The 144,179-nt window shown below is 45.0% G+C and overlaps 6 protein-coding genes across 9 annotated transcripts; 3 read left to right on the top strand and 3 right to left on the bottom strand.

The window, feature by feature from the left end:
* The first annotated feature begins 25,816 nt into the window (after positions 1-25,816).
* On the top strand, positions 25,817-47,993 carry LOC133912682 (BTB/POZ domain and ankyrin repeat-containing protein NPR1-like). The gene is made up of 4 exons (XM_062355576.1): positions 25,817-26,437; positions 45,979-46,726; positions 46,905-47,105; positions 47,491-47,993. The coding sequence occupies exons 1-4, from the start codon at positions 25,901-25,903 to the stop codon at positions 47,739-47,741; spliced, it is 1,737 nt and encodes a 578-aa protein (XP_062211560.1). The 5' UTR covers positions 25,817-25,900; the 3' UTR covers positions 47,742-47,993.
* Positions 47,994-56,413: 8,420 nt separating this feature from the next.
* On the top strand, positions 56,414-59,331 carry LOC133912550 (protein IQ-DOMAIN 6-like). 2 transcript variants are annotated; one of them, XM_062355466.1, is made up of 5 exons: positions 56,414-56,797; positions 57,472-57,747; positions 57,850-58,077; positions 58,259-58,396; positions 58,477-59,331. In XM_062355466.1, exons 1-5 carry the CDS (start codon positions 56,729-56,731, stop codon positions 59,065-59,067), a joined length of 1,302 nt encoding a protein of 433 aa, XP_062211450.1. In that variant the 5' UTR covers positions 56,414-56,728; the 3' UTR covers positions 59,068-59,331. The 2 variants fall into 2 exon arrangements, with proteins under 2 accessions (XP_062211450.1, XP_062211373.1); XM_062355389.1 differs by having other exon boundaries at positions 57,460-57,747.
* Positions 59,332-74,239: 14,908 nt separating this feature from the next.
* LOC133912478 (uncharacterized) lies at positions 74,240-77,721 on the top strand. The gene is made up of 4 exons (XM_062355273.1): positions 74,240-74,766; positions 75,911-76,087; positions 76,243-76,692; positions 76,776-77,721. The coding sequence occupies exons 1-4, from the start codon at positions 74,458-74,460 to the stop codon at positions 77,592-77,594; spliced, it is 1,755 nt and encodes a 584-aa protein (XP_062211257.1). The 5' UTR covers positions 74,240-74,457; the 3' UTR covers positions 77,595-77,721.
* Positions 77,722-77,874: 153 nt separating this feature from the next.
* LOC133912293 (protein ALWAYS EARLY 3-like) lies at positions 77,875-86,368 on the bottom strand. Of its 3 annotated transcripts, none has more exons than XM_062354995.1 (15): positions 86,055-86,368; positions 84,962-85,105; positions 84,724-84,819; positions 84,542-84,604; positions 83,501-83,675; positions 82,887-83,327; positions 81,979-82,062; positions 81,722-81,873; positions 80,440-80,703; positions 80,175-80,356; positions 79,789-80,071; positions 79,127-79,342; positions 78,834-79,013; positions 78,590-78,739; positions 77,875-78,502 (listed from the first exon to the last, which is right to left on the bottom strand). In XM_062354995.1, exons 2-15 carry the CDS (start codon positions 85,067-85,069, stop codon positions 78,305-78,307), a joined length of 2,592 nt encoding a protein of 863 aa, XP_062210979.1. In that variant the 5' UTR covers positions 85,070-85,105; positions 86,055-86,368; the 3' UTR covers positions 77,875-78,304. The 3 variants fall into 3 exon arrangements, with proteins under 3 accessions (XP_062210979.1, XP_062211053.1, XP_062211128.1); XM_062355069.1 differs by having other exon boundaries at positions 79,139-79,342; positions 86,094-86,367; XM_062355144.1 differs by lacking the exons at positions 84,962-85,105; positions 86,055-86,368 and adding an exon at positions 84,180-84,279 and having other exon boundaries at positions 84,724-84,743.
* A 13,853-nt stretch (positions 86,369-100,221) lies between these two features.
* LOC133886810 (uncharacterized) lies at positions 100,222-101,565 on the bottom strand. Its single transcript, XM_062326660.1, has 2 exons — positions 100,709-101,565; positions 100,222-100,613 (listed from the first exon to the last, which is right to left on the bottom strand). The coding sequence occupies exons 1-2, from the start codon at positions 101,563-101,565 to the stop codon at positions 100,313-100,315; spliced, it is 1,158 nt and encodes a 385-aa protein (XP_062182644.1). The 3' UTR covers positions 100,222-100,312.
* A 13,079-nt stretch (positions 101,566-114,644) lies between these two features.
* Positions 114,645-115,337, bottom strand: LOC133886804 (dof zinc finger protein DOF3.1-like). The gene has a single exon (XM_062326648.1). It carries the CDS (start codon positions 115,235-115,237, stop codon positions 114,662-114,664), a length of 576 nt encoding a protein of 191 aa, XP_062182632.1. The 5' UTR covers positions 115,238-115,337; the 3' UTR covers positions 114,645-114,661.
* Between the last annotated feature and the right edge of the window lie 28,842 nt (positions 115,338-144,179).

The following is a 144,179-nucleotide window of genomic DNA, read 5'->3' as shown; positions in this document are numbered from 1 at the left end:
TGAAAAGTCCAGAGGGCAGGTCGGGAGAGGAAACCCAAGCACCATAGACAGCTTGCATCGTTTAAGGCCGATCGTCGGGGTTGTTGGCTTTAGCACTTACCTTACACACCACATACCGATCTAATGGTAAGGCGAGCTAAATACCTTCGTAGATGTGGCTTTGTGGGCGTGAACATCGACGGTGTGAGCGGGCGGGCTTGTGAGTGGTACTAGTTTGCTCCTTGAGTAGTTCTAGTATCGTCACGCCGAGCGATGCATGCCCCACACGGTTGGGGCTGGTTGGGAAAGGTTGTCACGAGTACCCCCTTGTGTGCACTTTGGCCGGTGGCACAAGCCGAATGGTCCTCGTGTCGTGTGGGTCCAGGAGTATCCTCCTGCAGGGTGTATAAATAGTTCAAACTACTACGCTCTCGGTCATGAGCATGCTATTGTTTCATCTGCACCCAGTCGTAGAGTTATCGTCGTGGTTTGTGGATGATGGCATGAGGTTGATGGTTGGGCATGTGATTATGGTCTGGGTATGGTGGTTGGTGGTTCGAGTTGCCACTTATTCACATTGACATACTTGTTGTTACATTTACTTATGTTCAGTTGGTGGTGCATGGTAGTTTCATATATGTTGGTTAAGTTAGTTGCACACACATATGTCTAGATTGCTTACCGCTTGATTTACTTAACCATGTTTAATCCTTGCTACCAGCTTAAATGCATGATTCTTAGAGTCGGGAATATGTATACCCATATTGTGTAAGACTTGCGAGTACCTTCGTACTCAGGGTGCTACCCTTAAGTTGATGTAGGTTCGCAGGTCGCCGAGGAAGAGGCGGTGTTCGGCTACTTTGTGCTTGCCGATCAGGGTGGAGGGCAGGAGTAGCACACTCTACTCCGAACTCGGTACTTTTGGAACGGTGCCTAAGGGCATATGGCGCCGTCGACTTTTGTTGTATAGGTTTAACTTCCGCTGTGTAGTTGTTTTTCCTTTAGAGGTAAATTATGGAAACAACTACATGTTTAAAGACTTGTGATATAAATGTTTAATTACCTGCTCTTTATTAAACTATGTTGTGATGAATATGTTGGAAGGCATGTGTTCCGATCCTTGGGCACAAAACACGTGCCGGGACTGCCGGAGCGATATTTTGATTAATCGTCGTGCTTGTGATTATGTTAATGATCCGTCTGATGATTAGTTTGAATACTGTTTGGTCGGGTCCTCACAGGTTCTAAGGCTGAGGTGGCTGACATGTGGCAGCCACGTGGGATCGAGGTGGATAATGACTGGACAATCAACTGACTGGGATTATGAAGGACATGTGATGGCTCCTGATTGGTTGCTGAAATGGTAAGTTCTAGATCTAATCTTGGCCACGGGTTTTTGATCTAACAGCTTGGATTGATTGCGGCCTATGGCGACCACTAAGACAGCAGAGGGGCTCGAGCACGGCGACAGCGTCGCCGGCCTTGGAACTCGACATCGAGTGGCAGGGAGCATCAGGGCCAAACGAGGATCTCACCTCGAGCAATAGGTAGGTCAGAGAGGGTGCGGGATGGTTCTCGACGAGTGAGGGTGGCGGCGACCTTAAGACTTCAATGACGGCGGTGCTTCGGCAGTTGGGGAGCGAGGGCGAGGGCGCTGGAGCGGTTAGTGGGCGACGACGAAGCTCTACGGCAACTTGATAGCAGCAATGCGGCGCAAAATCAACGTGGCAAGCAGAGAGCAGAGGAGGCATGGATCCACAGAGGCACCGCCACCTCCTTCTTGCAGTTCCCGCCTCTACCGCCTTCCTCCTCGTCATACGTCTCCATCTCCCTCAACTTCCCCTTCCTTCACCAGGGCGGCACGCACCTCGCGAGAGCCCGTTCAACGCCTCCGTCGATTCCAAGCTCACCGCCACTTGCCACAACCTTCGCCCTTGCTTCTTCTCCACCTCCGGCAACCATTGCCACTCCCTTCCCGATGCTCCGTTACCTTAACCGAGCAAACCGTCATGCTCCTGGTAACTCACTGGTCCCGTTTTTGCCCCTCCCCAAGCCCAATTTTGACCGAAATTGAGATGCCCAAATCAGGCCGTCGCCGCCACCAAGCCCGATTTCTTCTCATCGGTAAGGGCTCCATCCAATTCGCCTCTTCTCCACCATCTCCTTGGCTCTATCTAGCTTGCCCCATCTCCAATTTACACCCTCGTTCATTGAGCTACGTCGGCGCCGTGTTGTCACCTCCGCGGCCGACCATGCGCCACCGCGAGGTCAACCTCGGCAAGCATTGATCCCCGAACCACTTACTCGCGCACCACAACATCTAGCTTTGGCTTGAACCGAGCCTAATTGAACTCGATCCCTTTCCTTTGCTATGGTCACGTCGGACACCCGACAGGCTTCGCCACGGCGGCTAGCCACCGTTGACCTTTCTTTCTTCAATCCACTATGAATACACCGTCTAGTAGACTCTAACTTGCTCCCCGTATCTTCAATTTGAGCTCTAGCAAACCGAATAGCTCCCACGCCTAGTCGCCTCTCTCTTCACCTCTGTGCACCATCGAACAATAATTAAAAGAGGTAAAATAGACTTTTTTTTCCCTTTTCAAAACCAGAGAAGAAAGATTCTGCGTGCGTGAAGCTCGAAGATGCCATGCCGCCCAACGAAATTCGATCGTACGATCGTTCCCCGGTGGAGTGGAGTACGTACTTGCAAGAGGCAGCTCATAATTGAAGGCGTTTCTGAGACTAGCTTACCAAGTGGGCTTCGTCAAACAAGAAACCTACACTATCAAGTCAAGTGATCCACTGATCGTGTACTTTCTCTATAGTACCAAGATTGTGTAATTCAGCAGCCGACTTCTTAGCTACTTTTTGAACTTGAACGAGCTTGTCATCGTCAGATCTTGCATTTTGACAGCACATGTGTCTGATTTTGTTTCGCTGCCGGTGATTTAGCCGAAGCCATAGATCCATTACGTTTCCATAGAAAAGTAAGTGGTCCATCGAGTAGGCTACCGGGGATGGCTCCCTCCCTCCCCGCGCGCCGTTGATCCCCTCGCCTCGCCTCGTCCCATGCGGCGGTCTGCGGTGAGGCGATCGGCCGGGGCTCACGTCCCGAGGGGAGGGAGGAGAGCAGCGACATGTGGCTAGCCGCTGACGTCCCCGTTCCCCGCCGCTCGGGGTCGTCCAGATCCCGACGTCACGCGTCGCTAGCAGCGTGCCGCCATCCGGCCGGTGCAGTGACAGAGGCTGAGCTGGACGGCGCAGAGTCGCCCGCGCCGATATCGTATCCCAGCCTCTCCCGCCGTCCACATCTTTCGTGGTGTCGACTGTTCGACGGGTCGCGGTCGCGGCTGACGCCACGAGACGAGCTGTACGAGCATGCGTCGCCGTGACGACGCACAGTCGCGCACTGCACCTGCACGCACGTCGGCTGCCTACAGAGCAGAGCGCTGCTCGTGTCTGGACGGTTTTACTTGTCCTCGCTGTTTCGCATTTCCAGACTATATATTCTCAAAGATTTTTGTTTTGCATGCATATATAACGCATTCCAAGTTTTGCATAGCAACTTCGCTATCGAGTACATCGATTATCTGACCGAGTGGCGTGAGTTAAAAGACCTGTGCCTGTGCTAAAGGAAGGCAGCTCATATCATACCAATTCAGTTGAATTATTTGTGCTGATTCCGTTCGGTTCTCAGCGTTCTGATGGATGGGGGAAAGTACCTTCTTTTGCTAAAGTTGGAGTACGTTTTACAAGTTCGTGTAGTCCCACGATTCCTCCGAGTCATAGAAAAACTGAAGCTACATTTGCCTCCTCGATATGATGTTGTATGTCGGCAGTAGAAGCAAAGGTCAGCAGCAATACCAGCGTACGTAGGCGCGAGTAGCCAAGCATTGGGATGCATGCCGGCCACGTCAACCAGATCTTGCAGATGCACATGTGACACGTCATCGGACAAGTTTTCTATTCAATCGTCGAGAACAAGCACATGTTAATCAGTGATGCTCGGTGCACAACAAACCGATAAACTAATATTCTTGGTGATGGTTATTAGTACTCTACTTGCTTGGACCAAATCAAGCCGGGCCTCTGGTTGCTATTTTACTTCAAGAAAAATATGTAATTTCTTTAGATGAAAATTAGGGCGATGATATTGTTTAGTGCCTCAAAAAACACTTCGTTTCCGTCGACAAACGACAGTTGTTGAATCTTGATTGAACTGCCATCTTCTTTTCTTCTTCCTTAATAGATTTTTCTCCCTGCATGCACTGGCGTGAATAACTCACCCACCTGCCTCCCTGTCCGCATGCGTCTTCAGCGGCTAACATCTTCAGCGGCTAACGCGCTTGCTCCCATCTCTCCTCCTACTTCACTCATCTCTCGTCCTTCTCCACCCGTCTTTGATAGTGCTTTTTCTACCAAATTTGCAGATATATCCCACCGCCAAGCAACCTGGTGTCCTTACATCTCGTGTCCCGACATTAGCCCACCAACCATTCTCCACTGTTCGCTACCGACAGTGCCCCCATCGCTTCGCCCCTGCGCACGCATCATTCGTCAGGCAGCCTCCATCTTAGAATCTCTTTTCTAAGTCCGGTAACAAAGGAGCCCCTCTAACCTCACACGGTGTCCTTCGCCGCCTGATAGATGCACCTTGTTTTCATACATCTGAAGATTAGAAAATGGGTGAAAATTAAGGCGTAGGGTTTTGACTTGCTTCCTAGTGGAAAGACTGACATAACCTGAGCTTGTTCCCCGTGTGCCATGTGTTTAGACGCCTTGTGCACGAGTCATGCATGTGTCGAGTGAAAATGCACTTTTAGTCTAAGAGACGAAAAAAAAAAGCTGCATCGATCTCGGTGCCATGCAAGCAAACATCGTCACGGCTGACATATACTAGCACGCACAAAGTCTCTTCGTGGGGAGCTGTTTGGTTGCGTCGGAATTAAAGCAAGTAGCCTCCACCACCGATGGAGTGGAAGGTGGAGGTGGGAGTGGCCCATCTGGTTACGCATTCGCATTGCCGTTGCCTCCACCGCCGATCGAAACTAATGGCCGTAGTTTACTTATCCGCGGGCGACGTCTTGGTGGAACAGGCTGTCACAGTAATTCACAGCACTAACTTGATGAGATAGATAGATACCTCCTCCGTTGAGAAATAGTAGATATATTTTTTTAAACTAGATCTTCGAAATTAAATTTTGATTAAGTTTTTCTCACAAAATATATCATTTATAGCTGTAAAATCTATATAGTGTGAAATTATTTAAAATTATAAATTTAATTATATAATTTTTATATACTAGATGTTTTTATAATTTAATTAAATGTTAATTAAAGTATACAAAGTTTAATTTTTTTTAAAAGAAATATATCTACTATTTTCGAAATGAAGGGAGTAGATTGGCATGCATAAGAACATTTCTAAAGGATTCTCGTTATAGACCAAAATCTCTTTACAAAGAGATTTTTGTTCTCTTCTGTATTCCAACAATTTTTCTTCATAGTTCTCGTTATGAAAGAATTCTTAAAGTCATTTATTTTAGAACAGGATTCTCTCATTTCACTTCACGAATTCTTTCAAATGTAAACTGTTAGAAATAAGAGAAAATAAAGGGAACGAGAACGAGAAAGAAAAATCAGGAGAGGAATAAAATAAAAAGAATATGGTTGGAGAAGATCTAATCCTAAGCATGTCGCATGTGTCCACGGTTCTCTGCTTCTAACTAGCGCCATTGGTGGATCCCTGGTCCTGAGAATCCATGAATCCTCCGAATCTCTCCGGAATATTTGCTCCGTACGTAGGTCAACACCTCTCTTTGGTGGCTCGGCGAAGCGATTGGTGAAGATTCCGACTTGTTTGGACACGTGAGAATCAGGTTCAGTCTCTTCGAATTTGCTGAGAATTTGAACTCATTTTCTGTCGATCCGATAGGATTAGATGCATGCATGGCCGGTCTGATCAATCTATTGAAACAGCACCTGAAAAGACACCAATCGTGTAGAAGGTACTGGAGCTCGTGTGTGCGATAAGCACCAACTTTTAGTGACGAGGATGGATCATGGATGGTTGTGATCCTGAGCTTGAGATGGGCAAGGTCCTAGCGCACAGTAAACAACAAGTGTTGTAATTAGAGCAAGCCAATCCTTCCACCAACTAAACTAATGGTTATCACGTTACAAAAGCTCTTGGGATCTGGTATCGGGTAGGAGGTCTATGAAACTCGGAGTGTTTCGTAGTAGAGTCCGGCAAGTAAGTATGAATGAATATTATCACAAATTGTATATTAGTGTTGGTTGAAAAACAGTTTTACTACTGGTTTTTTAACCGGTACATTTTACTCGACACTGATAGTAGCCTACTATCAGTGCCGGTTATTCATCCGTCAGTGATACTATTTCTAGAGAATAAAAATAGGAGAATTGGCGAGCCGGCTCGGATGCCGCTTCCGTCACCACTGCCGCCAGACACTATCACCACCGGAGAGGAAGCCGAAGAAGCCATGCCCGTGCTTCAGCCCCTGTCGCTGGGCTCCAGAGCCGCCCAGCCTCAAGCAACACGCCACCGCCTCCTCCCAGCCTTCCATCTCAAAGCGCAACGCGGGGGCGGCCAGCTGGAGCACCTGTGCCTTCTCCTTATCTGCCCCGGCTGTCAAATGGCAGAGCTCCCAAACCGCCCATCCAACACTGACGCCGACGGCTTGAGCCCACCGTCCGCGTTGCGGACTAGCCGATCGACGCTGATGTCAACGAGCAGTGGCTCAAAGTGCTCGGCCACCGCGCTTGGCTCGAAGTGCTCGGCTGTCGTTGCCCTTCCCTTCCCCTCTAGTGGTATACCGATACGGGGAAGGCCCAACTATCTCGAGGCCCCGCCGATGGTCGAGGACGCGAGGGTGAGAGAGAGAGAGAGGGGACTGAGCGCGTGAGGACTGAGCGGCTGAGGACGCGAGGGTGAGCGTGTGAGGATAAGGTGGAGAGAGAGAGAGAGAGAGAGAGAGAGAGAGAGAGAGAGAGAGAGAGAGAGAGAGAGAACTAAATGCTTCACCGAGCTGACCGGACGTGAGAGGGTGAGCCAAAATCCTATTCTAATGAAATTTTTGGGTCTGTGCTAGGTATCTGTGCCGGTTCATATTAAAAACCGGCACTGATACTAGTTATCAGTGCTAATTTTTGTCTGAATGGACTGGTGAATGTTTATTTTTGCTATCAACCGATAGTGATACTCTATCAGTGTCAGTTTTAACTGAACTGGCACTCATGAGGCGACATTTATGACTAGTTCTATAGTAGTGAAAGCGTATTGGTACGATTCGCTCCTCCACTTGCGACAATTGGAGGCTCAATATATTGTGTGGGTATAATGTACTACCTTTGCAGAATGTAAATCTATTTGAATAATCTTATTCATAGTCACGTACATGCAAAGTTTTGACCACGCTTGGTTTTGACTCGGGGTACGAGTATCCTTGATAGGTGAGTATGTGCGCTAGATGCCTGTATGGTGGAACTGTTGGCTTGAAAATCTAGGAGCTAGATGGTACTTCGTGTATACCAGTCTCATTGTTGGGGACTAAGGAATATGGGATGGCTCCTCCCAAGACCAAAACCCTCAATTATAACTCGTTGCCTTGATGAGTTATTTCATGGTACCAATCTATCTATTATCTTAATATTTAAGAAGAAAAAGGAGACACAACGTTCGTTCTCAAGTCCACAAAATTACCACGTTAATCGTAAAAAAAAGAGAAAGATCCCCACCGCTGATTGTCTTGGACAAAATTATAATGGTGGAGACCATTTATCGAATCAAGTCATATGAGTTTGAATAGAATACGTTAATTGTCCTAGACAAAATTATAACGGTGGAGATCATTTATCGAATCAAGTCATAAGTTTGAATAGAATACGTTATGATCAAAAGTAATTATCCTTTTCCAATACTAGTGTCTTAGATCAGACTCTACCTTTTGGAAACAGAAGATTCTTCTTCATCTATTTCTAACCACATGATGGCTACTATGGAAAGCGCTAATCTAGCTAGCAGACCCTATGCAACGATCAAAGGCTCTTGCGCATGTCCCTTGACTGTGGAAGTCAGCGAGCTACACCGAGGAGATATGGCCAGAGACGGTTGGCTCTGGTTGCGGCAACACCACTCCCAGTGGCGACTGCGGTGGAAGGGGGCTTTGGCCACGACAATTGGACGGTTGGAAACCGAAGCAAGAAATAGAATCCTCCGGTCATAGGGAACCCATTTGAGGGGTTCCCGGACAGCGCGATGGCGACTATGCGTACAGCATCGCAGCGGAGCGTGCATGGGGAGGATGACACAATGTTAGTGATCTAGCACCAGCCAGCGAACAGGGTAGCCAAGGGTGCAGCGGAGGGGCAGCACGGTGACACGACTTGACTAGCCTAGCACAAAGGGTGGCCGGTGCGGAGGGGTGGTGAGGTGCACGATTTTGTGCCTCGGTTCTAGTACGGTGCTCGATTTTGGTGCGAATTTGAGGGGCTATGTAGGAGCCAATCGAGTGATCGTGCTGTCGATAGCGAGGTAGGAGGGAGCTCAAGGAGCCATCATATGAGAGCTAGCAACGGAATCGAGGATGTGTGTCTGCGGGCGCAAGAGCCATGCTTGATGAGTCAATAGTACAACTGGCCTTGCAGTAAAGCTATTAGCGACGACCGTGCGATGGTGCGACATGTGTCATGCTGCAAAAAGTCCCACCAATGGGCCTTGACACATGAGATCTAATGGGAGAATAAACAACCAATGGCATAATGAGCAAAATCATGTTGGCAATCGTGAAGGGGAGTAGAAAGCGTCTACCCTTCGTGAACTGTGTGGGAGTGAGTGTTCAAATTTTATCGCAAATGTGAGATCTCCCCCACAAGAAAAGCATAATGAATTAAGCTATGTGGACTTCCCGACCATAAATGCATCTCATGAATTGATCAACAGTGTTGAGGGTAAATCCCTGACAATGATTCTGAGATATGCTAGACAGTGGGTGCATAATCAACGTTCTGGGTATGCCTTTGGAATGTGTGTGTTTATTGCTCAAGAACACCAGAGTTATCCAGGTTCAGGCCCCCCGTGAGGTAATAGCCCTACGTCCTGTGTATTCTTCTCCCTCCTCCTCTTTTTTGCAGAAGATATCCCCCTTTATATTCCAGGGGGGAGAAGTCTTACAAGTGGGCCCAACAAAAAGATCCATGCATGTCCTAGAGAAACAATATAAACAATCATTACAAACATACATTCGTTGTGCCTGCCCTGGATCCGTGCGGCGCCCGTCCCGTCCATCAGTTGCACCCCGTTTATCGCGCCCGAAGTGGCCGGCCTGCCTTGTCTTGTCGTAGGCTTCCCACCCGCGCCTGCTACGCCCCCTGTCATGTCTGTGCACTCGTCCCGCAACAATTAATGCCTGCAGGGTGGGATAAGGTAACTCTGCGTCGACCATGCCGCCTCAGCCGGAGTGGACTGCTCGGGGAAGGAAAACGGCATGAGTAACAACATTAAATGAGGTTTGACTAGCCTAGACGAGTACCTGCCCAGCGACCAGTAAGGACTGGTCACGGGGAACCCTGCGAAAGCCCTGGTTGTGGTCATGCTGGCATCGACTACTCGCGCGGGGGTCATGTGTCAAAGAACAAAAGTGGATATTGCCTAAAGCTGACTGTTGCGGGTCATCCCAGTGAGGGACCCCTATATTCTTTACATCGACAAACAGCGCTACGGCAAGAACAATTCAGAGACAACTTCTTATGATGAGAAGAACAAGTAGACCATCCATATGGAATGCATGAATATAATACAAAATAGTTGAGATCCTCATAGAATTCTGATTATAACATGAACTCAATCTCGGGCACCGTTGGGCCGAGCATGAACGTGCCTGGAAGGTTTTAGGGGAGGCGGTGCAGCACGCGGTGTACCTGCTGAACCGCCTGCCGACGAAGGCGCTGGATGAACGCACCTCATTCGAGGTTTGGAACGGAAGGAAGCTGCATTTGGCGCATCTTCGTGTGTTCGGCTGCCTGCACACGCGAAGGTGACAACGCCACTTTTGAAGAAGCTCGATGACCGAAGCCAGCCGATGGTGTATCTTGGCGTCGAGGACGGCTGTAAGGCGCATCGTCTCTTAAATCCAAGGCGCAGGAAAATTCATGTAAGCTATGATGTTAAATTCAATGAAAGCATAGAGTGGAGTTGGTGTACAAGAACATGTGGCGAAGAGCCGTCTGATTTCGATGTTGAGATGGCGATTAGCACTGAGCCAGAGGTGGGCGTTTCTGTGCCACTTACGGGTGTTCCGGCGGGTGTGCCAACACCTGCGGCACATGATGATCAAGCTCCTTCATCGACTCCGCTAGTCGGCAACGTGACGCCAGAAGGGCCAGTAACCAGGAGACGCGCTGCGGCACACATGACAGCCGACTCTCCAACAACCCCCAACAATCTAGTGGTGTTGCCGGTACCTGAATTAACGGTGGATGATTGGGCCACACCGCTATCAAGCAGGAGCAGCAGCACTGATGAGGGCCCTGTGCATTACAGGCACATTGACGACATCATGAGAGATGCTCTAAGGGTGGATCTCGATGAAGACTTAGAAGCAGAGGCCATGCTCGTGGAGACGGAGGAACTGTCTTGCTACCTTGAGGCTGTTGGACAGCAGGTCTGGGAGGACGCTATGGCCAAGGAGATCGAGTCCATAGAGAAGAATGTCACATGGACTCTCACAACGCTGCCAACTGGTCACAAGTCAATTGGGTTCAAATGGGTTTATAAACTGAAAAAGAACTCAAATAGAGATGTGATCAAGCACAAGGCAAGGTTGGTCGTGAAAGGCTATGTGCAGCGGCAAGGAATCGATTTTGAAGAAGTGTTTGTGCCGGTGGCTAGACTGGACACCGTACGTGTCATCCTTGCTGTTGCAACCAACCGAGGTTGGCAAGTTCATCATCTGGATGTCAAATTGGCATTCTTAAATGGTGAGCTCAAAGAGAAAGTATACGTGACCCAACTGGAGGGATTTGTACTGAAGAACAAAGAGCATCTTGTGCTCAAACTCAACAAGGCGTTGTATGGACTCCGACAAGCGCCACGAGCCTGGAATATCCGTCTTGATATAAGCTGGAAGCAATTTGGATTTGTTAAGTGTGCTCAAGATCATGCCGTATACATAAGAGGAATAGGCTGACATGGAGTTATTGTTAGAGTATATGTTGATGATCTCATTGTGACAGGAGAAAGTCCAAAGGAGATCATGAGATTCAAGCAGCAAATGATGAGTTAGTTCAAGATGACCAATCTCGGATTGCTCAATTACTATCTCGGGATTGAGGTAGCGCAAGAAGATGAGCGAATTACAATCAAGCAAACAGCATATGCGAAGAAGGTTCTTGGTCAATTCGGTATGCAGGATTGCAATCCCATAAAATTCCCCATGGAACAAAGGACGTAGCTGCATAAGGATCCAGATGGACAACTAGTTGATGCAACTGAGTATTGTTGCATCATCAGTTGCCTGAGGTATTTACTCCATACAAGACATGACTTTTCTTTTATTGTCGGGGTGGCAACCAGATTCATAGAGATACCCACGATGATGTATTACAAGGCAGTAAAGTAGATTCTTCAGTATTTGAAGGGCACCGTGCATTATGGTATTGTGTATACCAGAGGAGGAGAAACAGAGGTGATTATCAACTACACAGATAGTGATATGGCTGGTGACATGGATGACAAGAAGATTACTTGAGGTATGGCTTTCTATATTAATGATAGCCTGGTGTCATGGAACTCGTAGAAGTAAAAAATGGTTGCTTTGTCTTCCTGCAAAGCTGAGTTTATGGCGGCAATAGGGGCGGCATGCCAAGCACTGTGGCTTAGAAGTATGTTGGGGGAGCTGATAGAAGAAAAGCCCAAAGTAGTCAAATTATTTGTTGATAACAAATTAGCGATTGCTTTGATGAAGAATCCAATGTTTTATGGCCGCAGTAAACATATTGACACCAAGTTTCATTTCATCCATGAGTGTGTTAAAGAAGGCCAGATTAAGTTAGATTTCATCTACACAGAAGAGCAACGAGCTGACACTCTAACGAAGGCATTACCGGCGGTGAAGCTAGCAGTCATGCAACATCTTTTGAGAGTTCGTGATCTAGACCCACGACAAGATTAAGGGGGAGTATGTTGGACTTAATACTTATCGTAGGCCTCGGGGACTCGTTTCACGATAGTGCGAAAGCAAGGAGTTCGTATACGGCTATAGCGTAGTTCGTATTTGTGCATAGTTCGAGTTGGAATCGGATCGTGGAATGGCACGATTCGTGTTAGGATTTGGAGTTGGCAGGTCGCTATAAATATGAGTTGTAATCTCTAATTTGTAAGCAAGACACAGAGTCGTGCAAGTCACGAGTTGAATAGAGTTTAAAATTTTCTCCAGAGAGTTTTTGTCTTGTTTTATTGTTCTCGTCGAGATATGCGAGATCGTTCTCACCAAGTAGTACGCGACTCAGGAATAGCTGGACGTTGCTGGTCGATCGGTGTGATCGAGGGTAGCACGTACACGACGGATAGCCGGTCTGTTCGTGGTCAAGCACGTACGACTGGTCGCTCAAGCTAGTCGTGAGTTGGTATGCTTCATCCTTCTAGTCGCTCGGATGATAAAAAACCTGATTGCATATGTCGGTGTATTCAGAGCCAGGGGTCCCTAGGTCCCGAGACCAGGCCGGCCATCCGCCACATGTCACCACCCTGCAAGGTAAGAAGAAGCTAAGTCCCGGGAGAAGGTGCTCGGGGCCGCCGCCTCTGGTTCCCGAGCACCCTAGTTCCCCGATGATCCGCAGAGCCCAAATACCAAGAAGGAAGTGCTCGGGAGAGAGTGCTCGGGGCTGCACGTGGCAGCCCCCGAGGACTCGGTGCCCCGAAGGTCCCACCGAAGTGCTCGGGAGAGAGTGCTCGGGGCTGCACGTGGCAGCCCCCGAGGACTCGGTTCCCCGAAGGTCCCACCGAAGTGCTCGGGAGAGAGTGCTCAGGGCTGCACGTGGCAGCCCCCGAGGACTCGGTTCCCCAAAGGTCTCACTCAAGTGCTCGGGGGAGAGTGCTCGGGGCTGCACGTGGCAGCCCCCGAGGACTCGGTTCCCCGAAGGTTCGCGCAAGATCATTCGACGACCCGAAGGGTCCCGTCGTCAGGGTGTCATCCAGTCAAAGGCCCAATGCCGCATTTAATAGGCACGCGCGGCCTGACATCCCGACATCCTGACATTCTCAGCTGCCCACGCCCCAGTGTCAGACCCTGCCATGCACTGGCAGGGGGGGCGTGGGTCCATTAAATGCACGGGTCTCGTCCCGTTTCATCCGGGTGCCTCGGGATAACGCTGCCAAGATCGAAGCGCTCCGTCTGCCACCCTGCCATGGCGGAAGAACAAGACAGGGTGGGCGCACCGGTCATCTCTGAGGCTGCCCGGCGGGCCCCCTTTATGGCGCCCGAGGGCTTCCACAGTGGCGGGTGGTCGAATGCGGGCCGTCTTTCTCCACCGCCCCTGTCACTTCGCCAAGACGAAATGATTACGCCTTTCTCCGTGGCACCTTAGCATTCGCATCCCCTCTTTCCCATTCAGGATATGTTGAGGTCGGCGCGCCTATAAAAGGAAAGGATAGAGAATACGTAAAAGAGGGACCGGAAGTGTGTGAAGAAGAGGACGCAGACGCTCGAACCAGCTCAAGCCAAGCTAGAACACGAGAGCCTCAAGCTCTTTGTAAACGGCTGTCCCCTTGGAATCAGATACATCCTTGAAGAATTCCCTTCAAGGATAAATATAGCGCTCACACAGGAGTAGGGTGTTACGCCTCCGTGCGGCCCGAACCTGTCTAAACCCCAGTGCACCTATTTTTCTCGCATTAGGGCGATCATCTCCCACCAGCCATCGCATTTCCCAAACAAACTTTTCCAGGATCATCCCCCAGCCGAATCTCTAAAAAGAGGTCTCTCGGGATCCCTGCGACAGGAGTTCACCCTTCGACAGCATATGTTGTCGCGAATCCGAAGTGATCACATACGTGATTAAGTGGTCGGACAAAAAAAAGAAAGCGACGACGAGGTGTCAGAAGTCGCAAGCCTCATCGACCTCTGCGACCTTGATGCGAGCTCAGATGAGGACCCCACCTTCGACCCCGTCGACGGAATGCACCTCGAGGTGGAGGACGTGCTGCTGTCCAGATGTGCTGGATGTCATCTCGGCGTGCAAGGACAGGTTGGGCGGGGTCTTCTTTTCCCTTCTCTGACTAGGTAATGAGGAGCGGGGATTGGAATTTGGTCTGAGATGCTTGTGATTAGGGACTTGGTGAATTATAGTATTGCCGCAAAGTTTTTTTTTCCCCTATGGGGTTGAATGGATTAAGTTCATTCATGTAGGAATTTCACAATTGCAGGAAACTCCGTTTGTGTTTTGTCATGTTTTCTTGTTCTATGTGGTGACTGCAAGATTGATTTTTCAAATTTGATTTGTTTGTGCTCGATGCACCGGCCAGCTCTGGATCGAGACGGGGCAGAATCCGTCTTTTTTCTGCCCCCTGTGCATGTATCGCAGACGGCTTCTGGATGGAGCAAAATCTAAAATTAGGTAATATACGTGACTATATTTGTTAAAATAGATAATATATTATCGTATTTACAATTTTAACATCCGTATTCGATATTTTATTTATCGAAAACTGATTTTTTTTTTACTGTATACCGAAAAACACGGATCCGACCATATTCGGCACATAAGATGTCGAATATGGCATATTCGGCATCTCATATGCAAAAAAATCATATGTATTCGGTATATGAGGTGTTGAATATGAGCTATAGTGTCGTATTCGGTACCTATGCGCACTTTGATGCTGTCATTTTGTGTCAGGAACCTCATGTGCCGGTACAGGCCATATTCGGTATATTTCGCACCTCATGTGCCGAATACACTTGATTTTCGGTATATAAGGTACCGAATATGAGCTACAGTGCTATTATCAGCACATCGTGTACCGAATACACCTGATTTTCAGTATATGAGGTGTTAAATATGGGCTACAGTGCTATATTCTGCACCTCATATGCTGAATATAATTGGACCCCCATTTTTTCGACGTGCGGTGTACCGAAAGTCAGTTTTTGATAAATGAGATATCGAATACGAATGGTATAATTATAAATACAACGATATACTACCTATTTGGATAAATAAGTTACATATGTTGTCTAATTTTAGATTTTAGCTATTTTGAATGGGTCTGCGATTGAACTCATTGCTGACCTATTCGTGCAGCCGTCTGCACCGAGGCATTACGGGGCAATGTTTGTTAGATGATGAGTCGATTCATTTTTTTTATAAGAGAAACTTTATTACGACATGTTTGGTATAGTTTCTCTTCATCTAATTTTTTTTATGTAATTCTCTACAGTATGTGATTTTTTAAGGGAAACTTTAGTAAGAAGTGATTTTGAGAGGGGAGTGGGTCAGAAGAAGCTGGTATTTTTAGTTTTTAGTATCTAGTTTATTTTAATGAATCACTCCTATAAAATCACTCTAGCAACTGAAACCTATAAAATGTTATTTAGCAAAACTTCCACTGATTCTACTCTGGGAGCTAGTCTAAGAGCTCTACTAAATAGATCCTAACTCATATTATTATAACAAGAGATTACAAGCAATACAAGTTGCTTTCAATCTCTGCACAACAAAGATGCACACAACCATGAAACAAAAAGCAAACATAGAAAAAAGGAATGAAAATAGAAACAGTATGTAGTGAAGGCATCCCGGTCTTTATGTAGCTTGAATGCGAAGTTTAGATACCGATCCAAGGTAGACAAGAAATCTGACTGCCTGCTCTAAACGCTGGCATGCCATAGTAGAAACCTGTGGAGAGTTCGACTGAAGAACCATATCCTAGATATAGAGCCAGTATGTACGAGTAAAAAATATTTGTAGAAAAAAGAAGAAGATTTCTTATTATTAAAACTATAATCGTTCCTATATCACGAGATAAGACCAGGGAAAAAAAGAATTACGGGCCTAAAATGAAAAAACCAAGAATCATTTATGCCAACTATTCTCATTTTCGTTACAGTTTCCTGATGATATCGTTTTTTATTGCTCCAATTGGAAGACTTAGAAAACAACTTCCGATAAAACGAGATTCACCGCTTTTGTTTTCATCCCAAGTAGAGCAACCCCAACCCTGTTATTGTCATGTCATCATCACATGGGCACGGTCTCCGCCGGCCGTACGCAAGCCCCCGTCTGCTCCGTCATTTTGATCGTCTTCTACCACTACCAGATTCAATGGGCTCTCTGAAACGAAACAGAAACGAACTAGGCCGTGGATCCGTGTCGATCCTCCTGCCCCAGCCCACACAAAATCCGGGAGCCTAGGAATTTCGACAGCACCGGCCTAGTAAGCGAAGCCATCATCCTCGTCCCCCGCACCGCCTCATCTCTCGCCGCGGCCTCGCCGGTGCCGCAGGTCGGATTGCGCTATTTGGCTTTCCTTGTTGATTCGTTCGTCCTGTGTGCTTGCTAGATCACCATGGGCCTGCGAAGGTGAACTTGTGGCAGGGATGTTCATCCTGATAGGCATACAACTAGTGACAGGAATACATGTTTTTTCTCGTGCAAATTATAGTTACTGAACATGCATGACATAGCATAAATCATGCCTTCTGTATGGTAAGTTTTCTCGTTTACTCATATGGCTGCATTACGACAACATAGAGGAGTGGACTATATATCATTTTGAACTAGTACAGCGTTCCTTGAAAAAACATGTATTCTACGAGAGTCATTCGTTCAACTCATCAATTCATTTGGGTGCTTAAGAGGAACAGTACAGTATCTTCTAGGTAGTCAGATTACAGGTTTTCCTACATCTGCTCTTCTTATCTGTCATCACTGCAATCAATTTATTGCTTGCAATCCTGATGCCTATTGAATGAAAACATGGCCTAGTTGTAATATTTATTTTAGTAAACATAAGACCATCTTGATATGTTATTCAAAAGGTCTGCTCCCATATGCATTTTTTAACCACATTCTTGAAATTGACTGGCACCGGATACTTGGTTCTTTAGCTAAACTACTTAATTTGCAATACTAGAGTTAACTCACTGCTGCCCTTAAGCTTGAACTTGTGTCTCAGATTTGGATTATATCATCAAATTCCATCCAGAAATACCTTGATCCCCCTTTTATAGTGTCGTACTTCATCTTAAGAAAAGAATCTCTGGTTGGCTGCAATTAGCCAATTACCTAACCTGCATGCCTCACTGCCTCTAGCCAAACTATATTTACAGGCAATTTTTCAAAGATTGGTCTAGGTTCTAGGTGGTGTCCGGACAGAAATGTGTACTTCATGCATCTTGAAAAAAATATTCCCATATGAAAATGGACCTTTTGTGTATTTTTCTAGATTCTGTTTTTCTTTTAGAAAAAGTTCTCTGGTGTACTTTTGGAGGAACTTCATCCTATCTCTGCAGCCATTGTTAAGTATTGTATCTGTGTAGTTGAGTTTGTGCCCTACCATGAGTTGTGGTATTATTTATGAGATCTGCTTTTGATTGAGTTTTCTATGTGCTGTTTTATTGTTATTTGTCAGACCTGCTTTTGATTGTGTTTATTGATCAATCATAGTTGTACTTTTCTCTGATTAACTATTTCCACATGGACATAAGTTTCAGTTTAATAGTTTTTCTTACTTTTTTCATATGTTTGTTGAAATTAGTTTTGCTTACTGGCTTGCTTTGTGTTGTTGTTCATGCTCTTTTGTAATAACTAATAACTTGATCCATGGAGAAATTTTCGATTAACTATGTTTTACTTATGCAGTTTGTGCTAGCCACCTTATCTATCTGGGGTGGTTTAGTTTATAGCAGGTTCAAGTTTTTTGGTGGAAAGAAGGAAAACAAGACCGATGTACTTTTTAACATTTAATCATTTATACTAAGGCTTGAAATGTGCTGTATATACGAGATTATTAGTACCTGGCTTTGTTATTACCACATAAGTGACAAATGCACAGAAAGCAGAGATATTTTGCTGAAACCAAACTGTAGCTAGCTGTGCTATAAAAATATGCTATTTATTTTATCTGCATGTCATCTGCACCAACCATAACGTAATATATTGTCTATTATCGGCAACCAATGAGTCAGGCGGCGTGTTCTATGTTTTTTTTAACACATGCTTACAGATTAACAACCACTTGCAATTTATTTTTTTACAGTGAGATCTAATAAATTTTAAAATCTAATACTGTTACGAAAATCTGATACTCTGATACAGGCGGCGCCAGCACAGGCATAGTAAGCTGCACCGGGGTTCTACCTATTTCCGTGGCCATGCAACTATGTGAAATATAAAGAAGTGTCATGTCATTGTTATCAATTCTATTATGGTTCGAGTTTTATAGACAATTGAGTGTAGAAGTTTTTGGAGGGACTGCAGTACAGATGTCTATATTATAACTAAAGCAAGTAGCAATGACCATAAAGCACCGTTTTGGGAAAAAGGAAGCATAATAAAATGGAAAGTGCATGCTCAAAATAGTATTAAGTCATTTATTTCATAGTTTTACAACTTCGAGGTTTTGTTTAGTAACTGTATGGCTATCTTGTACTACTTGCCATATATCACATATTGCTAAATTGGATTGTTGAAATGCTAAGAGTTGGACAAGCACAGGCACCATTTGGTGCACATATGCACATACTTCCGTTTGTATATCAAATTAGTCTAAAAATTATGAAACAAATTATAGATGTACTTTGAAAGGTACTCTGCGTGCTTGGAAAAATTCAGATCGAAATTCATCAGATTGTTACCCCATGTCCGGGTACAAATTACAAAGTACAGAGCACCTGCTGTTCCTTTCGTGTGGAGCGGCTTCCAGTTTACTATTTCGTCCTTCAACTCCCGGTGAATGTGCTCGCCACGCAAAACATAAAATGTGCCTCAATTAGCAATTTACGTTGGTTAACTGATGGTTTATCTAAAAATCTGGTATCAACGGATTAAGGTCATGTCTATTTTTTATTCTGATTATAGATTCTTGTTTCAAAAGTTAAGCAAAAATAAACGGTCATAATATAAAAGCTAATTCTCACAATAATCCATAAGTTAATTTATACTATAAAATCTTACTATCTAAAATTAAAACAAACAGATTAAAAAGATTTCTATTTGAAGCTTATTTGCCATCTCTAGATAGTGCTACAACACAGAGGGAAAAAATAAAGTAGGTAGACAAGCGTACTTGGTGGCTTTGTCAGCAGAAATTGACAATAAGAATAGTTTGAGCAACCGTAAGATCTAGCTGCAAAATCTATGAAGGGGCCAACTGATGGCTGAGCTCAATGACGGATGCAGAGGCGAAGTTTAGGGGATCACTTATATTCTTCATCCTCATCTATGCTTCTTTTTATTTATTTTTTCTTCTTCCTCCTCATATCCTCTCCTCTTTCTTTTTTTTTTCAATAGCGTTGTAGCTAGGTGGGATTGAGCTCCCTCAGTCCCATATGGATCCACCTCTGGCTGAGCCCAGGGGCGAAGCCCACTAAAGGCTATTCTGGTGCATTGGCACTGGGGCCTAAAACAAATTACTAAGTACTTTGATCCATAATTAACTTATGTGTATCATGGTCCAAATAACTCAGGGGCCGTTTGATAGCGCTTTGGTAGCTGATTTCGTTATAAAATCGGTGGGAGCGCTACCAAATGCCCTGCCGTAGAATCGATTTCGCGACAGAATCAGAGAGAATCACTCTTACGTTTTATGTTGCGAGGTGGGAGCTGAAAAATCTAGTTTTCACTGATTCCTGATTGATTCTCCTCAATTTCAACACAATCTTCTCTCAGAAATTACTTCCATCACTAACATATCAAACGATTTCACAAACAGAATCAATTTTACCACAGAATCTACTTCTAACACAGAATCACTTCTACCACAAAATCAGAAGGTTAAAAAGCTCTACCAAACAGACCCTCGATGCACTAGGGCTATTAGCCCAACCATTCATCTTGAAGCAAGTAGTTCACATGGGCCATCCACTAGGCACCACTCTATCCCACCCTCGCCCAGCCCCCATGCGCTTGGCTTGCTCCGACGCTATGTGCGATAAGGATTCAAGAAGTTGAATGGCCGAACGGCTACACCTTTCTTCTCCTTTGCAGCACCCACACAGCTACGCTCTGACCCTCGAGTTGGCGAAGCTGGCAGCAGCACGCTAGCATTTTGCGTCCAGATTCCCCACCCATTTGCCCAATCAGAAGCAGTCAAGCACGCTGGTCACGAGTCACCCTAAAGGAACTCTTCCCTGCTGTTGGATTTGTGTGGAGTGGTTGATTACTTCTGGTTGGGTTTGATTAGGATCTTCTTCTCTGTGGTGGTTTTGCGCGTAGGACTGCAGAAGGAGGACCCATAGTGGTTTGGTTTGATTAGGATTTTTTGGTACGCATTAATTTCTTTCCAAATTTTTATGCAAGTCGATCTCTTTCAAGCAAATAAGGTACTGTTTCAAGTTCTTGGAACACGCTGGTGCCCGGATTTGCATGAAATGGTGACCTCAGTATGAGCTACGTCTGTTTGACAAAATGCGGCTGAGAGGTGTCGAGCTAAGGATCAATTCTTGGAATTGCGTCATCTCAGTTGTATGTTGAATTCAAATTATGAAGAGGCTTTGGGGATTTTTTTCCCCAGGAGAGGTGCAAGAGGCCAAGAGCGATATGCTTGATATTGTGACTATGGGATGTGGCTAGTATTCTCCCTGCTAGCGCTGGTTTATAGGCACTAGGCATTCTTATGTTTACGGTATAGAATCAAGCTCAATTATATTAAACACATGCATTCAACCTATTAGTTTCATTTTACTTCTTGCACCTTGTAATCAAAAAGGTTAGTTGAATGAAGTTCACAACTATTTCTAGTTTTCTACGGTATGGAAGATTTGAAGAAGCTTTTGTATTTCATTTCTTCTCGAGTCTTAATTGGGGACTTGCAATTCAAAAAAAAAAAATGCAAAAAGACACTAAGTAGTGAAGGATTCTAAAATGAGACTTAAGAATTGATATGCAAATATACCAATACTATATCAAGTAAGCTCCCAATTCTTGATTGAATTGAATTTTTATGTTTCTTTCTCTTGTTCCTGTAACATGAGTACTTGGTATTTGAACAATGTTAATGATATCATTTAACTAAAATATTGAGCCTAGTCGATACAGATGATAAGGCCAGCTATCAATTGTTACTGAGTTTTTTAATAAAATTTGACCTTTTTTTTTGCCAAAAAGTGCACATTGGAATGAAATTTGGTGAATAATTCAAAATTTATCCAAACCATATAAGAACATGTATGTTAGCAGGGTCAACTAACGTCTAGCTTCGCCCCTAGCTGAGCCGCTGAGCTATGTACTGTGAACTGCGATTTCAGTCCGGTGATTAGATTACTGCTATGCTTTAGTTAATTCCACTGCTTTGAACATTGCCGTTGAAGACTTGGAGGAGTGACGTTGAGCCGACAGCAATGGCGAGCCCTATAGTACTTACTCAGTGGGAGCTCTTTTTAAACTGTTTCGTGGAGCAGTAATCCACAAGATTTGTAGAAACCAGTTCAATGAATCACCTAATTATTAAAAAAAATGAATCAGCTAATGACGAAACGAAGAAGCTGTCAGTCTGCGAAAGCAGGTGATGCGATGTGAGCAGGGGTGCAAGGACATCCAGGCAGAGGCATCTCTGTCGCCCGCCCGTAAATAGGTTCAAAATTTTATAAAATCCTATACTACGAAAGATATTCTATTTCAAAATAATATGTATCTATTTTTTTCTCTTTTTTTCAACCAAGTTATTAAATTACTGTAATAAATGATATTGATAAGATCTTACGAGAATTTTTCTGAACAAAATCTATTAAATTTTGCTTCCCGTAAATAGTAAATTGGTCCCTCTTAACACATTAATGTCAATATGGGTGTGGATTTAACAACCCTACAAGGGAGAGACCGCGTCAGAAAACAAGGTGGGTTTGTGAATGTACACTGCACAGTTGGCGGTAGCTGTGTCGGTCTACCGATGATTACCGACATGATTTAATAATTAATAATCAATAATTTACTATACGATATATCCTAAAGGTGGAGTATCAGTAAATATATTGTTTATCTGCTGTGAGGTTTTATAACTGTCATGATATAAATAAAATATAAATCGATATTTCAAATGTTTACTATATTCTGCACGGAAACTTAGTATATAAAAACTTTAAAATAAGCTTATCCAAAGCGGATAAGCACTATCCAACTAAATCTGGTCCGATAGGAGCTTTAAGAATTAAAGTACAAAAGAATTTCTTGAGATTCTTAAGATTGCTTGTGGACACATCTCAACTATATTCTTTTAAGACGGGACCAGATGCATGGCATGTTATATTAAGAAAGGTTTAAACTGGTATAAAATCTCATACCTTATCTTTTAATATGCATAATTAGTAGTTAAATATTTCTACTTTAAATAAATAATTAAATAATATTTTTACGGCCTCTGACTGTTACAAACCAGGAGCTTAATTGCATATCGATCACATTTAAAGGGATTTAGATTCGTGAAGTCAACATCCCTTCACGACGGGATTTTCGTTCCCTTCAGCGTTCCAACGGTTTCCCTTTACGGTTCCCGTCACGACGGGATTTCCAGGGTCATTCCCTTTAGGACGGGATTCTCTCTCCTTTCCCTTCGCGATTCCTCTCGAGGGGAAGCTGTTAGAGATGAGAGGAAATAAAGAGAATGAGAACAAAAAAAGGAATCGAGAAGGGAATAAAATAAAGGAAATATGATTAAAGATGATCTAATAACTTCATTACTAAAACGTGAGCGCACTGTATGTCAGCGGTACGCGCGATAAGAGTGACGTACTAGCAGCTATGAGTGGCCTAATCGTGCAACTACAATAACAGTAATTCCGTACTACAATAAAAAAAATAAGGATTGAGGAAGGACACTGCGCATGCCCCCTGCATCCAGTCCAGTCCAGTCCAGTCAAGTCTAGTAAAGTCTAGTGATCTTATCCAGGTCAGGTGCATGCTCACCGTCTCGAATCATGGCATCGATGTGATGCGGCTCCTTTTCCGTCTGCAAAGATGAAAGACCAGTCCAGCCAGGTGAGCATAGGCCCTAATTGGTTCGGGCTGAGTTTCCTTTTCAAAAACGGTTTTTAAAAGTTGCCTCCGAAAAATTGTTTATGAAAAATATTTTTGAATTACTTCCTTCCATCATAAATATTTTTTATTTTTTATTTTTACGATTTTTGATGTGTTACTTTAACCAATATTTTTATTAAAATATAGTTATAGTATCTAATAAAAATATAATATTATAAAAATATTTTTGAAACAAATATGGGTGATCGGCCGGTCTGACCGTCACGTCGCCATTCTTGTCGACTCTGACTTTGACTCGGCCATTACGGGTGCTTCGTTTAAGAAGCTTTTCCCAAAATTTGAGTACAAACGTGTGCACCTGATTCCTTGCGTACCTGACCCGGGCAAGAACGTGTTGAACTTGAACCGTGTTTTGGCTCCGATACAAGCGAGTCGTGCCAACAATCATATCTGTCCCCTCCTGCTTTAACTCGAAGAGGACTGGACGGAGTTTAGCTTTAAAAATATTTAGAATTAATTATTCTTAACCTTAAAAAAATCTAAGACTAGAGTATAGATAATTTGAGAATATTTGATTTACACATCTTATTTTTATTTTAAATTAAAAATAAATATTTAAGTTATTTTATTTTATCTACAAACTCCAAATTCTAAATTCTAAGAGGTCTCGAAGTCAGAACTCTACCGAATAAAATTTCTATCTGTCTGTGTATCTATCTCTGGGTTGTGCGTACCATTTGGATTAATAAATAAGTACACACAACGCATAGGAATATTTTGTAGTTTCAAAGCTAAAATAGATTGATCGATTTGCCTGGCTGCATGGCGAACTAGCTAGTAGAACCCAACCCTTTCTACGTGTCCATGCTATCCTCCATGGCATCGTTGCCAGGAATGGGTGTGAGCATCGTCGGCACGGCAGCAGTGCGTTCGGTTACTTGCATCATCAGGGGGCCTACCCGATAGCGACAGTGGTGATCTAACAAGCGAATAATAATAATAAACAATAATAATCAGGGTTCTAAAGTCAAAAGGACACGATGAGCTACTAATTGCCACTCATCTGCTAATTATATACTCCATGGCTATAGGGTTCCAAGATGAGATAGACATATCGCTGCCGATCGAGACCTTTGATCAGCAAATAACTCCATCGAAATCTCATCACTTTATCAATTAATTAAAGTGATCCAGAAGCTAATCCCCCCTCAATTCAAATGCCCCATCAAACGTACACACATAGATGTAGATTAGATTAGTGCTTGACATACCCATGCTTGATTAAAGGAAGCTATGCGTTTAGGCAGGCATGCGGATGCGGATGCGGATGCGGATGCAGGGTTGTGGTCGTGGCGACTAAAATAATAAGTTCCGATGGGCTGAACCGAAGCTATAGGTGTGTATCTTGGAGTGGCCTGCCAGCTTTTGCCTGGTTTCGAGTAAACAACGTAGGTTTGCCGGGAAGGAAGCTATACTTTTTAGGCTCATTTGTTTCAGTTGGCAGAGTATTAATTATCATCATAATTTACAAATTAAAACAAATAAATAGATTACACAATTTAACTTTTAATAATCCATCTAGATTGTAATAATTTAGCGTCTTCTAACAACTTATATAGATTGTGTAATCCAACTTTTTATAATCAATAATCCACAAACTGAATTATAACAATATTCAGAAACTAGTGGAACAAGATTACTAAATTGTTACAATCTAAAAGTTAAATTGTTATAAGCTAAATTATAATAAAAACCTATTCGTTCCATCTTACAAATTATAAATCATCCATATTATCGAGCTGAAACAAACATGACCTTCTTCGTAGGAAGGAATGCTCCCTGCTTGATTTGATGTGCTGCAACGATTCTTTCAAGTAAGGCAGCACACTGGCATGCATGCCAGTCAGTTCTTCAGATTACAGCGGTAGGAGAGGCGATGCTCAACTATTTGCTCTTGTTATAAATACATATCATTTTTATTAATATTTAGTTAATTTTTTGATAGTTAATAACTTCTAAAATATATAGTTTCAAAACATATAAATTACATCCGTCCGTAAAAAATAAAAAAAATACGTATTAGTATTTACGATAGGAGGGAGTACAACCAAACAAATAAATCAGTGCTACGTGGAAGGAGGAAGACTGCCTTGTTCACTTCCGAGTTCCTACGGCCTTGTCTTCGACCAGCTGGCCTTGCTATCCCTTTCTTTTGCAGTTGACTATGCTTACCATGTCGTCCTTCAACTTCCGGTAAATGTGCTCAGGAAGTGTGAGTAGTCAGCAATTTATATTGGTCAAGTTAAAGCTTTTGCCTAAATCTTGTTTCGACTTATAAAAAGATTTCCACTTCAAGCTCCCTTGTCAATGCACTACTCCTTATGATATAAAGGAAAAACAAACAACACAGCACAACCAGTGACCGAGCTTGGCCAAAATTTCAAAGCGAGCAAAAGAACAAAGAAAATTAAAATATTCAAGGTACATGCGTTCTTGGCTTGGGCAGCATAAAATGACAGAAAATAGGTAGGATCTCGTTGCAAAATCTATGGGGGGAAGGAGCTAAACTGCAAGATTGTCCTTCTGTTCTGCCGCATCAGTCGCATCGTTGTCCTTAAATCTATCCCTTCCGTGCGCCTCGCCTCGAGTCGTCCTCGAATTCCTCGCGCCTTCCAACCAACCCGGGCGCGGGCCGCCACCGCCGCCAATGGAGACGATGGATAGCCAGGTCACCGCCGTCACATCCTCCGACTCCGATAGCGTCTCCGTTGAGGGCGCGCCCGACGCGGCGGACACGGACGTGCAGGCGCTCCGCCGCCTCTCCGACAACCTCGCCGCCGCCTTCCGGTCCCCTGACGACTTCGCCTTCCTCGCTGACGTGCGCATCGCCGTGCCCGGCGCTCCCGAGCTGCGGGTGCACCGCTGCGTGCTCTGCGCGCGCAGCCCCTTCCTGCGCGCCGTCTTCGCGCGCCGCGCGGGACGCGGCGCAGGGGACGCGGAGGCGGACAAGATCGAACTACGGAAGCTGCTCGGCGAGGAGGTGGAGGTCGGGTACGAGGCGCTGCGGCTGGTGCTCGAGTACCTGTACAGCGGCCGCGTCGGCGACCTGCCCAAGGCGGCGTGCGTCTGCGTCGACGAGGACGGGTGTGCGCACGTCGGATGCCGCCCCGCCGTCGCCTTCATGGCCCAGGTCCTCTTCGCTGCATCCACCTTCCAGGTTGCCGAGCTCACCAACCTCTTCCAGGTCCGCCTCTATCTCCTCCTCCCTCTCATGCTGCGCGCGCGGCCAAGATGCCTCCTTGGCCCTCGATTCTTGATGCCTTTTGTTTATGGTGCTCGCTGGGATGCATATTGATTGTTCAGAGGTTTCATGCTATTGATCGATGGGTTTCAAAGATGCTTTTTTTGTCTGTTGCGCATGTTGGTGTTTGCTTAAAGCGGCAATAGGATCACATTTTCTATGCTGATGATACCCTGCCTGCCCTAAGCAACTCTTTGTGCTCAAAGCTCTTTTGAACATATTTGCTGACTCCAGTGGCCTCACTGTCAACAATAACAAGTCTTGCCTCACCCATCAATGTTAGTGACATGGAACTGGATCTCCTCTCGAACACCTATCAGTTGTCAGAAGGGCGCCCTACCTTGTACTTACCTTGAACTACCTCTTGGCCTCACTTCCTACATGTGTACTCTTAAGTTGCCATCCACATTCATCAATCAAATTGACGAGTTGTGGTGTGGTTCTGATTCGAATGCTAAGAAAATACCCCTGGCTGCATGGAACATGGTCTGTCGCTCAAGAAGGAAGGAGGTCTTGGTGTCCTCAATCTTAATATTCAAAATGTCTCCCTTCTACTAAAAAACCTGGACTAGTTTTTTAACAGAGGCAATCTTCCTTGGGTCAATCTTCTTCGGAACAATCATTACTCGAAGGGGCGCCTCCCCACCTCAAACCGCCGAGGCTCCTTTTGGTAGAGAAGTAACATTCAGCTTTTTGACACTTACAAGAGCATTGCAAATGTGCAAATTGGAAATAGCTCAACAATTCACCTCTATCAATACATGTGGAATGGAGAGATCCTTCTTCAGTCCTCTCCTGAGCTCTGCTCGTTTAGAATAAAGAATCCCACTCTGCAATTGGCCTGGAATCACCAACACGTTTATAAGCTCTTCTTCCTCCCCTTCTCTGTTCAAGCTCACACTCAATTTCAAAATCTTCAGAGGCACCTTGATGACTTAACACTGACAGATTCACCTGACTGTTGGACTTACATTTGGGGTTCTGCTTCCTTCTCCAATCGAGCATACAACACCCTGATGGGGCATTCACCAACCCACCTTGCCTACAACTGGTTATGGAGATCCTCTTGCCAGAAAAAACACAAAATTTTATTTTGATTGTTTCTGAAAGACAGATTAAACACATGGCTGTTGAGAAGAAAGAGAATGCCTTTAGAGGACTACACTTGTGAGCTTTGCATCACCCAACGGGAAGAAACCTTAGTTCATCTATTTCTAAGCTGCAATTTTGCCAAAGCTTGCTGGGCTTCAATTGGCACTTCCATCCCTCAGGTTGTCTGAGCTGATCAAATTTAGTTACATCTGAAAAACCAACTAGATGTTCCCTTCGTCATGGAGATCATCATCTTGATGAAATGATGAGCTGGAGTATCTGGTCAACCGAAATGACTGGTTCTTTAAATGACATTGACCCTCTTGTTCTGAGATGTAATACGCAGTTTTGCCATGAATTTACATTTTTGGTTCACAGGGCAAAGCAAAAGTACTTCGCCTCTATTATTCAATGGATAGGCTCCTGGTTGTAATTTTCTGGTTTTTTCTTTTTATTCTTCCCTCCTAATCCCCCCTGTATCTCTCTTCTTCTTTACTGTTCTTTTTTAAAATCTATATTAATATATAATATGTAGGGACTAGTTCCCTCCAGTTCCCTAAACAAATAGGATCACATCCCTTTGCACACTATTTCTGCTTCCCCTCGGATGTAACAAATTCTTCATTGCACTTGGTAAATAGTGTTGCAATTTGCCAATTTGGCTGTTACGTTGACAAGCACATGCTGATTGTACAGTGATTGGTGAAGGTGCCGATGTATACCAAGACAGGTTGAGTTGTTTGCAATCGTCAACTGTTTGCACTTTGCACGTGTGGACAAGCTAAGGCCCCGTTTGAAACGCAGGAACAGTTTCCTGTTTCTGTGGAAATCGAGCTGCTTCTGTCAAATTCCTGCTGAATTCCCACTTTCTAAATATGGTTGAAAGCTAACAGTGCTATGCATCATGTCCCCTACTTCGATGAAAGCTGCTCCAAAAACCGAAGTATGCATCATAAGTCATCAGTCAGTTTAAACCAAAGTACAGTTGAAACTGTCCGGATAAATGTATTTTACATGGTAATGATCCACTCCTGTACGTGATCATTTGCACAGTACTATGCTAAAGTTGCACAGTGATATCCTAATGATCAGTTGTACTGACTTTCTACAGGTGTAGTGCTGATATTGTAAAGTTGTATAGTACTGCTATTTTTGTCTACAACAGAAGGCAGTTTCTTGCTAAAGCATTGATTAGAAAAGGCTGGAACTATGCCCTATCTAATTCTAGGCTAGTTGACACCAAAACAACAACCCTACACATGGAATGGAAACAAAACAAATCAGTATAGTTTTTCCACTTAAAATTAAATTGTGCTTATATGTAAATTAAAATCTCACATCCATTTACGATATGCTGATAAAAGAGCGATAGATAACAAGTTATCATCTCGGTCCTTGTATGTAGTTCGACAAACCCAATAAACTATCTCTAAAAAGGAGAATAAAATGGTTAAACAAGCAAAGAAATTGTAGATCAGGAACCGATGAGGATTTGGTAATTAATAATTAAGGATTTACTAAAAATACGGTACATCTTGAGGATGGAGTAACATCGTACACATATTTGTTACCTTGCACGATGGTTTAATAACCACATGAGAAAAATAAGGTATGTGCGGATATTCCAGGAAATTTTCGTGTTTTACACGAAAACTATCCTCGAATTAGCAAATAATCCTCTGGATAACTTGGTGTCCTGAGGAGAGCTACGTTGGGTGTTCTTGGAACTTCAATGGACTGATACGGCACTAAATGTAATCTAGCGCCACGTCCCAGGTTGTCGAGCCTTGAGGCCCTTGATGCAGTCGACGAGTACCTAAAGTTGTTGGTTCACCTTGAGAGGTTCTTGCTAGCTTGCACTTGATTTCACCTAGACACCCTTGTACTCGAGCGTGCCTAGGGTAGGGAAATTGTAGTAGAAGAACTGCTTATGCCATCCTGACCATGACGACTTTGTTGTGATGTTGGTGTACTCGCTGGCGAGGCCCTCGCGAAGGCAGAACCTAGCATAACCCGTCGCTCTTGCAACTGAAATATGCTTCTGATGGTAGAAGCAACGGAAGAGAAGCACGAGTAGCATCACCCCCATGAAGGATTCTCATAGGTGAGAGAAGATGCTCAACATTGTGATGGAGTTGAGGTTGAGGTTGATGAGTTTGGTGCAGTAGAAATTGAGGATTTCTTTGAAGAAATTCGAGATGAGGAGATGAAAGCCGTAGTGAAAGAATACCTCAAACACCATGATCTCTCTGGTGTTCAGGGTCGAAAACTCTTCTCCCTTTCCTCCAAGAAATCAAATTATTGGGGTTGATCAGTCCTTCCTTCTTCACCTTTTGGATGTGAGTATCTGAAGCCTTTGAGTTGGTCCATGCGTTTCTGGAAGACATCATTGGAGATTTAGGGGATGAAGGTTGAAGAGGGGAAAAAATATTTGCTCGAAGACGAAAAGTCTGAGAATGTGAGTGCAGAAATGCAGATAATGTTAGTTTTCCTCCTATTTACAAGGGAGAGTGGTTTGGCAATCGTTCTATAATGGGTGTCCACATTATCGCTGCATTTAACGATGTTATCGACAAGTTTCAAAGTTCAAAGTTACCTTTATAAACGAAATGATTGTTTCAACTCTACTCAGAAGTCGTGCACATTAACATACTGTTCTCTGAGGACACAAAAAAAGATAAGGTAGTCTTCGGACTTCCACGGTCGGATGTAATTCCCGACTAGGTAGGCCTCTACGAGTAGAACTTTATTTGGTTGGAGAAGGTTTTCGACTTGAAAAAGTTCCATTAAGTCATAGATGATTCCCTATTGGAAGAACATTTTTTTTTTGCCAAGACCCATTACCAACTAGATGAGTTCTAGTACGGTCGGATCCTTGACTAAGTGTAATCTAGTCGTCCTCTTCTAAGAAGAGTTAGGGGGCTAACTGATGAGGATTGATAGTTAATAATTAAGGATTTACTAGAAATATGATATATTTTGAGGATGAATACCATCGTACACGCACCGGTTACCTTGGACGATAGATTTAATAACCGTCACGAGGTAAGTAAGGTATGTGTGGATATTCTAGGCAGTTCATCATGTTCTACACGGGAGTTATCCCCAAATTAGAAAATAATTTTTTAGATAACACAATCCGGGAAGGTTACATTTGAGAATCTATGTATGATATGCCTCCTCGACCCGACTATATATATATATATATATATATATATATATATATATATATATATATATATATAGAGAGAGAGAGAGAGAGAGAGAGAGAGAGAGAGAGAGAGAGGGGGGGGGGGGGTCGAGGGTACATCGAAAAAGAGGCATGGACAAGACAGAGAAGGAGCCAAACAAAAACAATACAAGATCAGATAGAAGCAAAAACAACCCATTAAGATCCACAATAGGTTCCAGTCATGATTAGATTCATCCAACAAAAACTTTATGATTTAAACACGAGAGAACTCATCAAGATTCATATGAGTCCCATTATAATTGTTTTCTTCTGAGATTAATCAAGAGAACACAAGACGTAGGGTTATTGTAAGACCCATTTCCTGGGAACTCGAATGCCTCCTGTATTAGTCCCTGAATCAAATAGCTGATATATATAATACAACATTTATGGCATCACAGTCATACCTCGTACATAAAGGCATTCAAATCATATTGTATATTACAAACCTGACCTCACAACCGTAAAAAACATAGCGGTGCGACTACCCAAAGGCACATACAGCTATGGTGCGACCATGACTACTAAACTACTCCTCAAACCATCAAAAGCACATAAAAATACATAAAAGTATTAAGTTTACAGAGTACAAAAGGTCTTTAAACCATACTGTTTATTACAAACCTAGCCTCACAACCATCAAAAGCACATCAGAGCGACTACCCAAAGCCACGTGTATCTAGGGTGCGAACATGACTACTAAACTACTCATCCGCGTCTTCGTCTATAGCGAAATTGGCATTTGCTTCCTCATCTGAATGATAGCAAGAATGAGTATGGAAAGTACTCAACAAGTTCTCTACTATTTCAATGTGTTGATAGATACATAAAGGATAACTCAAGGATAAGATTTTACGAGTTTAGTTTTAATCGTAAAATGGTTTATGCATGTATCCAGTTATATTCGCTACTATTAACTTTGTAAACAATATAAAAAAGGTAACAAGATATTTCTATGGGGTTTTCGGTCCTAGGAGAGGTTATACCTCACTCCGCAGTCTCTACATCATTGTATATGGTGTACCTATAGTACCACACAACTCCTGACAGATTGAGTCAGTAATCTCATCACACGGTCATCTAGTCCACACACTCACTTATCAAAGATAAACAAACCCCGAGTCTAACCAAGTGAGGTCATTTTTTTGCATGCCCATGACGCATCTATTCAAATAGATTTACTCTGTAGAGATTGTATATTGTACCCACACGATATGCTCACCCTCCAACAGTTGCAAGTGGAGGAGTGAATCATACCGAGACACTTCAACCACCTTCCCTCACTGAACCATACTACAGAACATATCATGTGCTATAGGTCTCATACTGGGTGCACTCCCCCAATGACCATAGTCGTGTGGTTGGGTTGGTAAACATCCCCACGAGTGCATGTCAGATGCTTGGGATTCTCGTTGCTCACCCGACTCTCTTAGTAGGGTGGCTCAGTATAACGGCACAATAATTCGGTTCTTATATGACCTGGGCATGTATTTTCAGTTGACAATGAATACCAAAGAGGTAACTCAAGCCTTCAAGAGCGTCCTCTACCGAATGCCTACTCTACTTGCCATCGTCAAAACAGTTTTCACTTATTCTACACACCATCCCGTATCCTACACGATATCAAGGATTTCAAAATCACCAAATATTCATGGCATATGAGTTGAATTGATTAAATAGTGATGAGACATCTCTAAAGAGACGTATTCTACTAGTGACATCTCCGAATAGTTGTACTCTATCCTAAGCATGCTAGATATCATGCCGTCGTTCGACGTTAATATAGATAATGACAGCTAAATCCTAGGGTGATATGTATTCTGGATAAGACATGTCAATTGTTTGATAAGATTTAACTACAACAAGTAGTTGAAATATCACAATACATAGCACATATGATAATAAATTAAGTTTTAAGTTGATTTTGACCAATTAGATTATTGTAAAACATGGACTTAAAATGATCAAGGAGATATGACTTGTCTTCTTCAAAGTCTTTATAAACCTTGGTCAAAGTGAGGATCCTCCGGATTCTTCGTGAAATTCTCGAGTTCTGCACACGAGATTACGGTCAACAACGACATATTCTAGATGAGAAACAATTAGCACCAAATGGAATACCAAATGAGTCATAATGGATATCACACTATGATAGAATGGTAGATCTTGAATTTAGATTTTTATTTTGGCGATAGAATCGCCGGAGTCAGGGTTAGAACGGAGAAGTTATGACTCTTGGAAGATTTGACTTAAAATTAAATCGAGAAATTATGAAATGGTACTATTCATGGGTGGGGCCCACATGGGGGCCACTAAATAGTAACAGGTGGGTCCCACTATACAGTGCCACGTGGGCCCACTACCTTGGGCTATGCTAGACTGGGTTTGGGCCTAGTGCACCGGGCCAGCTTGGGCAGCTAGCGCTCTGAGCTGGCTTGGTCGTTGGCTCACGCGCGCACACGCAGATGTGGCACGGCGTGCGTGGCGCGGTGGGATGCTCGGTTGCCAACGTTGAGAGAGGCTCACGATGGTGCTACGCTAGAGCTTCATCGGAATGGGGACATAGGAGGTAGGCTACCAAAGGTGTCCATGGCCGGGTGGCAGGGAGGCATGGGCAACCCATTTTGCCACTCGTTGAAGGCGAACGACAACCAAAGTGGGCCCAGGCCTAGGCCGTGGTCGAGGTTGGTTAGGAGGCGGTGGCTCGGTCGTCGGCAGAGAAGAGGGAGTTCGGCCAGGGATTCAAGGGTCGAGGGACTGGTCGTGGCCCGGCTGGCGGCATGTGGTTGAGGTGCGACGACGCGTGGTCACCGCGGAGGGGTGCAGCGACATCGAGCCAAAGGAAAAGTGACGTACACAAAAGGAGCAGGGTGAGGGGAAGCTCACCCTGGGGTTGGTTGACGCGAAGAGGCAGCGGTGGGTTGGCTCGACAGTGAGAGCGGATCGTGTGATGGTCGGAGACGAAGAAGAAGGTGGCCGAGCTCTAATTCGGTGAGGAAACGTGCCAAATTGGTCGAGGAAACCGTGTGCAACACCTTCCTTCGCTTCACATAGCCCGGGCTCGGTCGATTTGCCCTTGGGCTTGTTGGATTTTGTCGACGATTGATAAATAGTTGATCTAATGAACTTGTTGAAAAGTAGGAGATACTTTAAGTAAACGAGTCACAAGGGAACACGCAGGGGTTTATATACAAGTTCAGGCCTCCGTGAGGATAATAATCCAACGTCATGTTTGTCTTGTATAGATTTGAGTCTGTTACAAAAGGGGGTGTGGCTAGGATGGGGTATCCAGAGATAGAGAATTCTGAGAATTACGGGACACTAGGGTACCCGCATTTGTTAACTATCTATTATTCATCGTTAAGCTCCTATCAAGACGTGAAATAAGGCTTCAATAATTCAAATATATGGCCAACAAAGATAAGCTTTTTGTCTGACCGCGTCATCGAGTAGACTCGGATATCCAATCAGGGTGAAATATCTATCGGGTTTTTTGAGTTTTTAGATCAACTACTCGGGATTTCGAACATCTCTGTGTTCTCAAGAGAGTACTCTAGAATGTATTCCATCCTGATAGATTTTGTAGCCCGCCCAAAAAATCATCCCGTCCTTGCCAAGTACAAGCACGATTGGACTCGTCGCTGGCTAGGCTCGAAAGTTGAACTATGGTAGTGGAAAGTTTGCATAGTAGGTGAATAAGATTCTCTATCATGAATGCGAAGGGATCATTTCTCCATCCTTTCGACTACTCTTATGCACTGGAACATCCATCGAGTAAACAATTGCATCGGAGTCCGCCTCTTTCTCTGATCGATCAGTTAAAAACACGTAGCTTTGATGACCTAGCGTCACTTGGGTGCCCATGACTCATAATGCAACTGCATCCGGAGTTAAAGCTTGGCAGGTTAGGCATCTCGTCTTCTGTCCTGTTGGTCTATATAAACCTTCGGGCATCGGATCTTAGCCGCACCAAACTTTAGTTTGATCATGGTTTCCCCTCCTCTTGAGTACAAACCCTCTTCTCCCGACTACTTACCTTTTTCCCACGAGTACACACCCCTCACTCCTCCATCATCTCCCACATAGTCTAGTTCAGTGGAGGTCATCGACATCTCCTGCGAAGAGGAGGTTGAAGAAAGGGCTATGACTCGCGACGACCTTGTTAAAGACGGTAATACCCCAACACCTCAATTCCAGGATGAGGTGGATTGGGATCTTTTGGAGGCGAAAATAGAGGAGGAAGTGGCGGCTGAGGCGAAGGAGGCGTCCGGTGGCGTCTCCATTAAATACGACAAGACGCTTGCCGCTTCATCCTCTTTGTCCTCGTGTAATTCTGGCAAGGGCGATTGGAGGGAGTAGCCGGAACAGTGGCACCGGCGATGAGGGTGGAGAGCCAATGCCTCTTTTCAACCCTCTGTTGTCGTAGAGCAGCAACCCACAGTGCGTAGTTCAAATCATTGTCATCGGAGACGTCGATGATCTCGGGCTGCGACATCGGCAAGTTTAGCTAAGAGATGGGGCGCTACTGACCTTAACCTCTCGTTAGGTAGGTTAAGGTAGTCTCTCCTTCCTCTTCACCGAGTAGCTCTTTTAGTACATTTTGTAATCATCTCTCTATTAGCTTATATGTAAAAGAGCGGAAAAAATCTTATTAAATAGAAGATTCCTATTTCTAATAGAACACCTTTGTACGACTGTAATCCTTCTTCTGAATATAAGAAAGTTTTACAAGTAACCATCATCTCTTTGGAATAGTTTTGTGGTTTGCAGAATTTCTTATCGGGATGTATATAGCAACGTCTTTAGGCTTGACTTCAAGCGGAAAATGTTTGAGTTTTCAGGCACTCGGGGATCTAATAAGGCCCTCCGTAATCTCTAAATGAAAATTTCTTCCCTTCTCTGTAAGAGTTATGCATGATAAGTTTTGTGCTCCCAATATACATAAATCCCCTAATTGGCTATCGAGGGAGGATTGTTGGGTGGGCAGTCAAAAAACTGAGTGCGTGCGTAGGTACAAGTTCCTGAATCGCGACTTATCTCAATTTTTTAAGGTATTTGCTTGAGAATAGACAAAAATGTATATTAATAAGGTGTAATGAATATTACAAAATATACTCTTATGTATTTACATATAGAACTTACGAAACTGCTCGATATTCTAAAAATTTTTAAGGACTTAATCATCCTCCATGGCTATCCTATACGACCCTGATCGATAGGATTTGACTACTCTATAAGGACCTTCTCACTTCGAAGATAGCTTTTTGCTATTTTTCTGGCTTTGTACGAGTCATAGAACCAGATTTCCGGGTTCGAAAGATCTTTTACAGATGTTTTAGTCGTGGTAGCGTCGAAGAACTTGCTGGCACCTGTCTTTTTTTCCTCGAGAGCATTGAGGTCATCTTGTCTTCTCGTGATTTTATCCTTATTGGCTTATAATTTGACTTAGGGAGATTTGATCTTTACTTCTCAGGCCAGCATTGCTTCAGCCCAAAAGACCCTGAGTTCACATGTATCGACATCAACATATTTGCGATACTTACGTCTATATGTATGTGAGCATGTATTCATATATACATAACTATAACTCTAAGTTATTATAGGTGCTTAAGTGTCGGATTAAACATCACAAACAATAGCCCTATGGCTTTTATCCTTGATTACCTCCTTTATGCATCTACTCAACCCTCTTGAAGTAGTATTAGGACTTGTTGAGTACCTTTCGTACCCAGTCTTGTTGTTTTAAGATTGTTGAGATGGAGATCAATCTCAACCTAGACGAAGTTGAAGAGAAGCAGTCTAAGGTCGCGTCCGCACCTGAGTTGCCTGTGTCATTGGGTTGTCCGCTTGTTTCGCTCCGCTTCGCTGTAGATTCTTCTGCCTGACTGGTCTGCCGTGGATCCTTGTCCATAAGATAATCTTTTACTCTTTTCAGATAATTATTTTATTTTATTTTATTCGAAATATGTATTTGATATCATTCTGAAGAATTATGTGTGTATCAGCTACTGGATCTAAGAACTGATACATGAGGCACAAAGAAAACCGAGGTCGAGGTCCTGACACTGCCTCTCCTCACTAGGCCATCGCCCCTAAGAAGGTCTTTGCCGCTTCGTTCCAGGCCGCCACCCCCTCCTCAGAAGGTTGCCACGGTGCCGCTACTCCTCGATCCTTCCCAAGTCACCAGGCCGCTACCACCCCTCCTCACTTGGTTATTGACCCCCCTCAGACAGAATGCTACTGCCACTCCTTAGTCCTCACCAGTCCACCGCCCCTCCTCACCAGGTCGCCGCTTTGCTACCTCTCCTCACTTGGTGACTCTGCCGCCCCTCATGGCTATTAGAAGTGCAGTTATTTTGTTAGTGTTTCTTGCAAGCTTATTTGCAGGTTGTATATCATAATGTTTATTAGACTCTTTCTATCGCAAAACAAAAACGAAGGTTGCGTAGGCAGTCACACTTCACAAAATATTAGGTATTAGAAGTTTGTCCACACTTTGCAACATTCGGGCATATATGTTGATACTGATGAAACATGGCTTATTTTCCCCCACTATTTTTTATTCTTGAATATGTAAATCAGTATTTTTTATATTTTTTATATATATATAGTTGTATCCTTGTATCGGTGTTTTTTAAAAAATGGCGTATCGAAGTATCACCGTATCATGCATCCATATCTGTGCATCATAGCTAATGATTTCACAGACGGCTTCGAGAGTTTCTTTATGAAAATATCAAGTTGTCCTAGAGACCATGAGGATACTGCGCGAGCAAGACTATCGACGAGATAGTTATCCTTCCTTAGGACATACTTGACATCGAGTCCGATGAATTTTTTTAGCTTCCTCACCTTTGTGAGGTAGTATGTCGTGGTCATATCCGTGGTTTGATACTCCTTGCTAACTTGCTTTACCATCAACTATGAATCTCTCTTCACAAGCAGACATCAGATACCAAGAACAGAAGCTACTCGGAGTTCGGCGAACAAACCCTCATATTCGGCTAAGTTATTTGTAGCTAGAAAATCAATCTGCAAGGCGTATTGCAGTCTTTCTCCTGTTGGAAATATCAATATAATCCTAGCTCCCGTGCCTTATAGCATTAGCGATCAGTCGAAAAATAAAGTCCATACATCTGATAGATTGCTGCGGTCTCCTTGGGGTTGATCTGGTTCTATCCATTTGACTTGGAGTCTGCAAGTGTTTGTGACTTGATTTCCGTTCGAGGCACGAAATGGACATCAAATTCTCTGTGTTCAACTGACCATTTGGTAATTCGATCGATTCCATCTCTGTTGTGCAGGATCTCGTCAAATGATAATATTGATGGTATGATAATCTTGTGGGTCTGGAAGTAATGCTGTAACTTACGAGAAACCATCAATGTCGTATATAAACATTTTTGTACTTACGAATATCGTTCGTTAAGACCATAGAGTATTTCACTGATGTAGTACATCGGATGCTAGCTTTTCTCTCGTTTGTCCTGTACTTACCTTTCCACCACCAATACCCTACTTAGCTCTCGTGGTCTGGCCGTGATGTATAAGTGTAAATCTTCATAAGGGTTGGGAGTGAATAGAACGGGGGAAGTTACTCTTTAAATTTTTGAATGCCTTGTCTGCTTCTTTTTATCACCTAAACTCGTCGTGTTGTCTTAACAACTTGAGGAATGGAAGTCCTCGATCTCCGGGTCAGGAAATAAATCAACTAAGGATTGCCATGCATCCGGTTAGTTTTTAAACTTCTCGTACTGGCTTGGGAGGTTGCATATCTTGGATAGCTTTGATCTTTTCAGGATTGACTTCTATGCTCCGGTAAGACACTAGATATGCGAGCAATTTCCCTGCATCAACTCTAAATGCACACCTTTTTGGGTTTAACATGACCTGATTCTTGCGCAGGTTGTTGAATATTTCTTGTAGATTGGAGATGATATCTTCCTTCGTTTTGGTTTTGATGACTAGATCATTGACGTATGCCTCTATGTTCCAGCCGATCCTCGTTGGTATGTGGCACCAATATTCTTTAATTCGAATTGTATTTTTACATAGCAGTAGACCCCAGATAGGATATTAAAGGAGGTATTCTCCTCGTCTTATGGATTCATGCTAATCTGGTGATAACGAAAATAACCATTCAGAAGGCTTAGATAGTTGTAGGTAGAAGTGGAATCAACTATCTGATCTATTTGTAGTAGAGGAAAAGCGTCCTTAGGGCACGCTTTATTGTGGTTCATGAAGTCGACACATTCGCCATTTGCCGTTTGGTTTTTTGACCATGGTAGGATTTACAAGCCACATGGGGTGATCCATCTCTCAAATATAGCATGCCTTAGTGGGCCTTTCAATTTGTTCTTTAATAGCTTCTTTTTGATCGGGTGTGAATCGTAGGAGTTTCTGTTTAACCGGCTTTGCATCAAACCGAATATCTAATTTATGCTCAATCAGTTCCCTGGGGATTCGGAGCATGTCTGATGGTTGCCAAGCGAACACATCGACGCTTCGTCGAAGGAAAGTGATAAGAGCAAGTTCCTATTTTGGATCCAGTTTAGAACCGATCCGGACAGTCTAGGATAACTCCGTTGGATCCAAGGGAACTGTTTATACTTCACCGTGAGACTTCATAATGAACTTAGGCCTTGAACTTCTTAGTTTCTTGTCGGGTTGATGTTGTGTGGCCATATTCAAACTTCGTTTGTCACAACAGAGACATGCTTTTGGACAACCCTAGATGATGATGACTCCTTCAGGTCCCGGGATCTTCACGCACTGGTAAGTATAATGCGTGGCTGACATAAATTTTGCGAGAGTATATCTTTCTAAGATGTCATTGTATGTCGTCTCTAAATCAACCACTTCAAACAGAATATTTTCTGTCTAGAAATTGTCTTGCTTCCTGAAGGTGACGAGTAGCAACATCTGGCCAATGAGAATGACTGAAGATCCAGGTATTATACCATGGAAGGTTTGAGTAACTAGCTTTATAGCAGATCGGGAGATTGCATTCTTTCAAGTGCGTTAGCGAAGCAGATGTTCACGGAACTTCCACCATGGATAAGGACTTGGGTAACCCTGCAATTGTTTATCGTAGGGTCAACCATTATCGAAAATTGGTCTAGCCATACGAAGTTATAAGGGTAGTTTTCTTGCCCAAAAGATATTTATATGTTCGACCACTTCACGGCTTGAGGACCCTTAGGAATAGTGGCTATGACTTCTCAGGTCACTGTCTTGTACTGCAGCTTGAACTCGTAGGACGCGGAACCACCGAACATGAGGTCAATCATCATCTCGTCCGGTTGGAAAGACATTGTGTCCATGTCATCCTCGCTACCATCTGAGTCGGAGTCTCTGCTATGGGTTGCGACCTGGACCTTCTTTCCCTTGGCTACTTTTTTAACCTCCGCTTTGATCATCTTTGTCATGTCCCAAAACTTGCAATCATGTAATTAAGCAAAATTATGTTTCATATGCGTCATGCTTAGTTTTGAGTCATTTTGTTCTGGAGCACTAGAACACTTCGTTTTGAGTCAATAGGATGGGAGAAAGAAATTCGGAAAAGAAAAAATTGAAACTTGCATTAAAAATATCTTTTCTCTATAGTAAATGGGGCCCACATGGATGGGCCAACCACCCTCCCTTTCTCTCACTCTCCCCATCTCTCAATAGGGCAGCAACCCCAACCTCTCTCTCCCCTGTGCTCCCTCTCTAGCTCTTTCTCCTCGGATTCCTAACTCAAGAAGTGAAACCGAGGTATGTATGTGGTATCCACGCGATCACTAGCTGATTCCTCCCTCAAAAAGTGAAACCAAGTTATATATGGTACTCACGAGATCACTAGCTCCTAAGCTTCTCATCCATCCAATTCTTTTGCGCGTCCCCGAAGGATTCGAGTTGTTCTTGACTTGTTTTTGTGTTCTTGGTTGAACAACGAGGAGCACCGACCTTCTTCCTCTTCCTGAGCTTTTTCGCCATATCCTCCTTCAACCGATGATCACCAACCTCGGCAAAGAACTTGGGTAAGTCCCATAGGCATCCATGGTGAGAATGCGCATTTTGGTTGGATAGTTTCGAGTTTGTAGCTTCGGTTGTGAAGTTGCAACGCACCTCGAGTTCTTGAGCTTTGGAGCTTATTAGAGGATTTTGGATGAGTTTGTACCGGGGAATCATGTGGTTATGTTGTTAGACGAAGTTTAGAACCCATGAGTTAGTGTAAAGCCCTTGTACCTTTGAATTGGTGAGGCGTGCAATCAAATCGACCAAAGTTTCTCTGCGAAAAATGCTCTCTGCAGCAACCTAGATGTTTCGGGTTCAACCTAGAAGTTTCGGGTAGCCTAGAGAAATCCCTATTGAATTATCTTTAGGAATCATGAGGATTTAGGGTGCAAATTGAGTCTAGAACTTTTTGTATAGTGCATATGCAGGTTTATGCGGGATAGATTTAACATACGCGTTGAATTGCCCGAGGAAAATCATCGTGAAGCTCAGGTCTGCTCAACTCGAAGGTTCTGGGTTAGAACCAGGAAGTTCTGGATACCTCAAGTTAGGTTTAACAGAGCCCCCTCGTTCGGAGCCTCACCTGGAAGCTAACCCGGATGTTCCGACCCAACTTGCAAGTTCTGACTTGACCTAGAACTTCCGAGTTAATTCAGAAATTGCTAATCGGGGACCCTATCCGGAGGTCAACTCGGAAGTTCCAAACCTAGAGGTTCCGAGTTGAACCCCAAACTTCCAAATTTTGTCTCAGTTTTCGAAGTTATTTAGATCGCAAACTTTGTTATTCTTCCGCATGCCATGCACTTTTAACTTAATGTTATGCATCATGCGACATACTTCATTGCATCCTTTTCATGCTCATCATTACATGCGTTCTTCTTTAGTGAACGAAGGACCAGAGTGTGATGCGGGTGCGACCGAGGGCGGTTTGGAATTCTATGAGTGTTGCGTGGGTAGTATAAGGCAGGCACGGGAGCAGCAAGACAAGCATTTAAGCATACTCTACCTACTACTTTGGATCATGTGTTGTCTAATTTGATAAATTATGCTCTATGTATGTTTGTATGAGTGGTGAGTTGAATGTCAGGAGTTTTTTAGGTAGAACCTATGTTGGTGCACTACTTCTATCTTTATTTTGTTAATTATCCTTATCCTTGTAACCCGGGTATAATATTGTTGTCTAACTTCAAAGGGTAACTGAAAATGCTTAGCAATGCATAGATCCTCGGTAGAAATCGATCGGTGATGGTTCAACCATCGTTCGCGAGCTATAGAGCTTACCTAATTGTTCATAAGGAAAACAATAATGTTGGGATGTATGTGATGTAAGGATGATGCGAGATGTGGGCGGTGCTAGGGGTAATCAGGAGAGGAACATGTATGCCATAGACCGCTTGCATCGGTTAAGTATCGTCCGTTGGTGCTGTTGACTTTAACACTTTTCACACAACCACATAATCGGATAATGGACGAATGAGCTGAGTACCATACGTCGTGTTGAGGCTTGTTGTGCGTCTCTACGACGCATAAGAAAAAATAAAGAGAAGCAAGGTGGCGGGGTGCTGGAGGTGTCCGGGACACTCGCGGTAATCCTAGTGTCATAGGGGCATGTGCAAGTGGGTAGCTATAGGTATGAGAAAGATTGTCTCGGGGGCTAAGAGGATGAACTTAAGTCGTGTGGGTAAAGTTGTACTTCTATAGGGTGTAAGATCAATCTGAATTGTCACGCTCTCGGTCATGAACATGCTTTTGTCCATCTGCATCGGTCGTAGAGTCACGAGTGCGGGATGAATGGTATGTTAGGATTTGGTAGGTGGTGACATTTGATTAATTATTATGTTACAGTCACATACAGGTTCATGTTGATGAAAACATAGGATAGAAAGATATATGTGGTTAAGTTACATGCTCACACATGGTGTCAAATGGCTTTTGTGTATGAATTTACTTAACCTTATAGTTGACTCCTTGCTAATTAACCAAATGCATTCTACTTGAAATAGGATTATTTATATGTACCTATTATGGATTAAGTCTTGCGAGTACTTTCGTACTCGTGTTGCTCTTTTAGGTTCTGCTAGATAGGAGGAGCTAGTGTTTGGCTACTTCACGTCCGTCAATGTAAGTGGCGGGCATGAATAGTGCAAACTACTCAAGTGACGCGTTTTTGAGTGATGCCTCAGGGTAATGGCTCTACTCACCTTGTGTTGTCAATAGATTTTGTTTTTCGATGCGTAATGTCTTGTAAATGTTTATGGTAATGACTTAATGACATGTAATATATCTTACTTACTCACTTTTTCTTAAGCTTTGTTGTGATACCTATGTTGGAAAGGTGTGTGTTCCGATCTTGGGCACAAAACATATGTCGGAGCTACCGGGATGATGTTATGATTAATCATTGCAATTTTGATTAGGTAGATGATTGACTTAATGATTAATTAGAATATTATTTGAACGAATTCCTAGATGCGGCATTCAAAGATGTTGTGGTTGTCGGTTTGGTGGAAGTCGCATCAAGGCTTCCTATCTCGTCTGTCGGAGCCTGGTGCAAAGCTTTTGCCTCGAGAGGGACCGAAGCGCTAGTCAGGGCGAACGTAGGGCAGATGTGCAAAAATTTTGTTAGATTTAGCTTTCTTGCCCTTACCTTCCTTAGTGTTGTTATTGTGCTTGCCGAGGACTTTGTCATTGTCAAGCCTGGGTTGAGGACACTTGATGCCCTGAGTGTTTTCCTTGATGTAAAGGAGTGCATCATCGTCCCTAGCAGACTTATTGATGATTTGCATGAGGTCCTTAACCATTTTGGGTTTCTTTCGAGCAATATCTTAACCGCAACGCTAGCTCTTAACCCCTTGAGTGGATGTCTCGATAATGTCGTGGTCACTAATCTTGGGATAGTGTTTCGGGTGTTGCTGTAGTGTCGCACGGACTCTTGCAAGGTCATTTGCTATTTGCTCACAGCAGTAGAGATCGTTCTTCGTGTCAGAGCGAACATATGTACCCTGGAAGTTAGCTTTGAATACGTCGCGGAGCTATTCACGATAGATTGGTAAACTAGGTCCTGGCTGCCCCTTCAAGGATTGTGGGGAGGTAATTTGTCATTACCTTCTCATTCTCATCGGCTGCTTGGATGGTCATGGTATAGATATAGAGAAATTCAACTAGATTTGAGTTTTCATTGTATTTCTCGATCGTCCAGGGACGGAACATTGCTGGCCAACTTACGTTTTGTATACCTGGAGAGAAGGCCATGCATCGGTTGATGGCGCATTGATTAGTTATGGCGCCTCCGGAAGTCTTTTCCACGGTAATCGGAGATCGGTGTCGATTCGATCGACGTCGGGACATTTCCCGAATAGATCTAGGGGGTAATCGAAGCTTCTTCAGAATCCCCGAGCATCTTCACCAGTTGTTGATGAACTGATGCAAATCGTTGTTCTGATGATCTGAGTGGTGAGGTACAATGATGGTTGTTTGCTTGATTGTAATCCTAGGAAATCCTATTCATAGGGTTACACCTCTCCGGGTCAGATGCATCTCATGACGGAGGATTGCCCGGCTTGCCCTGTTAGCACTGTTTCAGGCTAGAGTCATATGAGAGTTCTCGGTTTGGAGCATAATCAACTTTGTCAAGTCGACCGCTGAGTTCACCCAATCCTTACCGGTTGGGGTAGTCAGATCTGTGATCAGAAGGCGCATGAGGGTCTCTTGTAGAAGGAGGATTTTCTTTGCAGTAGTAGGATTAAAACAGTCAACTCCCAGTTGGTGATCAGGAGACTGTATGACCAGGGCCCTGATAAGGGCCGAAGGTGGTGTGTACACGTGAGGTTGACCATTGCCTGCCACCGGGGCCGGAGGACCCCGAGCATTTACAGGGTTGACGTCATGATGAGCTAGATCATAACTCTCATTTCTGATGTTGAAAACTTATCGGGGGTAACCTCCGCTGGAGGTGTCTAGATTCATCATGGATGCTTCATCGAATTGCTTCGGATTGGTATTCGGATTGGTATCGTGATAATTCATGTTGTCAGAAGTTACGAGGATTGATCCTGACTTGCTGTGAATCGGACATCCACAATTGTCTGGGAAACTGAGTGGTTCGAACTTGATACAATAGTCTTTTGCGCATTGATCTATAAATCTACTTGCCTTGTCCCTTGAATCGTCACCTGGAAGTTTAAATCTCCACTCAAAGAACTATAAAAACAATAAACCAAAGTGCATATGTTTCAATTTGTTGTAGGGGCTAAATTAGAAATTAATTTGATGCTCTTTAGAGTACTTAGCCAAAATAATATTTTTAATATATACATATAGGTATATATATATTTATTATATATTTCCTTGCTTTTAGGTTGTTTTGAATAAGTAGATTTTTTTAAACTAGAGTGAATTTTACTATAATCTAAATGCTAAAACTTGGGATGTTATATTTATCCTAAGGGAGGCTCGATCTGTATAAAATCTTATGTCCTCTTCAATACGTACAATTGATGAACATATATTCCTACTTTAAATAAGTATTTGCATAATTGACTTTATTAATAATCAACAAGAACTATTATGTGTATAATGCTGAAACTTACCATTGCTACCTTGCATAAATACAATATATGAGATCTTCTTCACTCTACTCTGAAGAAAGTTGCACAAGTATTAAAACACCTAAGGTCACTAATATTTATATGCAACTCCTGCTTTTGTTTAGGATCTTTATTTTATTTTTTCTTCGAAAAGGGGAGTGTAGAGCCCAATAGTTCTATCTCACCATTGTGGTGCCTATCCTATTTGTGATTGGTATAATCTGCATGTGCACAAAGCATTGGTATATTTCCTAGCGCAATTTTCCTATGAGCATGTTGCACACTTTCTATTGTTCCATTTGTAACAGTAACTTGCTGAAAAAATTCTACAAGGAGTTTGGAGCTGTTTTATGTCTTATGATATTTTTGTGCACTTAGTTATACTTCAAGAATTCATAATAAGATCAGTTGAGATTTGATGGTACTAGGTTCATTTCACTATAGTTTTAGAAAGTGGTACCGGTGTTCGGATATGCTCGTTTAGTATCCTACCCTGCTATGTCTCAGTATGCTATTTGTTTCTCCATTTTAACAAGCCCTCACTAAGCCACAATGTTCCTGACTTCTCCCTGCAGCGGCGGCTCCTTGATGTCCTCGATAAGGTTGAAGTAGATAACCTCCCATTGATCTTATCTGTTGCGAATTTATGCGACAGATCTTGTATGAATCTGCTCGAGAGATGCCTTGAGACAGTAGTTCGGTCAAATCTTGATATGATTACTCTTGAGAAGGTGTTGCCTCCAGATGTTGTCAAATGGATTGTTGATGCACGGCTAAGTCTTGGATTAGTTTCGCCTGAAGACAAGGGCTTTCCTAATTTACATGTAAGAAGGATACACAGAGCCCTTGATTCTGATGACGTGGAGCTGGTCAGAATGCTGCTCAAGGAAGGGAAAACTAATCTTGATGATGCATATGCATTGCACTATGCTGTCGAACATTGTGACTCAAAAATTACAACAGAGCTTCTGGATCTCTCACTTGCAGATGTTAATCATAGGAACCCAAGAGGCTATACAGTTCTTCATATCTCTGCTAGGAGAAGGGAACCTAAAATCATTGTCTCGCTTTTGACCAAGGGAGCTCGGCCATCAGATGTTACACTTGATCATAGAAAAGCAGTACAAATCTCTAAGAGACTTGCAAAACATGGGGATTACTTTGGGATCACTGAGGAAGGAAAACTTTCTCCTAAAGATAGGTTATGTATTGAGATACTAGAGCAAGCTGAAAGCAGGGATCCGCAACTCGGAGAAGCATCGGTTTCTCTCGCATTGGCAGGGGACAGTCTGCGTGGAAGGTTGCTATATCTTGAAAACCGAGGTAATCTCCAGTTTCCAAATGTGTAAAATCGTGATTTTTTTAGAACTGTTTAGTGTCGTTGGTGGTGTTGCATTCAGGGCACAGTTATGTATAGGCAATTAACTAAGCAACTTAGTGTTCTGAACTTCACTTTCATGGAAAGTTATGTGTTCACATTATTATTCTGTATGTTATGCAGTTGCTTTGGCGAGGATATTGTTTCCCATGGAGGCAAGAGTAGCGATGGACATTGCTCAAGTAGATGGAACTTTGGAATTTACCCTTGGTTCTAGTGCAAATCCGCCTTCTGAGATACAAGGGACAACTGTTGATCAAAGCGATACTCCTTTCAAAATGAGGGAAAAACACTTAGCTCGTATGAGAGCCCTCTCCAAAACAGGTGACACACAGCTTTTCTTTGTTTAACCAGGACACTTTTTATGATTTATATTTTCAATCTACTGCTATTCACGTCTTTACCATATTGCTTGTGATGGAAAGTGAAACTCTAGGGGTTTTTTTCACCCTTCAGATTAATAACTACACTATCGAATACCTTCGGGTTTAGGATAAATCAATCTGTGAATCATGGGCACGTTTTCCTTTTCTGCTCATTGAGAATGATAACTCGTGTTCTCTGAACAGTAGATATTTGGCCTAAATATGTGAAAATTTAATCTGGCCTTGAATTGCTAAATACTAGTCTTGGTTGGGAACGCTTTGAAGCTGTAGACATATTGTCTTTTTTTATCTTAGACTAATTGCAAGCTAAATTTATTTACCAGTGGAACTTGGGAAACGCTTCTTCCCTCGCTGTTCAAAAGTACTCGACAAGATCATGGATGATGAAACTGAGCTGGCTTCCCTTGGAAGAGACACATCCATAGAGAAGAAGAGGAGGTTTCATGACTTGCAAGATGTGCTTCACAAGGCATTCAGCGAGGACAAGGAGGAGTTTGACAGGTCGGCCCCTTCATGCTCCTCATCGTCGACATCGATCAGAGCCGTTCGACCTAGGAGACGAAGAACACCGTGAAATCATGAACGCTACAAAAATTGCGTTACTGTGAAATTGGCAAAAGCAAAATGTTTGGCATTTTGATGATATGATGATGTTCGTGCGTGGTTTGGAGCTGTATTGTGTGAATTGATTTGAGCTAAATTTGAAGAATTTGTGTTAAAAATTGGTTGTTGGTTTTGTTTATGTGTATGTGTCAATCATGGTCGGTGATAAGGTGATTGTGGTTGGATAGTATCGAACTAGATTTAGAGGAGAAGTTGGATTGCATCATGAGATATATACAGAAGATGTACAGTCTATAGCGTGGAAGTTTTTATTCCCATGATGAATGTATCTGTGTATGCTATAGGAAAAAGAAAATAGAAGGAGGTACTGCGCGCATGCTGGTTGAAGCCCGGACAGCAAGGGAACCGCCCAGGTGGTAATGCGAGGCTTGCTCAGTCGGTAACCCAGGTGAGGCTGGCGTTGACCCAGGCCGGAGTCGAGTACAGAGAGCAGTCCAGCCACCGGCGACGCGGGCCAGCGCGGCCAGGTGCGCAGCCGCACAAGTGTTCGATTTTTTATATATTTTTTAATATTTTAAGAATACATATCCGTTTTAAAAAATATTAGGTATAAGCTATCGTCTCCTGTTCAACAGGCGAGAATAAGATCTCGCCCTTCAGAAGCACCCACGCAAGGTAGGATCATCAGGAGCGAGATGTCTTCGAGTGTGAGCGTCATCTCGTCGTATTAGTGGTAGAACGTGTGTGTCTCGAGACGTCACCTATCAACCAGGGTCATGGAGGACCCTATCGTAGTTGAATCGCATCGCCTCCGGGCCCCCCCCTAACGCGTTCACCTCCAGCAGCTGACACAACGAAAATAGGCTAGCAGCACGCAACCTGCAAACATAATACATTTAGCGACGAATGCCAATAAACTACATATAAGATGTTAAATTCAAATAAACCTTGGGATCCAGTACTTGTCAATCTTCATGAGCTCATCCGGCACACGAGGTAATAGTACCCGGAGCTTCTCAACCTGCACCGCGATGCGGTATGAACGGTGCCTACATCAAGCTGAGGGTCAAGTAGATCCAGCTGCGTCGTAACTGCATGTTCACAAGTTATATACATTCTTATATGCAAAAGAAACACAGAGTAAGAAGTGTCGACCAATCTAGACCTGGTTTAAAGTGGTCTAGACTGGTCCTTACTTGTGGAAACTGAATAAGTAAGCATCTAACATATAATAAGACATAATAGATTGTTTAAATTGTACATAAATATGTGAATAAATCACAACCTAACATGTTACAACCTCGCACATAATGACATTCTCAGTACTAAAACAGTTAAGTATAATATTGTGTATATGAATATTTATCACACCATGAATTACAACATTAATCGATCTCAATGAGCCGACGATAGATGTCAACGAGGACGTTTGCCATCTGCACCAAACCCGGAAGGACCTGTTTCTGCGGGGTTCACACTTGGGACACCAACGATGTATTTCTTGTAAGTGTATCATGTTCTATTGCACTTGTTGCATCATTTTACGCGACGCCTAGCTTCTGTTTCATCCATATCATTATGGAGCCTCGTAGTGCTACGACATCCGTTCTTCTATTTTATCTTGCCAGGATCAGGGATGAACAAATAATCAGGTTCGAGTTTCTTCATAAAAAACCATAAATCCAAAAATCATAGACCATATGGTTCCAGTGTTGGAGAACGGGTTGGTTACGCTAGCCTAAAAATAAATTTTTCTACTGTATTCACTCAGGAAACCATGCAAGTAGCAGATTATAGATCGTTACCACTTAACACGCAGTGCAGCGGAAGAAGAGTTAGAGTAGACCAATCCAACATCATACGTGTCAAACTCCTCGAGTAACATCTCGATCAGATCCGTGACCAGCCACGCGCAGGTGGTTACGCTCCTCGATCAGCTTCGAGTAGTTCTGACCATGTGCACCACGTCCTCGACCAGCTTTGACCACATAGAGGAAGTAGTCGATCACGTTGACCACCTCATCGACCACGTACAGGAAGCCTCGACCACGTCCTTGATCGCGATGAGGAAGTAGTTGAACCCATCCTAGTGTCCTTACCGTCGATCAGAACTGCAACAATCGCAACAGTGCCACCACGGTATCCACACGTACAGGGATAGAACATCGTACGCTGGTGTGTTAGCACCGCGCGTCCAAGTAGGTTTTCGCAGTGAGTTTGGGAAGAGGTGGTGGCTAGAGTCTTGGTGGCGAAAATTAACTCATGCGCCCACGGCCCCTGCCTCCTCTTATATAGAGTACGCTAATGGACCTTTAATCACATTAAAGTCCATCATGACTCTAAATCTTAATGTACATTCAATCATATTAAATCACATTCGCAGATCCACTCCGTACATATGATCGTCTCTAGGGTATATCACCAACATTCAGGTGTCAACAGAGCTTCCTTCTTAAAGTAGTTGGAGACGTACCTTTGGGTCCTCATCCCTGTCACTACACACGACAATCACATGGTAGTATGGCTTCAATAGTAGCATCGGTTTGTAGCAGATGCAAAAGCACCTATCCACAAATATGGTGCACTCTTGGATAACGCTCTCAAGTTTGCCCCCTCGTTCCTTTGTCCCTGCATAGAATTTTGTTTATATGCTGTGCAGTTTCCATAATCTTCACTTGGTGCATCTTTGCCTTCATTGTCTTCTCTTCCATGTACTTGATCATCTTCGTCCCATAAATCAGACGAGCATCATTTAGCGTCGTGTGAATCTGTCACTGCATAGCGGTCCCTAAAATACTTACAGATCCCTTGAAGTATGAACTCTGCAATCCCCACTAGTGTCAACCCCTCACACCTTTCATTGCCCAGTTATAAACCTCTTCTAATTTGTAGTCATAATGTCATACTTAGTCCCATCTATATCGTAGAAAAGAGCTAACTTCTCCTTCAGCTCATTCTTAATCCACTCGCTAAATGACTTGGTAGATGACTTGTTGCTCCATGTGATACCAGCTTCATTGTCCTTTGGCAGAGACTCTGGAGGTACTAGTTCATCCTCTGGTCTCCTCACGGGCCTCCCTGCATGCTCTTGTGTTTGCTTCTTCGTCAGCTCATCCATTGTATTCCAAAGAGTATCAAACTTTTGTTGCTGGTTCTGACCATATGACCTCTTAAACTTGTTCATGAGGTTCTTGTTCTTGAATTGACAGAAGAAATTTGCACACAAATGCCTCATGCACCACCTACTCTGTAGATCTAGCCACACAGGTCCAATCAAGCCGTCAACCATTCCATTTTGTAGATCCAGAATTGTCGCGAGTATCCCAACATGTTGGTCATGTATAAGGCACACATTTGACCGAGCATCAACAATTATCATCTGCACACGGTACATGAACCAATACCAACTAGTGGTGTTCTCACTCTCCATAAATGCGAAGGCCAACAGTAGAACTTGGTTGTTCCCATCAACCTCAATAGTAGTCAGGGTCCGTCCTATGTACTTGCCGGTAAGGCAAGTATCATCGATGCACAGGATAGGCTGATAATGCTTAAAAACTTTTATATATGCTCTTAATACGAAGAAGCATCCTGGCGTATATTTGGATTCGAGTATCAACACAGAGAACCATATGTCCAAAGATTACAATTCCACCTTGAAAATGAGTAGGCAGTCGTGTTTCCTGACTCCATTAATCTTGAGAAGATTGTATATCACCCTGGCATAGAAAAAACATTTTTTACAGAGTGGATGACAGCAAATCGGCTGCACACAGATGCCCGTAATCTAACATATGCAGAATTTCCAACAAAGTGGACCTAGCATGCAAAGCAAAAGGAATGAAGACCAAGATATGGCGGAAAAAGATCCATAGGCATGGTCTATTATGCCCATCCCGTAAGTGGTGATAGGTACTACTTGAGAATACTGCTGAACACCGTGAAATGATGCAAATCATTCAAAGACATTAGAACAGTGAATGGTATTATCCACCAAACTTACAAATCAGCGTGTTATACCCCTGGTTTACTAGAGGATGACAACAAGTGGAATGATTGCATCAAAGAGGCATCGTATTGGGCTTCTGCACCACAGATGTGCCAATTTTTTTTGCAAATACTACTATTCTGTGAAGTCATGGACCTTGCCAAACTGTGGGAGTCAAATTGAGAACCACTCTCTGAAGACATCCAAAGGTATTAAAGGAGAATCCTGAACTTCGAAACACTACAGCTACAACCAAATCAAATAAGAATCTAACACTGATAGAAATCGAGTATTTTCTAAGAAAAAGCTAAAAATCTTTAAAAGACTTCGACGGAATGCAACTACCAGACAACAAAGTCATGCAAGGTCTACGAAATAGGTTGCTAAATGAGGAGCTAAACTATGACAGATGTTCTCTTGAAAAAGAGTATGTGGAACTCCTAGGGAAAATGAATATTGACCAAAGAAAGGCTTTTGATGCAATAACAAAATCAGTAAACGAAAAACTTGGCAAACTGATATTTGTCAATGGATATGGTGGAATAGGGAAAACATTTCTTTGGAAGTCAATCACAACATCGCTGCGATCTAAAGGAAAAATTGTTTTAGCCGCGGCTTCCAGTGGGATAGAAGCACTTCTTTTACAAGGATGAAGAACAACACATTCAAGGTTTCACATTCCACTAAACATCAACAACAAGTCGATGTGCGATATCAAGCAGGGATCATTTCTTGCAAAACTATTAAACAAGGCATCTCTTATATTATAGGAAGAGGCCCCTATGACAAACAAACACTGCTTCAAGGCACTAGACAAGAGCTTGAGAGATATTCTAAGAAATACAAATAGCAATAGCCAAGACAAGCCATTTGGAGGGATGACAATAGTAATGGGAGGTGATTTCAGACAAACATTGCTAGTCATACCTAAAGGACGCAGATCTCATATTGTTGATGCATCCTAAAGTGTTCATACTTATGGAGGCACTTCGAAGAAATTATGCTTGCACAAAATATGCGCCTGACTGCACTTACAGATTCTACGGAAGAACAAAAGAAGACCAAGGAATTTGCTGAATGGATACTTAGCATTGGGGATGGCTTAGCAGGAAACAAAGAGGATGAGGCATAGATAAAAATCCTTGAAGACTTGATTTTGCAAAAAAGGATCAAACGAAATGGAGACAATTGTCAACAGCACATACCTTGACCTGTATAGGAACTAAAAAACAGAACATACCTAGAAGAAAGGGCCATCTTATGTCCAAGAAATGAGATGGTGGACGAGGTAAACTCTTACATAACGAGTCAAATACCGGGTGAAGAAACAACATATCTAAGCTCAAATACAGTTTGCAAAGCTATGTCAAACAAAGAAACTAAAGATCGGTTGTATCCGGTAGAGTTCCTCAATAGTTGAAATTCTTTGGAACACCAAATCATGAGCTACGATTGAAAGTTGGTCTGCCAATAATGCTGCTAAGAAACATCAATCAAAGTGCTAGCCTATGCAATAGCACGGGGTTGATTATAACACAGCTAGGGAAGTGGTTCATCAAAGCACAAATCATAACCGGTACCAACATTGGAAATAAGTTGTACATTCCACAAATCATCATGTCACCAAACAAATCAAAGTGCCCATTTGTGTTGAAAAGAAGGCAGTACCCAATATCCGTGTGCTTCGCAATGACGATAAACAAGAGTCAGGGGCAATGGCTAAAAATTGTTGGACTCTTTTTACCTAAGCAACTCTTCACACACGGACAACTGTATATTGCTGTATCACATATCACAAGCAAAGAAGGACTAAAGATTCTAATCTCAGATGAAGAATCTCCTGAAGAAAACGTCGCAAAAAAATGCATGTGTACAAAGAAATCCTTTGGTGTACTATGTACATCTTTCACAATGCAAAATACTTTGGTATTTACAATATCCATTTTCTAAAAACACTTTGGTATTTTAGCCATGTTATTTGATAAGTTATTATGCACATTAAAAAAAATTAGATACTAACTTACAGTATCTTCCCTCACTGTTACCAATTATGAATACACAATAAGATGGTATATGTTTAGATAATCTTTCTGCAGCAACGAGCAACAAAACATTACCAATCAACAAATCTACACATGCAACCACAAGTTGGTGAGAAAAAGGATGAGAAAAGGAAGAGCAACAAAAAGAACATGTGAGCCGAACGATATCCTTATGGCTGAGGCGATGAGGACCTCTTACAACGTCAATTTCAGGCTCACTCCAACTGGCTCTGATAATTTGCCATTTTAAATCATTTATCAAACTGTTAAACAACTATGTGCGCAGTTCATACCAAGAGGAATTTCCAATATTTTAGAAAAATAATATATCTCTATTTGCAGACTATATACATGAAAATTAAGATTTTGATATATTCTCAGCATAAACATGCTTACAATATAAAGAATAAAATATAACACAATATCTAATAATATATCTGTTTTTACATTGCTAGCCCGTGTAGACTCACTGTTTGACGGGCTAGTACTATTAAATAATGAGATAGAGTATTTAGAAGGTGAAATATGAATGTGTTGTTGGAGTAATAGAGTAATATGGATGAAGAATCTTTATAGGTTGCAATCTATATGGTAATATAGATGTTTGGTTGGAGTTGCTCTAAGTAGGGATCAAAACATGCCACATGCAACTAACTGGGTACGAGCACATCAATTCATAAAGAAATGGACTATCATTGTCGCACTACCGATCTTGCAGGAGGCAGGGGTAGATCAGCTTCAGCTCTGTTCAAATGAGATTATATTATTAAACAAGGATAAGATTGGGGATGATGGACCCATGATCCTGAAATGATGCCAACAAAGTGCTGCAGGGGGATGATCAGGCTACCAGACAAGGGCGGCAAAGTCAGTTTGCAGTGGAGACTTTGTGTGCATTTGGTTGGGAGTACCTGCTTTTGCCCCTGCAGAAGCCAGGAATTTGTGAGTGATAGATACAGTATTGGCCGCGTAGTCTGTGTTGTGTTTTTCCTTGTCTGGGGGGAATATTCTGCTATAGCATGAACAGAAGGTAGATAGGGATGATAGTCTGTAATACTGGTTTTGTGATGATGGTTACTTTAGGTTTGCAAATCATGGCGCAGTAGATTACAGCTATGTAGTAAGTACTACTCTTGTACTATGGTCAATTTAGCCTACATGATGTATATGTATGAAATAATGAAGGCATCATTCTATCATACACCCCAAATAAATACTCCATCAATCAACCCCAGATCCTATCCATGCACTCTGCTGCTCTTGACAGTCAAGCAGACAACATAGGACATCACAAGACGTGAGAACAAACCGGAAAGGAGAAAGAAATTATTTGACCCATTCACTTGTCCAACCAAAAGCGCTCTCTCTCTCTCTCTCCCAGGTCCCAACCTGCAAACCCAGGGTCAGGGAGAGGCAAATGACTCTCCTGCACAACGACTGTATGCAACCCCAGAAAAGGTCCCGGGGTCTGCACAGTCACCTGACCATGAACCGCCAATCCATCCAGCTTTTCTCTCTGTCGCAAAGACAAGCAAGGCTTTCCCAAGACCCCAAAAAAAGATAGCAAAATAAGCATGCAAAGTTGCAAGTCTCTGTTATCTCGGCAGCTGGCGCGCGGTTCTCGATGCAGGGAAACGCAAGGAAATTTTACCGGTAGGAAAAGTAAAGATTTCCTATAAATGTGTCGCTGCCGCCCATCAGAACCAACAACAACAAAAGGGTAAACAAACGCCACAGTAAAAAGAGAATCCAATGCGATGTGAAATGCTACTGCTAGCTGAAACAAATTTACATAGGATCCATCACGCTATCGATACTTCTGCTTCTTGAAATCATACATACATTTTTTTTTAAAAAAATGCATACGTTTGAAACCTTTTTGTATTTGTCTGTGTGATTAGTTAGTAATAAACCGTAATAATTAAGTGAATATACACCAGCTCTCTCTCCACTTTGGGCATGATTGGTTAGACTGTGTCCAACGGATTCCCTTCAGGGGTCAAAATCCCTTCACGACGTGATTTTCGTTCCTTTCAGCGCTCCAACGGATTCCCTTCACGGTTCCCGTCGCGAAGGGATTCCCAAGGTCATTCCCTTCAGCACGGGTTTCTCTCTCCATTCCCTTCGCGATTCCCCTCGAAGGGAAGCTGTTGGAGATGAGAGGAAATAAAGGGAATGAAAATGGGGAAGGGAATCGGGAAGGGAACGAAATGAAGGGAATATTGTTGGGGACAGTCTTACCGGTATGTTGTTTTGCCTGTAAAGTTATAGACATATTTGTTAAAAAATAAGTGTTGGATGGTTGTATCTATCTCGATAGGTTAAATTGAGTTTTTTTAAGTTGATCAGACTTAAGTCCATATAAATAGATGAAAAAGTTGAGAATATGATTAATTATTAACATAAAAATATTTTTGTGATACTGACAAATCTACCTGACTACATGAACCGATGTAGAAACTTACACCCACCGAGCTAGACTATGAAGTGTACTACTAGACTAAAAACATATATATACATACTAAAACAATAGATATAGATAACTAAATATATATTTTTTTAAAAAATTATATGCATTCAAGTTCCTCCTACGGGCAACCAATTGGTCCTTTTTTTTTGCACGCATATGCAGTGCTTGCTTGGCTGCTTGCCTGCTCCTCTGCTTGACGGCTTCCCTCAATTTCGAATTTCAAATTCCGAACGCCTGTCTCCTCCGTTCCCCCAACGCTCTCCGAGTCTCCCACTGCAAAGCGGCGCACGCGCACACCCCTCCCTGTCTCGCCTCCCTCTCTCTCTCCCCCTACCATCGGCTGCTCTTGGTCTTGGTCTTGGTCTTGTTCTTGGCAAAGGTTGCTGCTGTGTTGGATACTTGGGTGCCTCACCTCTCCGTGCTGTGCCTATCACCACTCCTTGACCTTGGTTCCTCCTCCGCTTGGCTGCTGCTGTTCTTGGTGACAATAGAGACAGATGGGAGGGTCAGGGAAGTGGGTGAAATCGCTGATAGGGCTCAAGAAGCCGGAGAAGGAAGACTGCAAGGTGAGGCAAATGGGTGTTCTTTGTTTCTTGAGACCAAAAAAAGGTTCGATTTTTATCAGCTGTTCTTTGGGGGTATTTTTCCACGACTGATTCACGTTACACAGCATGATTATCCTTGGAAAGATTTGGTTTTTTGTATAGCTGAAACGGACATCGCGACACCTGCTGCTTTTCATCGTTGCAGGCTTCTCCATTTTTTTTGTTTCTCACTAGCGGTTAGCAGCTTATTATACATTTAGTATTAGCATGTTCGCACAGACTTCTTGGGGTTATGCTATTTCCCTTTCAAAAGTAGACACGGTACATCAAGATTGATCCTTTTTGCCTCTCAGAATGGCAACGCCTGTATCTGAAATACCCCGCAAGTTGTTACCCAAGTGTCTCTTTCTTTGCTGTCTGAATACTCATTGATTTCTTTCCTCATCTGCGCTTTCCTGCTTCAGAAGTATGGTTGTGTACCGTTTTTAGGTCAAAGCACCAAATCATCGTGTACTGTATTTGTATCAAGTCGTGTTTTTTCCGATATCGTAGTTAAAAAATCTGACCTTTGATTCACTTTTCCCCCCACAAAGCTGAGGTTTCTCTCCTTTGTACTTCACCGAAGAGAGAATTTTCTTCAGAAATTTTGATGGAAACGACAAATTTTACCCATTCCTGTTCAGGACAAACTGCAGGTCCCATCTCTCCATGGAGGAGGGCGAGGAAAGGGCCGGAAGTGGAAGCTGTGGAGGAGCTCCTCCGGCGACCACGGCTCCCTTTGGCGCGGATCGAGAGGCGAAAGCCACCGCTCCGCGTCGGAGGCCTCCGACGACGCCTCCTCGGTTGCCGCCCCCGCTGACCCGTTCAGCGCCGCCGTCGCCGCCGTCGCCCGCGCCCCGGCGAGGGATTTTATGGCCGTCCGGCAAGAATGGGCCGCCATCCGCATCCAGACCGCGTTTCGTGGATTCTTGGTACTCGCATTTCTGAGCGTCACTCCTCTCCAATCTATCTTGCTCTTGTGTAGTTGTAGGGATGCGAATTCGTGATTGGTTTGCGTGTGTGCATTGGTGAAGGCTCGGCGGGCGCTGCGGGCGCTCAAGGGGCTGGTGCGGCTGCAGGCGATCGTGCGCGGGCGTCAGGTGCGGAAGCAGGCAGCGGTGACGCTGCGGTGCATGCAGGCGCTGGTGCGGGTGCAGGCGCTCATCCGGGCGCGCCGCGTGCGCATGTCCACCGAGGGCCAGGCCGTGCAGAAGCTGCTCGAGGTGCGCCGCACCCAGATGGACATCCTCAGGGAAGCCGAGGTCATCATCCTCTGCACCTCAATGACCTTCTTTCCCCTTACTCGATTGATGATGCGGCAAGCTCGTACCTTGTTTGAGATGCCCAAAGCGACGAACAATGCAACCTCCGATTTCAGATTGAGAGGCGCATTGATCATGCAATGCTAGAAGAACCAATCCTTATTTTGCTATGATTTTTCAGGAAGGATGGTGCGACAGTCAGGGAACACTGGAAGATGTGAGGGTGAAGCTGCAGAAGCGACAGGAGGGTGCGATGAAGCGTGAGCGAGCTATCGCCTACGCGTATTCACAGCAGGTCGACGGCGCTGCGAAATGCAATGTATGAATTATCACACTCTGCATATGATTCTGCTAAAGTACCTGTGAATGATGTGCAACTTTTTTGAGCTTGTTCTGCAGCCACCGAAGCTTACTTCAAATGGCCGGTTGAACCACTCCGGTATGCTGCTCAAGCATCAGCATTTCGACAAGAGCAATGGCAACTGGAGCTGGCTGGAGAGGTGGATGGCGGCACGGCCATGGGAAAACAGGTTGATGGAGGAGCACAACCAGACCAATTCCATCTCGCCGGACCTCCGGTCCTCCAAGAACTGCGAGGACTCTTTCGGTGTTCTAGGGAATTTCTCCGAACCGAATTCAGTGAAGGTGCGCAAGAACAATGTCACCAAACGGGTCTCCGCGAAACCACCGGGAGCATCCCACCATCAGCCGTTTAAAGCTCAGTCAATCTCGTCTCCGAGCACTGAATTGCGCAACGATGAGAGCTCCGCATCGTCGTCGTCTTGTTTCGCATCCACCCCCATATCATTCTCGACCTTCGTCGCATCAGAGAATACCGAGGACAGTGTTAGGACAAGGCCCAACTACATGAGCATGACGGAGTCGATCAAGGCGAAGCAGAAGGCGTGCAATGCCCAGAGAATGACGGCTCTGAAGCAGTCGGAGGATAGGAAGGCCTCTGGTGCCGAGTTGAAGGCTTCTCTGGTGTAGTGTTCATGGATCTCCATGCAGAGATGAAGCCAACTTCTACATCTTCTCTAGGCTAGGATGTTTGCTAGTTGCCTTGCCACATTCTTGAGTGGCTTGGTGCTGCATTGTTGAGTTGTCTGTGTGTCGTTAGTCTCATTGTTCAGCTTGTCTTGTCAGATTACCCCATCTCGGGGCAGTCCTCATTGTCAGTGGCTGTCTGTAAGATAGTTCTTTGAGTAGAAAAACATTATGGATTTGTTTTCTTGGTGTTGATTTCTGGTAGAAAAAAAGATGAATTTACCATGCTCTTGCCTTCCCATGATTAATATTATGCTTTGGTCTTCACAAGATCACAAAGCTGGAAACGGTGTGCTGTACGTTGCAGTTAGTTTCTATCTGACATTAGATTCTCTGTTGGAAGGTACTAATGTCTGATAAAATTCACCTTATTGTTAGTTTGCTACTCACAGAAAAAAAAAAATCCAATCGAACAACTAGGCTACAAAGTAGGGTCTAAATGACTTCAAATATTTTTGTTTGCCCACCGAAACAGGTGATCCTACTTGAACTGCTAGAAATTTCAGATCACTTAAACAATGGTCAAAGGGCACTTCATTGTTAGGCCTAGGTAATCGCCAAGACCAAGTACACTGCAGCAGATACTCAACTTATTACTAATGTGCAATGCTCATACTTTGAGACATAGTTTAAGCCTTACATATGGCATTTTGCTCCTACCAAGTAAACTACTGGTTGGTCCTTAAATGAGCACAACAAATTATGCCCGGAATCAGACATGGACACTGGGTTAGCCTTGTTTGACCTCCTTGAACTGCTCATGTTTCCACAAACAGACAAGATAGATAATCTAGGTCAAAGAACATCGTTGTCCCAGATAAGAAATTTATAATTGTCCTAGTGATCTATGCATAACGTGCTAACAAATTTATAACTGATTAAACGTCCAAAAATAAGGACTTCAACGATCTTCTTTACAATGACTGGTTTCCTTGACCTGAATGAAAGAAAAAGAAGAGTAATAGATTAAAAAAAACATTGGCTTTTAGAGGTACAAGAAAGTCTAGCAATGCAAAATGCATCATGCTAGTGGCAAAGTTTTGAAATGGCTCAGACTATTTGGTTGCGATGAACGGTCATGCATACTGCTTTCAAAGTGGTGGCTTTTTGATTGCTTCCAGGTTGGCCTGAAGAACTTGTCCCAGTCCCTACAATGACAGTCATACTGACAAGGCAAAAATTTACCTGATTGGATTCTTCGTCTCCATACTGAAAGTGCATTGATTGTGCTCCAGGTATCAGAATCTCATCGCAAATTTCAGGACCACTTTATTGGCCTGCTGGCCAGTCAATCAATGAGTGTATCTGCTGGATTGGAGCAGAGGGTCCAAAATTTTACCAGTAGCTCAAATCTGAATCATATTGAATTGCTTATGCCTGTTTCTGAAACATATATGACATCTGGACTTGAATGAGAGTGGATGAAAACATTTCGGCAAAATCCCTAATGCTCTGAACATTGCAAGCATTGTCACCATGCCGGGCTGTTACAGCCAACTTGTTACACACAGTTTCGGTAAGTATTTCAAAATTCAAACCAGATGAGGTCTCAAAATGTCTTTGGCAGGCGATGTTACTCGATCTCAGTGCCTGCCACTCTGTCAGCAGGGCTCCTGTTCGTTCATCATGAGCATGCAATGCAACAGATGGGAATGGGACCGGAAAACTGAAGCACTTGTGCACTTGGACGCTCAATGAGTAGGGCAGGCCAGTAGGCATGCCTGCCTGCATCGAACTCACCTTGCTGTTCATTCGCAGCGAACAGGAGCATGGTAAGCAGTGGGGTGCTGTCTCATGTTTGGCTGTCCAAGCGTCATGCATAGATTACGGCAGCTCTACGGCATAGTGGTCAGTGGAAGGAAGAGAGCTTGCCGAGCCTTGTTCGTATGAAATCCTGAAAGGACAGCTGAGCTGATCGGTGAAGATCCAACGGGAACGGGTAGCAGTGCAGTACTGCCAGAGCAAGGAACCGGCGGCCGGAGCCGCACGCGCGACAGCTCGAGGCGGCGCTGACGCGGTTTTTCTGGTACGTGATGGCGATGGTGAGCGGGCAGGAAGGAAACGGACGAGAGATTGCGAGGCTTGATTTGTTAGCTTCGTTGTCTTGCCTCGGCGCGTCCTTGATCAGCTACCTGGCCTGTGCTGCCTGCAGTACAAACGGCGCGTTGTGATCGGACCATGCATCATCGATCATGCGGGACCGCATGCAGGACAAGGGCACCTAATAGGCATCACGTTATGCATCAATGCATGGCTTGTCTTTCCCGTAGCTCTTGGCATGAAGCTGCCGACCGACGTGGCACCGACCACGTACTCCTACTACCAATACTCCCTCGATTTATAAATATAAATCGTTTTTGCCTTCTCAACTATTCTCTAAATATAAATCATTCTTAAATTTCTATGTATTTTTTTCTTTTTTATTCTCATCTTGATTTTGTTTAATAAATACTACCACTCTTACAAATAGATGAGTTATTTTTTCCAATACAGAATAAATGAAGAGCAACCAGATCATTTAATATACTTTCTTAATATTTATACACAGCTCTAAAACAATCTACATTTACAATCGGATGAATTATATACTACATGCATGCATGATTTCTCTTGTTGCCTCCGAGCTGCATATACTAGACGCACGCGTGTAAAACGCCAAATACGAAACAAGTAGCAAGGAGCCAGAGCATTTGCGCGGCAGGATTTGCTACATAATTTTTTTAACCATGTATTTTTATTGGAACTTTGACTCAACCTCGCATAGAGTTGTATTCCAAGATTACCATCTAATACCACTACAACTAATGGTGTGGATTTTTTTTCTTTTTATTCTACTATTAACGTGGTAATTTCTAGTAGGTTAAACGTGGTGGCTTCTTTTTTTAGTCGATTACTAAGATAATAGATAGATATCTACTTGCCTGAATCCTTATCACTGATTTTTTTTCATGCACAAAATCACTGGAAGAGAGGTAGGAATTTGGAAGGGCCTCAAAGTCGATGGACCCAAGAACCAACATTTTGTCGGCCGTGTTATTAATTATCACCAATCGAGAAGCCCGCCAGGCCCATCCATCAGCTCGGCGATTGCCATCCGCGTCAGTCACAGCTCAAGAATGAGATCGATCGACCAGCGACACGTAGTCATCTGGAACACAAGAATTGAAGCTCGACGGCGATCGATGGCGAGGTCTCTGATTAAGATGCAAATTGATCTCCGCACGGTGGAGTTGGCGTGCGTGATGAGGCCAGTTGATCGGATCGATTGAGATCGATCGATCGACGATGACTCGCGAACTTGATAATCTTGTCGGCCGGCCGGCGCACGATCGAGCAGATGGACTCCCCGTTGCGGCGTGCGGTTCCCGAGCTATCCGAGCATTGTGTTCTCCCCGACACCGACGCGTACGTCAGGATACGGTGACAGGATCGATGCGGACGTACACAAGTCGATCCTGGTCCGTGGAAGCAAGCATGCAACCCGCCGCGCGTGCAAGTTTACTGGTTGGAAAGCGTTCTGGATGAGTGGTTACATTCGTGACGCACGCTCGAGGGATCCCTGCAGCCGTGATGGATGGATGCCAAGCACGGCATGCAAACTTTCGCTGGCCAAGGCGCCGTGCGCGTATGCATATAATACTTGCCGAAACTTCCACGGTGGAACGAGTCCGCGGCTAACCCCACCCTCTCTATCACTACTTAAAAAACAAACAAAAGAGATATAATTCAGTGACAGATTATTATATGATCCGTCACTTATAGTTTTAGATCAGAATCAGATATTAACTCGCCACTGATAACAGGTCATTGGTGACGAGTTATAATATTATTCGTCACTTCTCATATTGCTAACAGGTTATAACTAGACCCGTCACCTATACCAGGTCATAAGTAACAGATCATATTATGAGAAGTCATAAGTGATGGGTCATAAGATTTGTTATAAGATCTGGTCAGCTACTATCCGCGGTCAACAATACTCAACAGTACTGTGCACACAATTCCAACAATTTTCTTCAATTCCGTTAGAGACTCCCTAATATTTTGTTAATTTGAAATTTGAACTGCTGCTAGGTCTTTGAAGGTTTGCATCTCCTATTTCCTTCTATCTAACCCCTATTTGGTGATTTATTGTGCTTTGAGTTGTAATCGATAATTTACATCTTTATCTAAAATCTTAGTACAAGTGAGTTATATTTGATACTAGGTTTGCCCGATCTATCGCACAGATCTAGTGTAATTGTATAAAATTTTTAATCGCATACTTAATCACGCACTTAAGGTAATTGTTAATGAAGAATAAATATTTTTACATTGTAGATGGCAGATAGAAGTTGGATGTATCTTGAGATCTGGACTTGTCCGGAGTATCTGAGCAGCGTGAAGTATTTCACGAGTGTTGCTTTGACGGATATGTAAGATCATGGTAAAATAACAATATATTATCCATAACGCGATTACAGGAATGATAAGAAATTCCTAAAATCAGACAATGTCCGTGGACACTTGATCATGTGTGGATTTGAAGAGAATTATATATGTTGGAACAAATATAGAAAGAAAGACCTTAACGAAGAAAAGATAAATCGAGGCCTTCATACTGACAGCGAAATTGATGGTCTTCTCATATTCGAACACACAACGCATATCTACAAGAGAATCATAATAGAACATGATGTAAATACGCAGCGGAAAAACTACATCTATCTAGAAATTCCAGAAACTCCAGAGAAAAACCAAAAATCAAACTAAAAGATTCAATAAAAAATGAGTCTCATTGTTAGAATCGAACATTAGGTTCCACAACAAACCAATCTATGACTCATTCCCACACAAATATTGAATCTTGAGAAAAGAGCACTCAAGGAATAAGAGATAAACACCAGGTGAAAAAGACCGCCAAGATGATAGTCTAAAGACAAGAGAATTTAAGATCCTATCACATATACATTTAGTATCAAGAAGAATAACCTTTCAAGGTGTTAAAATTTCAACTCAAAAATAAAAATGAAAATCAACACTGAAGAAAAAAAAACTTACACACAAGGCAAGAAAACCAAGAGAGAGAAACTAGAATCAGAGGAATTTAAGCATATGAAACAAAATAAACTTCATTAGTTAAAGAGGTCATCCCTATTTTAAACATATTACAAAGATTTACCTCTCAAAACTCTCACATATTACATAAGCTAAGCACTAATCCTCCTCTCCTCTAAAACTTTAGCACAATACTCTCATATGGGTAGTATAAGGGGCTCAAATAGTTAGTTCATTCTCTCCCATAGCTCTACCCCTCTATTTATAGGTCTAGGAAATTTGACTCTTAAGTTTTTTAATTTTTTTTTAAAATATCCTTCTCTTGTAGTACACTTCTACCTACCACCGAGGATATTTTAGTCTATTTTTTTCTCCATTCATCAACGGTCGCAACGCCTTTACGACTTAGCTTCGTCTCAATAAAAATTTTGTGATGATGCCACGTACTCCTCCAATCATCCCATGATTTTAAGACCAAACCGCGAACTCTAGTACGCTTCTCAATTTATCATATATCACACAAGCTACATGTGTCTGCAACCCGAAAAATATGTCACAGTTTGCAAAGCTGAACAGTTGCCTTAAACATACTAACCTCCTACTCCAGCTGTTTAATTTCATTCCCTTGTAATCCAATGGAGCTGTATGATTTATTCAGCAAAGCTTGATTTACTGAATCATATCGTGGGGACAATTTAAAACAAAATGTATGGCAAAAGACACAGAATGTCATAAAACCTCTAATACTCTCGCAGTAGTCACATCCACTAAGGATACATAAGTCAATGAACTGATCCATTGTGAGTCCAAGTTCTTCCAAAACCTGGAAAATCACGAAGGATTACTCAATTACTCAGAAAAGTATGAGAAGATAAAAAAACAATGAGTTACCTTTGACACTTCAAATTCTGTTAGAGGAGACCTCTTAAAACTAAGGTCAGTTAAGTGACGAAGAAACCTTGGAGCACCAAAAGTCAATGAGTCCATGTCGTCTGAAGCGACAACATAGACCTGGCATTCACAACTCAGAATGAAAATATGATCCAGTCAAGCTAAGACAGAATTCTTACAGAGTTATTTATTTGTTATACCATGTGATTTTCACAAAGTGCTGCACACTGTGCCTCTGCCTCACATGGTGCCTGCAGAAGTGGTCAGGCAAATGATTACCTATAACAGTAACAAGTGAATCAGTTGGATCCCTTTAGGATAACGGCCATATCATGGGGGAACGACTATTGATTGGCAAAGTTACAATATTCACGTGTGCTAGTCATATCAGGGGCCCATTTGCCCTAGTTTTAGCCCAAGCTTAACAGAAAATAAGCTTAGACCAAAACCAAACAGACATTATATTGTCAAGCTAAGTCATCTACTTGATTCCCCTATCCACAAGAGACTTGAGAGTTGAGACAAGTCGAGGATTGCTTAAAAGAACTACAATTTTGCAGAGGCTCACAGGCTGAGCTTATCTAGAAAGTTTTTATAGCTTAACTCCTATAATCATAACGAGCTTAATATAGCTTAAAACTTGTCAGTGAAACCATTCTAATAGCAACCTGTTTAAGAGGGTTTAAGCTATAGTAGGTCTAACCATAAGCTTAAGGCCTCCCAACTCTCAAGCAGGTAATATGTAAGTTAACAGACATATTTTACTGACCATCCAAGGCATTGGAATAACATATCAATAAGGTGCACTAACTTATCCATGTGGAAAGGTAGAGCAAAAACAAACTTAACCGACAGATGGAGGAAAGGATCAATGGTACCTCAACTACAGGGACACCCATCAGCCTTAACAGCCTCTTACAGTCATCATTGTGTTTTTTTGTGGCCTGGAAGAAAAGGCAGAAATTATGACACATGCTCAGAATGACTCTGTGATTTGTTAAACATTTTTATTAATGCTCTCCGACAGCTTTGAAGACTTCAAACTTTTGCAGATAGAACTCAAAATAAAAGATAAGTTTTGCAAACAAAACTTCAAATGACAAATTTCACGTGAGGCTAGCAGTTTGTTTCACTTGAAATAAATTTAAGGACACTCTTACCACACCAAGTCCTGATTGCCTCTTTCCTGAAACAGTAGGATAACTACCTTGACAGTCATTTTGCTAAATTTTTCAACTAAATCCTCATCCCCAACCTGTAATACAAGTACTACCTCAGAAATCCAACAAAAACAATGGATGGAGAAAACATTGATCAAAATAAGGAGCTTCCTGCCTAAAGAATAACAAACATTGGAAAAGCATGTATCAATATTTGCATGGAACATGATCTCACGGTCTGAGCAAAAGATATTAAATCCTCCAATGTAAGTTTAATACAAGATTATTCGTAACTAATTTTGAGAAACCAAGTTGAAATGTGCATTGGATTATTTATGATGAGTGATTGATAAGGTTGTTTAAGTTGATTTGATGATTTTACCTTAGAGCCAGAGTTTTTACCTTCGATCTAATGATCCGGCACTAAAAAGAATGGTTTCACTGGATGATCCAGTGCTGGACTTTAAAAAGCCAAAGAATGAAGTAAAAACTTGTGACTTTCAGTAAAAAACTCACCGAATGGTCCGATGCTCTAAAGATGTGAACACCAGACTATTTCTTGTAGAGAAGAAGTTTTTCGAAGGAAAATAGAGCTTTGAACACTGGATGGTTCGTTGTTTGGGTTGTGAACATCGGATGCTTTCACCGAACCTTATTTTTAGAGAAGTAAAAACTATTGACTTTTGGTAAAATGCTCACCGAATGGTCTGGTGTTAAGAAAATGAGAACATCGGAGTATTTTCTAGTGAAAGTAAAAACCTATTGACTTTTGGTAAAATGAGCTTGAACTTGGTAAAAGGTGTTCTCGATTTTTCTAGATAAGCTTTGAACTGTGCATTTAGATTTTGACTAATCTATAATGAATTTAGAGATGGTTTGAAGAAACATGTTTGCTTGTCTCATGGTGTGCAAATAATGGATGCAACTTGGCAATCGACGGTAGGTGATCGCGGCCAAGTGGGGTGCTTGGTGTTGAACGATTAAGGAGGCCGGGCAGAGTTGAGGGTGATCCTAGCAGTACACGTGGAGATCAGGCAAGGCATGTGATGAAGGTTGATGAAGACGGTGTATTGATAAAGTCAAGTGAAGGGGATGCCGATGCAAGTGACAAGGCGGTCCGAGGGATCGGGAGCGGGAGAGACTTGCCAACGGTTAAGATTGCAAGACAGAGGACATGCGTTGACATAAGGGGACTTGCCTGAGGCGAAGCAAGTGGTGATTAGTCACTATTTGAGAAGTGTGATAGGGTTTTACTGTTTGGCCTCAAAATCATAAGAGGACTAGAGATCCATGTGGCATCATCACCAAGCTTGTGTCGAGGAGAAGTTAAGTCGTGAGAATGCCATGGCCGTCCGATGGATGGAGAAGAAAATATACCAAAATGCACTCGATGGTAAGTATGAGTGTACTACGAGATGATATTTTAGGAAAAAGTTAGGAAACTTATGTGTCAAGTTTTTCAGATCTATAAATAGAGGGGTAGGACTATGAGAGGATTTGAACCAACCATTTGAGCCCCTTGTGCCACTCATACGAGAGTATTATGCTAAGGTTTTAGAAGAGAGTAGGATGAGTGCTTAGCTTATGTAATATGTGAGAGTGTTGAGAGGAAAACCTTTGTAATCTGCCTAAAATATGTCTGACTTTTTTGAGTAATGAAGTTTATTTTATTACATATGCTTAATTTCCCTCATTCTAGTTTCCTTCTCTTGGTTCCCTTGCTCTGTGTGCAAGTTTTTCTTTTTCGGTGTTGACTTTCATTTTTCTTTTTGAGCTGAAATTTTAACACTTTGAGAGGTTGTTCTTCTTGATGCTAAAGGTATAAAATTCACATACTGTCGGTGATATGGGAATCAGGGGTCCCCGAGTCCCAAGGCCAGGACCGCAGAATGCCACGTGGCGCTATCCCTCGGAGACCATCTCCCCGAGGACCGAGAAGAGCCAATTCTGGGAGGTGTGCTCGGGACCATGAACAGTGGTCCCCGAGTACCGGTAGTTCCCTAAGGACCCGAGAAGAGGCAGTTCCGGGAGGGGTGCTCGGGGCCATGAACAGTGGTCCCTGAGTACCGGTAGTTCTCCGAGGATCCGAGGAAAGACATATCCGGGAGAGGGCACTCGGGGCTATGAACAGTGGTCCCCCGAGCACCCAGAGTTCCCCGAGGACCTGAGAAGCCCCTTGCCGATGGACCCCATAAGGACTCAACAGTGAGATGTCAATTGGTGAGAGGTCCGATGCTGCATTTAATAGGGAGCGTGGTCTGTCACTTCCAACCACTCCCCTCACGCCTGTCGTACTGAGTACGTCAGTCCCTACCACCTTCTGGCAGGAAGGCGTGGGGACATTTAATACGATGGGTCCCATCGCACGTCACCTTGCGGGGCCCATAAAGGAAACGGCTTGGAGATATCGTCGCTGGGCTCGAGGCGTATCACCTGCCCCCCTGTTGTGTCAGATCTGCTCTGACCGAGAGGGCATACAGGGTAGTTTGGCGGCTGCCCGGTGGCCCCCCTGCGTCTGTTAAAGTTGGGCGTAATGGGCGACAGGACCGACCGAAGGCGCGTTTTCAACCCCCTGTAACGTCAAATCGCAATCACATGACGGTTTCTTTCCATTTATGGGTCATGGGAACTCGTGCCCCCGTTCTGAGCACGCCGAGCCTCCCACGACAGGATAAAAAGGGGGGGTGCACTCCGTAGAAGGACAGGTCTGAAGCTTGACGAACAAGTCTTAGAGACTTTGAAGAGAAGCCAAACTGAGCAGAGGTTCACTAAGCTCAAAGCAAGACCGAAGCTCTAGACTTAGACAAAAAAACCTTGTAACACAAGAGATCCAGAGAAAGATATTCCAAGAGCATTAATAGCATACACACAGGAGTAGGGTATTACGCTCTGTGCGGTCCGAACCTGTCTAAAATCCCTTGAGCATTTACTCTCACTAGTCGACGATCATCTGTCCCGTCTAGATCTCACATATTCGCATTAAATCCACGTATGAGTTAGATCCAGAATCGGCCCCCCGGCCGAATCTCAAAAGGGGTCCCTCAGGATCCCCGCTTGCGGTGTTCACCCACCAACACATACATATGCATATGTGATAGGGTTTTGAATCCTCTTGCCTTTAAACCATCATCTTGGAGATCTTCTTCATCCGATATTCATATATTGATCCTAGAGTGATCTTTTCTCAAGATTCAATCTATATGTGGGGATGAGTCATGAATTGATTTGCTGTGGAACCTAGTGTTCGATTCTAACCATGAAACCCACCTTTTGTTGAATCTTTAAGTTTGATTTTTGATCTTTCTCAGAATCTCCTGACTCTCCGGTCCCATCTCCAGAGTCTCCACACTTTCTGGGTAGGTGTAGTTTTTCTGTTGTGTATTTGTGTTGCATTATGTTGTGATTATGCTTTAGAGGTGCATTGGGTGATCGAATAGAATAATACCATCAATTTTGCAAGAAATTATTTGAAGTGTCTATTCACCCACTCTGTTCGTCACTCTCGATCCTACAAATTTCAGTAATTAGTTTTATTCTATGATAACATGATACACGTCAAATTATGTAGAAATTTTCAGCTTCTTTCTTCGACGGCAGCGCACTCCCGGAGATTCGACGACGAATCGCTGAGTTCATGGTGTTGAAGTTATCAACCCACATGGCGAGTTCCACTATAGAATCCCTAGATTGTGAGGTTTTTATGTAATATGAGTTAATCTGAATTTTGTAATATTTGTGATTCTGTAATGAATTGATTGAAACTTTGTAACCTTTGTGATTCTGTGATGAAGCGAGTTCTTACATAAGTGTGTTTGTCGATATGAATTTGGATGCGTTGTTGTTATTTGCAGGAAGAAGATGGCTGTCAAATTCTAGCTATGCTCTAAGATACAACCAGGAAACAGGACAAACATGCATGATAACCTACATATAAGTGACGGGTAATCTAGTTACTCGTCACTTATGTCTTCGTTCCAACATATTAGTGGCAGATATAAGTGATGGGTTAAGAGGTTATTCGTCACTTATGTCATTCTTCCCGGCACATAAAAGACGCTCATAGGTAACGAGTCACAGTTACGACCTGTCAGCTATAATCTCATTGATGACTGATACTTATTTATCACTTATGACTAGTCATCGGTAATACTTTTAGGTGACGGATACGACACCCGTCACTCATAACTTTTCCATGTAGTGTATATATATAAAGCATTTTCTATACTTTTGGGGTACAAATCAGTGTGTCTATATATATATATATATATATATATATATATATATATATATATATATATATATATATTACTTGACTGTGAAGGTTGGCCTCGGTTAAGTTACCTTGCATGCGCGCGTATGCTTGCCATCTTACGTACGTATGCCGTAGCCTCGCATGCCGTTTCGGAACTTGCATGGTTTATCTCTCTTCCAGTGCATCATCGTGTCGACGCGTAGTGCGTCGCCGGTAAGTTTTCTGTTCCTTTCTGCACATGCCGCTGGCCCGCAGGTTTGTCTACCTTGTGACCGATCGATCAGCATCTTTTGCTTCTCGAATCTCGATGTATAGGAGACGTGCAACGGAATACATATCCATCTCACATATACACGTCTATTTTTCTTTTCCCTCTAAAAGTTGTACTGTGGAAAAGGAATAATATTTCCGCAGCTACAAGCAAGCGGCCAGCTGGGCGAACGATGCAATGCATGGCTAGCTAGCTGAAGAAACATATATAGCCGACACCACGCCATCACGAAAACAAGAGTCTAAAATTAATCATACTCTGTTTTACAGTCACAAATTAAAGCAAACTAGCTTAAGTGCTTATATGTCACAATAAAAATATAAATATTAGACACGGTAATATCAAGTAAAAACTTAAGGTATGAAGATATATATATACATACACCATGAGAGCACCGCAGAACGAATGCGTCAGGAGCGATGCTATAATTTGATTTGAGTTGGGATAAAAAAGAGGAGTAGATTATCCACTAATTTTCCTCCTAATTTCTTTATTTATTTTTATTAGTAAAATAAATCTTATATCAATAATCGATAATAAAATCGGAAGGGTGGATGATAGTAGAAGAGGTAACATATGAATCAACTTATATTTTATATAGTAGAGATTAAAACCGATCGGCTAGCTCGCGTTCGCACATGCCGTCCTTATGGAAAACAAATAAAGGTGCCTGGCCGTACTCTCTCCATCCAGTGGAATTTTTACATTTTGACTTTTTAATAAAATATATTTTACAAATAGATCACTGCACAAATAATTTCTAAAAATTGACATTTTTGCACGGCGCCATGACATTTGGTGCCGTGCTATCAATTTTTTATTTTTGGACTTGAAATATTGTGCGTGGTAGCTACCACGATGTCAATTGTCATAATATCATGCTATTTAACCACGACACCAAAGTCCATGACACCGTAAAAATGGTATATTTTTCAACATTGTTTCTCCATAGATCCATACGTAGAAAATATTTTTAAAAATGGCTAAATTCTAAAAATTCCACCTCCGTCTATATATGTAAGGCGTATTCTGGAATGAAAAAATCTTCAAAAATATATTTTGACCTTTTATTTCTCTTTTGACATACTATCAATTGCTACAAAATTAACATCATATTAAAAACACTTTAAAATGTGAATCTATTTATATAATTTTTATGAACTAAATATATATAATTTAATTAATTATTAATCAAAACTTACAAAGTCTGATATTTTCAGATAAAAATACGACTTAAATAAATGGACGGAGGGAGTACGTACGTACAGCCAGCGGCGACGCTCCAGTACAGTACCAAAGTGCTCCTACTACTAATAATCAACTCACACCGCGACAGACTTGACCTAATCATCTCCGGCGCCGTACGACGTATCCGCGCGCCGTCGGGCGAGGCCAGGTCAGCCCGGCTGGACGTACGACTGGGCCGATCGAGCCGCTGTCCTCTTCTGCACACGTGAAGTCGCGGTCACTCACGTCGTATTCGTATAGGATACAGAAGCAGAGCACCCAGCTGCTACGTATACGTGCGTACGAGACGAGAGTGCATGTACGTATCGGTGGGAATGCATGAACTCTGCAACCACCGGGACCCCGACCAGCTAGCCGACTGTACTCGCATCGACAGGCCCATGTACGCTCCACGTTGGATCAAAAGCCAATCGACGGTAGCTCGTACGTACTCACGGTGGCGAGCCTAGGATTAAATTCAAGGAATAACGAAGTTAGTAGCATATACAATAATATATGATGCAAAATCAAACTAGTCCAGACAATAATAAAATGGCTAAGAACAGGGGCGAAGCCAGCATCGAAGGGAGGGGGGTGCAGGTCTCTTTACTGTTCATCGGAGCTACAGTAATTTACTGTTTATTAGGGCTGATTTTACTAATACTTTTGAATGGAGGGGGGTGCATGTGCACCCACAGTCATCAACGTAGCTCCGCCACTGGCTAAGAATCAAACAATGTGGCACAGCTAATTTCAATAGTTCCGACACAAACAAGCTGTTTTGAAATTATAACTACCTTTAATTTTAGAAAAAAATTACGGCGATCTCGGAGAAATTTAAGTTATTTATTTTTTAATCGGATGGTCTAAATTGGTTAGAATACTACCTATTATTTAGATGTAGTATGAGTAGTATATGAGAGGAGTATATGTTGTATAAATGTATTTTCAAAAAAAAATGGTGTGGTAGTTATATCGTGCAAATTCATATGTTTAATGTTTAGATTGGTCTGAATATTGATTATTTGGTTGAACGATTATTTGAGGATTAGGTATAAAAAAAAGACTATAGTGCTCTTCAATGTTATGATGGGTAAGTATTAACATTTCTATCGTAATTACAGAAATATTTAATCACGTAAATGATCAGATTAAATTTATACTACTTTCTGTCTACAGGTAGTATGGATCACCGTAAAAAAGCTCTAATTTTAGACTTGGCCTTAACCTTGCGGTTTTGTGGTTGAGGTAGCGTTATGTGACGTCCAGACTCTTGATTGTTTGATCTTGGTCTCGTGCATTGTGCTTTAATGCTGGATCACCGCAGCCAGCAGCAGCTTGGTGCCTTGGTCGACCTTGAGCTGGATCATCGACGCCGAGCCGGCGAGCAGCGCGACGGCGCCGCCCTGGTCCCCGGAGAGTGGAGATGAATCGTCGCGAGTCACCGAGTCGCCCGACCGATGCAGCTGTGCCCGTGCGGTCTCCTGACGTACTCCTGGTGTTGCACTCTTGCCGATTGGACAAATGGGCTGACACCAAGGCCACATGGGTCGGCATGTTAAATGGTTAGAGCTAAGATGCCTCTGAATGCAGCCTGACAAACTAGATCGATGACAAACTAGATCGATGTTACTGCATGTGCCTGCCCTCTCAAGCCTGAAGTCTGAACGCAGACTAAGCTCTCAACTCTGAAATCTCTAAAGCCATGGCACTTGGCTCTGAAGTCTGGCGACAAAATCAAGCTATGGCATGCTTACCATATTGGTAGCTCCTCTCCTGAGCACACACTTGAACTGATCCAACGGTGATCTCGATCTCGACTGTATTTCACCTTGACATGGTTTACAACTAGAAGGGCTGTCATGTGTGCACAAGAAAAAAGAAATGGAAAAATGTTTACGTGAATATCTGAATATTTGCATCATAAGTATCATGTGAGATCCCATGTGATTCGCAAGCCAAAAACAAAACAAAATAATCCCCAACAGCAAAAATGATGTGGACAAAACTTATTAAATGAACGTAGAAAAAAAAACGTGCATGTGCGATGTTCTCTCGCGCTTCCCGCGTTTGCATGTGGCGCGCAGCTGCCCCTCCCCCCCCCCCCCCCCCCCTCTCGCAGAGGTGGCTGGTGACACAAGACTGTCCGGTCCCACGCGTCCACATCCGATCTCGACGACACCGCTGGCTCCACCGCTGACACCCTGGCCCCGCATGGATCACCCAGCATACGCACGTCCGCGGTCGGATCCCGTGCGGGCGGCCATTAAAAGCGGAGACGAGCCCACTGTCGCCTCGGGGCGGTTGAAATCAACGAAGCCGAAGGCGAGCACGGACAGCAAGCCTAACAGCACCAGCGACGACACGTCCAAGAAAGCAACCGACGCCTGCGGTCTGCCTCGTCGGTGGCCAAGAGCAACCCGACAAGAGCAGCGAGGAGGTGGGGATCGCAGAGGCGCCGCGAGGTGGAGGCCGCGCCAGCGACGGCGGTCGGGATGGTGGCGAGGAAGCCGCCGGCCGGCGCGCGGCGGTGCGGCGTGCGGGTGGGCCCCGCGAGGCTGGAGGGCCTCCCCGCGGCGTGGCCGGGCGCGGCCGCGGTCAAGGTGAAGTGGCCCGCGGCCGGAGGGGCGCTCTCGCAGATGCTCACGGGGAGGTGGGCGCGCGGGGTCACCGCGGTGGAGGCCGTCGGCGCCGACGGAGCCGTCCGATGGGAGGCCCGAGACTGCAACCGGTACAGGTTCGACGTCGAGCCGGCCGGCGCGCGCGGGCGGACGGAGCGCGGCGTCTTCTTCTCCATCCTCTATGTATGCACTCTTTAATCCCCTCTCTTGATTTCTTCAACCAAATAAATCAGCTAGCTTTGGCTTCTAATCTATTTTTGTTTTATAGCGGCAAAGTTTGTAGTATTCTTGCATATATACTCCATTTACAATCACTAACTTTGCTAGATCTTCTGATAGTAATAACACTGATTTAAACTATGAACATGATTTGTTTAAGTTGTCCTGACCTCATTTTAGTTTCTGCAAACATGATTTAGTTGAGTTTTTTAATTTTAATTTTATTATCTTTTAATCAAACCGTCGTTGATATTTTGACGCCGCATTGGTGGTAAGGTGTGAGGATACCATTTCTTGTGAATTGGAAATTTGTGACCGCGGCTTCTTCGATGTGGAATGCTTCAGGTCAATGCATAGCTTTTTTTATGCAGTGGTCAGCATTTGGGGAGGACAAGTCAATGGTTGGGTTAAGCTGGCTCTATAATTCTTAACTTAGTGCTGAGTTGAGGAAAAAGTAATCACCTTTGGTCAGGGTTTTTTTTTTCTAAAGTTTTAGTATGAGGATTGAAATTGTGAACAGGGGATAGGGCCACGTGGGCCGTTCCTATTGGTTCGGATAGTGACTTCAGTTATGCTTAGTTTTTTAGGTAGCAAGATCTATGTCATGATGTTAATTTTGAAGATTAAGTTTCAGCAGTACCCCTCGCTTTCATGTTTGTTAAAGTTTCATTTCATAGGTGTTGGTCTCTGAATCTTTTCTTTTCAGTGTTGATAACACGGGGTCTGTTGGTTTTCTTGTGTGGCTTCAGTTCTATTCCAATTTATCAACTTCTTAACTTTTGTAAATATTTTCCCCTCGATTGCAATCCAAATATTTTTCTAAGTGGATTTTATGAGCTTGTATCACGCACCCTAATGTTGGGACCTCCCATGGAACAGAACCAAAATAGGAATCAAAGCATATTTAGGTTCCTTCCAAAGCAGTAATCTTGAGGAGTACTAGCATTTACTTGTCAGGGAATGCTACTCCTTTGCCATTTCAGGGTAATCTTGAAACCTACAGTGGAATCAGAGTACTAATCAAGGCATCTATCTTTTAGGTCCCTTTTTGTGAATGCGTAGGCTTGTAGTCATCGAGGTTGGCAATAAGAATTGCTTTGTGATGCAGGGATTCCAAGAACAAGGAAGCGGCAAAGACCTGGTGAGGCTTGAGGAGATTGGGACAGCCATGATAAGCCTGGAGGAGTGCTGCTGGGAGATGCAACTGCAGCAACAGCAGCAGCAGCTGGTGGTTGTCCCTATCTGGGTCAGGATGGATGGATGGGCAAGTGATGCCATGCTTTATGTAAGCAAAATCGTCTTCTTTCCCCCCACCCTTGTCTTCCAATTGTTGGCCATTTACATTTCCAGTGGAATTACTTTGGATTTGGATTGCAGATGTGACTATTGCTTGCTGAATTAACAAGTTGTAACGAAGGAATTGCATGGTTAATGATTCAGGTTAACGTGGAACTCGTGGATATGAACACACCCTCGGACATCGGAAGGGCGGTCTCTTTCATGGAGAAGCCGAGAACGAACCTGCCGCCACCTTCTTCTAGGGAGAAGTCGAGAACGAACCTGCTGGCAACAATTCGAGATAACCAGAAGAGCTTGGACGAAGTAACCTATCGTGATGTTCTTGATCTGAAGCAGCTGCTTGACCTGGCTGAAAAGGAAGGGAAGGTGGCCGTGTTCGAAAACAAAAGGAACTCTGATAGCAGCAGTGTTAGCAGCATCAGCAGTAGTAGCAGCACAATTAGCATCAGCAGTGCCAGCACAAGCGGTGGCACGAGCCCGGAGCCTGCCTCGACGTCAAAGCGCCGGTTCCTGCCATGGACGAGGAGGAGCAGGGACTTCAACAAGAGGAGCATCGAGTCGCTCTCCCAAGAACTGCCCTTGAAGTGCATGGTGAGTTTCTGATGTGTGATGAAGTGAAACCTTTACTGATCATATCCATTGGCATTGGTGATGTTGACGACGAATCTTTGTAGGATGACGATCCAGCCGGCAGCTGGGAGACGCGCGAGTTCACGAGCAGGGACGCGGAGACGAAGCTCAAGACGCCGGCGTTCTTCGCGTCCATCGACCAGCGCGACGACAGCGCCGGCGGGGAGAGCGCGTGCACGGCGCTCGTGGCGGTGCTCGCCGCGGCCCTCCACGCCAACCACCCGACGATGCCCACCCGGCCGGAGCTCGACGCGCTCATCAGGGACGGCTCGTCGGAGTGGAGGAAGCTCTGCAACGACGAGGCACACATGGCGCAATTCCCGAACCGGCACTTCGACCTCGAGACCGTCCTCGCGGCGAGGACGAGGCCCATCGCCGTGCAGCACGACAAGGCCTTCGTCGGCTTCTTCCAGCCGGAGAGCTTCGCGTCCCTATCCGGCGCCATGTCGTTCGACGACATCTGGCGAGAGATCAGCGGCGGGAGCCGCGAGCCGGGCCGAGCGGACGTGTACATCGTGAGCTGGAACGACCACTTCTTCGTACTCAAGGTGGCCAGCGACGGGTACTACGTGGTCGACACGCTCGGCGAGAGGCTGTTCGAAGGCTGCGACAAGGCTTACATGCTCAGGTTCGACTGCACGTCGGAGATGCACTCCCTGTCGGCGCTGGACAACGAGGAGGTGATCGTCACAGGGAAGGAGTGCTGCAGGGAGTTTATCAAGAGGTTCTTGGCCGCCATCCCGCTCAGGGAGGAGCTGGAGATCGAGAAAAAGGGCGCTGGTGGCATGGACGGCGGTGCGCCGCACCGCCGGCTGCAGATAGAGTTCCACTTCACGGTCCTGCAAGAAGACGAGGAAAGATGATGATCAGTTGGTGATCTGGGTGTTTCTTCCCTGATTGCATTGTACTAACATAATGTAAATTCATCCACAGTGTAAAAGAAACAGGAGATTGCAGCACTGAAAATTACAGGGTAGGATTGTTGGTTTTCTTTGTTCCATCTGGATAGAAAATATGCAGAGGCAAATACAGAATACGGAGTGTTGGTCAGTATTACATGCAAAATACTTGCCTGTCTCTCGATGTAATCTGGTTCATTTGCATCAACTACGAATGAATATTCAGGTGGCTTCCCTCCAGAGAGAAAACGCAAACTACGTAGCGCAGCATATCGCATTATATTCAAGAATCATGATTGTAGACATCACATCACATTATTCACTACAATATCAGATCTCCGCTATCCTGGATCTGTATTTGACAAGTACAAGACTACAAAAACTGAAGGATCTATAACCTATTCATGAAAGTATATACACAGGTTACAAGGGAGCTACACAGTCAATGATCCCAAGCCGCATATCCAAGCTCATGTGGGAACATCAGAGTTTTAGCTTTCCTCCATATGCTATGCTTTGCTGCCATTCGACAGGACTTCTCCATAACATCATTCAAGGCAGTCAGATGGCGGCAAAATGTGTGCGTTAAGAACTGACAGCAGAGGAAGAAGCGTGTTCAACTGCTGAGCATGGAAGAAGCCGGTGGAAAATCTATCGATCAAGCCTGGGGGCCTTTACAGGGGCGACACGGCAGGACCATTGCTCAATGTTGTTGGCACAAGCGCAAGTATCTGGTTCGCTATGACAGAGAGATAACTCTCTATGTCTTTGTAGATTGTGAGGTTCCCTGGACAGCTTGGGCGCAGCATCGAGGAAGCACGCTCCAGGACACCTGCTATGTTAGCAGGTGGATGCCGCGAGTCGCTAAGGCGCTGCATGAAATTGGAGAAGGAAGGTAAGAGAGATGGAAACAATTGTAACCATATCTTCTCGTTGACAATACATGCAAAAGAAACTACCTTGATTGAAAGAACCGTCGCGATGCAGTTTGATATCAGGTTGAATGGAAGTTGGGCATCACGAACAGCAGCTTCAGATTCCGGGCCTATACAATCTGTTGCTTGATTCAATGTGCTTACCTCTTCATCCTCGCTACCTTCAGAGTTTGCCTATAGAACAAATCAACAACATATGGTGAAATACTGAAATTAGGAAAAACTTGCTGCGCAGAGTCCGGTAATTGCCAGCTACGTTGTAACCAACCTTCATGACTTCGTCAACCATCTGCCTGGCTTGTGATAACGATCGTTGGACAAATGCAGATATATATGACTCTAGCCCATCATTGTTACCAACATTGTTGTCTGGGCGACCTCTGAATTTTACTGTGCCATCAGATGTACTCCTGCATGGTGGCCTTTCACTGTTTACTGCGGACTCAACCTGCGAGTGAAGCATCAACCAAAAAATTAGCCCTGAGAAACTACGATCATGAGCAGTATTATGTGAATACACGGTTACTTCAGCCTTTGTAAGCACTATATGTTGAGCCTTACTATAGAGAGAACCTTAAGCTTTTTATCTGATGTTAAGCGCAGACTTTTGGGCACAGGTACGGTAACTCCATTCACAGTATGGTCCCAGTTCTCACTTGTTGTAAGCTCAGGAATGTGCTCCATGTCCAGTGTGCTGTACGTATTACTCAAAAGGTAGCTCGTTTTCATGTTGTCAGGACAATTATACCACCAATTAACCGGCATACAATCAGTGTCCTGTAAATAAATAAGTTTAGTTATGTCTCTTGATATAAATATAGGATCAGACCATCAGATTGAGATTCTCAACCACATGAACGTAAAAGGTTGTGAAAAATTAACATATGTTTTCCAAGCTAAAGGAAAATATGATCCAAAAGTCAAGATTTTCATTTTCACTGCATGGATAAGTATAACTACTAAAATGCATCATACAACAAAAATGCATAGATGATCGCATGCCAAATCACAGAACAAGCAATTGGTATGTAGTGGTAGTCATTCTTACGATATCAACATTATATCTGGACGCAAGGATTACAAAGGCAGTAATATGCTTTTGAACAGATTTTTGTTTGGGTAAACAGGCTAATAGTCGTTATATGTAAAATACCTTATTACCCGCATAATGTACAAAAACATATTGAAAAATGCTGAAAGTAACTAAAACAGCGACTATGTACCTTTACTAGAGCAACACCAAGGTCAGGGTTACCAAAATGGACCTTGTAAAAAGCCCGCCCCATCATCACTACTTTGCCATCACAAAGTTCTCTAGACCTTGGATGACGAACAATGACCTGCTGACCAATTGAAAATGGCCTAGCTAGGTCAGCTGGTAGAGAATCCCGCGAACCATCACTTAGTTGAGCATAGATTTTCCTAACTTTCTCCCGATAATCCTCAAGTTTTTCTTTTTCCACAGCAAGAAAATGATCAGAAAATCGCCGGGGTTTGCCAAGAGAACTGCAGAAAAAAAATCATTTCAGTTTATAGCGCAAACAAACAAAATATCAACAGAATTGAGGATACACAAATGCTACAGCTTCCAAGGTTTGTTAGCTAATACCTTCGAATTGTGCTCCACTCAGATCTAGTCAGCCTCGACAGGTGACTAAAATTTGCATGATTTAAGTAGTGCACAAACTCATTATTCAAAAACCATGGATAATCAACTGCGCTGTAGAACCACTCATATGCACACCATCTACGAAGCGATTCAGATGACAAACAGTGCAGCAATTTCCTTGCCTGACCATAGTCTAGAGTTAGGACAGAAGTCTATGCGTAGGGCATATCTCAACTTGCAATATTAATATGATGGCATAGACTACCTGTAAATTATCTGAACCTTCATTGCATGACACATGCTTTGTTTTGCAATGAATTTTGGATTTTCTTTTGGTCCTTGACATTCTGATTTCAGGCTTGATTTCTGTTGGTGCATTGGGGTACACTTCAGCGGTAATATCTGCGGATGATTCCAGTAGCACCCCTCTTCCAGAGTCAGAACACAAGGAGGAATCCTCAGTGACGCCAACCCTATGTGCTTCTGGCAGAACTTTATTAACGGACATGTTTTGCACTCCAGCAGGCACCTGTGAAACAAAAGAATGAAAAAAAATAGAACTATCATAACTTTCATAAGACTATCCGAAGAGATTAACATTTTAACACAGGAGAATACATCAATGTTGACCGATATGTAAGGTAACTTCAAATGATAAACATATGTAAACAGTGGAGACTGACAGCTACGCGTATATCGATCAAAATGTATACCCATCAGAAACAAATAAGGAATGACTTTCAATGAACATCACGCCCAGAACTTTATAGACTTAATGGGATGCAATTGACATATTCAAGTTCAAAAAAATGAAGGGATGATAGTGTCATGTCCAGTCCATTAGGGCCATTTAGATCGCGGTCCATCACTTCTGTTATGTGCAGGAATTACTGTCCATACATGTGAACAGTAACCACGGTGATGTAGCACGAGATCAGGGAGGTTATGATATATTAGTTAGTATATCTATTGATATGTTATGATTCATATTGATTTGTTTAGAGATAAGTTTAGTAGGATATAAGTTAGGAGTCGGATTGAATTAGGATTGTTTAGAGATAAGTTTTGTAAAAGATAAGTTAGGCTTAGAATTTAATTAGGATTGTAATTTCTCCTCTATATAAAGAGGCAGCCATCACATCCTTGTAATGAAGCAAGAGAAGAATTAATCTAACTCTCCACCAATATTCTAAATCTCCTTAATCTATAGTCTAATCCCTCCCCTAGTAGCCGATACTGCCCGATTATCCTCCCGGCGGATGTTCATAACAGATAGCATCTAATTGAAGAAATAAAACAACGATGGAAGTGAGTGTCTACAGTATCAATACATTAAAGCCATGTTGGTAGAGTTCATTAATCCCATCCCGACTCCTCCAAAATAAATAAACTCATTACAATGACAAGGAAAAAATAATTTACCCAAAGTAGAAAATGGACATAAATGAGCTGAACTTATTTTATTTCCTAAATGACCCAAAAAGGGACCGTAGTAATTTAGATACAGGAAGTGCATAAAACAACGTTCAATATTAAAAAAATCTTACCTCTGCATCTAATAATTTCTTCTGCCTTTTCTGCCTAGTCTTGGAAGCACTGGATTTACCAACTGGTTTCCCTTGTTTAGGGTTTAGGTCAATGGTAGAATGGCCTTCGCCCATTCTGTGAGATATTGCAGAGTCGTTTTTTCCAAGTGAACCTGTATCAGTACATGAGAGAAATAGAAGCATAAGAAATTAGCAACATGGCAGAGATAACACGATGTGAAAAGCAAGACAAACTAGGAGTTGTAATAGAAGCTAACCTGAAGGAATATTAATTTTGAGTTTTGACATTTTAGAGGGTGCATCCACCAGACTCTGCAATACATCTAAGACCAACAGATCTTCTGCAAACATAACAGAAAAACAGTAGTCATTCACCTAAAAAAAAAAAGTAGTACAATGTTAAGACTGCTCATTGATTTTAGCAGTACTGAGTATTAGTGAGGATTAACATAAGTAAATAAGTACTTGAAGCCTTTCGACAATCATATGGATGAAATCCTATGACGAGAAGATGCACCGGACAGCAATTATGAGTCAGAAGAAATGAACTTGATGAATGTTCAGTCAAATATTGTGGAGGTGTTTCCGATCAGGCCGTATTTTGTTGACCACCTAGTTGCTCTGTGATGCCTTGGTGCAAGACTCTATTTTCCTTTCTCAACGGTACTCGGCTGGATACAATTTCTTTTAGTTTATATGGTTAAAAGAAATCTAAGAATCTGAGTTTCCAATCTCCATCTTAAAAAATGAACAGCCACTGAGTCACATAAATCAGTTCATTTTGTATGCCAATGCAATCTTACGAAAGTTATCATACATTACTTAAAACTTACATAAACTTCACCCATGCATCTTAATTCCTGAAAGAAATGTTCTTCACTATTTATAGGGAAAAGAATTAAAGATACTAACTAAGGGCATGATTGCGAGATATTAACTTTGAGCAAAGGGTTGTCATAAGCTAAAGGGCAGATGGGGTGTGTGCACAGGCTCAGGCTTTCCCAATATGGCCTGGAAATCTGGTCTGCAGAAAGTGGCTAAGTACATCTGATGGACAAAATATATATCATGACAATAGAAGAGTATAAAAGTATTGTAAAGTCTGAACAAATAACAAGTTTGTTACCAATGACAGTGAAAGGAACAAAAACATTGTGAAAAATACCTTCAGAAATAAACTCCCTAAGTATCTGATATTGGTTGAGTGAATCAACAAGCTTATTCCCTTCTTTAGCCGCTATCATTGTTTCATGCTCAACTTTACCGGTCTGACCTTCATCCATAGTTTGCTGAATTCTTATTGTTTTCAAGCGTGGCTGAGACTGACATATCGTAGTGTCTCCAGTTCCTTTGGTCTCCAAGAAAGTCTGACCTTGATCAGCCTTATTTGCTTCTGTTATTCCAGAACTTCCATCCGGAGAGGACTCATTCTTTGGAAAGTTAGTGCAATCATTATTCATCTCTTCATACTTTCTCTTGGTAGGATTGACGACGCTTTCAATTTCTGGCGTCGCATCATCAGTAGTATTCCTGTCTGCAGGAACTATAATTGGTATGAGAGGAGTACGCTTCCCAACAGCATGATTTCGGCTGTTCCTGACCAGTTCTGAAAAAATAACAAAGCTGTTTAAACTTCTTAGGCAACAGAATTATCCAATGAAGACACCTCCCAACTTTTCGTTGACTATTCAACCTTCTCAGTTGGCAATTTCCTTATGAGAAAGACTGAAAGGTTATTAAGGGAAGAAGGTGATAACATATTTTCCTTACAATACTTGCCTCCATAGTATCTTTTTTTGAAAGAAGATGAAAATCCAGAAATCGTCCCTTCATGACAGGAATTGTGTGGATGAGGCCCTTCATTTGCTTTCTGTTGTGTAGCCTCTCTGCACTTCTGTGACTTCCCAGATGCTCTAACCATTTGATCACCTACTCTATGACTTGTGGATTCATCCTACCATTTTAAGCATGGCAAGTCACTCAATGAAAAAATTTATGTCAATTTGATTCCGATAAATTATGTTTTGTACTCCCCACATTCTTTTTTATTTGACGTCCTAAAATCTGCGCTGTCAACCTTTCAAAAGTTTGATCATTAGTATGTTAAAAAGTATTAGGTTTGGATATATGAAAATCATATGACTAGATTTGTTTTTGAAAATGCTTTCATAAAAGTATAATTTTGTTAGTATTTATTGATCTAAACTTACAAAAAAATAGTGGTCAATGTCGCATCTTGGAGACCACAAAAAAACAAAAAATCAAAAACGTCAAATAAAAAAGAACGGAGGGAGTAGTGAATAGATTAGCAAAAAAATCTAAAACAAAGAGAACAAAGTCCTGTGCTAAGCTAGAACTGACAAAGAAGTTCATAATTATTACTTCAAATTGAGCCAGTTTACCAAAGAGTAAACAGTAATTCGAACAAGTAACACAAGTAAATCCAACATAAGCTTACTGAAACATTGATGGCCAGTCACCAATGCAACAAATCCGGCAGTGGCTTGACGTTCGGGAAGAGATAAGAAAGTCTACCAAAAGAAATAAAGAATGCCAATCTACAAAGATCATAGAGTGCAACATGACTTCAAGCTGAACTGTAGATTAGATACAATTATTCGATACGAGAAAATGCATTGAAACGTGAACCTCCAAATAAGTAATATTTCTGCAACATGATGTACTGTCCTATATGAGCAGCAAAATATCATCTTTAGTTTGACAAGCCCAGTAAATGGTAGGGGATGCAGAGATGGTGCACTTTGCAAAGAGCTAGAATACATTGACAATAGAGTAATAAACTACAGAGTAAAGACTCACCCGATGCATACTGTAAAGAGATCGCACCTTGTCTGATGATTTACCACCCACCACTAAGCTGATCTGTGTATGCATATTCACCGATCAGCATTCACAGAGGCAAAAAAAAAATTCTCATTATGCCTCGACAGATACTTACAAAATAAAGGAAACAGAAACTGTGGGAAATAGACAGTTGTAACCTTTTTCCAGTCTTTTCCGTGTCGACGGTAGGCTTCATAAAAGTGTGTAAGTTCATCCTTGCTCCATTCGGGATCTAAGTCTGAAATTTTCCTCTTCTGCGAAATCAAAACATTTTGATGAAGGAGAGAGAACAACTGAATACTGCATTACAGCAGAGTGGGATGCTACAATTAGCGGTCACTATCTACAACCCATCTATCATAAACCTTAATACAGCTTCCAAATAAGCATGCTTACTTTTTGTTTAGCTTTGCTTGAACTAGATGGATCCTCGTGCTGCAGTTGATCCTCATATCCTTTTATTATGGTCTTGTTAATCATTCGAGAACCTTTTGCCGGACCCATAAAAAAAGTTCTCCACTTCAGACTTAACAAATATTGCTGCAAGCAACAAAAATGAAAGATCAGTGAGGCAGAAGTCAAAAGAACATATATACTAACTGATGTACACATTGGGCAACAAATTACATAAAAAAAACCTAAAACAAGAATGCTATTCATAAGTTTTTGAATTTCCTGCAACATTGAAAAGTTTCACATACTTACTTTAGTCTAAGGTAAGATGCAGTGCAAAGGGTTGAATTTCTTAAAGAAAAACTCATTCCCATTTACTAATCAGAGTAAAGCAAGTTATCAACTTCAGATTCGTCGAAAAAAAGTTATCAACTTCAGGCAAGATAAGAAGCTATCCAAAGCAGCCCATCCCAGATCATTTAATTTCAGCATCAAAAGTGACGAGGATTTCATTAAAAAAAATCCATACTTCGCGAAGGCGGTGCCAAAAGAATAACACCGAAGAAACAAACACGCTTCATTTCTTCTGCACAAACTTTAAATGTCAAATCCAAGTCTCCACAAAATCCACCAGACCGATCAAACTCTCTCCTAAATTATGCAGTGTGACAACGACGGGTCACAGCACACTGGACGTGCCTCCCTTGTATGTCATGGAGGCGTGAAGAGCGGTGGTGAAGCCGCTGCGGGAGGGATGAGCGTCGCGGCGCCTAAGGTGGCAGCACGGCAGTTTCGGACGGGGGGAGAAGGCCGAACTGCGCACCGCGTGCTGGTGCGCGGCCAATTTAGACTCTGGAGGAGCGCCATCGCAGGCAGCCGCGATCCAGGAGTAGAATGGCCTCGCGCGAAGCCAAGAGGCTGCCCGCCGCCAGGCCCCCCGCTTCCCTCGACGACTCCGGCCTCACTTCCTCCCTCGTCTCAGAAACAACGCGAAACCCGCAAATTCCCCACCACAAAACCGCGCAAGAAACCACAGCAGAAATCGACCTCACGCCACCACCCAAACAAACCATCCCGCCAGAGATCACCCACCCACCCACGTAATTCCAACACGAGGCCCCCCAATAAAGCTCACCCGCCTCGGATCTGGGCGAACTCGCGCGCCGGCGCCTCCTCCACGGCCGGGTGGAACTCCCGCCGCCGCCCCCGCGCGACCACGCCGATGAAGGCTTCGACGAGGAGGAAGGGGGGTCGCTTGTGGCTCGGGGTTTGGGGTTTCCGCGGCGCGGGGTTCGGATCGGAGATGGGGCAGCGAGTGGGGGTGGTGGCCGGTTCGCGTTTGCGCTGCTGCGCTGCGGCCGCAGCTTGGCGGGCGCAGGATACAAGTTGACGGGGAGAGGAGAGGAGACGGGTGGGAGCGGCTTCGCGTCGCGAGGTGGGTAGGGGCTACAGGTGGGGCACACGCAAGTTCGCGCGTTTGAAAATTAGGGTCCAGGACGGGATGGGGATAGTGGGCCTTGGGCTGCCCCGGTGGAACGTGGGCCCTCGGAAGGTTCTTGAACGAGGAATCGGGCACTTTGCAGATTAATTTTTCGGTGAAATTTCGCGATCTTCGGAATTTTTACTGTGGAACGAAATATCTAAATCCGAAATTTTCTTTTACTAATACGTGGGACCCACGGAGCAGGGATAAAAAATAACAAAAATTTCACATATTTTGGTCTTTTTACCGATAAAAAAAATAAAACGAAATTGAATCCTCGGCACCGTGCATGGATTAAAATTTCGGTGAATTTAGGAATTTTATAGGGGAACATAATATCTAATTTTGATATTTTCTTTCACTGATATATGGGATCTGCAAGATAGAGGATGAAAAGTATCTGAAATTTGGTTTTTGCAGCTGAAAAAATTGTAAAACGAAACTGAAATCCTAGGCCCAGAGTTCTCTCTCAAACAAAAACGGATCCCTGTAAAAACTGGTTATAGCAGTTCTGCCCTTGGCATCGGATAAAAAAATAGTTTTGTCCTTAGAATCTAAAAGAGGTTTCGTCCTTGGAAAAGAACAAAATTACACGGTATAGTATTGCTTGTGTACACTGAAAATTGCATCGGCACGACAGAGCCCACAGTTGTTGCATGGCTAGCTGGACTCTGCTCTATTAACAAGCAAATTGTCCCTCATAAAATTTACGTTTCTAAAGTGATCCAGGCTACTTTACTGTTGTTGCTGAGCTATGGAATCATTGGAATCTAATTAGCTTGGAGACTTTTTACTAACTATAGTACAGTGACAGATGCAGAAGAGCCCGTTAAGGGAGCTCCTCTAGTTTTATTATGCCTCGCACAAAGATGTTTATCCACCAACTTCTAAATCAAAAATTAAAATGCGTAAGTTGCTTTTAGAAGCTATCAGATTATCACAATACCAAATGTTACTTCCATTTCATGTGTGTGTTTTCTTTTTGAGAGGAGATTTTTTTATAGGAGATAAATAAATGTATTCTAAATGCTATTTATATTTACTGTTGGCCCAGACCGATGGGCCTAAAATCCAAACCTAAGACTAAATAGCGGGCAAGGCATACTCTGATTGGGCGAGCGGGCCTATTTGGGAAACAATCACCATTGTCCTCGCCTTCTCTCCCGTGCCAAATCTCCACCATCCACCTTCAATCCACACCCCGTTGCCCCCGCGTCCCACATGGCTGCCCACGCCATCTCCCCCTCACCGATGAAAGCAAATTTTAAAGGACCGATCATGGACCTCTTTCATATGATGATATGTGTACTCCCTCTCTCTTTTCTTTAGTTCAATTATTAGATTATAAGATAAATAGTATAAATAGGATCTCAACAGGATGCAGTTTCCTATGACATTTGCTTCCCTCACCGGCAGCCTACTACGCAGCGGGGTCCCCCTCCACCACCACCGTCGCTTGCTTGCCATCGCCGCCATCGCACCGGAATCACATGTGCCTACTCCCACGCCCTCCCAGCCGCCGGCATCCCCGGCTTCGCCCCGTAATGGCTACTCCCCGAAGCGCGGCGAGACCATCGAGCTCACCTGCGAGACGCTTTCCTTCAAGGGAAAGGGCGTTTGCAAGGTCTCCGGCTCCACCTTCGTCGTGCCCTGTGATGGCGCGCTCCCCGGCGAGTGCCTCCTCGCTCGCTTTTGCTGCCTCCGGTGCGGCGCCTTCGCTGAGGCCGCCAAGCTCAGGACCATCGAGCCCTAAATTTTGAATAGTATTTCGGGTATGGGTCCCAAATGACCGATTTTTTTTTTTTGCTTTTTCGGATATGTTCCTCGGGTACTTGAAATACCCGGAATATCATTATGTTCTCTTTTATTTAGTGTTTCCGGAGAGGAAAAGTGTTCTTTTTCAAGAAGAGACATATACATATATGTTTCTATAGCGCATGTTCCCTCATTTAGTGTGTGAATTGTGATAGATTATACAAGATTACGAGACTCAATTTCATTATCCATTGGTCAATATGGATAGTTTAGGCCAAATAAATTCGATAAGGTAGTAAGCGGCGACTTTACTAGGGCATGTGGTAAGCTTTTGCTTTTTTCTTTTTCTTAATAACTGTATATAAATTTAAAACATCAAACCAAAAATAACAAAAGGAGTACCATATAATAAATTTGGGTATTTCGGGTACCGAATTTTTGGTACCCGAACCGAAATTTTGGGTACCCGAATTTTTGAACCATATTTTGGGTACTAGTTTCAGAAGACCGAAATTCAAAATACCAATAAAACCAATGAAACATTCGGGAAGGAATTTCCGAATCCTGACATAATCATCTCAGGTTTGTCTTGGTTCATACATTGCTATTATTCTTTGGCACTGGAATTCACTTGTCTCATGATGTTCCCTAGCAATTTTGTTTGAGAGCAAAGTCTTTTCGCTAGCTGCATACAGATTACAGCACCTTTAGGGGTGGAGCTTGTTTGAGTGTTACACACTCTACACTTCTGCAACAAATATGATAAAAAAGTTTTTTCTGAAACCAAAAAAAAGAGAATGATGCGAAGTTCTAAATCTTTTAGAGCTATGCTTGATCTGTTTTAATTCTAGTCTGCTTTGTAAAGACCCAACTGACAACAATAAATTCTTCAGATCCTAACCGGCCAGGGATGCACATGAAGCTAATCAAGTGGCTGTTGGAAGTAAAAGCCCCTCGAATAGTGTACGTTTCATGTATCCAGCTACGTGTGCACGGGATTTGGACTACCTATGTCACGGTGTGGTATGTTATCTCCTACTGTTAGCATCTACCAATTACTTTGTGGTTTGTGGTGTTTTAGATATGTTCCGGTACTTAGATGCTGCTTCGATGCATTTTTCTGCAGAAAGAAAAAGATTTGAGCGGATGCTACAAGCTGAAAAGTGTAATACCTTTAAATATGTTTCCCCACACTCCTCATATTGAGTGTGTCTGCTTATTGGAGCTGCGTTGATTTTCAGTTTTGGTCAACTAAACCCACTGGTAGGTTTTCCGCTGCCTTGCATTTTGTTCTAATATTTCCTGACAACTTGGTCATATTTAGCTAAGGTATTCACAGTTCGTTTCATGTTGCAGAGGCTGTTCATATGTTCTGAAAGAGGGGAACTCATTGCTATGTACGGCGTGAATTGCATGGTGGGATATTTGATCTGACATTTTGAATATTGGGAACACTTCCATGATGCCCACACGACTGAGGAACATGTTCTCCTCTCTATTTCCTTTTCTTTTCTTTTTTCAGACTGGCAGTTGGATACTAGCCATTCATCACCTTGGCCATTGGAAAGTTACGGGACAACTGATCAGAAGACCTCACCTTGAATTTTATTTAAACACGATTGATGAGTATGCAGTTTTGCTGTATGAATTTTATTTAAACACGATTGATGAGTATGCAGTCTTCAGCTACCATATCTCAGGCAGAAGCTAGTTTCCCTCGAGAGAACAGGCCGAAGACGAAGAGGGGCGAGTTCTGCTCCTACAAAGAATTGTACGCCAAAGCACAAGCCTTTTCTTTTCCTATAGCGAACAAATACAAAACGCACGAGCTAATTTTGAAAAAAAATTGATTATATGTTTCGAAGTTGATCAATCTTTGATAATATATTCGAAGTCGATTATCATTTGATCATGTTTCATAAGGATTGGTTTGTAACAAACATTGACCTTCACCTCTCTGACTCGATACGAAATTATGATCAACTTCGGATATATTATTAAAAGTTGATCAAAGTGGAACATATAATCAATTTTCCCAAAAATCTTTCAAAAAGGTCATCCATTGTTACTAGCAGTGTTGCAAACTCTATAATTAGATCCGTCTGTCTGATTTTTCAAGTTGGTATTGAAAACGTGAAATTGCTCCCGAACATCCTTGTAGCTGAAGCTGCTGAACTATGACCGTACTCTATTTTCTACATGTGTGCTGGCCATTAATCGAGTTGCTAGTTTTTATGAATTTTTTTTTGAGAGGGATTGGTTTTTGTTGGGATGGAATTAGAAAACAGAAATCAGACGGTGAGGTGGAGGAATTTTTTATTTTTATATTTTAAATAAAAAATTGCAGATATATTCATCATTTTGAAATATATGTGTTGTTTTAAAAAATTACAGATCTCGACTCTTTTCATCCGTTTTTTATACATATATCTGCAATTTTTTTATTTAAAAATAAAAAATGTGAGGTGGAGTGGAGTCGTTAGGCCTTAGCCCATTACCATAGATTTGGGCCGGGCCCATCAGTTAGGTTGCAGAATTGTGGGAAGAGGATCGCAGATACAATAAAATTAGCCCAACAAAAAAATAAAATTAGCCCAGATACCAAAAAATTTGGGCTGGGACTTTCAGTCGCTTCGGCATTTCCGCTTCTCTCCCCGTCTCCACGCCACATCCACAGAGGCCATCTCCGTATGTCAGACGTCGGCGACCCCCTCCCGGCGGCGGTCCTCGTCGACGTCCTGGGCAGCGTCGCGGACGCCGGCGACATCGCCTCGCGCGCGATCCTCGCGGCATCCTACCACTGCCCCCGCGTCCGCCTCTGCGTCGCCGATTGCGTCGCATGTAAGTATGGAACAGAAAGGAACGATTATTTGATGATTAACAGTACTAGTAACATGAGCTTGGGTATACACTATTCAATTGGAAAAAAATTAGTGTTTTGGCAAAGAAAAAATCAATTAAGCAGATTGTAACAATGTAACATGCACGACATGCTGTGAAAAATGAAAGCTTTTTTGTGGAATCATTGTGACATCAAAGTTGGGCAGCGGTGAAAACTGAAAAATACACCATGACACACGTATCCTTTTTCTGTGTATATTATAGATTGAAGTTGGGGCAGGCAGGCATGCTCTCGCACGTTGTAAACTGTGAAGTCATTAGTCATGAGACGACCACGACTTCATTTTGGATGCTGAGTGACCGGCGAGCCATACAACTATTGCTTCTTAGGTTTGAAGTTTTGGAAAGTAGCTACTTCACTCTGTGGTTTCTCATGAAATGTTTATGAAGGAATAATCTAGCTGCCGTACTTGGTAAGAAATAGCTAGCCTAAAGGAGGAGCACAAACTCTGAATTTGTAACCAAATAAATAGCTATCCAGTCTAGTTGACAACAGAAGAAAATGGCGGCAGCAGCAGCAGCCACAAGTAGGAAATGTAACATGAATGGATCAATTCGCCCAAATTTCCTAGAATTCAAACTAGTAGAATGCAGGCGCTTGTTTGGGAAAGGAAATGATTGTTTCCCCACCACAAGGCCGCATTCCTCAGCAGTGCCACCTTTAGACAAAGCAGGGAACAGTTGGTGCACAGCCACCGGCGCCGCCCACTGGCCACCAGCCAGTACATATACAATTCGGAGACAGTAGCAAACAAGACGAGAGAGCTGTTGTATAATAATTGAGAGACAAGAGAGACAGTGGATCGACAGAGAAATCATTGTTTGTTCCATTGATAATTTAATCATATATAAATTTGTCGATCTAATAAGTTAGATGATGTCTTGACTGGGGCCTCATGTCGCCAAATGTCAATAGACTATAGATATTTGTAAGATCAGATCTCACCGTGTAACTAGAGCGGGACTCATGCGTCATCCCCTTACTCGTGGTAGGAGACCCATTCAGATACTCACATAACCAATTAAGTTTCATTTAATACTACTTACTCAAATATTTTTCTTCCTCAAGCACTCTCTTTCGGCGAGCATGGTCGTGGAACGTCGTGGTATTGTAGTGTCCTATCCTGGCCTGATGGGTGAACGCGACGATGTTTGATGATGGTACAAGATGTGTAGGACGACCAGAGCAGAACGAGCGTGCTTACCCACTATCATAATGAGTTAGGAATAGCTAAGCTTTGTCAAGTGTAGGTCTGTCACTTGCTTTGACATAGTTCGTTTGTATGAATATTTTTTTCTTGGTATATAAGGGGGTGAGACATGAATAGAAAAAAGAGGACACTATGTAACAAAATCACTAAATCTATAAGAAAATACACATGACGTGTGGCCATTATCCCATGGGAGGCTTGAACCTAGATAAATTCTTATGTTATTGAGTTTGCTCGATACATACCCACAAGAAAGTAAATCAGCGCACCTGTCGTCCGATACACCCCAGATTCATTAACATGAATTATCCCCTGACAAAATTCATATTGAAAGGGTGAGTTCATGCCTGCTCGGAAGGCATTCCTTCCGAACGGGTAACTCTTTGTAGGGGCATGAATAACTTCACGTGGCAGTTGCTGGAGGTGATTGATCATTTCACAACACTCCCTCTGATAAATCCTGATATTTATATAGATCAAATAAAAGATTCATCTGAAAATCCTATGAGAAAAATATAACTATAATATACCACCAAAAACTCCTTAAAACCTAGTGAGAAAAATTAGAAGAAAATTATTATATATATATATATATGCACTTGTATGATTACCTCGTTAAAAACCTTATATGATAAACTAAATTGAAAAAAGTCATAACGAAAAAGAGTGCAATATATATATGATTTGATAATCGTCAATAGAATATTAGGGATTTACTCCCACTGAGTTTTGTAAATCTCGAAGTCTTCTCGTACCAATTCTAAAATGAAATAAATATGTTGATAAAGATCTTATGAATAAATCTGTAAAATTATCACATTATATTGTTTGCAAAGTATTTATCCCCTTATTTTTTTGTAATTTATGAGGATACAATAATTTTGGGCAATATGATATACGATATTGCAATTTATATAACATATGCATTTGAGCAATACAAGCAACATTATCTTCATAGATAATGGTAGATGATTCTGATGAAGTAATACTAAATGATTCTTATATGAGGTTAATCATTCTGTAAAGTCACACACAAACACATGATGCTTCATATAATTATAATTATTTTAGAATATTAGAGGAAATAACCATGAGAATCTCTTTTGATGACAGAATCTTTTTTGATGACTTCCATGAAAAAGGTCGTTCCATACCAAATAAGAATATAAAGTCTATGTATGATCTGACATCATGGGAATCAGATAAATAGCCAGTATATGTCTATCTAATCATAGTCATGTCTTAATTTTTCTGATAGAATAAACCAAGATTTTTGTACCATCAAAATATCTGAGGATATTCTTTAATCCTGTTTTGTTGGAGTTGCGCTATGTCTAGCTAGCAAGTTATCTACAAATGTAATATCAGACATGTTATAATTTCAAGATACATTACTAACGCTCCAAAGGTACTGAGATAGAAACTTTAGGTCCAAATATCTTTTTATCATTATCCTAAGATTTGAATGGATCTTTATCCATTTCAAGGGATTGAACGACTATAAGTATTTTAGTGGATATTCATATTGAATTTTTTCAATATCTTCAGAATATACACAGACTAGTATACAAATATCTCTTAAGGAATATGCTAAAGTTGTAGAATTAAGCAAAATTTAGTTTTACCCAAATTATTCAACTCAAATTCTATTTTAAGATGATTGTGTGATTCTTGTGTATTTTCGATGATTTAGATCATCTATATCTACACTGAGGTGATATAAAATACACTTGAGGATTTTTTTTTTATATAAACCCATATGAGTAATCATCATTATTTAAGTAATCCTTCTACAGAAGGAACTCATTTAGTCGGTTTATATCATATTTTATCTAACTCTTAAAAGCCATAGAGCGACTTTACACAATACATATTACTATTTAATTTCGAATTATGAATTTTAAGCCCTTCATCAACTTTTATATATATATTCAAATCATATAACCAGATTCTACCAATAATATTTAATATCGGAACTTTACTCAATTCATAACTAGAGGTTATTGCGTTAAAGCCTTTGCTTTGTATCTCGCCACCTCATTGTTTTCATTCTGATTGCGGATGAAAACTCATTTTGATCCCATTGGAAAGATATTTTTGGGAGTAGATATTATTGATGTAAATATCTCTGTTTTCTTAAGTGGATGTAATTCTACCTCAATTGACTACTTCCATTTGATCAAGTATGAGTGCTTCAGGCACTCTATTATGATCTTTGATGCTGAATCTACCTCGAGGTTTTGGCTATTTTGAGGAAATAAATGTTAATAATTGTAGTATTTTTCTTAAATCAATATAATTTATGGATATTTTATTTACCTCTTTCAATTCCTTGTGATTTTCCACGATAAATGGAGTTAGAGTGTTCCGATATCCTATCACCTAAAGTAGTATGTACATTTTTATTGAGTCTTGGATGTAGATCATTCGCAGGCCTTGAATATTGAGTATTCATAAGTTGTCTATCAACTTCAGGTTCATTTTGCATTTACTATTTTGAAAGTTAATTTTCTTTTATTTATGCGGATTCTTTTAACAAACATTATCCCTTGTGACCTTATGTCTCCTCTTCTTATTTTCATTTGGGAGTTGAATGGTTTTATTAGTTACTTCCACTCCTTCTGGCATATTGAGTGTGGAGATATGATTTACTGACACTTTTATTGTCAGTAAATACCTCTGACAGATATTTGCAATGTGTTGCAAATTTATGAATTCTTGAACTTTTTGTTCAGATTCTTTAGTACGTGGATCTAAGGACTAGTTGCCTTTTATCTAAGGAATGAATGTACATGACATTCCTATTTATTTCCTAACATTATTTTGTGGTAATTGTGATCTCCCCTAATACCTAGAAATTGTCCTTATCAGCATACCAGGATATGAATAAGTCCCCTGATAGAGGATCAACGTATTTACGACTAACGGATAATTATACCTCATATATATATCCTCAATTGATATGAGTGTCCATTGATGTACGTTGCGGTAGTTATATCGGTACGTATATAGTGTAATCGATTTTTTGTAGGTAGGAAATACTTATTTGATTTTCACGTACTAATTGCAACGGGGAAGCCATATGATATGCAGTTGGTCTGATTTGAATTAAATCTATGGCATGTAAGACAACATAATTTTCAACATGATGTTGGTAAATTGTAATTCTAGAGTAATGGTCATGCAATTAATTTGAACACTCTTTGATGAGAGATTTCAGCTAGACCATTTGGAGTGTGCATATAAGGTACTTAACACTATAAATTAATGACTAAGGGCATAAAATAATGATTGAAGCCCTGTGAAGTAAATTCTTCAGTATTGTTCATTTTAATAGATTTTATCTTGTGTTCAGGATAATTTGCTCATAATTTCATAATTTAAGCAATAAATTTGTAGATGCATCTACGAGCATCATAAAGTACCTTAATGGTCCATATAATAGTTGAATATGGCCATATATAACTCCTTGAATGTGTTTAAGGAACATGAGTGACTCATATTTAATTTAAAGGTAAAAGGGTCTTAAAATTAATTTTCATATGGCATATGCGATGCACACAAAATTTGAGGATTTTGGAAATTTTGCAACATTGATGTTATTACCAATAGGATTGCTAATAATTTTTTTTTTCGTAACCCAGGATGACTAAGGTGATCATGCCAAATCTTGAATTTATCAAGATTTTAAAAAATTATCTTCAATGCAACATGTGATACAGATTTAATGTATGTATGATACAATTTAGATGAAAAGGAAGGAAATTTTCTCCAACACTTATTTATCATATCCATTATGGTGATGAATAATATTCATCATTGTTGTCACTATGGGTTTCTATGTGAAACCTATTTTTACAGATATATTTGCAAATCAATATGGTATGAGTAAAATCAGGATACATGAGTGCAACCTTGGTTACTTTTTCAGTACCCATTGGGAAAATGATTATTATTTTGGTAGAATCGATAATGAAATTCCTTGACTCTTTTTAAGAGTATGGAAATATTTAGTCTCCCTTGATTTTGCATTAGTGGTACAACTGTCCACTAAATATATTTTCTTCATCTGATTGTTTCCCATAAAAATCTATACAGTGTAAATCATAGTGAACTTATATATAGAAGATATATCAATATTATTGAGTATTAATGTGTGATACAATATTTTACATAATGACAAATAAAAATTACAGTATGTAGTACATAAAGTGGATGATAACATTCTTTGGGGATTTGTAGAGAAAATAATTCATGTATCCATAGATGTCTTGAGAATTATATTCAACAAGCATGTCATCTGCATCCAGGAAGTCTTCCTACTTCTGTTGTATCATGTTGTCATTATGTTCTCGAGGAACATCTTGAGAACAACTTACTTCTAAATTAACTTCAGGTTGTATATTAAAGTGAGCTTCAAATTTGTCCCCTTTAACTTGTTTTCCTTTGCCAACATATTTCAGGTATAAATCAACCAAATACTTTGGGGTTCGTTATTTCTTAGTATGATGATTCATATAACCACACCTTTGGAAAATTTGAGAATTGTCCTTATAGTTTTGTTTCTTGAATTTGCCTTTATCCTTGTTGAATCTATATAACTGTTACTTATTCTCATTTCGCTTTCACTCCTTTGAACTTCTTTTGGTTTTTTTTATGACCACCAAATTTGTTTGTATTTTGAATATTTGTATGCACTTTAGACAGTGATGAAACACTTGTTGAGCATTGCTGATGATTCTTCGTCAGAAGTTCATCATGTTTTTCTGCCTGGAGTTATGTATAAATCAATTCAGAATACTTAGTGTACTTTTGAGCATGATATTGTTGTTGCAATATCTTATTTGCTAGCAGGAAAGTAGACAAAGTCTTTTTGATCATATCCGCGTCCGAGACAGGTTTATCATAGAAGCACAATTTGAAGCAGATCTTATGAATAGCTGAAATATAATCTGCCATGGATTTGAAATCTTGAAAATGAATGTGAGACCATTCACAAAGTGTTTCGGGTAGAATCACAGCTTTTTGCTAATCATAAAGCTCTTTAAGGGATACCCAAAGAGCTTGTAGATCTTCTTCCATTAGATACTTATTTTTTAGATCCGGACAAATGTAATGCCTTAAAAAGTATAAGGCTCCATATTTTGTTGTAGCAGGTATCTCGGGGCATCTGGTAGAGATTTTTCTATTGCTGAAATAAGACATTGAGATGTTATATAAATCTTAACATCCATTGTCCAAGTGAGATAATTGCTCCCATCTAATAAGAGTGCCTGAAAATCTTTGCTGGTTATGTTTGCTGTGAGAAACCGTCTAAATAGTATTCGAGTTAATCATTAGGACGATTATTTCTCATAATCACATCCACAATGATTAATCAGAATACTATTATGATAGTCTCGGTATGTGTTTACTTCCAGGATCAGAACACACGCCTTTACAACAAGCACATCGTCATAAGACATAATAAAGAGCGAATAATTAAATTAAGTTACAAGTCTTTAGGTAGATTAAACTTTACAACAAAATACATAACTCGACTGTTTGCTAGAGTAGCTACGTAGCGGAATAAGTTACATGGCGACAAAAAATGGATAGCGCCATTTGCCCTAAGACGCCACCCCAAAATAACAACACACAAGTAGAATGACACTACTCTTACCCGTCGTCAACATCGACGGGCGTAAAGTACCCAAAAATTAAATCTTACTTACCTAAAAACCAAACAAAATATGTGAGTACAAAGGTACTCGTAAGACTTAATCCATAATGAGCACTTATAAATAGCCCGACTCCAAGGAGAATGTAATTTGGATAATTAGCAAGGACTCGACTACAAGGTTAAGTGAATTTCATATGCAAGAGAAATTTCAACTTAAGTGTAAGCATCTACACATAACCATAAACAAACTTCTATCATGAGGTCATTACCATACCATAATTATAACTTGAACCATATCAAAACTTCAACAACATCACCATACATTTCCCAATATACCATCACGACCATAACCAGAACTCTACGATTGATGCAAAAGAGCAGAAGTGTGCTCATAACCGAGAGCGCGGTAATTCAAATTGTTTTACACCCTACAGGGGTACTCTATTATCCACACGACTTGAGGACCATACAGCTTGAGTGACCATACAAGTCTACACATGGGATACTCATGTCAACCTTTTCCAAATAAGCACCAATCGTTTGAACATGCGTCTCGGCATGCGGGGGTCATCTAGAACTACTCGCAGAGCAAACTAGGTACACCGACAACACCCAAGATTAGATGCCAAAAGATCACAACTACATAACGTATTCGGCCCATCCGTCCCATATACGGATATGTGTCAAAGCCAATTGCAACAACGGACGATGCTTAATTGATTCAAGCAGGCCTATAGCATATAAGACTACTTTCTCGAGCCATCCCTATTGCCTGCCCAAATCTCGGCTCATCCTCACTAACGTACAACATCCTCCATCATTATTATCTTTGTGATATAAAGTAAGCATTAAGCTCGTAAATGATGGCTGAATCACCGCTCAACACATTCTTTTTAAGTTAGACCATTATGTGATATAAACAATCCAAATTACAAAGGATCAAGCAATAAACAATGTCAAGGAAGAATAATACAACAAGATGCCACCGTCTTGTTGCGGCGCTACCATAAGGATGGGCACTGCCATGGGGAGAGTCGGCCGCTTCGGGAGCAGGAGGCTGTCACTGCCATGTGGATACCGAGAAGAAGGTGTCGTACCATCTCGCATGAAGAAGATCCGCCGCCGCCGTCATAGTTACCGATGATGCCGCAGTGTGTGCCCTCTGTTCTTGCTTTGGTCATTGTTCATCCTACGTACGTGTGCTTCTTATGTGTCGGTGTCCTATCTGTTCTTCTAGTCCTCCAATGAGTCCGGCCAATTAGCGTCATGGATAGCGAAGTGTCAATAACGTGTTGTATAATAATTGAGACACAAGAGAGACAGTGGATCGAGAGAGAAAAATCATTGTTCATTCCATTGATTTAATCACATATAAATACATGTTGAAAAGGTGAGTTCATACCCGTTCTAAAGACATCTTTTGAACAACTGCCCATGGTAGTTTTCGGAGGCGATTAATCATTTCACAACAAGAGCAAAACAACTGGAGATGATTGCATGCGTACTAGAGTTTATGAACATGGTATGCATACCTGCACTGTGGCATGCACAACCGTATCTTGTGAGCATTTGATTTTGTGCTACTCTACATCTGATAGAATGATAAATTTATCACTCGATCTACTGTCATAGACTCAAGAAGTCCATTTATCATATATCTGAAATGCGGCAACCCTCTGACGTACAATAGAGCCAGTGTTTCCTGCGACAACCAGGGGTAGACGGTATTTCAAACACCGACTAGGGTAGAAGGTATTCGAAATACCGACCACCCCTGGTCACTAGAAGGCGTTGGATCGGTCCGGATTGGGCGTGAGTTGAATGTGGAACTGGGCGTGCTTATCAGGCAGGCTCTGGAGCTCGACGGAGCGCATAGCGGGGCCGGAGGGCCAGGTCGGGAGGACCGGCGTAGAGCTCGCCAATTGAGGGCTCGGGAGTTGGGACTCCTCGTCACTGCTTCCTTGTTCTGGTCTGGGCAAAGCGAACGTGGGCAGGCGTGGGGAGACGGCCGGCTTCGGCCGATGCCCAGGGTCGTCAGCATCATACCAACCTAATAAAATCATGCATTTTGAGCTTCCATTCCTTCTCAACATTGTGCGCTGTACTTTATACTCTGTCTCAGCTGATGTGCATTCCAAACCGTCTGCGAAATAATCCTCCGAAAACACAAGCAGGGAGGTGCAGAATGGGATCTACCTCTCATGAGACCATGCCTACCCATCTAAAGTTCCCATGGCAAGAAGACGACTTCTGCTCAGTTGGTTACCAGGAACCCGTACCCTGTGGCGCGAATCGGCTCGGGTCAAATGATCCGGTAAATGAGTAGTTTCCCGCCAATTCTATCAGAAGCAGAGGCACCAGCTGCACGGGCAGGAGCAGCGGCAGCAGCCGCAGCGCCACCACTGCCATCGACAGCAGCAGCAGCAGCACGAGCGGCAGGAGTAGGCGAACCAGCAGCAGCCGCAGCACTGTCCGCAGCAGAACCACCCCGTCCTCCTCCTCCGTTCCTCCTCCGTTGTCATCTCCTCGAACGCCGACACAGGGGGAGCGAGCGGCGGCAGCGGCTGCTCGTACTCCTTCTGCAGCGGCTGGTACAGCGCGCCGGCGACGCCGTCCCTCTTCTTCGGCGACGTCTCTGCCAGTCTGCATATGAAGGCTTGCGATTTAGTACTGACAAGATCAAGAACGGCCACGGCGCATGGACAGGAAAGAGGAAATCATGGTGCAGCGTCACGTACATTGGGAAGGCGAAGGAGAAGTTGCTAGAGCTGCCTCCAGAGCCGCTCTCGTGGCGCCGGAACACGGCGGCTTTCTTCGCCCCAGCGCTCCCGCCGCTGGCTTCCGACCTCGCGCTGCCCGGCATCGTGAACTCCTTGGCGCCGGCGCCGTCCAACGCGTCCCCCGGTTCCGACCCTTCCGCGACGGTCGGCAGCTTCGAGTCTGCCTCCGTACCGCCGGCAGAGGCCACGGCCTCGTCGTAGAAGTAGTCGAAGTGCGACCTGCTGCCGCCGTAGAACCCGCCGAGGTCGGCGGGGTTGCTGGCGCCCTGGATGCTGAACAGCGACTCGTTGGACGCCACGCTCCACTCGGCTTGGGACAATGACGTCCTGGGCTGGAAGACGGACGCCGGGATCCTCTCCGGATCGAACCCGTTGCCCCCGGCCCCCGCGGCGGCGCCCTCAAGCTTCGGCGTCGTCTGGACCTCCGGCGCCTTCGTCAGCCCGGTGAGCGCCGCGCCGCCGTCCGACAAGAACGGGTCGTCGACGGTCTGAGGCTGTTGCTCCGGCCACTTTGCCCAGTCGTCCGGTTTGACCTCGGCGCTCTGCACGGGAGCGGCTTGTTCGTCCTCCGGCGCTGGCGCCAACGGGCTGCTGAGCTCGGCCACGTCGATATGGAACAGGCTCTCAGCCGACGACGAGGACGAGGAGTACGACGAAGATGACGTCGACTGCTTGCCGGGCTCAAGGGCAGCGACCTCCTCCATTGGCTCGTCGGACGCCGGCATCACTCCAGGAGGCATGGTTACCTCGGCACTGCCTGATGACGGCGTGTCCGGAGAGGACGGCGACGTCGGCGAGCCGGGCTGGGGCTCCATGACCACGTCCTGTAGCCATGACACGATGATTAGCGGCCCGAATCAATTTCTTGTTCTTAACAGTTGACGAACCAAGAAATCGATTATTAACAATCAAATCCTTGGCTCACCTGAAGAACAGGAGGAGCCCCAACTCGAGGAGGATGGAGTTGCGACGGGAGAGAAGGACCGGAGCTGGACGCAGCCGGTGCAGCTAAGGGCCGCACCGCCGTTTTTGCCGGTACGTGCGTGCGATGCGTGGCCTAGCTATTTTTGGTTGACTCGTGTCACGGCAAATTATTACGCGCTACGAGCACGGGGAAACCACTCAATCCACGGCGCAAAACCGTGAGCACAGGCAACTGGAGGATCTCGCACGGTACGAAATTCTACAGGATACTTTATAGAAAGATTTTTAATGAGATCTGATCTATGTCATCTTTTTTTTCATCTAACGGTTAGTGTATGCATGTGACAGAAGGATGAAGGTACATATCGTATTAAGAGAAAAAGACTTTTGAAAGATCCGATCATATAAAATTTCCTTCCCATCTGATATAAGCCAGCTCGCTACTGGCTGGTGATGAAACGACACGTGTTGAATCGCGGCTGCCATCCACGATCTGATCTGGGCCGTAAACGCACATGGCTTTTCAGGCTGTTCAAGCCACCCCCATCTCATCCTTCCTTCTGAATTATTTTTATTTTTATATTTTATTTTTAATATTTGCAAAAGTAAATGCTCATTTTAAAATATTGCACATTTAGCCTATCGTCGGCTATTGGTTGGGCAACAGCAAGGTGTCATCCGTTGACACATTAAAAAAAATAAAGATGTTACCCTTCCAACGGACGACAATTTAAAAAATAAAAAGCACATCATTTCATTGCTTTTAAAATTCAAAATACTATTAAAATAGTCATAAAAAATTCTAAAAAAAGTATATTGTGGAGGATGATATAATCTATCTCTTAAAAAAATTTCAACTCAAACCAATACTTTTACAGCGAGAAACAAAAAAGATAAATTTTATTATACATAGTTAGTCAGACTGTGTACAATGTAGGACCGAGAACGATGATTAGAGTGGGATGAATAGGCGCATTAATAATTTCTTTCGAAAAAGATGACTTTCTCCTATTTTATCAGCCAACATACCTCAAAAATGGATCACAACAAAGTGCAACACTCGACACAAAAATTACAATGGAAACAGAAAAAATTGAAAGTTTCGAGTTGAACAAAACAGTGATTCAAAAAATCAAAATCCATACTTAAAAATCCAATCAATGGTGGGTCTCATGATGGGAATAAAACAATAGGTTCCGTAACATAACAATTCATGAGTTATCCCCGCACAAGACTTGGATCTTGAGAAGGAACACCTAAATATCAAAAGATGAACACTGAGTGAATAAAGTACCCAAGTTGATAGATAAGATGGAAAAGAATTCAATACCTAATTGTGTATGTTTATATGCGAATTTTATGCTTCTAGCAACGAGAAAAACCACTCTAACATGGTGAGAAATTTTAGCTTAAGCACGAAAACAAAAATCGCAACCGAAGAACAGAAAACTTGCAAACTCGCAAGAGAACCAATAGAGAAAAACTAGAAGGATGTGAATTCAAGCACAAGAGGAAACATAATTTTCATTGCTTGCAAAGTCATCTCTATTTTTGAAGGATTACAAATATTTTTCTTACAAAACCCTTACCTACTATATAGACTAAGTATTACTCTTCCTCTCATATAAAACTATAGCACTAAACTCTCATATGAATGGCTCAAGAAACTCAAGTGGCTGGTTCAAGGAGCTCAACTGGTCCTCCCCCTCTATTTATAGCCTAGGTTTCTTAATCTTAAAATTTTCTAGCTTGTTCTCAAAATACCCCTCTCTTGTTGTACACTTATACGTACCACCGAGGATATTTTGGTCTATTTTCTCCTCTATCCATTGAACGACTATGGCACCTTCATGACTCAGCTTCGTCTCGATGCAAACTTCACGATGATGCCAGGTGCACTTCCATCCTTCCCACGGTTTTGAGGCTAAACCACGAAACCCCTTGCACACATCTCAAAGCGTGACTCACTGCCACTTGCTTGATCTCAAGCAAGCCTTCGATGTCTACACGTGTACTCCATCTTGAGATCTTAACCACTAGCAAGTCTCTCCTGATCGCTTGGGCTATTTTGTCTCTTGCACTAACACCTATTTCGCTTGACTTTGTTAACACGTCGTCTCCATCCATCTTTCATACTTTGCTTGACTACCATATGTACAACTAGGGTTACCCTTGACTTCGCCTAAACTCCTTGATCATCTATTACCAAGCATCCCACTTAGTCTCGATCATTCTGTCATCGACCGCCAAGTTTCATTCATCGTCTACACAACATAAGACAAGCAAACATGCATCTCTAACAACATATAATCCACCTACAGTTAGTCCATATCAATTCCTCAGTTCAAAGCACATCTTAGAAAATCGTGAATGCGGATGATCCGACGCACACTCCTCTTGAGTGCCAGAGCATCCGGCGTGTGGAATTCAGTAGACCCCTCTCTTCAGAATTCTCTTCTGCAAGAAATAGTCTGGCGATCCTCTAGTGTACATGTCGAACTATCTGACGTGTAGAACAACCCTGAATACTTCCTAAATCTTCTCTAGAAAAATTAGTCTGGCTCTCATATTGCTTCATCGCCGAACTATCCGGTTGCATATAAGTCCACCAGAGCCAATTTGCAACATCTCTGCAAGAAAAGCTCTAGCGTTCATTGATGCCCAACGCCGAACCATCCAGATTGTACTTCTAGTTTTGCCTTCAGCTTAAAATATTTCAGCGTATACTTTGTCTGAACGCTGAACCATCCGACGTGTACAATTTTCCAAGATTCAGAGACAAATATGCTAACTCGATTTTCTCTACAATTTTAGTTAGTCATAATCATAATTATAGTACATCTACATGCATTTGTAATCCAAAAATCATCAGATCAAATTAACACACTTGTCAAGCACTCATTACATATAAATCAAGGCACATTTCAACTTGGTTTCTCAATCTCCCCTTTAATGAGTGCATTGACAACCCTCAAAGCACAAAGTTTTTGGTTTGAAGAAATAAAAACAAGATAGGCTCATCCAAGTAACCAAAACTCAAGAAAGAGTAAAATATGTCACTTGGCATAAGAAAGGTTGCATAAGGCCGAAGAGAGGCAAAACCAAGCCAAAACCTCAAAAGAGTAATAAAAGCTCAAAAACTTAAAATTAAATGCTATAGACAGTAGAATGTGAAGCTCACAAGCGCACAAAGACTCAAAAGGATACAATGTCACATGACATAAAGCTATACAAGCTAAGCTGAAGAATTATTAGTGCATTTAAGTTCACATAGCTGAATCCTGTTAAAAGTGATCACCACATAAGCATCCACTTGTAACGAGGCAATACAAGCATTAAAAACTAGCTAACTTCAATCTTAAAATAGACAAACAAGCATTCATGATAATAGGCTGTGCAAACACTCACATATAAAATCAAGATTTAGTTAGATCAAGTGATTAAAAGATGTAACATTAAGGCATATTTCTTTGTTTTTCTTTGTATCCTCAAGTTGCCTCTTATTGAAGCAAAAGTATCGCGACTGGGTACGACAAATACCGTATTGGATTATATTTTAGAACAAGAAACTTGATTTTTACTATTATTCAAATTTACACAAATTATCAAGTTTTCACATGATCAAGTCAAGTAGTGCATTTACGACACAAGAACACATGTCCCCTCAAGGTTCTATTATGACCTTAACATGTGATAAAGACAAAAAATATAGTGCAATATTCTTCAATCCACTATCTTAACCAAGAAATTTAGAATAAGATATTCATTAAACTAGCCTTACATAACCATTGACTAAGCCAAAGCAATTACTAATATGGTGATTAAGAATATAGCATTTCACAGTATACATGATTCATAAAATTGCCAAATATCATCTTTAGAAAAGCTAGCTTGCTTTAAATGTATCATGTCAAAGCATCAAGATAAGCCTAAGATTAAAAACTTGCTCCATACAGCTACTCAATTTAGTCCAAATTCATGTCTAGTAACAGAAATGCTAAAGACATACAAGTCAAAGCTCAACTATTATGATTATCTTACAATATGATATACAATGCAAATACAAAAAAATAAGATAGAATATGTACAATAGTAACCTGCCTCACACAATGCCATAGGAAAAACACATCAAGGATGCCAAGGAAACTGAGAAAATACATCAACATCTAACTCGAGAAGAACATACCATATCATCCCCAAAAGTGATGTACTCATACCGCTTCGTTGGGGTGAGGTTGGAGAACCAATTTGAATTTCCAGTCATGTGATGCAAACATCCAGAATCCATGAGCCACATGTTCTCCATGCCTTCGTCTTTCACCTACATATGAGAAGGACAATAAGTGGATGACTCTGTACTAGGTTTAGTCAAAAACCACTTAGAAAATCTAATACTGGGTCATTCATCCTGAAGCGGTAAAAGTAGAATTATGAAAATCATTTCTCACATGAGAAAAGCAATCACCAAGACGGAAGAATCGTAGTCCACTAAAGCGCTATGACACAAAACCCTTGTCGCTCGGATCAAAACCATATGAACCATGGTATGATCCACGCCGGACAACACCTTTAGAGGAGAACTGAAGAGCGTCAGAAACTCGTGAGCAAGAGCAAGAAAAAGACTCATGTACACCAAAAGAGGGGCGATACATGTCCTGAGTGCTCCACTCTCACTCACACCGCTCATCCCTCTTACAACGATAGTAAAACCCAACTAAGTAACCCTCTCTCTGGCAGTAGCTATAGTAGTAGCATCTCTCAGGTACGCAACTGTCGGTTACTCGAGCCTCTCTCACAGGAGCTTTCATCATAGGCTGTAGAGCTCTCTTGGATTGTGGAGTATGTTTCTTCTTTGTGGGTTGAGGTGTGAGTTTCTTCTTTTCTGGCATGGGTTGTGCAGTGTTGATCTTGACTTTCTCAGACTCTAGGGTAGTGGGTGCGATGAAAACAATCTTACTAGAACTAGTGTAAGCAACTCTCTCAAAACCCAAACTCAAAGCTAACCCAGCCTTATCGTTACACATCTTGATCTTGGTCAAGATCAAATTTATTTTGCCCTTGCCCTCTAAGTATATCTCCACTAGGGAAAGGAGATACTCATTCTTGGCTAAAAGCTTCTCAATTTGCCCTCTAAACCAGCTGAGTTTGTCCTGAAAGATAGTGTAGGTGGAACGATTCGACTGCACATGTTTCGAACTTCTAGCACTCTCCAATATAGATTCCAACTCCTTAATGCGCACTGCTTTTAGTTCAACATTCTTTGTGAGTAAGGGGCAATTATTACAGGCACCTAAGAGAGCGGATCTTGACTTCTCGTCAAGGAGTTTTTTCTCAGCAGTCTCAAGCCAACTAGCAACTTGAGCATGCAGAGTCGGAAACTCAGCAAGTTTAGCCATGACCTCCAAAAGACTCTCACACTCCTCATCACCAGGGCTAGACCTAATCAATGCAAGCTCAGTTGACACAGACTCATACTTAGGTATAAGCTCTTTCAACTCATGCACAACTTTCTTAAGTAATATATCCTGACTAACAAAAGCATCATTCAAGGTATCAATCTGAGTAGAAAGCTGAACATAGGAAGGAAATACCTCAGATGGATTAAGCTCGGCACTATCATTATTGTTGTTGTCATTGTCCTCCATGAAGCAAAGCTCGCTGTGAGACTTGAGAGTGTCGGTGACGAAGCATAGGCCATCCAGATCCTTGACCACCTTCCTCTTTTCCTTGCAAGCCTTGTCTTCATCTTCTGAGCTCTCGATTTCGCTTGAGGATGTGTCAACATCACTGAGCGCTGCCATAAATGCTCGAGAAGTTGTCTTGGTTGTCTTCTTATCCATTTTGTCATGGTTCTTGAAGAAAGGTTTTTTATTCTTCTTTTGCTTATCGTGGTCGTGGTTACAGTCTTCCCCTCTTCTTGAGCTTAGGGCAGTATACCTTGAAATGGGTGGTGCCACCACACCCAAAATAAGCACGAGAAGCACCTCTCCCCCGGACTCATCGATTGTTGTAGAAGCGGGTGAACTTTTTCACAATCAGTGCAATATCCTCATCATCAAGCACATCCATCTTCTACCAAGGAAGACAAAGCAAATCTACTCGGTGAAGTGTTACCACAAGAAAAGCTGGCTTTAGCCTGATTACCACCACTAGGTCCAAAAACCAATATCATGTTCTGAGATAGGGGGTTTCCGAGACCTATCTGAGCCATCTTGGATATCTTGGTGGACTTGAGCTTACTAAAGAGCTCGTCACAAGTTAATGTGTCATAACTGGATGACTCTTCAATACTCAAGATCTTAACTTCCCATATGCCACGGTCAAGAGCATAGAGAAGTTTGATCACCCTCTCATGATCAGTGTAAGGTAAAATCCTAATGGATCTAAGATTGCTAATAATCTCATCAAATCCAGTAAACACAAAATCCAAAGGCTCTCCAGGGTTCTGCACGAACATCTGATATTCCTAATTGTACGTACTCTAACACCTAGAATTGATTTGGTTAGTGCTCTTATGAAAGACACTAAGAATGTACCAGATCTCTCAGGCAGTACGAAGGTGCTGAACTTTGTCAAACTCATTACGACTCAAGCTGGTAAATAATATATTTCTAGCCTTGTTGTTGGTTTCATATTGTTCAATCTGGGCATGAGAAGTGCGAGCGATAGGAATCTCATAGTTGGGGTCTACAACCTCCCATATAGCACTTTTAGTGCGAAAAATCACGGATATCAAACAGTGAAATTTTTCCTCTTCTCTCCGTTATCGGCTACGGATCACAAAGCCAGTTAAGGTCAACATGTGATTAAACCAGCTATGATACCAATTGTAGGACCGAGAACGGCGACTAGAGGGGAGTGAATAGGAGACTCAACAATTTGTTTTGAAAAAAGATGACCTTCTCCTATTCTGTCACCCAACACACCTAAAAAATGGATCACAACAAAGTGCAATGCTCGACACAAAAATCACAGCAGAAACAGAAAAAACCTGGAAGTTTTGACCTATCGAAAGTTTTGGGTTGAATCAGAAGTTCCGAGTTGAACAGAATAATGATTCAAAAAATCTCCAAACTTGAAAATCCAATCAATTGTGAGTCTCATGATTGGAATAGAACACTAGTTTTATAGCATACCAATTTATGACTCATCCCCACACAAGGCTTGGATCTTAAGAAGGAACACGCAAATATCAAAAGATGAACACTAGGTGAAGAAAATCTCCGAGTTGATAGATAAGAGTAAGTGAATTCAATACCTAATTGTGTATGTTTATACACAAATTTTATACCTCTATCAATGAGAAAAACCACTTTGTTTCGCGGATTCGAAACATGTCGTTCGAATTGTGTGTTTGAAACTGTGCATGTAATATTTGTGGGCATGCCAGTATACAGAGTACACGAAAGACAGGAGAATGTAGTAAATCGGAAACTTGTAAACTTTATTCATTCATGTCAAAATTATAAAGTACAGTTTCGATTATACATTTTTACTCCACAACGCACACTCTATCTGACTATCTCATATTCTTTGGCGACTGCTTCATCTTGGTTCCCGGGGCTTCGTGAAGCTCTCCGGTTAATTACGCTCGTCCTCAGGCTACCTCCGATTGAGCTGCATTGGCGGTCGTCGTATTGAGATCGTCTCCGAGTCTGCAAGGCTGTAGTCACACACAATAAAGACCAAGCAAAGTAAGCATTAGAAATCAAAAGCGGTAGAGAACGGGAATAATCTAGCGTGAGCTTTTGGACTATTTATGTATCCCGGGTCATCATCGGCCACGTAGGCCTCAGAATTGTGTATGTTCTACGAAGAGGTGAGCTAGGAGCATGGCACGATGTGTAGCTTCTACCGGAAGAGACCGCATGGCCACAACCAGGAGCTCCGACGTCATACTTGACTCACTAACTCACTCTTCGGGCCTCGGATTTGTCCTCATTGGCCGTCTTCGAAGGCAACAGGTAACGAGCCACACAGGCAAAAGCCGCAAAGGCGAGGGTGATCATTGTGGTGGGCCATGAAGGCTCTTGCCGCAATGGCACTTTTATTTTTTGCGATCAGCATGATCGAACAACCACACAGGTATTATGCCACAAAGGCGAGGGAGATCACAAAGGCATCATGGCAGCCAAACCACAAAGGCACCAGGCTTGCATCAGAAAGCCTCGCAGATCATAAGTGGTAATAACAGTCACAATAGGAGGTCACCATCATTTTTTCCATCTGCTAACAACAGTGAAACCATCAATAGGGACATACAATCGGCCAGCAGGGGGGGCACCACCAGAGAGCCCTCCATCCATCTTAACTCATTTCCCATCGGATAATCCATCGGCTACATGTTAGAGGACAGTAGTATGTGCGACATCTAGCAATAAGTGAGCTTACCATCATCTAGCTTTCATTTTCTGTAACCAACTATCCTTCATGAATAACACAACAGCAAGAGATATGACAGCACCAGGCAATACTCAGGATGACCACATGAGGATAGATCATTAGCCATCAGTAGAGAAAAATAGCGATGCATTGCTATGCTTACCCGGCAACAAGTAACAGGATTAAAATCAGCATGAGGGCTTGCCCGACGCAAGATCAGACCAAGCCAGAGAAGCATTGGGAAAACACTGGCCATAGAGAATAACCTCAGATGGCATATGCGTGCAGAGGCCAAGTTATGGCGGCCAGGAACAGAGAAGCACAATAGCACTACAGAGACAGAGGCAGCGATCACGCGCACGCGCACAAACACATCTACAAGACGGCAAGGCTATTGCGACTCGCGGCCAGAGCCCGATCTTCACTAGCACATGGCCGGAGTACAAGACTTAAACGGTGCACGGCTGGAACCTGGAACTTCTTACGGCATGCAGCCTGAGCTCAAGCGTCCACAACATGAAGGCCAATTACAGAGACAGCATAAGCGATAGCACCACGGTTCGATGGCCGGGGACAAGCGTAAGCTAGACAGCAGCGCGGTGCGATGGCCGGCACTGGCACGAACCCTCATGGCCTGATGGTCGGACTATCACAGAGTAGAGGGGGGGGGGGAGCACAACGGCACGGCCGGAGCACCGGCTACGATGGCACGGCCGTGCATGAGCACAAAGAGGGGAAGTAGGAACAATCATGCTGGGGCTCACCTTGCAGTATGACTATGGTGGGGAAGCTTTGGCCAGAGCTCGTCATCGGGGTGACGGAGTGGTGGTTGGCGACCGAGACACCGGTGTGGTCCAGAGGCGGCGACTCAAAGGTGATGGCGCGGGCGGCGGTGAGTCACGATCGTGGCAAGGCTTCACCGAGGCCTCCCCCCCCCCCCCAAATTCAATCCCTTTCTCTCGAGCACCCCCTCCCTGCTTTTATAGAGGCGGCACGGGGCTCCCAAGAGAGGAGATAAACAAGAGCTCGATTGGGATTAGGGAGAGAGTCCCAGTAGAATCCGGTTGGGGATGAGGACGAATCGGTTAGGGGAAACGAATCCGGCGACGGTGGTCCACTACTCAGAGAGGGAGAGAGGAAAGAGGGGCGCTCGCTACACGCGGGAGAGGTGGCGGCGCGCTCGGGCGTTCCGACCCAGGGAGCAAAGAGCGGAGGGGGAGGAGAGAGCGAGGGGAGGAGAGAGCGGCTCGGGCGCGGGCATAGGCGGCCTAAGCCGGCTTGGGCGTGGGCATAGGCAGCCTGAGCCGGCTTGGTGCAGTGCGGGAGAAGGAGGCGGCACACTCGGGAAGAAGCACGGGAGCGCCTGAGTGGATAAGACGGGGAGAGCAGGAGGCATCCGGGCCGGTGAGGGAAGAAAAGAAGTGGGCAGCTCAGGTCGGCTTGGGCTGAAAAAGAAAAGAGAAATGAGAGGGGGAAGGGCCGGGCCGGCCAAAAAAAGGAGAGGGGACCGGGCCAGCCAAAAAAATTAGGCCCATCGGGCTTCTCTCTCTCTCTTTTAAGTATACGCACATGGGTCGCGTATGTAGATACGACAAAACTACGTCGTACACACTCTAACAAGGTGAGAAATTTTAGCTTAAGCATGAAAACAAAACTCGCAACCAAAGGATAAAAACTTGCAAACTCGCAAGGGAACAAATAGAGGAAAACTAGAAGGAGGTGAATTCAAGTACAAGATAAAACATAAATTTCATTGCTTGCCGATATCAGCCCTATTTTAGATGGATTATAAAAAATTTTCCTTACAAAATTAAAACCTAAAACATAGGCTAAGAACTCCACTCCTCTCCTCTAAAACCCTAGCACTAAAATATTGTATGAATGGCTCAAGAGGCTCAAGTGGTTGGTTCAAAGAGCACAACTAGTCTTCCGCTTTATAGCCTAGGTCCTTGATCCCTAAGTTTCCTATCTTAATACCAAAATACCTCTCTTTTATACTACACTCTTACCTACCACCTAGGGTATTCTGGTTAATTTTCTCCTCCATCCATCGAATGACTATGACGTCTTCATGACTTAGCTTCGCCTCAACGTAAGCTTTGCGATGATACCACACGCACTTCCATCCTTCCCACGGTTTTGAGGCCAAACCGTGAAACCCCTTGCACGCATTTCAAAGCATGACTCACTGTCGCTTGCTTAACCTCAAGCAAGCGTACCAATGTCGATACGTGTACTCTATCTTGCGATCTTAACCACCAGCAAGTCTCTTTCACTCTTGATCCCTCGGGTCGCCTTGTCACTTGCACCAGTATCCCTTTTGCTTGACTTTATCAACACGCCTTCTCTATTTATCTTCCATACTTTGCTTGACCTCCACATATACAGCTAGGATCACCTTTGACTCTATCTGACCTCCTTGATCGTCTAGCACCAAACACTTTGCTTAGTCCCGATCATCCCACCAAGTTGCATCCATCATCTGCACAATATAAGATAAGAAAATATGCATCTCTAATAATATATAACTCCACTTGTAGTTAGTTCAAATCAAATCCTCAGTTCAAAGCACATCTTAGAAAAATCGTGAACGTCGGATGATCCGACACACACTCCTCCTGAGCGTCAGACCATCCAGTGTGTGAAACTCAGCAGACCCCTCCGTCCAAAATTCTCTTATGCAAGAAATAGTCAGGGATCCTCCGGTGTATACACTGGACCATCTGCGTGCAGAACAACACCGAACATTTCTTGAATCTTCTCTGGAAAAATTAGTCTGACACTCATATCGCTTCATCGCCAGACCATCTGGTCGCATATAAATCCACCAGAGCCGATTTCCAACCTCTCTGCCAGAAAAGCTCTGGCGTTCACTGATGCCCAATGTCGGACCATCCGGCGTATACTTCAAGTTTTTCCTTCGACTTAAAATACTCCGGTGTGTATTCTATCTGAACGCCAGACCATTCGACATGTATAATTTTCTTGGACTTAGAGACAAACATGCCAAATCTATTTTCTCTGCAACTTTGGTTAGTCATGATCATAATTGCAGTGTATCTACATGCATTTGCAATCCAAAAATTATCAAACCAAATCAACACACTTACCAATCACTTATCACATATAAATCAAGGCACATTTCAACTTAATTTCTCAACAATAAAATTTGTCTTTTTTATTTCTCATTGTACAAATTATATTTTACATGAATTTTTAGAGCTAGATCACAGTATCCTCTACCACATATATTTTTTCAAAATTTTTCATGACTATTTTGGTTTTGTTTTGAATTTTGAGAGCAATAGAATGCAATATTTTTTATTTTTTAAAGTGGATGACACCTTGCTATCGTTCAATTAACATACGGTAATAGCTAGATGTGCAATATTTTGAAATAAGCATGTACTTTTGTAAATATTGAAAAATATAATTATAAAAATAAAAAGACTCCTTCCTTCTGCAATGCAGGCGAGATGAAATAATTTACATACCGGCTTAGGCTAACTTTTAGAACTGTCTAAGCTCATGACTTCTTCCAGTCACAAATACATATTATTTTAGATAAAAATGATCTTCAATGTATAGTTTTAACAACTATTTTTATTAAAAAATATTTATAAAATCCATTTAATTTGTGAATAAAAACATTTTCAAGATAAATCTATATATAATTTTAAGATTTTCAAATTAAATATTTTAAAAGCTGTTGTTAGTCAAATTTTAAAAGTTTGAATGAATCTTCTTTAAAATAACATGTATTTATGACAGGATGAAATAATTAATATGTGATTTCTCTAAAAAATAGTATTAATAGCCGTTTTGTTTACTGCAAGCGAACCGAACAGTCCAGACTCCAGACATTCTCCTGATATCTCAACTCCAATGCGTTTGATCCGGATGTATTTTGTTAAAAAAAACAGATTGTTCTCTCGTTAACGATGCTTCGAGATTACTTACACAGGAAACAGAATAACAGATGCAAAGAAAACAGAAGGAGATGGATTTCTATGGTCAGGTCTGTATGGACGTACAATTAGCTAGCGCGTGTAATCATGTTAGGTGCAAAGGACACTAGTATGAAACATCGAAGCCACTTCAATTGAGCAAAACATGGACCATGCACACGAGCTATATTTGCTCAAGAACTGCAAACGAATTAAGGACAGATTAACAAGGAAGAAAATTCATTCAGAGGAAGGGAAATCGTAGAACAGTACTGCAACAATCAGCTCGTTGGTTTCAAAAACCATCAGTTCTCTCCTGATTACTAAACCATCAGCCAAAACAAGACGAGTCTTTCACTCGAGGTAAGATGATACTAGCATCGAATGGTCATGCTTTGCAGATCCTCATGCAAACAACACATGCAGATTAACATCTTCAAATCACTCTCACAGTTCCTTCCTGAACACCAAGAACAACTCGCTCTCTGATTCCTAAACCACTTGGCTCCCAAAAAAGACAACCTGATGCAATACTAGCTAGCTAGCAGCAATCTTCGTTAAAAGGTAAAATGAAACACCTAAAAGAGAAGGCTAAAATATTAGTAGTAGTCATTGATTGGGCATGGGCATTGCACCGCGTGCGCGCTGGAGAGAGCTCCTAGATGGACAGGTCCGGCCACCCCATGCTCCAGATCAGGGCCTCTGGCAACGCCTGGGAGACCGGCGACTGCGGCAGCGGCAGGCCAGGAGCAGAAGCAGGAGGCACCACCGGTGCGAGCCCGCCCACCAAGAACCGGGCGGAGAAGTGGCCGTTTGGCGCGGGCGCGGGCGCGAGCAGAGAGGTGAAACAGCCGCCGAGGTCGAGCAGCCGGCGGTTGGGATCCACTACTGCCAGCGGCGACGACAGGGCCGGCGCGGGCGAGGGCGAGGGCGCGAGCGCGGCCGGTGAGCCGCGCTTGCGGCGACCGGCGGGGGTTGCCTTGCGCGTGCCGCCGCCGACGGGGACGTTGCGGAGCGCGCCCCCGCGCGTCCAGTAGCGGCGGCAGCCCTTGCAGAAGTGCCGCGGCTGCGCCATGTTGTAGTTGTTGTAGTAGCAGAACTTGGTGTCGGTGGACTCGCAGCGCGGGCAAGGCAGCCCCGCCGGCTCCGCCCTCCCTCCTCCCTCTCCTCCTCCGCCGGAAGCGGCAGCCGCCGCCACCAGACCTCCCTCCATGGCAGCAGCACAACGAACCATGGCTCTTCCAACTTCCAAGAACCCTCTCACTTCGCTGTCCAAAGTTGTGGGTGCAAGTGCAAGAACTTCCTCGCGACCGAGGCAATGGAGGATTAGGGGGGGGGGGGGGGGGGTGTGATTGAAGAAGACAAGAAGAGAAGGGAGTAGTAGATAGCATCATAGCAATAGGTGGCGATCAGGAGGCGGACATGCGGGCCGGGGATAGTACATGTACAAGAAGCATCTCTGAGCTCGCAGAGGGGTGGCAGGACGGGAGTTTGAACAGGGGTTTGAGTTGAGACTTCTATTCCGGGGAAGCGGACAAGCGCGGCGCGGCGGCAAAGGCCGCAGCTTTGGCTTTGGATGGTTGCTTGCTGCCGGTGGCCACCACCATCAGTGCAGTGGCAAGCGGTTTTGGCTCTTAACCATTGGCTTGAAATCTCCAGTCAAAAGAGAGGGTGGCATCTGCAGAGGGGTTCGGTTGCTGGCCTCCTGCAGACTGCCGCAGAGCCTGAGCTTGAGCCCACTTCGTCAGACAATACTACTACTGCTACTCATTTGATTCCCTCTCCCTCGGCCTTGCACTGCCTGTAGGATGCGCAGCACATAAATCGGACAAAGGTTAGGAGGTTTCTTTCTCTGCATCTGTGTGCTGGACACTGCTGCGAGTTTGCAACCGATGTGATTTGCGCCCATCAATCTGCTGCTTCTCTGGACGGTGCTGTGGTGCGCAAGTGCAAGTGCAGCTGCATGGAGCCTTTTTCCGTCCTTGAACGGAGTGAACTTTCTCTGCAAGTGCATGCATGGAGCAACGAGTCTAGCAAGCAAGATACCATCACCGAGTATCTAGACACGGGCATACGGCACGGCTAATGTCCCTGGCTCTGTGCAAGCATGCAGTACCGCTCCATCTTGCGCTTGATCTGTTCAGGCAGCGCATGCACACAGTGTTGAAGTGGAGCGGAGTGTGTTAGGTGGGCAGCAGCCTGCCCCAACTCGCTGTATCCATGAGCCTGTGTTTTAAGCTCAGGTCTCAATAGATCTATTATATGTAGGGATGATAATAAATCGGATCGGATGTGGACGAAGCAAATCGTGCCTGACCCACGACCTGATTCGGTTACCCGACCTGTGCCCACGAAGAATGACGGATACAATACTGCACTCATGCCTGTGCCTGTCGGGTATCCGAAACCCGTGGGTTGCCCGTGGGGACGAGGGTCAGCGGCTGGCGAGAGAGGACCCGGGGACGACGCTTGGGTACGACGGCGGCCAGGGTGGTCGAGAACAACACTTGGGGCCGAGGGCGGCGCTCGAGGACCAGGGTCTTGCTTGGGGAAGAGGGCGGTCCCCCACTCCAGTCGTTGCTTTTCTTTCTGTTACTTCGAAAGTAGCTGCTTCAGCTTCAGCCACGCGAATTCTCGATATTCCTTTTTATTTCTCATCAAACGAATGGCATCTTCTTCTGGAAATCCTAGAATCGAGAAATTGGATTGTACATCTTTTTGATTTTGATATCGATTTTGATACATATAAGGTGTCCTACGGATAATGCAAATCGAAGATTATGCAGGATTGTACACGAAAGATCCTTTTTTGGCTCTCTCTTTAGCCCTATGTCTCTTATCCCTAGGAGGCCTTCCTCCACTAGGAGGATTATCTGGAACCATGCATGAATTGGGCTAAGCTAAAAAAAAGACTATTTCGAAAACTAGTCAATTCAACAAAGACGGTGATGCGGATCTGGCACCCAGAGCCAGTGGTGTGCAAGCGAGAGGCCGACGGCATGCGGAGCCAGCAGAGAGCGAGAGGCCTACGCCGGGGGAGTGCGGGAGGATCCGGTCGAGGCGCTAAGCTGGGGCGACAAGCTCGGGCAGCAGTTCTAATTGGGCAGACGGCAACAGGCATGGAGCGGGTGTGGCCGAGGGCAGCGCTCAGTGATAGAGGTTGGGGGCGACGCTCAATGACGGTGGCCTGGAGGTGGTGCTCGAGTATGGTGGCGGCCGGGGGCGACGCTTGGGGACAGCGGCCTGGAGGCAGTGCTCGGGTACGACGATGGCCAGGGGCGGCGCTTAGGGACGGGGGTCGATCGGTGGCAGAGACGGTGACGGCGGCCATGACCTCCCCGGTGGTGGAAACGGCGGCCTCGGCCTCCATGGTGACTAGTTAACAGTGGTGTGGGAGGAGAGAATGGGAGGCTGGGGGAACGGGAAGAGTAGGGGTCCTCATGGGCTGGGCGGAAGGAAAGCAAAGCTAGGGTTAGACTTGTGGGCTGGGCTAGAGAGTTTTGGGCCAACAATGCTTAATTGGTATATCAGTTGGTACCCACGGGTAGATTATAAAACTTGTGCTCGACCCACTACTTCATGGGCACCTGACCTGCTGTGCCCGTAGCTAAAAATTCAAACCCACGCCCGCGCCCATCAGACGCACAACCCACGAGTAACCGCACCCACGGGTAGAATTTTCATCCCTAACTATACGCACATGTCTAATCGGAGCTATGATCAAGTTCCTGGACCAACTCAATCCAAAAAACTAGCCTGATAGGTGAGCTATCCTCCATCATAGATATTGAGCTCTGATACCACTTGTTATGGTGCACAACAGCTTGACCTAGCTCACTATACCCACAAACTGGCGCCAACAACCTGTCTTAATGGGCCTGCTATATGCACATATTCAACCGGAGCCACGACCAAAGTCCTGAGCCAACTCAACCAAAAAAAGACTAGCATAAAAGGTGAAGAACCCTCTACTTTTTATGCCATCCTTCTCATCATCAATTTTTGATGTGGAACTAAATCCAATAGAGTGTTGCTGTTTTCTAGAGCTGCAAGATACAATAATGGTTTAGTGGATGTAGCAGATCACTTCAGCGCTGATAGGAGGAAGTAGGGATGGCAATCGGGTGTGACGAGTATGGGTAATGCTCACTTATACATGTACCCACCAATTTTTACCCGTCCACGGGTATACTGCGAACATACACGGTCGAAAAGTGGGCACCAAACTCGTAGGGTGGGGGTGATGGGTTATTTATACCCTTCCCCTAGAAACTAGCCATTACACAGGTTTTTTTACTGACCCAGAGTATCCAGGTCAACCCAGAGTATCCAGGTTGGCACTTGAATATGTAACCGAGAACCCTGGCTGGAGTACAACTCAGAGGGTCTGGACAGTTACTAGAACCCGGAGTCTTTGAGTCAATCCGTTGTATCTGAAACACTTAGGCCCTAACATACCACCTAGCTCGGAGATAAACCTGGAGACTTCAGCCAACTCGGAGTATCCGGGCCAGTCCGAAGTGTTCAAGTTCAGCATAGCTGACCCTCTGAAAACGACGATAAGTTTGATCCCGAAGTCCGATTTTGATGATTTTAGACTCTACAGAAATCTTATTCAGAGAGCTACACATTTCAATAATATATTATCCAAAACATATTTTTATCAAAATAGGAACACTTCGAAACCTAATTTGGATATTTTCACACTTTTCGCACCGGATTCCTAAAGCAAACTCTTATTTTGGGTTGATTAGAAACTCTTGAGCATTGAGATACGACAAATAGCTCTACGTTGCATCCCTCTTAATAATACAACATACCTATACTCAAATTCAAATGTAAAACTCATTTGAACCAATTTGAGCTTTTAAATACCTTCAAGTATCGCGTCTTTCTTTCAAACTTTGACGGTTGCCAACTTCTATATTGTATTCACTCCCTCTCTTCTTAATTATTCATGTGATTGATACGAATCACCCATAGCTTCCCATGGCCTCGCACAGTATTGGTGTAAACCCTTCACTCGCTCTTCACTATTGTCTTAGTCCTTTGGCTCAAAGGTATTTGCTTGTCCTTCACCAACAGATGGTCCATCGTAGTCAAGTCTTGCTTGCCCTTCATCATCTTGCCATAGAAAACTATTTTGTATCCGATATCTTCAATAAATTCACTTTGTCATATATGGAGTCTAATCTTGTTTTTCAATCTTGGTATATAGAATATCTCAATTCAACTTATACCTTCTTATGCATTCTAACTCCAACTCACTCTTAAGCATAAAACACACAGGTTAGTCCATAAAACTCTATTGGCAATGACATATCTTTAATTACTTGATCTCCATAAGTAATTTAGCATTCACTCTTATCGCCAATCTTATATGAGCTTTTCTTTCTTCTTATGAGCATCACTAAGATCTCATTCATCTCTATACATATGTCTCCTTCATGCATCATCTATAGAACAACTTACTAACAAACTCAACAACATTGTTAATCCATATGTATTGTTATTAATTACTAAAACCACACATAAGGGCTAGATGTACTTTCAGATATCATTGTTGCCAAAGTGATTTACTCGCAAACTTTGATTGATATGGACATTCAGGTGGTGGTCGTGGCAAATAGAATGTCAGTGGTTCTACTTACCAAATTGTTTTAGTACCTGATACATTAGCCGGCTATGTTGTTGGAATGTATTATATAGCTGGTACTTGAGTTGCTTGTTGATGCTAGATGTTAGCTCTCGATTTAGTTTTTGGTAATTTGCATGATTTGTGTACTGCAACAACAACATATTATGGCAATCCATTTTTATGTCCACCCATATCTCAAGCCCTTAAACTATCCATTATGGCACTGACCTTGCAAATGGCTTCAGATGAAAATGTTATTCCTCAATTAGATAAGTGGTACTTTTTGCAAGATACAATTTTTTTTTATCGCTAACCTCATTACTGATGTTTGCAATACATTTGAGTAACAATTGATGTTTGCAATACATTTGAGTAACTACTCAAGGAGTGTTATTTTATTAAAGTTCTGGAAGGATGCTAGCATTGTGAGTGACTTACCCAAAGGCTTACAATCTGTTCCAAGAACCTGCTAGCATTGGAAGAATCACAAGGTATTTCTTCAAGAGTTGTAGTGTTCTAAAACAATGTTTGTTTCTGTTTCAAATAAAATTGTGGTGTTTTGTTTGGTTAGAGTCCCAAAATAGCATGCTATGATTTGCATATTATTTCTTTACCGTTAATCATCATGATATTGAACTGTTTTGATTTTATTTATGTTTTTTGGACTCACAATTGAACTGTCATGAGTGTGTACTATAAGCACATGATAAATATTTTTAGCGGGAGGCATCAAATTCTTGCCTGGAAAGCTTGTTCCCTATTTAGTTAGGGCATAGTGAGATTGTGAGAAAATGGTTTGCATTTGTATCTATACTGCATGAAATTGACAAGAAATGTGCTCACTAATACTTACACCTACCTGCCACATATCTTGTCAATTTTGACATGCTTTCTGCATTTTTTAGTCGTTCCCTCTAAAAGCTTGATATGCAAATCCTTGGATCGTTGCAGACTAAATCAGAAAATTTAACAACATACAATTAAGCAACCTTTGTTTTGATATTATAGTCTGTCCAAATTACCTTATCATTCAGGGTTACTTCTATTAATATTAATAGCCACAAGTAGTCACAATTGTTCTATTGCTCTTAAGAATACAAAAATAACTTGAATAGTCTAGAAAAATACAACTATCAAGTCACCCATTCCTATGGTTCCTTACCAATGCTTTGCAAGATTCTTTGTTTATATTCAATGAAATATTGAATCAAATGAAACTTTGCATTACAGCCCCCAGAACCATAAGCTTATATTTACTCGGGATTACAAACAAAAAACTATCCATTCTTCCAAGATCCGTCCACAAAAGAAAGAAAAAACATGCTGCATTAAACCTTGTAAGGTCAACAATTTTGATGGCGACACATAGTCTTCTTGAATTGGACCATGATTTTGATGAAGAATTGGAGATTATAACTTCTTGACCTGATGTGTTTACTTGATGCTCTTTCACTGGCTCTGGAGAGTCCAGATGATGCTTAGGTTTGCATTATTATTTTTACCTACTTTTGGTAGTCCATTCATCGACAATACTCAGCTTGATTTTTGTGTAGGCGAAACATGGACTGAACATGCACAGTTGCTAAAAGGATACGATTACCTATTAAATTCCGAACTCTAGAGGCATTTTCACTTGGTCTAAAAGGAGTCAGCATGCCACTTGACTACAGGAAGACTTCGCAGTTATCCTTGACTAAGCATGGTCTATGGTCCGTTCATTTCCTGTGGCAACTAATTACATGAGCACTTCAGATAAAGCTTGCATTCTTTTCCTGTAGCAACTGACTATGATATACTCCTATTTGGTTGTATGTTGGAAGTGGGAAAATGTGGAATGGGAGGAATGTTGAAAATTTTTCTGAGAGGTGTTGTGTCTTGCCATCCCCTTAAAGAAAACACTAAGAACTCTAGATTTGCATTATAATATTCTAACATGGATATTCAGAGATGTTTGCACTTGAAGTCAACAAAGTTGTTAAGGTGCTAGGGCCGGCAATTCACTTGCACGTATATGTAGTCCGTGATAGACTATCTGTGCTCAAGAGGTGAGCCAAAAAAATCTGCTATTTTCTTTTACCCTTGCTTCTTATTGTCTTTTTTAACATGTACCTTCAGCTGAACTTTGCTATTTGTTTTTTTTTAATACAAGGGGTTGCGGTGTTGCTCTTATTTGGCGTTTTCCTCGCATATGGCATCTTCGAAATGAACCTGGGCTCGCACTCCATTGAAAGACATAACCAACACCATCAGCGGTAATGTTTATATCAATTGCCCTTTTTCTTTTTGCTGACAAAGCAAAATGGTATTCTGGCTATTTAGAAAGACTCTAGCCACACATTGATGCATATAACTCTTTGCTTTATCATTGGGGTATTCCAGGTCGCAAAGGCTATATTGCATTACTTGGAAGTTTTACATCTAAATTACTGACTATCGTCACTATTAAAATGATAGCAACACATATTATAGCTGAAAATATTCGGCTCCCGTTGCAACGCACGGGCATGTAACTAGTATATACACATTTTCCTTTCGCGCTAGCCAAGGTCAAGCCACCCATTTGCATGCATTTCACATGTGGAAGCTAGAGAGAGTAGGGACCATCGGCATTCATGCGTAATACCAATGCGTATACAAATAGAGGCCGTTTCAGATTTCAAGGAAGAACTCGAGCATTTTGGAGAAATTCCAGATGGACAAAAAATCAAATTTGTATAAATAATGTTTCTTTTGCTATTTAATTATACATTTTCGTATCTTACAAATATGCTACAAGTTTAATCGAATTAGAAACATATCACAAAATGGTAAACATGGCACCAAAAAAAGTTGAGGAGGACATTACAGATTTTTGCCATGCACAAACAGCAATCCAACCCACCCAGATTCTAGAAAACAAACAGCCATAAGCTTTTAGATACCCAGCTTTCTACAATTCAGCTTTTGAAAGTTTTTTTTGGGAAAAATGCACCCCCCCCCCCCCAAATCACTCTGATTTTGAGATTCTCCCCAAAAGTTGTTTTGTTGCAAAAAACCCCCCAAAAGTTAGTCTAGCTTTCAGATCCCCCAGATGAATTTAATTGAAATTCAACTAAAATATATTTGAATTTTATTTGAAATATTCCTTGATTCATATGTATATATATATATATCTTGAGTTTATGTGTGTGTGTGTGTGTGTGTGTGTGTGTGTGTGTGTGTGTGTGTGTGTGTGTGTGTGTGTGTGTGTGTGTGTGTGTGTGTGTGTGTGTGTGTGTGTGTGTGTATATCCTTGATTTTATATTGGTTTAATAATATATATTTGAATTTGATTTCCCTCCAAAATTCACTATGGTTTTGAGATGCCCCCTCCCCAAGAATTCATATTAAACCAACATATGAATCAAATTCAAATATATCTAATTATTAAACCAACATAAAATCAAGGAAATATACACACACACAGACACATACACATATATGTATATATTCAAATATATTATTTTGACTAAGTATTCCAAAGAACACTAAATTAAATTCTAAATTAATCCTTGCAATAAATTGAGCTTATACATTTAACCAAAATAATATATTTGAATATATACATACATGTATATAAATATATTTTTATATATATCCTTGATTTTATGTTGTTTTAATAATTAGCCATATTTGAATTCGAATATATTTCAAAATAATTAGATTTTATGTTGGCTTAATATGAATCAAGGAATCTTTCAAATCAAATTCTAATATATATTATTAAACTAACACAAAATCAAGGATATATATATATATATATATATATATATATATATATATATATATGGGAATATGGATCAAGGAATATTTCAAATCAAATTCAAATATATTTCAGCTAAATTTCAATCAAATTCAAATATGGGGAATCTAAAAGCCAAACTAACTTTTAGAGGTTTTTTTTGCAATAAACAACTTTTGAGAAGGAATCTCAAAATCAGAGTAACTTTTGAAGGGTTTTACATTTTTCTTAAATTCTTTTAAAATTCAAGCTAAAACAAACGTAACCTAAACATTCCACTACTCCCATGTAAAGAACACGCAAGATGCTATCACTTGCCACTAATCTGTACCTCTCTTTCAAGAAAGAAAATTATCTGCTCCGTGCCGTCTCATCAGCTGTCAGTAGTTAGTATCGCACGCGACCAGAAAATTCTGTGCTACATATAAACATGTTCCTGGTCTCAGTCATGGCAGTTCCTGTGCTATCATTTGGGCAGCCATCATATCGTTGCATGCAATCTGCACGAGTCTCCGTCTCCGTCTCCAGGATGTGCCAGCGTCGATCGGTCGCTCTCCCTGGCCGGCAGCAACGGCGTGGGCTCCCGCTGGCGCCGAGCTGAACTGAGGGGATCGAATATCTATCGGTCGACGCGGCCGAGCTAGCTGAGGCAATTGGCGGCGACAAGCTTCAGCCCGTCGCTGTCGCTGGCTACTGCTACGACCGGAGTACCTACTGGCTACTGCCACAAGTTGTTGTAGCAGCAGCGTAGGATTTGGCGGTTCTTTGGCAGGGACGGCACGACGCTGCTGAGCTGAGATGATGGATGCGTTCCTTTCAGCTCCATCTGAAGCTTGCGGGAAAGCATAATCCTATCTCGTCCCCGCGCACGCCGAGCAAGTGCGCTAGGAGACACTTGATCTTGATGCATGGTCCGGTCGATCTACCTACCTCTTGATGCATGGTCCGGTCGATCTACCTACCTCTTGATGCATGGTCCGGTCGACCGAGGTGGCAGCTCGTGGTTCGTTGCTCGGGGAAGAAGATGAGCTATCGCCGCGGTCGCTCTACCTACCTACTGGGCTACAATGCTTGCTTGCAAACGTAAAATCTGTTGAGAAAAAACTTCAAAAAAGAGAGTAAAATGTAGTAGCAGTTCTCAAACTTGTTCTGCTCTGCTGTGTCATTTAAATCCATAAATTTTGAAAATGCATTTCTATACCATTAATGTTGTCAAATTATGTCAATCATGATGCTGATATGGCATGCCACGTGGAGCCTACGTGGATCTGATCCGACTGAGACGTTACGCGTCCTATAGAACAACATTGTTTGCCTACTTCTTACTCCGACCATAGCCATCGCGGCTTAGAGCACAACCTCGCGTATGTTCTTGATAAACTCCTTCCACCTGAGCCACGTGCCCTCCACCTCCAGATTGAAGCACACCGATAACACCCTGTACAACACACCCAGGAGAACGCTAAATAGCATGAATGCCACCCAGAGCGGTGGTTGCAAGTCGAGCCCCATCACCTCTGCTACCACATGTAGCACTGCCTCACCTATCGTTGATGTCATAAGCGCCGCGGGCGGCATCCACCGTGCCATGTGCCACAACACCTCCTCAAATTCGAGAAACTCGAGCTCCCCCACGCGCTCCAGCCGCTGTGCCCACTCCTCCCACTCTTCATCGCTCATCAACGCATCCACAACCAGCAGTGACCCGAGCAGGAATAAGGCCAGCGAGTAGACGAGCGGCTAGGGATGGCAATTGGACCCGTGGGTCTGGGCACTAACTACCGGTGGGAAGTACTCAAAATCCAAAGAGTCCTAGTCACTGTCGCTGATGTGGAACACATGAGGGAGCTCTGCCTCGGCTTCTGCAAGGGCCTGGTCCGCTACTTCTATCTCTCTATCTGAAGCTGGCACCTGCTCCTATGCATGGAACATTGCACACTTACCATGGCATCTGTCGGAGGGTGAAGTAGGTGCATACACCATGAAGTGAGTAGGAGATTGCTCGTAGATCTGTACAAACTTTGGGAATCAGACCGATTGTGCAAGCAAATGTGATATGAAATGTGCGCAGGGTAGCTGCTTGGCCATTGTCATCCCCTCTGCTATGACGTCCTCAATCTCACACAGGATCAAATCAACTATATCAAAATGCTAATGTGTGAGAATGGACAAGATCAACTGGTGTTGTATACTCGTGATCGCCTCTCCATATCCGATCCTTAGGAGGAGGCTGCGTCTTAATGCCATATGTAATGCCTTCGCCTCAGGAGTCAACATATCTGGCACTCTGAGTGATCATAGAATGAAGGGTTGCCTGAAGATTGGTTGCATCTCATCATTTGTCGGGAATACTCCACCAATGAGAGGACTACGGGGTGGTTGAGCGTGAGGGTGTACTATCTCATGCAAAGACCGAGAGCTCGTCTGAAGACCCAACACCTCAAGAATGTTGTTCCTATAGTGCCTCCAACTCTCTCCCTGGAACATGAACTGAATGAAGTTCCTCTCAGGTGCAATCCAAATCGTTGGTATAGAAAACTCTCACCCAATCCTCCATGTATCTGCTCACTCCTGATAACAGATCTGCAAGTCCTAGAATGGTCTCAAAGGGGGCTCTCATATCAACTCCACCAGTTGCTAGCTCCAAGTAATGCTAGTTGAGCTTCTTATGAACGCTCAAGCTGACCCCCTCCTCCTAAGATAATAGTGTGTGAAAGCTCTCCTGGAGGATCGTCCAGAACCTGGGACTGACCCCCTCATCCCTCTGCGGGGTGAACCACTCTCCCAATAGGCAGAAAACGGAGCTTCTTGATCCTCGAGGACTTGTAAGTGGTCAAGTCCAATAGACGGATCTCCCTCTGAGGTTGTGACTATTCTATCTACTTTGTCGGCTCCTCCTCTGACTCTGACTGAGGCTCCTGTCGAGCTCTCTTTCGGCTCTCTGACTGGTTGGATGGTGTCAAACCCAACCTTACTACCTGACGTGTATGGGTGGATCGACGAGGTGGAGAAGCATCTCCTCTAATCTGCAAGCCTCTCAGAGACACTGAGGCATCGTCGGCTGGAATCATCCTATTCCACTCCTTTTGTTCCTTAGTTTTCTTCTTCTTGGACTGCTTGACGGCCTTGCCCTTGTCGTGGTGCTCACGACCCATCTAAGAGATCAAAGAAGAATATATGGATCAGTGAGAGATTCAGGTCTTTGAAATTTGAATAAAATTTGAATGAAATTTTCCTGAATTTGACTCCTAACATGATTATGTGGAGAATTTAGAAGAACATGCTAGGTATTCATGATTGTAACTCTAAAAAGGGATCAATTTCATGGGATTGGACTTTAATTGCATCAAATTGACCTAAGTTTGCTTGAAATTTGGTCAAATTTGAGTGGATTTAAGTGGCTAGCCGAAACTTGAGAAAACTGCTGGAGAGAGGCTCATCGAGATAAATATGACGACGAGAAGAATGGTGGTGAGCTCCAAGAAGCTGGCAATGGCGAACTTGACAGTGGCGCGGCTATGGGATTGCGATAGCGGCTGCTTTGCGCTGGCACAAGGGGCTGTGGTGGCAAGAAGCTTATGTGGTGGTGAGGCTAAGTGGCAGCGGTGGCGCAGGGGGTGCTTGCTGCGGTGGTTATGGCCGACAGCGGGCGATGACTAGTCGGCGACAAGGCAAGAAGAGCTCGAGCGACGCGATCAGATCAAGATCGAAAAGGAGAGGGCTAGCCAAGAGGAAATATATTACATGTGGGTCCTGCCAAAAATGCGAACACCGGATAGTCCGGCGATGAGCACAGTGAGCACTGGACAGATCACCGGACAATTTAACATAACCTCTGCAAAAACTGCTCCAAACCAATTTCGGAACATCAGATAGTCCTGCGATTAACCACTCTGAGCATCGGGCCATTTTCAACCCTTCTGATTTTTAGCTGCCTCTGATACATGCATAAGAAGGTCTGGTGAGGTAAACCGAGGTAACACCAAATCTTTTTCCAGAGACCTTAGCAACGCTAACAAACGGAGCACCGGATGGTCTGTTGAGAAGAAAGCAGAGAGCATCAGACCATCCGGTGAGAAGAAAAAATTTCTGCTGAACTAAAATATCACGCCAAGTCCAAACTTCAAATAACCACACAACAAAAACACATGTTTGGACCAGTTCGAGTGAAGTCTCACCCTCCCAAACGCTCATTTGCAAATATTTGCCAAACGACTATCTTAAAATAATTTTGAAATAGGCAATAAAAACTAAAGAAAGGAGGAAGGAAACTCCAAGGAAATGTTTGAGCCATATTTCCTATGGATTCAAAGATTTGGGCTTTAAATTTGTTAGGACATGACTCAATAAGCATTAATCACTTATATTTTTCTAATCACACTTATAGAGGTGTTTGTTCACATGAAAATCGAATAACAATCTCAAAAAGTGATATTCTCTTTTGTGATCTCTACCGCCAATACACATGTAATGCATAACAAGTACATGAATTAAAACATGAGTGCAAATTATATGCCATGTGAATGCATAACAATATAATAAACTATCTTGTCATATTAATTTTCTTCTCAAACTTCTTTATGGTGAACCCAACTACATACCTTGAGCAAAACAAAGGGGCTACCAACTCAAGCAAAACTCATGTTCACCACTATCTTGAGAAGGTTAGATAAGTGCTGTGAGGAACCGTCCAAATAGTATTCTAATTAATCATCAGGAGGATCATTATTCATAATCACAACCTCGACGATTAACCAGAATACCATTCCGGTAGTCCCGACACGTGTTTTGTGCCCAGGATCGGAACACATGCCTTCCAACTCAAATATCACAACACAGTTTAATAGAGGGCAAATAATTAAACTGGATTACCATTGTTAAACAAGCAACTGTTTCCACAATTTACAACAAAAGAGGAACAACAACAACTACTATGCAGCGGAAGAAAAACCTATACAACAAAAGAGTATGGAGCCGTATGCCCTTAGGCTCCATACCAAAAGCGCCGGAGTTCGGAGTAGAGGGTGCTACTCCTGCCCGCCACCCTGATCGGCAGGCACAAAGTAGCCAAACACTGCCTCATCTTCGCCGACCTGCGAACCTGAAAGCAACTTAAGGGCAGCATCCTTAGTACGAAGGTACTAGCAAGTCTTACACAGTATGAGTATATATATTCTCGACTCCAAGGATCATGCATTTAAAGCTGTAGCAAGGATTAAGACATGTTTAAGTTCATTAAGCGGTAAGCAACTTAGACTCTAGGTGTAAGCAACTGACTTAACCAACCACCGACTCAAACCCTGCCAACCAACTGATGGGCCCAGCGCCTTGATCCCCTTGGGCGGGAAAAGCCGCACGCGTGGATGGCGGCTGCCGCGGGTACGCAGCAGCGACGGGGCTTTCTTCGTGGGGCAGCGTTCCGTTACTGGAAGTGGAGCCGGAACGCTGGAGACGGTGCCCACCTACCATCTTTTCCTGTGAAGAAAAAAGTGAAACAAACAATCCAGGGATATTCCCCCCTACCTAGCGCGCCAGCTGTCGGAGAGTGAACTCCTGTCGCAGGGATCCCGAGAGACCCCTTTTTAGAGATTCGGCCGGGGGGATGATCCTGGAAAAACTTGTTTGGGAAATAAGCGGGAGCGGAAATAAATGTGATGGCCGGCGGGAGACGATCACCCTAATGCAAGAAAAAGTGGGTACGCCGGGTTTTAGACAGGTTCGGGCCGCACGGAGGCGTAACACCCTACTCCTGTATGAACACTATATTTATCCTTGGAGGGAATTCTTCAAGGAGGTATCTGGTTCTAAGGGGAGAGCTGTTTACAAAGAGCTTGAGGCTCTTATGTTCTAGCTTAACTTGAGCTGGTTCGAGTGTCTGTCGATCTATCTTTGGCCTGGTTCGTCGGAGATTGTTGGTCGTCTGGTGGTCGAAGGCCTTTTTCTCCTCCCTTTTAGTGTTCTCCATCCTTTCCTTTTATAGGCGCGCCGACCCCAACATATCCTGAATGGGAAAGAGGGGACACGAATGCCAAGGTGCCACGGAGAAAGGCGTAATCATTTCATTTTGGCGAAGTGACAGGGGCGGTGGAGAAATGCGGCGCGCATTCGACCACCAGCCGCTGCGGAAGCCTCGGGGCGCCCTAAAAGGGGCCCACCGGTCAGCCTCAGAGGTGCCCAGTGCGCCCACCCTGTCTTGTTCTTCTGCCAGGGCAGGGTGGCAGGCGGAGTGCTTCGATTCTGGCAACGTTATCCCGAGGCACCTGGATGAAACGGGACGGGACCCGTGCATTTAATGGACCCACGGCCCCCTGCTAGTGCATGGCAGGGTCTGACACTGGGGCGTGGGCAGCTGAGGATGTCAGGATGTCAGGATGTCAGACCGCGCGTGCCTATTAAATGCGGCATTGGGCCTTTGACTGGATGACACCCTGACGACGGGACCCTTCGGGTCGTTGAATGATCTTGCGCGAACCTTCGGGGCACCGAGTCCTCGGGGGCTGCCACGTGCAGCCCCGAGCACTCTCTCGCGAGCACTGCGGTGGGACCTTCGGGGCACCGAGTCCTCGAGGGCTGCCACGTGCAGCCCCGAGCACTCTCTCCCGAGCACTTTGGTGGGGCCTTCGGGGCGCCGGGTCCTCGGGGGCTGCCACGTGTAGCCCCGAGCACTCTCTCCCGAGCACTGCGGTGGGACCTTCGGGGCACCGAGTCCTCGGGGGCTGCCACGTGCAGCCCCGAGCACTCTCTCCCGAGCACTTTGGTGGGGCCTTCGGGGCACCGGGTCCTCGGGGGCTGCCACGTGCAGCCCCGAGCACTCTCTCCCGAGCACTGCGGTGGGACCTTCGGGGCACCGAGTCCTCGGGGGCTGCCACGTGCAGCCCCGAGCACTCTCTCCCGAGTACTGCGGAGGGACCTTCGGGGCACCGAGTCCTCGGGGGCTGCCACGTGCAGCCCCGAGCACTCTCTCCCGAGCACTTTGGTCTTAGTATTTGGACCCTGCAGATCATCGGGGAACTGGGGTGCTCGGGAACCAGAGGCGGCGGCCCCGAGCACCTTCTCCCGGGATTTAGCTTTTTCTTACCTCGCAGGGTGGTGACATGTGGTGGATAGCCGGCCTGGCCTCGGGACTTAGGGACCCCTGGTTCTGAATACACCGACAGTAGCCCCCGGGCCCGTTGGTAGCCGATGGGACGGAGACTGCGAATGGGCCCTTCGTCGCAACCGAGGCCAAGGCTAGCGCGGACGCCATGTGGCAAGCTTTCGAGAGGTGGCCCTTGCGGACCTAGACCTTAAGTACGTTCCAACGGGAAAATGAGTGGACGCGTGTCCACACAACTTCCGAAGGGTATGATAACCATACGGGCGGCACGCGCGGTCGCCGCGCAGATCGAGGAAAATACGCCTGGCAACCGCTGACATCGCGCGAGCGGCGGGAGATTCGTCTGACAGTTGCGTCGATCGAGGCGACGCTTCGCCGAGCGAACCGTCTGGGGCGGCAGTTTTCGAATTTTGAGATATAAAAAGGGGGAACGGATCGGTCCGTTTCCCCTTTTTACGCTCTCTTGCACTTGCGCTCCTGCCTTCTTGGTGCTCCGAGGCCCTCAGGAAAATCCCAGGCGACCGGAGCATTCTCCCTTCTCTCTCTTTTCCACCAAAAAACACCTTCCACCCTGTTGAGATGACGAGGGTTGGAGGAGGACGCCGGGATAGGACTTCGGACAGCATCTTGCCGGAGTCTCGTCTGAGGAACGAGGAGGCGGCGGATAAGATTAGGAAGCTGTTGGTACCGGAGGGTCAGGAAGGTGCCGTGGTGGTGAGGCCGGCGACTCTGACGCCGGCGACGACCGCCCCTGGGCGGACCGTTCTCTTCACCTCTTTCGTGGCGGCGGGGCTAGTGCCGCCGTTCTCCGCCTTCTTTCTGCAAGTTTTGGAGACGTACGGCATACAAATGGCGCACCTAAGCCCTAATTCCGTCGTGGTGTTGGCGGTCTTCGCGCATCTCTGCGAAATGTTCATGGGGGTGATGCCGTCGGTGACGCTGCTTCGCCATTTCTTCGTTCTCCGGCCGGTGGGGAAGAAGAGGGGGCACTCCACGGCGGACGTCGCGGGGTGCTGCAACCTTCGGCTCCGGGAAGGCCTGGGGGATCATTACATTCCCCAGGTGCTGCGCAGCAAGTGGGAGGAGTGGCGGCGGGACTGGTTCTTCGTCGACATCGACCCCCACGAGCGCCTCGAATTGCCAGAGAGGGCGGCGGAACCTCGGCGATCGACGTGGGAGGCGCCGCCGCCAGAAGACGCGAGGCTGAAGCCGGTGCTGGAGCGCATCTTGGAGCTGCGCGAGTCCGGGCTGACCTCAGTCATGGTGGTTGTGGACTTTCTGCGTCGTCGGTTGGCACCCTTGCGAGAGCGGGCCCGACCAAGCTGGTTCTACACCGGGCCGGAGGACATCACCAGGACCCAGATTGGCGCGAGCTGGGATTTGGGGCAGGCGGAGCTGCGGGGGATGACCCGAGTGATCACCGGGACGGAGGACATGAGCCGGGCGGAGCTCCCGTGGCCGGAGATGGCGCTCTGCGCCAATCTCAACCGGGTGGCCATCATGGCGGGGCTGCCGGAGTTCGATGCCCAGGGGCCCGTGGACCGGCCATGAAGCCGGAGTCCCGAGGCCTCCGACCTCCCTGGCCTGGAGGAACTTCTTGGCGAGGAGGTCGCTGGTAGTTCGGCGCGGGCTGGCGACGGGGCCGCCGCAAGCAGCGGCCGCCGTGCCGGAGAGGAGGGCGCCACTGAAGTTGTTGAAGAGTTGGCACCGGGAGATCGGGGAAAGCGACCCCGGGCCTTGATCCTAGTGCCGGATTCTCCGCCATCGCCGACGGCAGCGGCGGCATTTCCGGTGCTGGAGCCGCGCCTGGTGCGGATGGGGCCTGCATCGGCGCCTACGACCTGCACGGCGGAGACCGAGACCCGTCCAGCGGCACCCGAGGCTCGCACGACGGCGCCCGTGGCCTGCGTAGTGGCTCAGCCGAGCCCCCAGCGGAAGAGGCGGCGGGAGGAGTCCGGACCGGCGGCACCGGACCCGGACATCAGGCTCCCAGCGGCCAAATGGCGGTATCGGTGAGTCTTCTTTCTTGCTTTTCCATGGGCATTTTCGGCCTGAACTAAGTTTTGACAACTTTTACTTGTCTCTCGCAGGCCAGCTGCAGGCGCTGCTGTGACGGAGAGAGAGCAGGCGCCGGAGCCAGAGCCGAGCCTGCCTGCTGCGACGGTGGAGGCCGGCATAGGATCGGCGGAGGTGCCAATCGATGTGGCGGCCCCTGGGAGAGAGGCGGAGGTGGCAGCCGAAAGAAGGGTGCCGGCGGAACCTACCCCGGGCGCGGAGAGCCCGGGGCGGATAACGGTGGAGGCGGATGTTCTGCCGGGGCCGGTGGACAGGGCGGCCGATGCGGGAACGCGGCCGCCGTCCGAGACCTTGGCTCCGGCGGAGCCTACCCCGGGCAGGCAGAGCCCGGGGCGGATGGCGGTGCAAGGCCCTGCGGAGAGCTCGGCCCACCTGGAGGCACTCTGCGGAGAAGCCTGGGCCCCACCGGTGCCCGGTCAGCCCGCCGATCTTTTCCTGGCCGCCATTGAAGGTGTTCAAGTAGCGGTTGGGCGGCTGGGCGCAGTGGTGAACGCCAAGGAGGGGGAGCTCGAGGCCGAGCGCGCCCACCTGGCACTGGAGAAGGCGCAGCTGGCGGGCGCCCAGGAGGAGGCCCGTGCGGCAGCCGCGCGGGAGCAGAAGCTCCTAGAAGACATCCGCGCGGAAGCCGCGCGGGAACGAGAAACTCTGAAGACCGCGCGGGCAGAAGCCGCGCGGGAACGAGAAGACGCCGCCCGCTTGGCCGAGGCGTCGAGGCAGCAAGCTGCCGAGGCCCTTGCCAGGATGGGGCAGGCGCAGGAGAGGGAGGTGGCAGTCGCAGCCCGGGAGCAGTCTGCGGAGGAGCGGCAAGCCGAGCTGACCCGCCGGGAGGGCGCGGCCGAGAAGACGCGCGCCGACTTCCAGCGCTGGGAAGACGAACTCCGGAAGATCAGAGAAGAAATCAAGCGCTGGGAAGAGGAAGTCTCCATCCGGGAAGTAGACAACGAGCTGTCAGCGTCTGAACTCGGTGCCCGGGAGGATTCGGTGGTCCAGCAGGAGGAAGTGCTGGCCCGGCGGGAGAATGAGCTGAGTCGCCGAGAAGGCGAACTGAGTCGCCGAGAGGGCGAAGCTGCTGCTGCGGCGGCCGCCGCGGCTACCAGGGCGGAAGAGAATGCGAAGCACGAGGCGGAACTGGCCGCCCGTGAGCGTGCCTTGTCCGAGTTGGTGGCCAAGGCGAAGCAGGCTGCCGTCCCCGCCGCAGCTGGTGGTTCTTCTGGTCCGGCCAGGGACCAGGGACTCGAGGCACAGCTGCGAGCCACCAAGGAGAAGCTCGAGACCGCCTTTGTCTCGCGGGTCAACCTTGAGCATATGCTGGAGGACATCCTCCGGCGGATGCGACGGGCCGTGGAGAAGGGTGGTCTCGGACGGCTTGTCGACGACAAGAAGGGCGACGGCCCCGCGCGACAAGTGTTGGGGCTGCAGCAGGTCTGCGAGCGCCTCGAGACCCTGCCCTGGGCAGTTCAGGAACTTGCCGCCCGGGAGGGACGTGGCTTGGCACGTGCCGTGGCCGAGCACGTCCTGGCCTGCTACCGAAGCAGGGACCCGAACTTCCCATTGGAGCCGGCGTGGGAGGGAGTAGTCGAGGCTGAGGAGGAGGCCGCCCGGGCAGCGGTTAGGAGTACCGCCTCCGTGGTGGCGGCCGGCTTCAGGCGAGAGGTGCCGCCGCCGCCAGCCCCCGGGGACGACTCGGAGGATTCAGCCGACGCCTCTGCCGCCGACTAGGCCTTCTGTGCCCTCTTTTCTTTTGTTGTAGATGTAGGAGTGAATATTAGGAGTGAACCCTTAGAAAACGCCTTGTATATGTCTTATGAATATAATGGCAGCTTTTCCTTGGGCTCGCAACTCCAATTTCTCTGTGTGTTTGATGTTTCTTCTGGTGCTCTGCCTGGAAGTCCCGGGGAGTACTCAGTCGGGCCGTTCCCGACCTTCCCATCCCCGAGAAATGAAGTTGTTCCGGTCGCTGGCGTTGGCGCAGCCAGCCCTCAAGCTCTCGCGAGTCCGCACTGCCTAGGTTAAGAAACGAAGACACAGACTCCCTTGCCCGGGAGATAGATCGATCCTGCTCGGAACACGCCGTGCCTAATGAACACTTTTTCACTTTGCGACCACTCAGTTAGTAGAAGGGAGACGTGTGCGGGCGAGAATGTGACCAAGAGTCCTCGTGGTCCGGTGGTGCCCGGGCTTGAAACGGGCCGGACCGAGCACTGACAGCCTGCCCCCGAGACCTGAGCTCCGGACTACCCGAGTAGCTCGAGCGATAGGATTACCCAGGGTACCCGAGGACTCGGTAGTGCTCGGGGTCCATAAAAGCAGACCGAACACCACGACGACCACGAAGGGCTTCGGTCAGACATTATCGCAAACACGGTACTCCTTTCTACAAACCGCTATGTCGTTCTGGGAAAAAGTAGACACGCGGCAGGGTTTTTGCGTGCAAGGAGACCACCTCACCGAACAGATTAAAGCGCGAGAGCCCCCGAGAATGACTCGGGAACATAAATTTACTGAAAGCAGACTTGTCTAAATATAACCACTCACCGGACAGCTGTCGGCCTTCCGGCCAACCGATCCAGGAGGGGTGTGCTTCCGAGCTCGGGGGCCCGGGGACTTGATTCTTTCAACGGAGCGCCCGAGGGCCCAGAGGCATACGAGGCTCCTAGGGTCGGGTGGCCTCGACCACCCAAGCCTAAGTGGTAGGACCACCCGAAGACCCTTGGGGCCAACCAGAGACCGGGGCATTGAAGCCCTCGCGGCCGAACTGCTTGTGATTGCCAGCCTGTGACTTGAGAGAGAATATAGAATTTCTTTGTCTGGTGCGCTCTGTTTGTGCGGTACTTGCCATAGACTGCTCTCGTTTTTGACCCGAGACCTCTCGAATACCCAAGCCGGCGAACAAGAGCGGACAGAGGCATAACCTAGAGGTCCTATGGTTCGGTGGCGTCTGGGTATGACAGACCAGACCGAGCACCGACAGCCCGCTCCGAGGGCCCGAGCTCCGGACTACTCGAGCAGCTCGAGCGATTGGATTACCCAGAGCACCCCGAAACTTGGTAGTGCCCGGGAGCCTGCCACGACACCGAACACCACAGCCTACCATGCCGGACGTAGGTCAGCGGCGACTGCTCGCATGCATACCGATCGGGATTCTTTTGTCAGCGGGAAAAAAGAGAGAGCGAACTTTTTCTCGCACAACCGAGCTCCTCACCAGACATATTAAACATACGGAATCCAGAAAAAGTATTTTGATATAGCGATTGCTTATTGAAAAACTTAATGTGCAATATTTACAAGGTTGGGTGACATCGACTTACCCCATGGGGCGAAGCCTTCAGACTGCTCGGGCGGGGAGAAACCCCCGGCCTTACTAACCTGAACCGCGAGCACGACCATCTACGGGTAGAAGCGTCGAAGATGCTCGATGTTCCACGGATTCGGGAGTGGCTGTCCTTCCTCCGTCGCCAACCTGAAAGAACCTGCCCGGGGGACCGCGATCACGGTGAAGGGACCTTCCCACACAGGGGACAACTTATTCATTCCTTCGCGCGACTGGATGCGTCGGAGAACTAGGTCCCCCACCTCGAGAGACCGGGCCCGGACATGGCGCAGATGATAACGCCGCAGACTCTGCTGGTACCGAGCCGCCCGGACAGCAGCACGCCGCCGGCGCTCCTCCAGGTAGTCTACGTCGTCGCGCCTTTGATGCTCCTGCTCACCCTCAGAGTATGCATGCACTCGAGGGGAGCCCAGAGTGAGCTCGGAGGGGAGGACTGCTTCGGCGCCGTAGACGAGGAAGAAAGGAGTTTCCCCGGTAGCGCGGCTTGGCGTAGTCCGATTGGCCCATAGCACGGCTGGCAGCTCGTCCACCCATCCCTTCCCGTGCTTAGCGAGCACGTTATAGGTCCGGGTTTTGAGGCCCTTCAGTATCTCCGCGTTGGCGCGCTCAACCTGCCCGTTACTCCGAGGATGAGCGACGGAAGCGAAGCAGAGCTTGATGCCGAGATCTTCGCAATAGTCGCCGAACAAGGCACTTGTGAACTGGGTGCCGTTGTCGGTGATGATTCGGTTCGGGACGCCAAAGCGGCTAGTGATGCCGCGGATAAACTGGAGCGCCGTGTTTTTGGTCACCCTGATGACTGGGACCGCCTCCGGCCACTTGGTGAATTTGTCGATAGCGACATATAGGTATGCATAGCCCCCGACTGCTCGGGGGAATGGACCCAGAATGTCCAAACCCCAGACCGCGAAAGGCCATGACAGGGGAATGGTATGGAGAGCCTGAGCTGGCTGGTGAATCTGCTTTGCATGGAACTGGCATGCCCTGCAGCGCCGAACCAGCTCGGAAGCATCCTGGAGAGCTGTAGGCCAGTAGAAACCTTGCCGGAAGGCTTTCCCGACCATCGTGCGGAACGATGAATGGCCACCGCACTCGCCCTCGTGGACCTCAGCGAGAAGATCGCCGCCTTCTGCCCGAGAGATGCATTTCAGGAGGATACCTCCTGCGCTACGTCGGTAGAGATCCCCATCCACAATGGCATAGCGTTTGGACTGCCGAGCAACCCTTTCGGCAGACGCCTCATCCTCGGGTAGGAACTTTTCTTTCAAGTACCCTCGGATGTCAGACATCCACGAGGCATCTTGAGAACATTCGGCGAGCACAGCGCACTCGTCGGACGGCGGCGCCCTGACGGGGCTTCCCACTGAGGGCACCGCCGGGGTCCCCTGAATTGAGTTCGAGGTTTCCCCTTCATCCTGTTCGGCAGGCAGGACGGAAGGCCGTGCGAGTCTTTCTTCAAAGACTCCGGCAGGGACGCGCGCACGTGATGAGGCCAGGCGAGAGAGCTCGTCGGCCGGAGCATTGTCGCGGCGAGAGATATGCCGCAATTCGAGGCCGTCGAAGCGTCTCTCGAGCTTTCTGACTGCAGCCACGTACGCCGCCATTTGAGGATCCGTGCACTGGTACTCCTTGGACACCTGGTTGACGACCAGTTGGGAGTCCCCTTTGACCAGGAGGCGACGAATCCCGAGCCCCACCGCAACTCAGAGGCCGGCGATGAGACCTTCATACTCCGCCATGTTGTTGGATGCGCGGAATTGCAACTGTACGACGTACCGGAGCTCTTCACCCGTTGGGGAGGTGAGAACCACTCCGGCCCCTGCGCCTTTCAGCGAGAGGGAGCCGTCGAAGTGCATGACCCAGTACCCGGGCGCGTCGTGCCCGGGATAGGCAGAAACCTCTTCTGGGACGACGCAGGGGACGGGCGTCCACTCTGCCAAGAAGTCGGAGAGTGCCTGGCTTTTAATTGCCTGGCGACTGACGAAGTGTAGGTCGAACTCCGCCAGCTCTACTGCCCATTTGACAACGCGCCCGGTGCCTTCCCGGTTCCGGAGAATGGGTCCCAGTGGATAAGTGGTAACCACCGAGACCTTGTGCGCCTGGAAGTAGTGGCGCAGCTTCCGGGAGGCGATGAGCACGGCATAGAGCAGCTTCTGAGCTTGGGGATACCTTGTCTTGGCCTCCCGGAGGACCTCGCTGACGAAGTACACCGGTCGCTGTACCCGGCGGGCCCGGATGGTGGCCCCACCCGGGGGGCTGCCACAGCCCCCAGGGTCGGCGGTATGGTCGGGGTTGGCCGGGCATTCGAGCTCGATTCCTTGGCTGGGAAGAGCAGTGTGCTCGGGCTCGACCCCTCGCTCCGGGGGAGCCACGAGGACAGGTGAGTGGTCGGGGGCCTCTGGGAGCTGGGACCCAGCACCCGGCCCTGAACACTCGTCTCGCTCCACCACCAATACTACGCTCACAACCTGAGGAGTGGCTGAAACGTAAAGCAGCAGGGGCTCACCTTGAGAGGGAGCCACCAACACGGGTGGCGAAGTAAGGTACTTCTTTAAGTCGCGGAAGGCCTGCTCGGCCTCCGGCGTCTAGTCAAAATGACCGGATTTCTTCAGAAGCTTGAAGAGGGGGAGCCCTCGTTCCCCGAGCTTGGAGATGAAGCGCCCGAGGGCGGCCATGCAGCCGGCGAGGCGCTGGACTTCCTTGAGTCAAACCGGGGGTCGCATCTGCTCGATGGCCCGGATCTTCTCTGGATTGACCTCGATCCCTCGGCCAGAGACCAAGAAATCAAGGAGCTTGCCCGCCGGCACCCCGAAGACACATTTCTCCGGGTTGAGCTTGAGGCGGGTAGAGCGGAGACTATTGAAAGTCTCGGCAAGGTCCTCGAGCAGGGTGGCGCGGTCTCGGGTTTTGACCACGAGATCGTCGATGTAGGCCTCGACGTTGCGGCCAACCTGCGAGTTAAGAGTGATACGAATGGCGCGCTGGAAGGATGATCCAGCGTTGCGCAGGCCGAAAGGCATTGACATGTAGCAATAAGTCCCCACCGGGGTAGTAAAAGCAGTTTTTTCCTCGTCCCCTACGGCCATGCGAATCTGGTGATACCCAGAGTTTGCATCTAGGAAGCACAAAAGATCACATCCCGCAGTTGAATCTACGATTTGATCAATGCGAGGTAAGGGGAAGGGATCTTTGGGACAAGCCTTGTTAAGGTCGGTGTAGTCCACGCACATGCGAAGCTTGCCGTTGGCCTTCGGGACGATGACTGGGTTTGCTAGCCAGTCGGGGTGGAGGACTTCTCGGATGAATCCGGCGTCGAGGAGCTTGCGGACCTGCTCGCGGATAAACTCCTGGCGCTCTGGCGCCTGCCGCCGGACCTTCTGCTTCACCGGGCGGGCGTCCGGACGCACAGCCAAGTGATGCTCGATCACCTCCCTAGGGATCCCGGGCATGTCGGACGGTTGCCAGGCAAACACATCCACGTTAGCCTGGAGGAAGGCGACGAGCGCGCTTTCCTATTTGCTGCCCAGGTCGCTGCCGATTCGGACAACCTGGGTAGCGCCTTCGCCCACCTCGACCTCCTTCGTTGGAACAGAGGTGTCGGCGGCGAGTCGGGGTCTGGATGAAGAGGGTCCCGGGCCCCCTGAAGAGCCATCAACCTCGGCCTGTGCTGAGACCAGAGCCATGTATGATTGTTCGGCGCAGGAGACGGCGCCGCGGGAGTCGGCGACCACGGAGATAGAGCCTACGGGGCCGGGCATCTTAACCGTAAGGTATGCATAATGCACGGCCATCATGAACTTGGCAAGCGCCGGACGCCCGAGGATGGCGTTGTAGGGGAGAGGGAGCTCCGCAACATCGAAGAGGACGCACTCCGTGCGGAAGTTGTCCCGGCTCCCAAATGTGACAGGCAACTCAACCTGCCCGAGGGGTAGGGAATGCCCGGGAGTTACTCCACAGAAAGGGAGTGACGGCCTTAGGCGTCGGGAAGATACTTGCAGCTTCTCAAAAGCCTCCTTGGAGAGGAGGTTGAGGCCGGCACCACCGTCGATCAGCACTCTGCCGACCTTAACATTGCAGATAGTGGGAGACACAACCAGAGGTAGCCGTCCCACGGCTGCAGTACTGACGGGGTGATCTGCCATGCTGAACGTGATCGGAGCATCCGACCACCTCAGGGGTCTTGTGGCCTCCTCGCTCGGGGTTGCCGAGCACACTTCGCGCCGCATGATCTTGATGCCACGGCGCGAGCAGGGTGTGTAAGCGCCCCCGTCGATGAAGGCAACCGCATGCTCGGGCTCCTGGAAACCGAGCTCGGCGTTGTTGGGGACGACCTCGGCATCGCCTCCTCCGTGGGACTCGTCGCGCTCCCTCTGGCGCTGCTCCACGAGTCCTTTGACCGTACGACACTCCGTGAGGTCGTGCCATCTGGTCAGGTGTATGGGACACCATTTACCTGGCTCGGGCCCCGCGGGAGCGGGGACCCTCGCTGGAATAGGAGCTCGGCCAGGGGCCGGGGCTCTCGCTGGAGCTGACGCCCTAGCCGGTGCCGGGGCCCTCGCGGGCACAGAGGCCCGAGGAGGAGCCCGAGCAGGGGCCCTGACGGGGCGCCGATCAACACCCGGCCGACGCTCTTGCCGGCGATCGGGCTCTTGCGGCTCCCTGTGAGCGGGGACTTGGGCTAGCTCAACGGGAGCGGCCTCGCGCTTCCTTCTCTTTTTCTTTTCCCGCTTATCAGAGCGGGAAGAACTTGGCTGGTCGGAAACGGGGCGAGGAGCATGCCATGCCCTGGCCTCCGCAGCCTTGGCGCACTTATCGGCCAGTGCGAAAAGCTCCGCAGGGGTCTCGATCTCGTGCGTACCTAGCTTCTCGAGCATCCGCTCATCACGGACGCCCTGCCGAAAAGCAACAATAACAGCATGGGGGGCCACTCGCGGAATAGTGTTGCGAACCTGGCTGAAACGCTGTATAAATCGCCGTAGCGTCTCCCCTTCCTGCTGTTGGACGGCGTGGAGGTCGCACTCCAGACCGGGACGTGCGAACGTGCCCTGAAAGTTGGCCACGAATTGGTGGCACAGGTCATCCCAGGAGCTGATAGATCCTGGGGGTAAGTTCATAAGCCAAGAGCGGGCGGAACCCCTCAAGGCAACATGAAAATAGTTTACCATCACCTTTTCGCTGCCTCCGGCCGCTTGGACGGCCGTCGTGTAGATCTGGAGGAACTCGACGGGGTCAATGGACCCGTCGTACTTCTCCGGCAGCTCGGAGCGGAACTTGGAAGGCCACCTCACCCGGCGGAGCTCGGTGGTGAAGGCACGGCAACCGGTGCCGTACCCCGCAGCACGAGCGGGGGTTCTTGGTGGCGAGAAGCGGCGAGCCGGGGATCCTCGGTGGTCATGCGCCGGGAGAGAGGAAGCCTGGTCCTCTGCCCCAACCCCCTGCCGGGTCTCCCGCTGACGCTCGAGAGTGACTCGGGCATCCTCGTGGCCCCTCCGCTCGTCAAGGTGCAAACGAAGGTCCCGGGCTCCGGACATGGCCAGGGGGACGGCACTCCGCCTGGAGACCCCTCGGCCCGTGCGGGTGTTGCCCGCTGAGGAGCCGGCTCTGGCGGCACCGTGCTGAGAAGTGGCGCGAGGACTCCCGGCCTGCACCTGGCGACGAGCAGTGCCGACCAAAGCGACGACGTCTTGCATCCACCGGCCTTCCGGAGTGTTTGGCGTGGCCTGAATGGGCGGGTGTCTGAGGAGAGCTTGTGCGGCAAGCAACACGCTCCCTGGGCTGGCCTCACTGAAAGCGAGCCTGCACCGAGGCGGCACCCGACGTGGTCCAGAGGCAGACCTGGCGGCCGGGGTCCCGACCACCTGCTGGGGGTCGGAAAGTACGTTGGTAGCGGCGGCGGCGCTGATGGGCCCAGCGCCTTGATCCCCTTGGGCGGGAAAAGCCGCACGCGTGGATGGCGGCTGCCGCGGGTACGCAGCAGCGACGGGGCTTTCTTCGTGGGGCAGCGTTCCGTTACTGGAAGTGGAGCCGGAACGCTGGAGACGGTGCCCACCTACCATCTTTTCCTGTGAAGAAAAAAGTGAAACAAACAATCCAGGGATATTCCCCCCTACCTAGCGCGCCAGCTGTCGGAGAGTGAACTCCTGTCGCAGGGATCCCGAGAGACCCCTTTTTAGAGATTCGGCCGGGGGGATGATCCTGGAAAAACTTGTTTGGGAAATAAGCGGGAGCGGAAATAAATGTGATGGCCGGCGGGAGACGATCACCCTAATGCAAGAAAAAGTGGGTACGCCGGGTTTTAGACAGGTTCGGGCCGCACGGAGGCGTAACACCCTACTCCTGTATGAACACTATATTTATCCTTGGAGGGAATTCTTCAAGGAGGTATCTGGTTCTAAGGGGAGAGCTGTTTACAAAGAGCTTGAGGCTCTTATGTTCTAGCTTAACTTGAGCTGGTTCGAGTGTCTGTCGATCTATCTTTGGCCTGGTTCGTCGGAGATTGTTGGTCGTCTGGTGGTCGAAGGCCTTTTTCTCCTCCCTTTTAGTGTTCTCCATCCTTTCCTTTTATAGGCGCGCCGACCCCAACATATCCTGAATGGGAAAGAGGGGACGCGAATGCCAAGGTGCCACGGAGAAAGGCGTAATCATTTCATTTTGGCGAAGTGACAGGGGCGGTGGAGAAATGCGGCGCGCATTCGACCACCAGCCGCTGCGGAAGCCTCGGGGCGCCCTAAAAGGGGCCCACCGGTCAGCCTCAGAGGTGCCCAGTGCGCCCACCCTGTCTTGTTCTTCTGCCAGGGCAGGGTGGCAGGCGGAGTGCTTCGATTCTGGCAACGTTATCCCGAGGCACCTGGATGAAACGGGACGGGACCCGTGCATTTAATGGACCCACGGCCCCCTGCTATTGCATGGCAGGGTCTGACACTGGGGCGTGGGCAGCTGAGGATGTCAGGATGTCAGGATGTCAGACCGCGCGTGCCTATTAAATGCGGCATTGGGCCTTTGACTGGATGACACCCTGACGACGGGACCCTTCGGGTCGTTGAATGATCTTGCGCGAACCTTCGGGGCACCGAGTCCTCGGGGGCTGCCACGTGCAGCCCCGAGCACTCTCTCCCGAGCACTGCGGTGGGACCTTCGGGGCACCGAGTCCTCGAGGGCTGCCACGTGCAGCCCCGAGCACTCTCTCCCGAGCACTTTGGTGGGGCCTTCGGGGCGCCGGGTCCTCGGGGGCTGCCACGTGCAGCCCCGAGCACTCTCTCCCGAGCACTGCGGTGGGACCTTCGGGGCACCGAGTCCTCGGGGGCTGCCACGTGCAGCCCCGAGCACTCTCTCCCGAGCACTTTGGTGGGGCATTCGGGGCACCGGGTCCTCGGGGGCTGCCACGTGCAGCCCCGAGCACTCTCTCCCGAGCACTGCGGTGGGACCTTCGGGGCACCGAGTCCTCGGGGGCTGCCACGTGCAGCCCCGAGCACTCTCTCCCGAGTACTGCGGAGGGACCTTCGGGGCACCGAGTCCTCGGGGGCTGCCACGTGCAGCCCCGAGCACTCTCTCCCGAGCACTTTGGTCTTAGTATTTGGACCCTGCAGATCATCGGGGAACTGGGGTGCTCGGGAACCAGAGGCGGCGGCCCCGAGCACCTTCTCCCGGGATTTAGCTTTTTCTTACCTCGCAGGGTGGTGACATGTGGTGGATAGCCGGCCTGGCCTCGGGACTTAGGGACCCCTGGTTCTGAATACACTGACAGCGTTCACTACAGAAAGCAACGCGTGCAATGTAATGAGCATGTATGAAATGCGACCATGTAAGAAAAATATGCTCCACAATACATGACAACATTATTCCAAGATCGTACTGTCCAAACCAGAATTTTCCAAGTGGTCTCAAAAAGTTTGGAGTCCCTACGAATTAACTACGAATTTTACAAGCTATCAGCTATCAGGAAAGCCTGATAAACCGTGCTCGGGGTGCCCGGGATGAACAGTACTCGCGGGTACCCGGGATAAATAGTACCCGGGGCGCTCGAGGTGAATAGTACCCGGGGGTGCTCGGTACCGGGGGGTGCTCGGGTGAACAGTACCCGGGGTGCTCGGGTGCTCGGCTGAACAGTACCCGGGGGTCCTCGGGGTGAACAGTACCCGGGGTGCTCGGGAGTGCTCGGGGTGAACAGTACAGGGATGCTCGGGTGCTCGGGCGGACAGTACCGGGGGTCCTCGGGGTGAACAGTACCCGGGGGTGCTCGGGAGTGCTCGGGGTGAACAGTACAGGGTGCTCGGGT

This window comes from Phragmites australis, chromosome 1 (genome assembly GCF_958298935.1).
Source record: "Phragmites australis chromosome 1, lpPhrAust1.1, whole genome shotgun sequence".
NCBI lineage: Eukaryota > Viridiplantae > Streptophyta > Magnoliopsida > Poales > Poaceae > Phragmites > Phragmites australis.
The sequence above is the reverse complement of the archived record's forward strand: the minus strand, read 5'-3'. Positions and strand labels throughout refer to the sequence as shown.

Bases quoted from the DNA above. Each gene is read 5' to 3' on its own strand.
- LOC133912478 (XM_062355273.1), top strand. From the start codon at position 74,458: ATGGTGGCGAGGAAGCCGCCGGCCGGCGCGCGGCGGTGCGGCGTGCGG. The intron at 74,767-75,910 runs GTATGCACTCTT...TTTGTGATGCAG, and splicing joins TCTTCTTCTCCATCCTCTAT to GGATTCCAAGAACAAGGAAG. The intron at 76,693-76,775 runs GTGAGTTTCTGA...GAATCTTTGTAG, and splicing joins AACTGCCCTTGAAGTGCATG to GATGACGATCCAGCCGGCAG.
- LOC133912293 (XM_062354995.1), bottom strand. From the start codon at position 85,069: ATGGGTCCGGCAAAAGGTTCTCGAATGATTAACAAGACCATAATAAAA. The intron at 83,676-84,541 runs GTGAGTCTTTAC...TTAAAATGGTAG, and splicing joins CTCTTTACAGTATGCATCGG to GATGAATCCACAAGTCATAG. The intron at 80,357-80,439 runs GTAGTCTATGCC...GACTATGGTCAG, and splicing joins AAGGTTCAGATAATTTACAG to GCAAGGAAATTGCTGCACTG.
- LOC133912682 (XM_062355576.1), top strand. From the start codon at position 25,901: ATGGAGACGATGGATAGCCAGGTCACCGCCGTCACATCCTCCGACTCC. The intron at 26,438-45,978 runs GTCCGCCTCTAT...TTCTCCCTGCAG, and splicing joins AGCTCACCAACCTCTTCCAG to CGGCGGCTCCTTGATGTCCT. The intron at 46,727-46,904 runs GTAATCTCCAGT...TATGTTATGCAG, and splicing joins GCTATATCTTGAAAACCGAG to TTGCTTTGGCGAGGATATTG.
- LOC133886804 (XM_062326648.1), bottom strand. From the start codon at position 115,237: ATGGTTCGTTGTGCTGCTGCCATGGAGGGAGGTCTGGTGGCGGCGGCT.
- LOC133886810 (XM_062326660.1), bottom strand. From the start codon at position 101,565: ATGGAGCCCCAGCCCGGCTCGCCGACGTCGCCGTCCTCTCCGGACACG. The intron at 100,614-100,708 runs GTACGTGACGCT...CTTCATATGCAG, and splicing joins TTCTCCTTCGCCTTCCCAAT to ACTGGCAGAGACGTCGCCGA.
- LOC133912550 (XM_062355389.1), top strand. From the start codon at position 56,729: ATGGGAGGGTCAGGGAAGTGGGTGAAATCGCTGATAGGGCTCAAGAAG. The intron at 56,798-57,459 runs GTGAGGCAAATG...ATTCCTGTTCAG, and splicing joins CGGAGAAGGAAGACTGCAAG to GACAAACTGCAGGTCCCATC. The intron at 57,748-57,849 runs GTACTCGCATTT...GCATTGGTGAAG, and splicing joins CCGCGTTTCGTGGATTCTTG to GCTCGGCGGGCGCTGCGGGC.